At 31.7% G+C, this 136733-nt stretch overlaps 8 protein-coding genes and 2 long non-coding RNA genes across 13 annotated transcripts in view; 8 read left to right on the top strand and 2 right to left on the bottom strand.

Annotated features, from left to right (window-relative positions):
• Positions 1–23120: 23120 nt before the first annotated feature.
• Positions 23121–33241, top strand: LOC129880007 (probable isoprenylcysteine alpha-carbonyl methylesterase ICMEL1). The gene is made up of 11 exons (XM_055953809.1): positions 23121–23884; positions 27971–28047; positions 28491–28560; positions 28657–28737; positions 29107–29181; positions 29856–29957; positions 30041–30181; positions 30664–30729; positions 30838–30981; positions 32586–32676; positions 32794–33241. Exons 1-11 carry the CDS (start codon positions 23502–23504, stop codon positions 32947–32949), a joined length of 1386 nt encoding a protein of 461 aa, XP_055809784.1. The 5' UTR covers positions 23121–23501; the 3' UTR covers positions 32950–33241.
• Positions 33242–37342: 4101 nt separating this feature from the next.
• LOC129874419 (uncharacterized) lies at positions 37343–39521 on the top strand. Its single transcript, XR_008762882.1, has 3 exons — positions 37343–37564; positions 38765–38890; positions 39184–39521. It is a non-coding gene; the product is annotated as an uncharacterized LOC129874419 (long non-coding RNA).
• A 1576-nt stretch (positions 39522–41097) lies between these two features.
• On the top strand, positions 41098–44350 carry LOC129880006 (uncharacterized). 3 transcript variants are annotated; one of them, XM_055953807.1, is made up of 5 exons: positions 41098–41254; positions 41831–41923; positions 42946–43044; positions 43169–43284; positions 44143–44350. In XM_055953807.1, the coding sequence occupies exons 1-4, from the start codon at positions 41161–41163 to the stop codon at positions 43267–43269; spliced, it is 387 nt and encodes a 128-aa protein (XP_055809782.1). In that variant the 5' UTR covers positions 41098–41160; the 3' UTR covers positions 43270–43284; positions 44143–44350. The 3 variants fall into 3 exon arrangements, with proteins under 3 accessions (XP_055809782.1, XP_055809781.1, XP_055809783.1); XM_055953806.1 differs by lacking the exon at positions 44143–44350 and having other exon boundaries at positions 43169–43369; XM_055953808.1 differs by lacking the exons at positions 41098–41254; positions 44143–44350 and adding an exon at positions 41567–41660 and having other exon boundaries at positions 43169–43369.
• A 3738-nt stretch (positions 44351–48088) lies between these two features.
• On the top strand, positions 48089–50641 carry LOC129874412 (uncharacterized). The gene is made up of 3 exons (XR_008762881.1): positions 48089–48247; positions 49726–49844; positions 50340–50641. It is a non-coding gene; the product is annotated as an uncharacterized LOC129874412 (long non-coding RNA).
• A 10350-nt stretch (positions 50642–60991) lies between these two features.
• Positions 60992–63609, top strand: LOC129874403 (uncharacterized). The gene is made up of 3 exons (XM_055949691.1): positions 60992–61153; positions 62610–62690; positions 63187–63609. The coding sequence occupies exons 1-3, from the start codon at positions 61069–61071 to the stop codon at positions 63327–63329; spliced, it is 309 nt and encodes a 102-aa protein (XP_055805666.1). The 5' UTR covers positions 60992–61068; the 3' UTR covers positions 63330–63609.
• Positions 63610–65692: 2083 nt separating this feature from the next.
• LOC129879486 (putative late blight resistance protein homolog R1A-4) lies at positions 65693–67822 on the bottom strand. The gene is made up of 4 exons (XM_055953526.1): positions 67744–67822; positions 66723–67633; positions 66316–66661; positions 65693–66204 (listed from the first exon to the last, which is right to left on the bottom strand). The coding sequence occupies exons 1-4, from the start codon at positions 67820–67822 to the stop codon at positions 65693–65695; spliced, it is 1848 nt and encodes a 615-aa protein (XP_055809501.1).
• Positions 67823–80884: 13062 nt separating this feature from the next.
• On the top strand, positions 80885–83535 carry LOC129874387 (nudix hydrolase 1). 2 transcript variants are annotated; one of them, XM_055949674.1, is made up of 2 exons: positions 80885–81140; positions 82954–83535. In XM_055949674.1, the coding sequence occupies exons 1-2, from the start codon at positions 80969–80971 to the stop codon at positions 83268–83270; spliced, it is 489 nt and encodes a 162-aa protein (XP_055805649.1). In that variant the 5' UTR covers positions 80885–80968; the 3' UTR covers positions 83271–83535. The 2 variants fall into 2 exon arrangements, with proteins under 2 accessions (XP_055805649.1, XP_055805655.1); XM_055949680.1 differs by having other exon boundaries at positions 80895–81140; positions 82975–83535.
• A 4979-nt stretch (positions 83536–88514) lies between these two features.
• LOC129874380 (protein MIZU-KUSSEI 1) lies at positions 88515–89938 on the top strand. Its single transcript, XM_055949662.1, has one exon. It carries the CDS (start codon positions 88833–88835, stop codon positions 89598–89600), a length of 768 nt encoding a protein of 255 aa, XP_055805637.1. The 5' UTR covers positions 88515–88832; the 3' UTR covers positions 89601–89938.
• Positions 89939–118362: 28424 nt separating this feature from the next.
• Positions 118363–121437, bottom strand: LOC129874370 (piriformospora indica-insensitive protein 2-like). The gene is made up of 2 exons (XM_055949651.1): positions 120501–121437; positions 118363–119722 (listed from the first exon to the last, which is right to left on the bottom strand). Exons 1-2 carry the CDS (start codon positions 120711–120713, stop codon positions 118514–118516), a joined length of 1422 nt encoding a protein of 473 aa, XP_055805626.1. The 5' UTR covers positions 120714–121437; the 3' UTR covers positions 118363–118513.
• A 9617-nt stretch (positions 121438–131054) lies between these two features.
• Positions 131055–136733, top strand: part of LOC129880005 (protein decapping 5) — a 6767-nt gene continuing 1088 nt past the window's right edge. The window contains exons 1-5 of the mRNA XM_055953802.1: positions 131055–131329; positions 132902–133002; positions 133943–134014; positions 134090–135016; positions 135998–136063. Of these exons, the coding sequence (XP_055809777.1) occupies positions 131176–131329; positions 132902–133002; positions 133943–134014; positions 134090–135016; positions 135998–136063 (1320 nt within the window). The 5' untranslated portion in view covers positions 131055–131175. The remainder of the gene's footprint in view (positions 131330–132901; positions 133003–133942; positions 134015–134089; positions 135017–135997; positions 136064–136733) is intronic.

Genomic DNA, 136733 nt, shown 5'->3' with positions numbered 1-136733 from the left:
ATTCTTTATTATCACATTTTACTTCATTAATGATATTTCATCAAGCTTTCTTTATTCAAGGCATCACCTTTGATAGGACAAGTTCAAGTTATGAATTTCACGGTCTTGAATTTCAGACCAATCACAACAACATATCAATTATCCAAACCACAACAATTAAATGCATAGTAAACTTCACACATTATTCAATGACTATCAGTCACTATTAAGAGTCTATCTATGATATAGAATAAGCCATAACCTACCTCAACTGAAGAACCGGAAGTCAAGCAAGCTAACTCACCAATGCCTTTCCTTTCTTCAATGCCTCACATTTCCAATCTATCAAGTACACAATATTCGTAAGCAAAAGAATTCGTAGACACCTAACCATTGCCTTATTATTAGCAATGATTGACACTCAATTTGTGTCCATTATTATCTCAAACCTAAATCATCCCACTCAATTTTCTTTCTTTCTTTGGTTCAGTACAATAATATAATAATATTACTTATACATGTAGCAATTGATGTATGAACAAACAAAATTGAAAAGGTCACCTGAAATTTCTTACCTGAAGCACTTCGTTCTCTCCATTATGTACGCCGCACAGGTTAGCCTATCGTCATTCTCTTTTCTTCTTTTTTAAAATAGTTATGTAATAAAAGTGACAAACCCTATTAACTTATTTTAATAAATATAAAACCAAAGGTATATGGTATTAAAAAAATATCAATTTAGCCCACTAATTAAATAAGTTATCTAAATTTACCCCTCAACTAAATAACCATAGTTATCGAATAGTCTAAAATACTCATTAAAATTTTACGGAATGAGTCTTTTATGAAATAAAAATGTTATAGTACTCAAAATGACCTAATGGGTCGTTACATCGACCCCTAAAGATATTGTGGGACAGATAAAATCCTTCTAACCTTGATTAACGCAAATGTGAACTAATTAGATAATCAACTTCAATTACCGGATGACAATAAAAAATATTTTTCTTAAAAGTTGTCACGTTTAAATCAGAGAACTAGTGCTGAAGAATATGTACTATTCGAAAATACGTAGAAAATTTTGGAATATCCCATTGGATGATTAGAAAGGAATATAGTTTTATGTATTATTTTATTTAGTGTTGCATTTGGTAAAATCTAAAAAAAAGAACCAAAATAATTGAGTTTGCATTATTAGCTATATATGGAGGATAAGCTTCATATTATCTTCCTAGCAAATAACCTTTTTTTCTTAAGTGGTTATACACAATGCAAATTTAAATTAGTCACACAAGTAAATTCTAAATACAAAATGTATATATGAAACAACATCAAATCGAGTCATTTTTTTTCTTTTGAGAGTTTAATTTGAGGTTGATATGCATACAAGTATACAACATTGAACCAAGACATACTTAAGTCCACTTGTTGTTGCAAGTAGCTAGGGAACAAGTACTTAATTTGTTCTTCTCTATAAGTGAAGAATAACTATTTCAATACGTAGATATTATAATGTGTAGAATATGTATACAATTATTGGATGATATTTGAAACGGAATAATATATTTCATGTTGTTCTTTATGTTGTACATGTAGTACAATCCAACAAGAAAAAGATTAGTGCGATAGAAAGAAAAAAGTGGCTAAGATTTAATTAAAAACTATGCACCAATTATTAAATGGCCCCAAGATTTGACTCAACAAACACATAGGTGTGGGTTAAGCGTACATCAACTTTTCCGGGTACAAATTATGCCGCAAATAACATAATTAAGCTAACTAACTGTTTACATTCTTAAATAAGATAATCATATAGTTCAACAAATTGAAAAGAATAAAAGGACGGACTCATTATCTAACGAGTCTCGAATCTTACACCTTACAACAACAACAACAACAACAACAACATACCCAGTGAAATTCCACTAGTGGGATTTGAGGAGGGTAAAGTATACGCAGACTTTACCACTACATCGGAGGTAGAGAGACTTGTTGTGATATAAGAAGACTAGAATAAGAAGTTAGAAGCAGTGGTAGTTTAGTCTTTTTATCATTTATCAGTTAGAACTAACTAACTAACAATTAGTTAGAAAGCAAAGTTAGTTTAGAGACTAATCATTGCTATATATACATAGCAGTGATCACTGTACTGAGTTAGGGCATATTTAGCCCAATGTAAAAGGAAGTTTCTCTCTCTCATTTCTTCTTCATCTTCATGTTCTTCCTCTTCTCCGTTTTCTTCCTTTTTCTCTGAAATACTGATCCTTCAGACACGAACATAGCATCAGAGCCTTCATCACAGTGATTACTGTGAGAAGTTGCTCTTATTTGAGTCAAAGACTCGAAACCAGAGTCAAAGATTCATCCAATCTTGAGCTTGTTCTACAGATCTAAGCTCCATTGAAGCTAAAATCTACAATCAACAGTTATTTCTGCAACAAAATTTCAAAGAATTTTGAAGAAATGACAGGTGAAGCCACAACACCAAATCCAGCTCAAAATCTCAATCAGACTCACTTCAATGTTCAATGAATTGGTATACCTGTTTCTGCGAGCTCTACGAGTAGTAATGGGCAAGGTATTGACTATAATTATCCTTTATTTCTTAGCCCTACAGATGTGAGTGGAATTAACATTATATTATTTCACCTGCAAGGTGTAGAAAACTACACCTTATGGTATTGATCAATCAAACTAGCTCTGTTAGAAAGAAACAAGGTAGGGTTAGTGGATGGAATATGTAGGAAGGAAATGTATAGTGAAGAACTGTGGGGCCAATGGAAAAGAGTGAATGTTATTATGTCGTCATGGTTAATGAATTCAGTTTTGAAGAGTCTACTTAGTGGAATTGCATTTGCTTCAAGTGCTTCGAATGTGTGGACTGATCTGTAAGAGAGGTTTGATAGAGTTGATGAATCAAGAACTTATAGTTTACACAAAGAAATTGCCACTTTACAGCAAGGTACTACTTCTGTCTCAGTATATTATACGAAGCTAAAAGCCTTGTGGGATGAGTTTGAAGTATTAGTACCCTCGCTCTACTGCAACTGTGAGAAACCTAGAGGATTTATAGCTCACATGAATAGACAAAAGTTGTATCAATTTCTAATGGGATTAAATAACTCATATCATCAGGCTAGGAGTCAGATTCTCATGATAGATCCACTAACAACTATCATTAAAGCATATGCTATGATAGTAGGAGATGAGAGCCAAAAATTTATTGTTACAGGCATCAATAATTTGGGACTACATTCAATTATTCTAGATTCAGATGCTATGTACTCTAAAATTGGCAATAGTTCAGGTGTCAGTAATAGATTCAAGAAAAATACACTCTTAATCTGTGACTTTTATAAGTGTAGAGGTCATACCAAAGAGTTTTGCTACAAGGTTATTGGGTATCCACCAGACTTCAAGTCCAAGAGGAAGGTACAAAGTGCAAACACTGCTTAGCTGATACTACTGGCTTGTCTAGTCAACCTCAGCAATCAGTTCAGGCTAATTTCTCTTATGGTTTGAACACAAATATAACTGATGAATCAGTGTGGGATAGGAATATCACAACACAACACACTATAGACAAAGTTCTAGCTGAAGCTTCTACTTCCAATAAGACTATAAGTCAAGCTGAGAAAGATGTCAAACAATTACTTTAGGGTTGTACATTCACAAAAGATCAATATTAACATATTCTTAAGATGATGAGTCAACAATCAAGCTCAAGAGTTACTACATCTGATTGCAATAAGGCAAACACTGCAGGTAAAGCCTTATTTGTAATTGAAAATAGTGACGTGTGGATTGTAGATAGAGGTGCAACAAACCATATGGTTTCTAAGTTGGATATGCTATAAAAGGAATCTGTGCTAAAGCTTGACACTCCTAAGGATGTATGTTTACCAAATGGTGGTACCACACAAGTAACTTATATTGGTTCTTGTAGTCTATCAGCTAGAAGTATGATTACTAATGTGTTCCATATACCAGAGTTCAAGTATAACTTAATGTCTGTCAGCAAAATAACAAAGGAATTAAGTTGCTCAGTCTCTTTCTTCCCTGATTTTTGTATTTTCCAGGAGCTTTACACTAGGAAGGTAAAGGAAGTTGGTAGAGAAAAAGGAAGCCTATATCTGCTGTGGATACAATTAACTTAAAAAAAATGCCAATAATACTAAGGATTCTACTCATGCTGCTGATACTGCTTATTCAAAAGGCAAGGAGTCAGACATATATCTATGGCATCAAAGACTTGGACATGTATCTTCAGCAGTACTTGCTAAGATGTTTACTATGAATAAAGACAATATGTGTAAGGTGTCTAAGTGTTTAGTTTGTCCATTTACAAACAAACTAGACCTGGTTTTTCTTCTAGCAACATCAAAAGCAGTAGTTGCTTTGACTTAATACATGTTGATCTTTGGGGACCCTATAATACAACTACTTTTGATAAAAATAAGTACTTTCTTACAATAGTTGATGATTTTTCAAAAATGACTTGGTTATTTTTCTTAAACAAAAGTCATATGTTTGCGTGTCTCTTCAAATATTCCTGCAGTATGCTAAGAATCAGTTTGGCAAAGTGATCAAAGTCCTAAGATCTGATAATGGTACTGAATTTGTTAACTCAGTATGTGATAGTATGTTAAAAGAACTGGGTATTATACATCAAAGATCTTGTCCTTACACTCCTCAACAAAATGGTGTGGCTGAGAGGAAACATAAATATCTGCTAGAAGTAACAAGAGCCTTAAGGTTTCAAGCTAAAATACCTATAAGGTTTTGGGGTTACTGTGTCCTAGCTGCAGCTTATCTCATTAACAGAATTCCTAGTAGTGTGCTTGAGTTTCAAACTCCTTATGAAAGACTATATGGTATAAAACTAGTGTTATCTCATTTGAGAATAATTGGCTGTCTAGCCCTTGCAAAGAATCTCACTGAACATGATAAACTAATGCCCAGATCAAAATCAGCTGCTTACATGGGATACTCTGAAGTACATAAAGGGTATATTTTGTTTGATTTGTATAACAACTCCTTCTTTATCAGTAGAGATGTTATCTTTAAGGAAGATATATTTTTATTTGCCAAGGATAACAGTTCTGCTCAACAGTAGATTTTTGTAGATAACCTGCAAGGGTTAGGTGAGACTGATCACGAGCTTCATCAAATGGCTCCATTGATATTCACAGGTAATGACCAATCTGTCATATCAGAGGGGGTAGATACATATTTTGATATAGGTTGTGAGCAAGTCTGTGTGGAGCAACTTGAGATACAGATACAACTACCTACTAATGCAGGTGGCTCTAAGGTATCACATACAGAAGTTCCAACTATCACTAGAAGATCTACAAGATCTAAATAGCCTCCTCTATGGCTGGAAGATTTTATTTCCTTGAATGTAAAGCAGGATGTTCAGTATTCTTTGTCCAACTTTGTGAGCTATTCTCATCTCTCACCCACTTATCAGTGCTTTATTGTTGCTACCTCAACTATGACAGAACCTACCAGCTATGTAGAAGCAATCAAGGATCCAAGATGGGTTGAAGCTATATAAACAGAGATCCAGGCTTTAGAAAGCAATCATACCTGGGAGATCACTTCCTTGCCTGCAGGAAAGAAGCCTATTGGTTGCAGATGGATCTATAAAGTTAAATACAAATCCACGAGAGAATTAGAGAAGTTTAAAGCAAGATTAGTTGCAAAGGGCTATAGTCAGCAGAAAGGAATTGATTCTAAAGAAATTTTCTCTCCAGTTGTGAAGATGGTTACGGTGAGGTCTATTCTCTCTATTATAGCTTCCAGAAAATGGCACATTCATCAAATGGATGTCTTCAATGCCTTTCTACATAGAGACCTAGAGGATGAAATCTATATGCACCTTCTTCAAGGGTTTGTCAGTTAAGGGGAGAAGGTGTGTAGACTGACAAAGTCTCTATATGGACTTAAGCAAGCTCCAAGGCAATGGAATCACAAACTTACTGAAGCTCTCATTTCTCTTAAGTTTAAACAAAGTCAATATGATTACTCTTTATTCATCAATAAATCAGTAGAAGGAATTGTAATTGTACTTGTATATGTAGATGATTTATTAATAACTAGCAGCAGCCTGAAGTTGATAGAAGAAACAAATAAGGCTTTACAAAAGGCCTTCAAGATGAAAGACTTAGGGGAGCTCAAATATTTTCTGAAAATTGAATTTACAAGGTCCACAGAAGGGATACTTATGCATCAGAGGAAGTATACTCTTGAACTTATAACAGAGGTAGAAATGACAGCAGCTAAGCCAGCAGAAACACCTATAGATGTCAATATCAAACTAACATCAAGGCAGTATGATGACCATGTGAACAAGAAGCAAAAAAAGTCACGTGACCCTCTGATAGACTAAGCAACATATCAAAAACTCATAGGTAAGCTATTGTATCGCAATATGACAAGACCAAATATATCCTTCAGTACTTAGACATTAAGTCAGTTCCTAAATCATCCAAGGAAACCTCACATGAATGCTGTACTAAGAGTAGTCAGTTACTTAAAGAGGCAACCTGGACAAGGTACACTACTGCCCAGCCACTCAGACAATCAGGTCACTGTATTTTGTGATGCAGATTGGGATACTTGTCCACTCACCAGAAAGTCAGTCACAGGCTACATGATCAAGATTGGAAAGTCCTTGATATCATGGAAAGCCAAGAAGCAGACCACAGTATCAAGGAGTTCAGATGAAGCTGAATATAGAAGCATGACTTATGCTGTGTCAGAGCTAGTATGATTGCTTATAATGTTGAAAGAAGTGGAGGCTGAAGTTGAGTTGCCAGTGCAAATGTATAGTGATAGCAAAGCTGCAATTCAGATTGCAGCAAATCCAGTATACCACGAAAGAACAAAGCATATAGAAATAGATTGTCACTTCATTAGAGAAAGGTTGCAACAAGGCTTGATCAAAGTAAACTACCTACCAACTCAAGAACAACCAGCAGATATATTAACCAAAGGACTGTCTAGAGTTCAACATGAACATCTTTTATCCAAGCTAGGAGTATTGAATATCTTTGCACCTCCTACCTTGAAGGGGAGTATTGTGATATAAGAAGACTAGAATAAGAAGTTAGAAGCAGGGGTAGTTTAGTCTTTTTACCATTTATCAATAAGAACTAACTAACTAACAATTAGTTAAAAAGCAAAGTTAGTTTAGAGACTAATCACTGCTATATATACATAGCAGTGATCATTGTACTGAGTCAGGGCACTTTTAGCCCAATGTAAAAGGAAGCTTCTCTCTCTCTTTTCTTCTTCATCTTCATGTTCTTCCTCTTCTTCGTTTTCTTCCTTATTCTCTGAAATACTGATCCTTCAGACACGAACAAGACTTTTTTCGAAAGATCCTCGGCTCGATTGTATCAGTTCCAAGCGAAACGAAACAATAGATATAGCATAGCGTCTAAAACAAAGAGTAAATACTACACAACAAAACAATAGTAATAACAAAATAATGTGGTGATCAAACAACAACAATACAACCATAAAACGTCTCACTAGTCCTATGGCCAAGCTAAAACCTTCCTACACCTTAACCCTTAGAAATTTCTCTATTTTATTATAAAAAATAAATGATATGACGTCCTAGAAAAATATATAGGCTGACGTTGAGGTTCCAAAATATTGTCACTTTAGTACAAACAGTTCAATAAAATACTATTCGAAGTGAAGGGTTTATAATGAAGGAACAATTTCAATAGTTTGGTGAAAGACATCATCACTTGCAAAGATAGAAGAAAAAAAAAGACAGAGAATAGGAGAAAAAAATATATGAAAAAATAGGCACGAGGCTAGTTGTACATTACCATAGGTGTCACTTGGTACGCGGACTAAATTAATATGAGATTATAATCTTGATTCTCAAGTTAAACATGATGAAGTCGGATATCTCATAATTAATTCTGAGATAAAATATATATGGCGCTTAATTGACATTATAAATTATCTTGTATAAATTTATTTATCGTCAATTAAGTGCAGGATAAATTCTATCTCAAACAAATTAAATTATGGGATATTCCACATTATCCTATGTACAAAATTATTTTGGCAAAAAGAGACAAACCCGAAATAGAAAAAACAAAAGAAAAACACTAAATTTAACGTGAAAGACACTTCAAATCGAAAGTAACAATCATGCACGGGTCACAAAGATCCAAATAGCTCCAAACCTCCAATATAACAATAAGAGGGTTACAAACGTTCTCCAAAAGTGGCTACACAATAAGTGCCAAACATGGAAAAATAATAGCAACACGAACAAAAATAAGCCAAAAGAAATCACCTAAAGTTGAATCCAGAGGCGAATTCAGAATTTTGAATCTCTGAGTGTCATATTATTTTGAACAGTAACCTATGGCAAAAATCCAAGTTAGAGTAAGAAAATACTTAATATTTATTAGCAAATTTGCATACAGAATTTAGACAAATTTTGTTGGTTTAATTAAGATATTACTTACAAGAGATCTAGGGTTCTAATTTACTTATTCACAATTCTTTTTATAATAAATTCGCTAACGATGTCTTGCATTTAACCATTGGAAGCACAAAGATCATTAAAGGATACACGTTTAATATTTATACTTTCCTTATAAATATATATATATATATATATATATATATATATATATATTATTTTGTTGAGAACATAAATTATCCTATACCATCAACCAAATAAATTATATTTTAGACTTATTTTTAAGAGATTTCACATTATTCCGCGTATCAATAAACTGTTAAAAATTTAAACCAATGAGAGGCCAGTAGAATCATGGTCATGAGTCGGATTGCATTTCTAAGTTTGGTGTTTTTTGCTAGACCCTCTTACGTACGTATTCCATCTTGTCAAATATAATCACCACGCATGTAAATTGTAATCATTACATATCTCTCAATTGAGATAAGTTCCCCACTTGTTCCTTTTTAATATTTCAATCTTTACTTTACGGAATTTTCTCTAAAAACAAATTTAGAATTTTAAAATTTATGGCAAAAACTATTGAATTTTCATGAAGTCGTATTAGATCCACCTGTGATTTCATCCAAATATCTTAACTAGGTTTAAATTAGTATTATAAATGCCTCAAAGAATGCAAATGAGGAACTCGCGATATCTTCAAGACATTTAAAATATTATTCCAGCTTCCGGCTCATTTTATGCAAAAGTATTATTATTTGGAGGATCAACATTTTTAAAAATATTCCTGAATCATTAGTTATATTATTGATTTGTAATGTTTCTCACGTAGTTTTCTAATATGTAAATTTTTAATTTAAAAGATAGAAAAATATATATCTAAACTCATATAGTAAAAAAAAAAGTGTTTTTGACCCATTGTCGTACTCTAAATTACTTCACATAATTAATTGGAACAAATAAAGTGATTTTAAACGAGTTAAGATGTTCGAATGATAAGTAAATGTGTCTTTTAGTCTATATTTCGACCATATATATATATATATATATATATATATATATATATATATATATATATATATATATATATATAGTAGAGAATTAACTTTAATTTTGTGCACAGAAATGTTATTAGAAAAAAACAAAAAACAAAAAGAAGACAGTACATTTAGTGAAAGTTCTCAATTGGTTATTTGACTGTCTTTTTGAGTTCATAACTTTATGAAGAAAATTACTTTTACATGATCATATTCTGTGGAATCCATTTAGGTCAAAATTAAAGTAACTCCAACCCCTTCGATTTGCCTTTCGTGATTATACTTGGCAGAGCCTAATCCAACGATCACGAGACAATGGTGGTTATTTAATTTTGGATATCAATGGTGGGTACAGAACTCTGTTATATCAAAAGACTAGGCTTTGTCACACTTGTGTTATTTAATTTTGGAATAAAAAAATTCTCTTTTATTGAGACTACGAAATTAATCACGATTTAAACTAAAGTAACATTTCTAAAAACACATGGTGCCTTATATTACCTAAAAATGGGTTGATCTTGATCCGCATACGTATATTAAATTCTCTTTAAAAAAATGGCCAAAATTGTTACATAATAATCATACGCATCGAATGAGACATGACAATTTAATTAATTCATGTGGTACGCAAATTGCGAGAAAATGACAAAAATGATTCTTTATGTTTGATAGTAAGTTCTCCCACATTAAGGGTCAGTATAAACTAACTTGATGGCTTTTGACGAAAAAACAAAATTAAAAAATTGCAAATTCAAAATAATAATAATTATATTATATTCTTTCATTCAAAAGCCAAATTCTTTTCCAAAAATATGAAATGATCACATCACAAATTCACAATAATGTATTATTTAAGCTTCAATGTAAACAAATTCTTTAAGCATACGATTCTTGGATTGTGATTACATGCCATTCATTTATATCAATAAAGAGAATATCCTTAATTATATTTCCCTTGACTTAAAAAGTATATAAAATTATTATTTTTCTAATTTTTAAAATTAAATAGATTAGCAACACATCTTTTCAATTACCCTCAATTCTTGGATTTATATGGATAAATGATTCATTTATGGCATATGCTTTTTTCATTAATGTACTTCCACGACAGCTTTATTTTTTTAATTTTTTTTTAAGTAGCATAATTTATGGCTACCATGAATTTTATTAAGTATATGCTTTTATCTTTGCATAATTCTAGTATGCCTACCCCATAATTTATAAAGAACATGGGAGGCTATGGATTAGAATAAATTAGATTCTTAATACACGTGTATTAAGAACAATAATTTATAATAATTTTAGTGCCTAGCCAGCTGCATGTCTGCATGAAAAAACATAAAAAAATTGTCAAAATTTAAATCAAAAGTGTTTTATAGAAATACTTTATTATGTATTTATATATTTAATTAGAATAAGCCGCATTTCGAGTATCTAAATAAAAATTATTGACAAATTAACAGGTTATTAATGTATTAATCCTATATATATTGATAGTATAAAATGCTTTTGTACTATCAAACATTTAAAATAATATACAACAACAACAACCCAGTAAAGTTCCACAACGTGGGGTCTGGAAAGGGTAAAGTGTACGCAGATCTGACTCCTATCAAGGTAGGACGACTGTTTCCGAAAGATCTTCGACTCAATAAAAGCATAAAGGCATAAAAGAGGTTGGATAAGACATATATGAATAATATACAGGTAAATTATTATATTTTATTTTTTATTTCTTAATTTAATTGAGCACGAATTCTAATGTAAGCAATTTTAAATCTTCTGATATGAAAGACTAAAAATAATTCACGTGTGATGTTAAACATACTAAAGAAACAGGATAAATAGAGAGGGTATTATTTTTATTGTCTAGGTGACCTAATTATATAGATATTTCTTTTACATTATCTATATATATAAACTTAGGCCCTAAGAAATTAAAATGTAACACCAGAAATGAATTATTAGTGTCCGATAATTTGGAATAAGATAATGGTGTGATGTGGAAGGATATATCATCTTATTGTGGTACTATAAAATCTTATTTTTCTAGTCATAAAATTCTGATTCTTGAAATGCATCAAGAATCATAATCTTCTCGAAGTGTATGGATGAGGAAAAAGAACATATTATTCTCTTTAATATTGAGATTGTTGGTTTGTTTGCCATTTGTCTTCATCTATTTTGTCTTATAATTTTTTTACTCAAAGGGAAATAAGGGTGTGTTTTGGCATGAAAGGAAAAAAATAAATGATTCCTTTTACTTATTTAGTGACGCTTAAATAAATAAAAAATATTATCCTAAAAAGATTTATATATAATTACTCAAACATTGGTGTGGTATGGGACTGTCAGGAGGAGAGTTTGATTACAAAGTTGACAGAATAACTTTGATCCAGGCTTTATATTTGTCTTAAAATTCATTAAATATATACAATCATTAATTTAGAACGTAATTAATTAAAAGAACTAGAATATTCATCAATTTCAAATCCTGACTCGGTCTCTGAGAATGGAGTGTATTGAAGGGTGCAGAAAAGACAATTAGCATGAATTGCTGCCACTTGATTTTTTTTATTATATAAAATAAATAGTTTTCTTGTTTATTTAGTGTTTCGTCGGTAAACAAAAATATTAATTTCAAAGATATGAAATTTGACTTATGAAATTACTTTTCCTTGCACCTACGAGAAAAGTCATATTTTTCATAGAATTTAATCAATCAAACATAAAAATTAAAAATGTTTTCCTCCGATCAAACACACCCTATAATAAGTCTCTTATTATTTTTCTTGTCAATTTTCTTCTTAAATGGAAAAGAAAGGGTCAGTGTCTATAGTCGAAAATTAGCAAATATTACTGTCACAATTATGCCTTTTTAATTACTTGTATTTGAAGATTAGTAGCAGCAATTATGGATCTTTCTTTTATACCATCTACAATTAGACAGCCCAGGAATATTTGGAAAGAAGATTGATACACTTTTAGCTAGTGAGTTTTAACTAACTTTAAAAATCCACTACTAGAAATTAGGCCAATGGCAATAATTTAATTCTAAAGTTCATAATACGTATTATTCATTCTGAGCTTAGTTTTGCGTAGATTTATCTTTTTTAGGATAGCCACATGCATCAAGCTTATGTGTTTCATGTAAATTTGTATAATGTTTTATATAGAGTCAGAAATTTAGTGAATGATGTGCAAATTTTTTTTCCACTTGTGATAAGAATGTGTAAAATTAAATTTATTCTTCATTTATAATATAATTTTTTGACAAAGAGTATGTATCGGACCCCCCTCTTCTCAGTTAAGGTGATTTCGCCTATAATGATCTTCACTTTATCTTCAATTATTTATTAAAGTATCATATACACTTCATCTTCAGAAACTTGTTGACAATACATACTGCTTGATACGTCCTCATCAATCCACCCTCCGTAACTCTGACATCACACTATCTCTTTTTAAAATATACTTGTACATATGTAGCCGCAATGTATTTATAATCTTGATCGAGTCTTGGTGTGCATTTTATCCGGATATTCCTTATTCAAATCAATTATTATTCCTTTATGTGTGTTTGGGTGGAGGGGGGCGGGGTTTACGGTGGGGTATCTGGTTGAATTTTCTTACTAAGAAGTGAGGACTTCATTGACTCATCAAGGTGGGTAATTATATTCATGGAAAATTAAATATGTGACTTCACGATTTAAAATTTTAAGTTTATAGGTTTTAACATTAATTTTAATAATAAATCATTTTTTCTCTCTTGAATTATCTATTTTATCTCGTTTTATATGCTTTTAAAAAAAACTATTTATGACAGTTTTGATTATTTTACTTTTATTTATGTTATAAGATATAATTGTTCTTCATTAAATATTTATTCTATTTATGATGTCGTCACCCATAATTGAAATATTTATAGTATTCAAGAGCAATTACTAAATAAGGGTAAAATGGAAAAAGTAATTAATTTTATCTTCAATTTATAAAATAACAAATAATTTGAAGGAACTATTTTTAGAAATCGCCATTGATAATTTTAGACAGAGGAATACTTAGGCCTAGGAATACTCCATTCATTTACTTTTACTTATCCACTTTAAATTTTGCAGATTAATACGTTGACAAAAGGGACTTCCATCATGTAGCTGGATACAAATATAAGCTAGTTAAAGACGAGTAGGCAAGGCGTTAGGCTAGTGTCAGTGGGGTACGTAAATGAGGAGAGATCACATGGTTTGGTGCTAGTTAGTTTTGAGCTGTCGAGTGACAATTGTGCCATCTCTTAAGAAAGGACGTGGGGGACCTGTTAGGGATTACTCTCTTCTCTGATATGCGCTATATTATTGTGTCCTATTCCTTAAGAAATAATTTAGAATTAAGCCGCGTGATCATACCTGCCAAAAGAAAGAGCGTCTTAAGTACTCAAATGAGTACCATAATGCCCATAGTAATTGATGTATTTTAAGTCTTGTGTGAAATAATTTGAGGAATAAGTAACTAATAGTGAGAATAAAAATAGAGAACATAGTTGTCAACAAATAAAGTGAAAATTATTATAAAATAAACTGACTTAACAAATTAATAAGAAGGAGAAATAGTAAAATAAAGAGTAATAGAAAGAGAGAGAGTTTAGAGGAAATTTAGTGTATTATTTCATCTACATTCTTAATTCTCTGATTTCCAAGGTTATTTATAGCCAAGAAAATCAGAAGATAAGGCAAGTTGTCATTTTAGTGGGTCTCATAATTAAAAGTGGAACATCTACTAGCCCACTTGCCTCTGTTGTTTTCCTAACACTCTTTCTTGGATGTCCACGTATAATGTGCTTCGTTAAAAACTTTACAAGAGATAATATACATATATATCCTAAACACTCATAGATGTTGTGCCTTGTTAAAACCTTATTAAAGAAAATCTAGTGGGAAAAAGCCTAATGAAAGAAAAAAGTACACACATCTGGTAATACGTCTTAAGTGCTGCCTCATTAAAAACCCTGCCAGAAAAATTCAGTGGGACAAAATCTAGACTAAGAAAAAAAGAATGCATCGCGTATTATACTCCCTTTGATGAATACATCTAATATCTCGAAAATGACGCATTCCAATCTTATATCTCAATTTCTCAAAGGTTGAAGTTGACAATGCCTTGGTGAACGTGTCTGCTAAATTATCACTTGAATGAACTTATTGAACATCTATTTCACCTTTCTGCTGAAGATCATGAGTAAAAAAGAATTTTGGTGAAATATGTTTTGTTCTGTCTCCTTTGATGTATCATCCCTTTAATTGAGCTATACATGCAGTGTTATCTTCATACAATATTGTTGGAGCGTCTCTTATCAAAGAAAGGCCATATGTTTCTTGAATGTGTTGAGTTATTAATTTTAACCAAACGCATTCTCGACTTGCTTTATGAATGACTATTATTTCTGCATGATTTGAAGAAGTGGCAATCATAGTTTGTTTTGTTGAACGCCATGATATAGTTGTACCACCACATGTAAATAAATAGCCCGTCTGCAATCGACCTTTATGGGGATCAGATAAATATAATATATCTGCATAACCAATCAATTCTGAAGTGGATTTATTTATGTAAAATAATCTCATATCTATAGTCCCTCGGAAGTATTTGAATATATATTTAATTCCATTCCAGTGTCTTCGCGTTGGGGAAGAACTAAATCTCGCTAACAAGTTTACTGAGAAAGTTATATCTAATCTAGAATTGTTGGCAAGATACATTAATGCACCAATTGCACTAAGATATGATATTTCAGTACCAACAAGCTTTTCATCATTTTTATGAGGTTGAAATGGATCTTTATTAATATTAAGAGATCTCACAACCATTAGGGTACTCAGTGAGTGTGTTTTATCCATGTAAAATCTCCTTAAAATATTTTCTGTATATGTTGATTGATGGACAAATATTCCATTTGCAAAATGTTCAATTTGTAGACTAAGATAAAATTTTGTCTTTCCGAGGTTTTTCATTTCGAATTCATTTTTTAGACATTTTACTGCTTTTGAAAGTTCTTCAGGAGTTCCGATGATATTTAACTCATCAACATATACGGCTATTATGACAAATTCAGATCCAGACTTTTTCATCAAGACACAAGGGCTAATTGGATCATTTTTATATCCTTCTTTTAACAAATATTCGCTAAGATGATTGTACCACATTCGTCCTGATTGTTTCAGCCCATATAAAGATTTTTGAATTTTTATTGAACAAGTTTTTCAAGAATCTTTATATATTTCAGGCATTTTAAATTCTTTAGAAATTTTCATAAAATATCGTTATCTAGAGAACCATATAAATAGGCTATAACGACATCCATCAGATACATGCCAAGTTTTTCATAAACTGCTAGATTTATAAGATACGTGGAAGTGATTGCATTCACCACAGGAGAATATGTTTTCATATAATCAATGTCAGATCTTTGCAAAATTTCTTGTGCCGCAAGTTGTGCTTTATATTTTACAATTTCATTTTTCTCATTTCTTTTAGACCCATTTGTACCCCATTGATTTTATATCGGTCCAAAAACTTCGCGTTTTTCAAGAAAAGTTAATTCAACTTGAATTGCATCTTTTCATTTTGGCCAATCATTCCTCTGTCTACATTCATCCACAAATTTTGGTTCAAGATCTCCATTTTGTTGCATTATTTCAATAGCAACATTATAAGCAAAACTATTGTCGACAATTATATTGTTTCGGTTCTATATTTTTTCTAATGAGACATAATTTATTGAATTTTTTTTTATAATTTTCAGACGCCTTAATCCTTCCAAGGTCTTATCAATTGTTATGTCTCATCGCTCTTCTTGAGCAGGTTCTTTCATATTATGACCATCTTGATTGTTTGCTCTTTTTCTCTTTCGAGGATTTTTATCTTTGGAACCGATTGGTCTACCACGTTTTAAATGTGGTTTAGACTCATTTGCATTAATTAGTTGTCCTACTGGACATCAACTCAAATTGGAGCATTATCAGCTGTAATATGAAATTTAGTAACTCTTGATAGGTCAGTGAATGCAGCTGGCAGTTGATTTGCAATATTTTGCAAATGAATTATATTTTGAACTTCCAGTTCATATTTATTTCTACGAGGATTTAAATGAGATAGTGATAATGCAATCCAATCTATTTTCTTTTTCAGCTGCTTATTTTTTTTCGTAATGCTGGGTATATTGATTCATCAAAATGACAATCAACAAATCTTTTGGTAAATAAATCTCTAGTCATAAGTTTCAAATATTTTATGATAGAAAGAGATTCATACCCAACATATATCCCCAATCTTCTTTGGGGTTCCATTTTTGTGCATTGTGATGGAGCAATTGGAATATATACTGCATATCCAAATATTCTAAAATGGGAAATGTTCGGCTCCTGATCAAAAACCAATTGTAATGGAAAGACTTCATGATAACTTGTGGGTTTGATCCGCACAAGACTTGCTGCATGCAAAATAGCATGACCCTATAATGAAATGGAAAGTTTTGTTCTCATAAGCATTGGTCTAGCAATTAATTGAAGATGTTTAATCAATGATTCCGCTAGACCATTTTGAGTATGAACATGAGCAATCGGATGCTCAACTGTTATCCCAGTGGACAAACAATAATCATTAAATGCTTGAGATGTGAACTCGCCAGCATTGCCAAGACGAATTGTCTTTATTGCATAATCTGAAAATTGTGCTCTTAACTTGATTATTTGAGTAAGTAATCTCGCAAATGTCATATTACGAGTTGATAATAAGCACATATGACCATCTTGTAGATGCATCTATTAAAACCATATAATATTTAAATGGTCTACATGATGGGTGAATGGGCACACATATATCACCTTGTATACGTTCCAGAAATGTTGTGGATTCATTTCCTACTTTGATTACTAATGGTCTAGTAATCAATTTCCCTTGAGAACATGCAGCACAAGAGAATTCTTTAAATTGAAATTTTTTTTGGTTCTTCAAAAAGTGTCCATGTGAACTCTCAATTATTTTGCGCATCACATTAGAACAAGGATGACCCAACTGATCATGCCAAATAATATACTATGGCATGTGTTTCAACCATGCTAATACCTTGAAGTATAAGCCGGATGAAAAATGGGTAACTTTTCAAGTATAAACTTTTTGCCCGACGTCATTATAGTAATGTAAAGATATTCATTCTTTTCATCTTTGTTGTCTCAATATGATAATCATTTTGACAAATGTCTTTGAAACTTAATAAGTTTCTTTGAGACTCAATACAATATAATGCTTCATTAATTGTTAAATTTATTCCTCCGACAAATACAATTTTAGATTTTTCGGATCCTTCAATAAATCTTGTATTACCAGATATTGTATTAACATTAGCTTCTTTCATAATCAAATAAGAGAAATATTTCTTATCTTTTAAAATGGTGTGTGTTGTGGCACTATCAATAAGACATATATCATTATAATTATTTTTGGATCCAACTTATTACTGAAAAATTTCCATATTTTTCATAAACAAAAAGATACATTATAAAAACGTAAAAAACTAATAACATAAGAAACTTTAAGAAACTGTACCGCCTTAAGAAATATTTTATGAAGGACAACATAATATCAAACATAATAATTATTATTTTTATCCCAATTAGATGATTAATTCTTCAGTTAATATTCATAAATTCTTCAGCTTTCAAACGAGTAATATTTGGTAGATATTCAAAAATATCATTTTTATAAGCAAGATTAGCCTCAATATCTTCATATTTATTTGAGGGAGTTGCTTCATTATCATCATTCCAAAAATTCAAGTGTGCCTCTACATTATTATCTCTTCTTTTGAGAGAGGCTTGATAAAGTTTCACAAAATGATCGCCGTACGACATTCACATGCCCAATGACCCTTCATACCACACCGGTGGCAAGTATTGGATTTACCTCTGGAAGGATTATTTTGAGAAACTTTATTGTTCTCATGTTTATTTCCATCATGATGACGATAATTGTTTCGTCCTCTTCCACGTCCTTGTTCACGACCAAGGCCACGACCGCTATAATTATTTTGTCTTGATTCAGACTGATTATTTTCTATTGCAACATTCGCTTCAGAAAATGGAGCAGACCTAGTGGGAAGGATTTCATGATTTTTTATCAGCAAAGTATTATTTTGTTCGGCCACAAATAAACATGTAATTAATTCAGAATACTTCTTAAATCCCTTTTCAGATATTGTTGTTGTAGCAACACATTTGAAGCGTGAAAAGTGGAAAGAGTTTTCTCAACTAAGTCATTATCAGTGATAGTATCTCCACATAATTTTAATATGGAACTTACCTTGTGGATAGCAAAGTTATACTCTGTCATAGTTTTAAAATCTTGAAATCGAAGGTGTATCTAGTCATATCGGGTTTTTGGTAACACCGTAAGTTTTAGGTGGTGATATCGATCCTTCAAATTAGTCCATAATTCAAGGGGTTCTTTCACAGTTAAATATTCTGTTTTTAATCCTTTATGAATATGATGATAGAGAAAAATCATGACATTTGTTTTATATTGGTTTGATGCTTTATTTTCTTGTTTAATAGTATCACCAAGACCTTTAGCGTCAAGGTGAATTTCAGTATCAAGGTTTCATGATAAATATTTTTTTTTGAAAATGTCAAGTACCACAAACTCAAGTTTTGATAAATTTGACATGATGACAACTGAGATAGAAATTAATTTAGAAATAACAAAGACAACTAAAATAAAATTTCTTCAGTAAATATACCTAATATATAAGTTAATTTGTCTGGAGAAAATTAGAGTTTCATGCTTATAATGTATTATAAAATAAACTGACTTAATAAATTAATAAGTAGGAGAAATAGTAAAATAAAAGGTAATAGAAAGAGAGAGAGAGTTTAGAGGAAATTCAATGAATTATTTCATCTACATTCTTAATTCTCTAATTTCCAAGGCTATAACTAATAAAATCAGAGGAAAATTAGAAGATAAGGTAAGTTGCCATTTTAGTGGGTCCCATAATTAAAAGTGGAACATCCACTAGCCCACTTGCCTTTGTTGTTTTTCTAACAAAAATCTATTTTTGGACAAATATATGAGAAGCAAAATATAATTAGGAAGTTAATTTATCGAAAACCAAATCCCCATAAAATTCTGAAACCGAATTACAATTAGCTTAGGAAAACAAATACGATTTATTGCAATTTAATAAAAACGAAACCCAATTCGAAGTGGATTTAACCTTAATTACTTTCGATTATTATATAAGGCCCAACTCGAAAACTTTAGGAACATAGATTTAAAAAAATAATAATGGAATTTTCTTCAATTGTAGAAATGTTTTTTTACAGCTGCCTGAAATTGGTTTTTTCACCACCAACGCAAAACCCGATTATTATTACGAAGCCAAACCTTATTGTTATGAAGCCAAATCCGGGTTTAACCCTAAGGCGTTTCGCCTTATTAAAATCACTAGTGAAAATTGGTGATATCGAGGGTGATAAAGTTGATAAAGCTTTGAAACGGATTCATTCTGAACTTTCTCTCAAGCAGTTTCCACGTCAAGATAGTTCAAAGCTCGAACCTAGTCGACTCTCAAAAATGTCGAGATGTGAAGATTCATGAACAATAAATCTAAAAGTAATGTTTTTTTTTTGAACTGTGTTAAAAAACATCACATTATAAAATAGGATTAATTTTCTTGTGCACGAATCTTGAGCTATTGTATTTGTTGCACTTCAATTTGTTATTTGTTAGATATCCTAGAAGAAAAGGCTATTTTTTTTAGGTCTTATAGTTATGTAATGTTCTTCTCACACACACACACATATATATATATATATATAACACCTTCCTATCTACATAACCCAATGACAAATTGTTAATGTAATAAACATTGGGTTGGGTACGAATAAAGTTCTATATTGATGTGGTTAAAAGAAAAAGAAGTTACATATAAGGTGTATAAGTATTTATTTATTTTTGGAAATAGTTTTGCGGGTTTGGCACAAAAGTTGACAATAACATACTGTGGTAAAAGTATTTTTAAGGTGTTTTAACCCAACAACTGATATCAGAGTCAATAGTTTTACGAGATGAGTATTGAGATAAGTAAGTGATAGCGTGGAGCCCGACTTAGTGTCTTTATCTATCTACGGATCGATTCACTATCTTTACCAATAGCTTTTGAGACGCATACATTAAAAAGAAGCCAGTGAATTTTGATGATCATAAATAATCAGTTGAAATGTGTAGCATACTTACGGATCATGTAGAACTAAATTCGTGAGAGGAGATTATTAGATTTATGAATAAAGTCTCGTATCCATTATCTTTACTTTCTTATATATCTAGCATACTCTCGTATTTTTTTGCCTAAAGAGAATATAATTATCCCTTAATCAAGATTTAACAAATTAAATTTGAACTTAACTTCTTCTTTTTGGGGGAACATCTCGACTTCTAGCTTATCAAACTCTCTCTTTAATGATTCTTTTCTCTTTTAATTAGTCTTTTCAAGTCACTCGTTCTTTCTTAATTAGTTGTGTAATTTTCATTCAACTAATTTATCAAATCAAGATAAGTACATATACTGCGCTGCATCTAATTAAATTCATTACGTGGGGAAACTTGTTAGGCTTGTGATAATTATGAATACAACTTTGTCATAATATTCAAGTCCCTGACATGTATTATCTCATATATTTATCCTGTTCGCATATTCTACTACTGAGCTAAAAATTGAGCATACCATGTCCTCGTGCTTTGTCTTATATAGCATTTTATTTTTCTCCCCCTTTTTTGATATAGGATTTGTGTACGGTGTCATCATATGCACCATTTTTTTAAGGAAAGTATCAACTTAGAAATCTGTCAATCCATCTCTTTGATCCACTCTCATCAGCATGTTCTCCGTTGTAGAAGTCGAATACACTCGCTTGAGGAATTCAACATCCTCACTTAGATTTGCCTCAACATTCTACTACAGGAGCTCGTCACTGATATAATAATTGTCACAATCCAAATTATTGATACATATTGTTCGCTTTGACCTATAATAAATCTTACAGATTTGTCTATTGCGCTACACATCTTCAAACCTAAAAACGCAAGTACCATATGAACTTTCTATTCTGTCTTATATATCACTTCACTTTTCTCAATATGGAGTATGCCTCAAATTTCACCTACACCCCTTTTTAGGTAAATTTTCAACTTAGAAGCCTGTCAGTCTATCTCTTTAAACCGGATGACATGGAACCAATAACAAAAGCCCGGTCAGTTACCTAAATTTGGGCCTCTGGTTTTTCTTTCCAGATCAACTGTTTGGGCCTCTGAGATATCTATCTAATGTGCCACTGTTAGAAATAAAACTTGATCTCCATCTTTCTAATTCTTTTATGCGCTTTTTTGGTAATTGGTTTTCCATACGATGTTTCGTATTCGCTTGGGAATCGACTAATTTGAATTTATGTCTGAAAGTCTCATATCGGGGTAAAACATCTCTTACCTAAAAAGAAAGTACTTGACATTGGTTTCCTTAGCCTATTTCAATTTATTTGACATAGTTTGATTCGACACGAAATTTTTTAAAAAAATTTAATTTTTTATGATATTAAATACGTCATAACTAAGAGTTTTGAAACTCGTAGTATTAAGAAGGTACAAAAATATGTCATTCTCTAGTAGAACACAAGAGTAATAATTACTCCAAGAGTGCATCACCAATAATAAAAACATAATTCATAACAAAAATATTTTAAAAATTATAAAAATCAAATTTTACACTCGTAGCATATACTTTTATGTCCGAAATTTACATGTTTATGTTGGGGACTTACGCCCCAAATTCTAGGACATACACCTTAGGGATCTACACATTTTATTTGCGGCCTGGAGCGTTTTTGGTATACTCTACTCTGGAGCTTACCCTGAAAATGTCTTTAAAAACACTGGTTATTATGATATAGTTGAAACATTTTTTGAAACGTCGAAGTGATAAATGAATATATAAAATTTCGTTTAACAAACTATGATTATCGATTTATCATCTCGTAAAATATCAAAAATCGAATTTTAAAATATTGAACCATACCGAATTAATTTGATATGCTAACAATGTAATATTTTTAAAATCGAAAATCAAAATTACCAAATAGAAGTTTCAATATACCATACTATATCATGTCCACCCCTAAATCTAGTAAGAGATCAAGTGATTTTTCAAATGAGGGTCTCAAATTCAAAACTCCTGCCATGCTTTCTCGATCGATGTTGCACGAAACTTACCTAACGTTATATATCTTTCTTGTGTCATTTCTAGGTTATTATATTGAAGCACGATTTATCTTGTGTGTATCTAAAACATAGCAATTGTCAATTCATTATAAAAAGGAAAAAAACATAAACTGAAAACAAACAACTAACATATGATAACACAACATGTGGATCAACATGAATTATCGTTCAATGATGAGACTATTTCATTATTAATTAGAAGTTTCGAATTTATGCATTTGGTACAGGAAAAATTTTATTAGGAGCGTTATTTCAAATAGACTCCAATGCAGGTTTCCGACATGGAATGAAAAAACAAAAAAAAAACAACAAGAAAACAACATGTGGAACCAAACTAGTCCTGACCCAATCACCTAACCTCACTATTGTTCCTTCCTCCTCTGAAATTCTAACTGTCAACAAAAAAACACAAAAAATTTTCAAATCTCTATGAAATCAATAATTCATGGAGATAAGAAAATCTTGATCCACCATCTTCCTCTCTTTCTTCCCATCCCCCAATTAAACTAACTTTAACGGTACAGAACAACCCAACAAAAATCCAACTCTTTTTTTCACTTTTTCAGCAATCAAAATCGAATCTTGAATTCTTGATAACATTATTTTCTTGATTTTCCCATTCCTTTTTTTTCTTTCCAAGATAACTTTGTCTTCTTGTTCTTTCAATAGTAGTTAAAAATCAAATCTTTTTTTTTCTTGTCTCAATGCAACCCCCTAACCTTCTTCCTATTTCTAACCCCAATTCACCACCATCAATGCTGATCCCAACATCCTCTGCTACTGCTGATACAATGTTACTCAGATCAGAGTCCCATATTATACCCTCATCTTCTTCATCAACCATACTTCTTGTTCAAGATGATGATGATTCAAAGATTGAGGCAAAACCCCTTCTTTCTAGAGCTTTTAGTTACTCTTCTTCTTTGTCGTCTAATCTTGTTATGCAGCAGCAGAGGAGGCGACGTATTGCCAGTGAAAGCTCCCTTTTGTCTGGAGCTGTTGAGGGTTGTCGAAGAGGAGTGGGAAGGGCTGCTTCTGATACTTATGTTGTAACTAAGCTTTGCTTTAGACTCTTACGATATCTCGGGTAATACTTCTTTTTATTAAACTATGTTCTGTTTATAATGTTTTATTTAGTATGATGATGATGATATGCAATGATCTTAAATGAAGAACCGAAGATTCATATAAGCGACCTCAACTTGTTTGGGATTAAGGCGTAGTTGTTGTATTCTCATTATAATGTTTTATTTAGTATGATTATGATGATGATATGAATGACACTTAAATGAAGTAGTGGGGATTATTATAGCCAGTCACAACTTATTTGGAACTTAGGCCTAGTTGTTGTATTCTGGTTATAATGGTTTTATTTAGTGTGATGACAATGATATGAAATGAGCTAAAATGAAGAACCAAAGATTCATATAGGCGACCCCAACTTGTTTGGGATTGAGGCGTAGTTGTTGTATTTTGGTTAGAATGTCTTATTTAGTATGATAATGGTATGAATGAGCTTAAATGAAGCAGTGGAGATTCATATTAGCCGATCCCAACTTGTTTGGATCTAAGGTGTGGTTGTTGTATTTTGATTATGATGGTTTTATTTGGTGTGATGATGATATGAGATGAGCTTAAATGAAGTACCGGAGATTCATATAGGCGACCCCAACTTGTTTGAGATTGAGGTGTAGTTGTTGTATTTTGGTTATAGTGTTTTATTTAGTAGGATGATGATGATATGAATGAGCTTAAATGAAGAACCGAAGATTCATATAGGCGATCCCAAGTTGTTTGGAACTGAGACGTAATTGTTGTATTCTGGTTATAATGGTTTTATTTAGTATGATGATGATGATATGAATGAAGCTTAAATGAAGTAGTGGATATTCATATAGTCGACCCCAACTTGCTTGGGATTGAGGTGTAGTTGTTGTATTATGGTTATAATGGTTTTATTTAGTATGATGATGATATGGAGTGAGCTTAAATGAAGAAGTGGAGATTCGTAGAGCCCGACCCCAACTTGATTGGGATTGAGGCGTAGTTGATGTATTCTGGTTAAAATGGTTTTATTGGTTACATGTTTGAATTTGTGTATTGGTTTTGTCTTCTGGAAAGTTTGAAGTTCTGAATTTTAATTATTTTAAGGGAAAAAGATCCAAATTTGCCTCTATGCTATCTGGAATTGCTCAAATTTGTGATTTATTACAATTTTTGTTCATTCATACCTTGGCTGCAGCAAATCGTTACACATGTGTCTTGTATTTATCCTTGCTACCAACCAACTCCAGCATGCACGTGTCCAAATACTTCGAGGAAAGACGGTTTAAATTTATCCCTCAATTTTTGTCTATGATTTACAATTACCTGTTGGAGCTCCTTTAGGGGTCAAGGGGAAAAATGAGACTTTTGTCCTAATTGTGAGAGTAAAATTAGGCAAAGTTTTACTAAGGCCAAAGTTGCTTAATTTTGAGTAGTACAGGGGCAATTTTGACCCTCTTCCCTTATTTTAATGTCTTAGATTGAGTTGATGATAAGATTGGCTTTATGTATGTTTGTATCTTTTCTGTAAGTACAATCTTAGAGTTTTTGGTCGAAAGAAACAGAGAGAAATTGGATTTCTTTTGGTGTTTTATGACTTTTATGTGAACATACTAAGGAAAAATGTTTCCTAATATGTTTCGATCATGTCTGTTCATGGAATAGGAATAAGTATTGCTATTTGCTGCCTAGCCACAAAAGGTAGGCTCTTTTAAACCAGAGTATGCTTTATGAGACCTTAAGTAAAACAATCTCCCCTTTTCTACAGTTAAGGAAATTTACTAGTAAGAAGATATTTGAATGAGATACCTATGGAACTATAATCATTTACTTTATCGACTAGAGAACATTATTTAGTATGCACGACAATGGGGTCGTAATTTCAATTGCTAAAATTTAGTGTTGCACATTGCTAGTCTTATGTGTTTCTGAAAGATTATACCTGCTCAAAATTTATAAGTGGTCTAGCCTTACATGTAACCAAGATTTTGCCAGCTTGGGAGACAACACTAATTAGGAGTATGTTTCCTTATAGAGTTTACGATCAATTATACTTCAGGTGTTAGGAAAGACTTATCATACTAATGAGTAAGTGCACCCGTCTTATTTCACCTTTCATGTAGTTTAATGTGTTATTGGAAGTAGTATGAGATGAATGAGAAGGCAACCGATTATACCTGAACTTACACGGAATACAGTCATACAGAACAAAGAGAGTAGTTAACTTGAGGGACAGGAGCAGACGCCATAACTGGCAGTAAGATTATGTTGTTCACCTTCACTTCTAATGATTGAAGATAAGTTTTTAGCCACGGGATTATATTTGGTGGGCTGGCTTTTACCTTGCATATTCAAGAAGCTGCTTACGAACAATGACAAGTTGGAAGTGAAGTGGAAGGAATAAGCTTTTCCTGCAAGCCTCCTAGGAATGAATTCTCTCCCGGCCTCCTTATCTTGCTAACCAAACTTTGGAGGGAGAAAACGCGTCTACTGATTTTCTTCTTTCCTCCATCAACATAAAAGAGTTATGCATGATAATTCCAACCTTTTCCATGCCAGGTTATCATGTTTTAGATCAGCATGTCCAAGTCACCTCCTAGATATCTGTGACCCTGCCATCTTAGATGGTCAAGTTAAAATTATGATTTCTCTCTATGACCTTATATGCCAAATATTCTCTCCTGAGAATAGATCGGTTCAGCTATCTGAAGGCTTCACACTATCAAATTTTACGCTACACAACGACTTTTTTGATATTCTTTATTGTTGCATATCAGTACAGCTATTTAAGTAGACTACTAATATTCAGCTTCTTCACTTGTTATGAAGAAACCACTTGATTGTTTATCACCCCAACGTTTCATTTCACCCTACCCTTTCATGAGGAGCTTTTAGAATTGCCTATCACTCTTTTAATATTTTCCTTTTTAGTTAGCCAATCAACGTCATTGCAATGCTCTCTTAGTACCTCTTTGAATATTCTAATCTTTGAGCTTGTCAATGCCGTTAGTGTCATTGCAAATTGAAATCTCTAACCTTTTCTTTGTCTCCTAGCCAAGTCTCACGTTACTGTTCCTAGGACCAAGATGTTTCTATAACTTCTGTCCCTTTCTCCCCCAATCTTTAGATGAAAATACTAGAACCCTTCAAATTGGTTATTTCAACTTGTCTGGGATGGAAATCAAATTTTAATTGGGAAATCAACCCCAAGAATGAAGCATTATTGTCCTCTGCTTAAATGCAATGTAAACACCATGGCCTGCATGTCTATGAACAAAGTTCTAATTGACATTTCTCTATAACTCGTCTTTCACTTTATTAGGTGTCCTTCTATTGCATAATACTCCGTTAGCACTTCTCCATCTCAATTATCTTATTATGAATCTATGTCTTATATCTTTTTATGTCGTATCCTATTAATGAATCTATGTCTTATATCTTAATATCTAGTATCATTTTCCTGGAACATCGAGTCTAAATATCTGAATCGTTTGCATTTAGGCATTACAAACCCGTCTAATGTCACCTCAATTTCACTCTTATTATGTTGGTTAAATTCGTCGTCCATATAGTTAGTGATACTTATCCTAAACCCTTACTCTTTAGGGTGCTTCGCAAGTGTTTTAGATTTTGATTGATGCCTAGCTAGTTTAGTCAATCAATAAAATATGGCATGTAAATAGCATATACAATGTAACTTTATTTTGTATTGTGTTTGTTAGCTCATCCAATATTAGGGTAAGTAAGTATGGTCTCTATGCACATCACTGGTGTCATTCCCACGGCTTTGATAGACCAAGTGGCACTGTTGTATTGAAATGATTGCTTGCACTTGTTGTTCCTATATTTTTCTTTGTTTTCTCCTGAAGTGAAAAATACTTTTCTTTTGCTCTAACTGGCAGATTGCTATGACATTGTACTCTTCAGTAATGAATGACTCGCTATCCATGAACGAGAATAAGAAATTTTTTGAACAGAAGCAGAAATTAAAATCTTGTAGAGATATATACATTTTACGAGGAATCGGAATCTCATAGAGATATATTCACCCCTCAAATTTTAATGTCATAGCTTAATGTATATAAAAATGCACTTCCTAAATTTTTTCTGGTCATCTATCTTTGTTCAGGGTAGGCTACAGATGGATCATCAGGTTTCTTGCCCTTGGCTGTTATGCTATGCTACTTATGCCTGGTTTTATTCAAGGTCTGAAATCTCGGATATGCCGTCTGAACACTTAAGACTTTAAATACCTTGATGACTTCATATGATCATATTTACATGTTACTCCCTCTGTTTCAAGTTGTTTGTGTGGTTTTGACTTGACATAGAGTTTAAGAAAGTAAAGAAGACTTTTGAATCTTGTGGTCTTAAATTAAAGATATGTAGAATGTACCAAAATGTGCTTTAATCTTGTGGTCTTAAATATGTCACGTGGAAAGTTAGATTTAAAGAGTTGCCAAAAAAGGAAAGAGGCATTCTTTTTGAAACGGACTAAAGAGGAATGTAAGACAAACAAATTGAAACAGAGGAAGTATTTTCTGGATATCGTCCTTTCCATTTTCCTTTTTTGTTTTTCTTCCTTTCTGCTTTTGCCCCTCGGATTTTGAATATAACGTCCATAAATAAATCATGCTTGTGTGATGCAGTTGGGTATTACTATTTCTATTCCAGTCAAGTGCGTAGAGGCATTGTTTATGGTGATCAACCGAGAAATAGGTATACTTTATAAAATTTATCCTTATTTTCATAGGATGCTTGAGCATACTTGTATGTCTTCATGGATTTATACATGGTTAAAGTCTCGTGGTGCAGGCTTGATCTGTACCTGCCAAGAAATATGAATGGGCCAAAGCCAGTTGTTGCATTTGTAACAGGTGGAGCATGGATCATTGGGTGCGTAATTAAGTCATTTCCTTCAATTACATCCATTTATCCTTATAACTGAGGAATATGCTGTGTTGCAAAATCTAGTCTGAGATGATATGACCTGGCAGCTTCTATATGTTTGTTAAGTGTGGAAACTGTTACATTTTCTTCAAACTATTCACATTATAAGCATCGAAAGCAGATCTATTAGCTTTTTCAGCATGAATATTTGAGGATTATTATTCCTCCTGCTTACACATGGCTACACCATAGAAGCTTTTACTTTACATTGTAATCAACACATAGATGAACAGTTACTCCTTATCTTGTTTAAGCAGATCAGACTGTTTTGATAAAATATTTGTTCTTAGTTATTCTTTCTTCTTTGCTTTACAGCTACAAAGCTTGGGGTTCTCTTCTAGGACAACAATTGTCAGAAAGAGACATTATCGTGGCATGCATTGATTACAGGTGATTACTGTTTCATCTGAGAAAAACAGTGCTTTCTTGGGCTTATTGTACTTTTGCATGATGGATCGTTTAGATGTATGAGTTTTGTAATTCATGCTCTCTATTTCTTGCACATTTGCGGGTTATTTAGTTTTCTGTTTTTTGTTTACGCAGGAAAGATTTGGGCATTTTGACTTATGTACCACATGATCGTTAATAGCTTTCTTATAATTTTCACAACCCACAACAATCCTGTGCGCTATGAAATGATACAACAGAACGAACTGGTCTTATATCAGAAAGGCGAAAGCAAGAATATTGATTTACCATATATGTGATGGTTCATCTAAAGAGCATTCCTTATTTTCCTTTCATCATAAAATGATCTTTCTGGCATCCAAACAAAAAAATCTTTCTCATAATATAACTTCTAACTCATCCGAAAGGAGCCAGCTAATATCATAGGGAAGTATTAATTTACCAAGTTGTAGAGAACTGAGAGGAGAACGATGTCCAAGATTTGATGTAAGCTCTGTGCAACCGAGGAAGACAAATTCCAAGTCAACTTTCTCCTGTTGTTTCTCTTACGTTGCATATACTATATGTTGGATCATTTGATGCGCGCTTCAATTGCACTTGTATGCAACTACTAGTCAGTTTTCAATAACTAAAGGCGTTACATTAATTGCTTGCAGAAATTTTCCTCAGGGAACAATTAGTGACATGGTTAAGGATGCTTCTCAAGGTATCTCTTTTGTTTGCAACAAGATTGCTGAATATGGAGGTGATCCTAACAGGTAGCTGAGTTGTTTTCTCCTTACATTCTCATGAATAATTCCCTCAAATTAAGAATGAAATATCGTGGTCTATTTTCTTCTAGAATTTACTTAATGGGACAATCCGCTGGTGCACATATTGCTACATGTGCTCTCTTGGAGCAGGCAATCAAGGAGACTGGTGCGGAACAGAGAGCTTCTTGGAGTGTCTCCCAAATAAAGGCGTATTTTGGTCTATCTGGCGGGTAAGTTCTTGTTCAAGTCCCTCGGACTAGAACACTTAGGAGTCTTTGATACTTCTTCCTATAGGTCTTTTTAAAACCTTAAATTGCCAGATGAAGTTAGAATTTCAATTGAATATAGTCCAGATTTTGTTTTATTTGAACCGAGGGTCTATCAGAAACAACCTCTCTAAAGGTCTGCGCACACTAGGTATGTTGTTGTTGTTGAATGATATACGAAGTTCATTAGATTCCATGATATTTGCTTATGATTTTCCATCAACTTGCAAAATCGATGTCATTTCTGTTTCTTTTAGAGCTCAAAATTTTACTTTGCTCAAAATTTTACTTGTTTATTAAAAAAGCATGTACTTAGCAATTGTTGCTATAGAAGCTATAAGTTGCTTAATAAGGTCACTGGCAAAATGATTAATGAATTATCTCTTTTCTTGCTTTTGGTAGTGGAGTTGATTGAACTAATACTCCATATTTTAAAACATGATCAGGTATAATATCCTTAAGCTTGTTGATCACTTCCATAGCCGAGGTTTGTACCGTTCAATTTTTCTAAGGTATATATATTACTGACTTCTGGTACTATATGAATGCTTTTCCGAATGCATACTGCTATCAAAATTTTCCAGTACATATTGCTGATATTGTTTTTAGTACTTGCACAGCATAATGGAAGGGGAACAAGGTCTGAGACGATACTCACCAGAAGTAATGGCACAGGACCCGAACGCTAAAAATGCTGTTTCTCTTCTTCCTCCTATTGTCCTTTTCCATGGTACTGCAGATTATTCCATTCCTTGTGATTCCAGGTCAGGACCTCCTCTTCATATACTTATTTACTGTTGCTATAACTGCACCACGTACAATTCAGTTACTAAATTTAGAATTGTGTCATTCTTATTGAGATTGACTAAAAAGGAAAGGGTGTCGCATAAATTGAGACGGAGGGAGAAACTTTTATGCTTAATAGTTTCAAGTTCTCCATGAGTGGAAATTTTGGGAAGAGCCAATAGTTTTTTATGCCTGATATAGTAAGTTGGATTGAGTTTATCTGAACAAGATATTCAGGCTTGCCCAATCATTCCTTCATGATCTAGTTTTTGAGGTTGAGCTACGCCAAAATTTCTTTTCTTAACAAGGTACCAAAGTCAGAGTCATCCAAATTCGTGGTTTATCTACTGTTGGGCCTTCATTTTATGATGTTATATTGTCTAAACCCTAGATTTCCATCCTGGTCATGCAAGGGGGTGTTGAGTGTCTTACAAGGGAAATAGACTGTTGTCTCCTTATATGATTTTGGGCATTCCTCACCTCAACAACAACGTACTCAGTGTATTCCCACAAGTGGGGTTTGGGGAGGGTAGGATGTATGCAGACCTTACCTCTACCTTTTTGGGTAGAGAGGCTGTTTCCTATAAGACTCTCGGCTCAAAAGAAATGTAACTGATGCAGGAAAGTAAGAAAGAAAAGGAGACAACAAAATAACAAATGTACAGAACAAGTGTAGCAACAAATATTAATACTCATTGGATAAAAGGAAACTACCTCGACTACCTACTAACCTTTTACCTTAATCATCGACCCTTATCCCGTAATGTCTAAGGTCATGTCCTCATTCAGCTAAAGCTCCCTTCATGAGCTAATTTTGTTAAGTCGGGCCCGAGGTCCACTTAACAATATCTGTCTTATTTTCTGTATGGACACCTCGTTGTCTTTAATTACATGCCACCGCCAACCCTATCGGTCCAATTCATTGGGACTTTTCTTGTTTGTCTGAGGCCCTCTACCCATCATATATCAGGTATATCAGAACTTTCGTTGTAAAACCTAGTATTGTATCAACGGGCTTAAAAGTGCTCATCAAACAAGTGCGCCAAAAGGAAGTGGGAGGTGGTCTCACAAGTCACAGGCAGAACCAATATAACCAAGAATAAGGATAGCTGATCTTGATTGCTCTCCCTTAATGCGTAAATTCCCCATCTTGAGGCACTTCCAGTGGATGCAGCGAGCTTTTGTTACTAGGATATAAGTCCTCGGTCAAGGAACACCTGATAGTATTTCTGGTAAAGCGATCATTGAGCTCCCGACGTCTCTCTCCATCCTCCTGTAACGGATGATGTATAGGTTGATATGAATAACTATGGAGCAGAGAGAAACTGGTTAATTAATCATAGAACATAGTGGCTGCATGTATATGGAAAGGTAGCCCGTAAAATCATCTCCACAAGGTCCAAACTAGTTGGATAATGTGTCGATGAGATGAACAGTGAACATTTGACCTTCAATTAGGAGGACTTTTTTTTCAAAATGACATGTGCTTATTTTGCGCTATTCTGCACGGTTATTCTTTTCAAATAATATATATATTTTGTAGATCCAAATATCTTTTGCTAACGTATTTCACTTAATCCAGCAAGAGTTTTGCTGATACTCTTAAAGGTCTTGGTGTCAAAGCTGAATGTATCCTATATGAAGGAAAGACGCATACAGATTTGTTTCTTCAGGTAACTTATCATGCCTCAGTTTGCTTATATCGCGAAAAGGTCTCACACATATTTTAGTCTTTCCCTTATTCGCGCTTGATTTTTTTTCCTTCTGATTATTGCTTTGCTGACGTTTAGGATCCAATGAGAGGTGGAATAGATGATATGTTAGATGATCTAATTACGATAATTCATGGTGATAACTCTGAAACCATCAGAGCAAATTCGACTCCAACAAAACGCCTTGTACCTGAGTTCATGTTGCAGATGGCTCGAAGTGTTAGCCCCTTTTAACGATCATTCTACTACTCTTCCATTTATTCAATGGGATCATTTTGAGCTCGATTAATCGCCGTAGCTTTCGATTAGATTTACTTTGATCCTCTTTTTCCTATTTATTCTTTGTTTTAGTCAGTTTAAAGTGAACTTGCTAACAAAAGTAGCTATAAAAATAGGTCATTCTTGGAAGAGAAGACCCTTCACTCAATTATTCTTATTGTAATATATTTTGTAAGTCTTTTCTATTAGCTATACTGTGTCTCCTACAAGAACAGTTAATGGAACTTCAAAGTGTTTTTGGGTAAAAGGAGTTTCCTGCAAGTTTCTTCCCCTTTATATATGTCTTCCTGTCACAATACCTTTTTCTAGCCAAGAATTCATTATTAATCGAATTGAAGCGGATTCGATTCACCGATAAATGAAAGATCTATCGTTTTAACACTCAAGAAAGAAAAAAACTTAAAGAATAGGATGCGTTATTAAGACAAGAGAACTATGGACAAACAAGCAAGACGGTGGACGAATATAAAAAGGTTGATGCGAGATGCAAGGAGCTGTTTTCTCTAGAAAGATTGTATACATCTCACGCAAAAAGATTTGTCTAAGCAATCTCTTTGAGATTTTTAAATAGTCAATATCAAAATTTGCTTTTTATGTCTACCGATGATGTGATGATAATTCAGAAGATTTTTTTCACAAAGAAGGGTCATGTTCTTATGGGTTCAAGTGTTCAGGCTCTTCCCTTGATATGGCTAGGTGTGAATCAACTTCACGATTCAATGGATTTCCTAAAATTGGATGAGACAAGGTGAACTGGAATAAACTGATTGATTCAGGTAACGATATGTTTTTCTTTCATCTAAATATTTTGCTTCTTTGGGTTGGCTCTTTTATATGTCACTGTTTCTATTCTTTTTTTTTTTCTTTTTTTCTTTTTTTATGTTTGGGACTTTTTAATTTTAATATCTCCATCTATTTCCTAATAATACTCTCTTGTAGGGAAGGTAAAAACTTACCCGAGTGTTTACATCAAATATTTTAACTTAATTAATTAAGTAATTTAATAACATACGGTCTCGGAGACTGCTTAGCCTCAAATGGCAACAAAATTATCAACTCTTCTTCTTCAACATCCCTTATGTTTATTTGAGAGCCAAACTGATATCATTCTTGGGTTACTTGATGTTTATGCCTCATATTATGTTAATCATGCTCCAGTTGGTAGGTGTGAACATGCCTAGGTATCAAATTTCTCACATCAGTTGTCGATGGTTGATATATTAACCATGCTTCAGTTGGTATGTAACGATCTGTCCCCGTCGTTAGAAATAAGCCAATGAGGAAGGATTTCAGGCCAAAAAATTTTGGGTAGTAACTTCGAAAAAATTTAGCCTAGGCAAGACTTGGACGAATTCTGAGCCAGGTAAAGGCTAGGGTGATAAGGTGAATGATGGGAGATCAAATCTCTAATTTGATGGGATGATAGCCAGGACGACACGGAGCATTTACGGCTTTCCGAAATCGCATTCGGGCGACTAAAATCCCGGAATCAAAGTTTGCGTGAAAGGTATATTTTAATACGTCTTGAAAAGAGGGTATGTTGTAAATGGAGAGACTTGGAGACTCTTTACGAGCTCTCTGTCTCCGCCTATCCCGCCAGAGCGAGGCCGCCAGGGCGGGACAGTCGCAGGACTTAAGTCGTGAAAACCCCCAGAATGGTCTTTTTCTGCAAAAATAGTTTCTAGAACGACATGAGGCGACCTAGGGCGATTTTCATTGATTTTCCACGGATTTCCACGCTTAAGGTAAGGATTTTACTCACTAAATTCATCATTTGATTCCTAGAACATAGAAATTATGGTTGATAATCATTGGGGGAGGGTTTGAACTGAAAACTAAAGGTGGAAAATATCCCTACGGTGAGGTGAGGATCATGGGTTGGCCTAGGGTGCGAATTGTAGTATATTTCATGATAGTTAGGTCATTGTGTTGATCCTTTATATGTATTTACTATTTTCTAGACTAAGAACGAGAAGAATGAATCTGAAAAGGTAAGGCTCTTGCATTATAAGGTTGTTGAAACTTGAAATTAAGGTAGGTGATGGTCTAGTTTTCAGTATGTGTTTCATATACCTGTTAAATTGCTTTATGATATGCATGTGCGTATATGAATAGGGAAACATACTAGATTATGTGCGAAATGATCACTTGCTGGCCTGTTTTTGTGATAAATCTATTCTTGATAATATAATGTCGTAAATACTTAATGTATTTATAATTATGGTATGTTTAGGATCGGATGTCACGTTTCAACATATAATTGGATCGGGTGTCACGTTCTGACTCATATTTGAATTGGGTGTCACGTTCCAACACAAAGTTGATTGTTTATAGGCCAAGAGGACCCTTGTGTGAAGTTATAGCATGTGAAAAATATTGAGTTGTGATATTGCTGAATATGGTTGAACTTGAGACTTGCTGGCTTGTTCTGTATACGTATATGTCTATTGTGTTAAATTTACTTGTCTATGATCCGCTTACTGGCTAACCGCGTAATCCTACCAGTACACTGTTGTTTTTGTGTACTGATACTACACTTGCTCTGTCTTTTGTTGAGTACAGAACATATTCAGCTGGTTACGGAGAGACCTCGTCTAGAGGAGTAGTGATCTTGCTTGAGTCTAAGGATGAGCTATTCTGTCATGCTGCCGTGGACTTTCTCATCTATTCTTAGTCCCTTTTCGGGACCTAGATGTTCAAACTTTTTGTTAACTCTTAGTGTCATCTTTTGGGAATTGCATGTCCCTTTCTAGACTTGTTTAGTTTTTAGAGTTTTGGTACGATGACTTTCAGTTCATAGGATGTTTTACTTCCGCATGTTTTGGGTTGATAACTAGGTATTTTCTGAATTTGTGGAAACTCAGCATTTATTCTTGATTTAAACCTTCTTCCGCATCTTTAAGCTTGTTGTATACTTTGCGATTATTGTTGTTGGGCTATTTAAAATGGTTCTTCCACCGAAAATTTAGAGTGGGTGCCAGTCACGGCGGGTCGGGGTCGTGACATGGTTGGTGTGAACATGCGTAAGTATCAAATTTCTCACATTAGTTGTCGATGGGTGATTTAGTTACCAACGTCTTATTCTCACATCATAAGCTAGCATCTGTAGTTGAGCCAGACACAAGGTCCATTTCTTAATATACGGGGTTTTTAGTTGCTCTGTTGGTTTACTCTTCAAAAGTATTTTTTGTATTGATTAATCAAACACATGCTACGTCTCACCAAAAGTAAAACACTTTTCAAAATAAATTAACTTTAGAAATTTGACCAAACAAACTACTCAAGATTTAGAACATCATATTCATCAAGTTAGGAGGACTTGACCAAGTACAATGTTATGAATTAAATGTTGAGAAAATTACAACGAAATATCATCCGGCCATCTAATTTATAAAATATGTATATAATGTAGTGTATAATGTCTATTTTATATTAAATATGCATACAAATGATATATACCTATATAGAATATATACAACTGAAATATATAAATAGTATATACTTGGATCTAGGGCTACACAGGGTAAACCGATAAACCGCATCAAACCGACAAACCAAACCAAATCGGAAAAAAAACCCGACTAGTGGTTTGGTTTGACTTGGTTTGGTGTTTGGAAAAAAAAACCCGACCATTATAGGATTGATTTGGTTTTAACTAAAAAAAGTCAAATCGAACCCAAACCGACCCGATTATAGATATACTACTTTTAAATTATGTTATACATAAAAATATTTATTAAAATATAATTTATAAATTTTTTTTAAAATTTTTTCATAATTTTTGTTTTCTTTCTTACATTTAGATTTGGACTTGAGAAGCCCATCTAAATAATATACAAAAAAACCCATCTTATAAAGTTATATTATAAAATTAAAACTTCAAACAATGTTCTGCCTTCATCTTATATGTTGATATTTTGTACTAGAACTCTTTTTAAAAAGCACTGCTCTATGCTTTTTATTAAATACTATAAAAAATTTGAGAAACCCGAAAAAATCCAAAACCCCCCCAAAAAAACAAAAAAACCCAAAAATTCCAAAAAAAAACCGAAAAACCCGAGAAAAATTGATATCGAAAAACCCGACTTTTATTAATTTGGTTTGGTTTATAGATTTAATAACCCAACACAAATAATTTAATTTGATTTGTAAAAAATTCGAACCTACCTGATCCATGTACACCCCTACTTGGATCATATTGTGAAACGTTAGTGCAAAACTCCAAGTCAAGCCCCATAATTTCACTCAAATTCATACATATATTCCACCAATGGACCCCTAAATGTTAGCCGAAAAGACTCCAAAGTCAAGCCCTATAAAGAAATATGAAAGTGAATTTTTTTCCTAAACATTAAAGAGTCCACACGTTTATGAATTGTTTATCAATGTTCCCTTGAGAAATATTATAAAAGGACTTAGCATGTAAGCTTATTGATTAACATAATCACCTCATATAATAGAATTAGTTCCCTTTTCTCCAATTTGATCTCCATGAATCACAAAGCATTACTCTTAGCTTGTTTTGTCATAATCCTCTGTCTATCCTCAACAACCTATGGGAGATTACCAGGTGAAGTACTAATCCTTTCACTATAATATTGTAATCTATATGTATGATCCAAGAGATATATCCCAACTCTTTTTAATAGAAAATTATATTTTTTATATATATTTAAAATTATTTTTGTATGTATATTATAGTAGATGCTGAACTCCTATGGACTTATTAATTTGTGTGTTTAGTTCTTCATATTAACGAAAATTCTGACTCCATCATTCGTAATGTTACTGTACCTTTTATACATTTTTCCTTTTCAAATTTTATCTTAAATTTTTTATTTTTATAAAAATGACTCCATTTAAATTATATTCTAATATGTTTAAATCAGATTTCTTGTTTGTAGAAAAACTACAGTAAAACAACCAAATATTATTTATAAAAAATTATAACCAAACACAACTCCATCTTCAATTCCAACTTAAAATTTTTCAAATAAAATAAAAATTATTTGTAATAGTATGTAGTAACTCATATATGAGATCTAATCTATGGTATTAATATGTGCCTATCTATTTTGAGATATTACTATTTAGCAGATTTAATTGTATGTTTCAGAAAAATCAATCAAGTTTGGTGATTTTGCTGCTTTTTAGAAAGATATAATATTTAAATATGCCCTTTAATTTGATTTCAGATGACATCGTCTATGTCCGCCAACTTTGTAACGGATTTAATTGTATGTTTCGGCTATATTAATCAAGTTGGGTGATTTTGTTAGTTTTTTAAAAGGCATAATATATAAATATGTCACTTAACTTGATCTTGATCTTAACTAACATTTATGTCCTCCAACTTTGAGTGTGCATACGTAGACACTTAAACTTGTATAAAGTTTAACTCGTAGGCACATGTGTTCAACATGACAATTCGTGTGAGATACATTCCAACTGACATACTTAAGCATCTACTTGAGTACACCCAAAATTGAAGGGCATAGGTGTCACTTAAAGTTAAATTACAGAGAATATCTATGTATTATGTCTTTTAAAAATTGGGAGGCTTAAATCATATTTTAAAAAACTTATATTCAATTCCTAAATATTCTTTACATAACATGACCTCATTTTTTTAAAAATAAAATAAAAAATATTTTTTTTCATAGCCAAGCTCCCGTTAATAGTATTTCAATTTTCTATAATACCTTAAATTTTTTCCCCAAATTTAAATATTACTTGTATGATGTATAACTTAATTTCTCTTTGAATATAGGTTATAGATGCAGTGACTATAAATTTCGAGAAGAATCGTGTCCACCACGTAGATCCCTCTTTGTTAAATTAACTATGTTGGGACCAATTAAACCCATTGGACCTGAAATTTCAACATCGCCATCTGGTAAAAGTTTTGCGCAAAATTTATTATTCCATCCGCCTCAATTTATTTGATATTGTTTATTGTATGCAAGTTTAAAGCAAAAGTATCAGGACACATTTAGGTTACTTCACGGGTTGATTAGCTGACCCATCTAACGGTTCAACCCATCAAATTTTGGAAGAAATTAAGTTTTTATGTTTATTTATATATTATACCTCAAAATTATTTACACTAACAATTTATATAACTTATATATATATTTTTCAATATTACAGATCCATTATTTACACCTTTTCTTCTTTACATGTTTGCAGATCATGGACCATAAGCAGAGATTGAGTAACAAAAAAATTCTATTGAGCAAGAATTTTATATTATATTTATGTTTAATTATATATGGTGTTGGAGTTAAACAATTGTATTCCATGATATATCTTCAATGGAATTAAGCTACTAAATAAAGAATACTTATGTTACTCAAGTTGAATTATGCTTGCAATTTGTAATTAATAAGGAATTAATACTTGTGTTAATTAAGGGTAATTATCACTTTTAGTTCTTCAAATAATTGGTAAATTTTGATTTTGGAAATTGTGATTTCTGGTATAAGCATGTTTAACCTTTAATTTAATGGTATTGCACACTTTTGGTCCCTCTGGTTGTGATTTTTTACAAGTTTAACAGATTATTAAGTGTTGAATCATTTAATTAATGAATGTAGTTCCTCTAAATAGTTCAAAAATCAAGTATTTCCTATATAAAGAGACCAACCATACACATTTATTTTAGTTAATCCTATTTTCTATGTTCCAACTACAAATTACCGCCGATTTTAGGTAACAAATATCTATGGTTAATAAATAGACCCCAAAAATGCTAATATGAATAAATCATAAAATGGTAAAACAATAACATATTCGGGCAGATCTCACGAAACATAGAGATTGTTTTCGATAGACCTTTAACACAGAAAAAAGTTACTACAACTTATCCTTCCCACGAGGATAAGCACACTAGCTAAAACCAAATAATGTCTAATGGACAATTAGTTCCAAGTAAAATAACTACAATAATTCAATTCTAATCACCAATATTTAATGTCTATTGAGTTTAAGCCTTATGCTGTAAAAATCAGTTATACTATTTATAAGTTGCTCTTAATTAGATAATCACAAGTGAAATTTTAAATAGCATTAGTATAATTTAGTAAAAATGACCAAAATGAGTTATGATGCAGTGATGGATTGCTCCTTTCTTAATCAGAGATTCCGAGTTTAGGCCTTGGATATGTAGAAAATTTTATTGGGAGCGCAATCTCAAGAATAAACTCTGTAGTGTGCGATTCGAATTTAATTAAAGCTCCAATGTAGACACCGAATATTAATTGAGAAATTAAAAAGAGGAAGAAGAAGAGAATAAAATAAAATAAAATAAGAATTGGCTAAATATATCAAGCCTCGTATGTGCCACTAATAAATATAGCACATTCTTACTATGTTAGGTCAACAAGACATTCCTATTTTATCAACCTAAAATAACATTATTAAAAGTTTATATTTGTCTTTAAATATTAATTGAAATCTGCTCATTTGCTAACATACAATTCTTATTTCATATGTTATCGCATAAGAAAATATAATTTTTTGCATAACTTTATGAAGGTATTATTTTATACTTACGGCCAACAAACGCAATATAATTAGTTATATGGACAACTAGATGATGTATTATCTTATGTAAGATTGAGATTTACAAACTCCTTGGTCCTAGTTGAATTTAACAAAAACTGAAGTTTTAATAAACTACAATAAAAATAGAAATTAGCGGCAAATAACTTTTATTTTTGAACAACAAAAAATTCATTAATTAGAAACATGTATAAACACAAAATTGTTAGTTATAAAGTATGTAATAAGCGATGAATTTCATAACTATTATCATTACGTGGTTGTTATAGACTTATAGTGATACTTTGGATTTATATAATGACTTGTTCCCGTCAATATTGAAAAAAAATGCCAATTGAATACTCAACTATAGATATCATACTCATCAACTTGAGAAGACTTAACATATAAATTATTTTTAAAAAAATAACTTTTAGCAGAAGACTCCAAAGTCAAGCCACATAATTTGGGCAAAGAAAATGAGAATTTTCTAATAAATGGTTGTCCATACATTTCCAAATTCCTTATCAATATTGTAATCTTTAAGAAATTTTTATAAAAGGGTCAGCAAATAAGCTTATTATTTGATTAAATAAACACCTCAATCTTATAGATTTTAAAGCCATGAATCACATAACATTCTCTTTTTTATTCATAGCCATTTTTTTCTTAATTTTTTGTCTATCCTCAACAACATCCTCTCCAAGATTATTACAAGGTTTAGTAATCCTTTCACTCTATAATATAATTGTTTTTTTCTAATTGTTTTTTTCCTCTAAATTATTACTAAAATTGTTCCGCCTGCGCTTTTGCGCGCCATTGGCGCTACCTCGGAAGAACTAGATGTGGTCACCTCTCACTTATATATCCTTCCATACTAGTAATCGTACCATTGTTCGTGTAGTTTTTCGTCTTTCAATTTTTGTAATATTTTTTGTTTCTTATAGTTCGATTATCTTACTATTTTGTTGTAGTTATTGTTAATTAGAATGATTTATCATGTCTTCTATAGCATTTTTTCTTGACTTCTTTACTTTTGTTATTTGTTTTTTCATATTGTTTTGAATATTTTTTTCTCGAGTCGAAGGTCTATCGAAAACGACCTATCTACCTCCAAAGAAGGGGTAAGGTTTGCATACGCTTCATCTTTCTCAAATCCTGACTTATGAGATTATACTATTTTTACAAAATGAAAATTTTTATTTTGAACTTACACCATTCATACTCTAGATCAAGTCACATAAATTAAAACGAAAAAAATGTATGTTTATAATTAAAATTTTCTTTGTTACAGCACGTAGATCCGTTATGGATGATGATGATAATGATGATTTTCATAATAACAATAATGATTATAATGATGCCACCCCACCAGCAATGCCACCAGGTAAACTTTTCAATCTCAATTTGTTTAAGCTTTTTAAGTATGAGTTTATTATTTTCGTTGTTGTGATTTCTGATTAAGCACGTTTAATCTTCAATTCAAATGATATGTGCAATTTTGATCTTTTTGATAATTTGCTAATTTAATGAATTATTAAATATTGAATTATTTAATTATTGATGTTTTATATAATTATGATAAAATCTATATTATTGTTTCATATTTTAGAATAATTAATGTAAGTGGCTAAAAGTTTTTCCAATCTATTATTAACATTTTTTTATCATATTTATTCTATACAGGGGTTCTATTGTCTTCCTCAAATATTTAAAATCGAAATTATTATTTTATAACCACATTATATCAATGTAAATTTCTGCACAACTTAACATAGATATTATTTTATATACAGTTAACCAAACACAATATAATTATCATTGATATTTTAATTGAATTAATAAGAAAAGAAAAAATAATAGTGTTCTCACATAGAAAAAATAGAAATTTTTTCACTATTTTAATAAAAAATCATTTTTCACCATGTGTTCTTCTGGTGAGCTGGCTTAATAATAAGGTGGAAAAATTATAATTTATAACACAAATTCTTCGTTAATTTATGAATGGAAACATTTGTATTTCTATTAGTGTAGGTAAGACGATTTACAAACAATCCTTAGTCCTATAATTGAGTTTACAAAGTGAGACCTTAATACACTATACTTAAAAAAATTAAAAAATAGTGATAGATAACTTCTTCTTTTTTTAAAAAAAAAATTCATAACTAATTTTATTTAAATAATGGATTAGAGACAGATTATCAAAAACCTCTTATAGAAGTTATATGCAATTTAGTAACAGATAAATGATGAATATCGTAACTAATTCCATTGCAAAAAAAAAAAGAGTTTGTTCTTTATGTAAATTTAATTTAATTCTATGTATAGATAAATTAAACTTATTAAAAAATTAGACAAATTAATTTATATGATTGAATTTAATTTTTTTTATAATTACTGTCATAACAGATTATGTTGGAATTCCAATGCAACCTCATCACACTAAACCAGATCATTCAGCAACTGATCAGCATCCACCTCCTGCTCATGTTGTACACCCACCCCCCGGTAAAATTATGTCTAATATTTTTTATTTTTTTTGCTCGATGTTCGTATTTATTTTGAATTTCGATTAAATATGAATTTGCGCGGTTATAATTTTACTATTGTCGTTATTGTTGTTATTTTGCAGCAAACCCAACGACATGCAGCGGGATGAATAAACAAGAATTATCAAATTGTATACGTCGTCAAGTAAATAGAGATCTCTGCAAGAATTATAACATATGTTAAAATGATCAATAAATTGTAAGAATTGTACTAAATTATGTAGTAGTATTAATTATTATAAATGTTTTAGATAATTAATTAATTAGATGGTTTTTAAACTTTAGTACTCCACTTTGTACTGGATGAGTACATTTTTAATCAGACAATTTCATGAAACTCTCTCCCAAAAAGGATACAACACAAAACATTTCAATTTTTTCTATTGTGAATGGCATTTTTTACGCATCTCCCATCTCAAAATATTCATCGTTCTTATTAAAAATATTTATCTCAAAATATTTATTATTTTAAAATTTTAAAATAAAATTAATTATTTTTTTCATTTTAATTATCTTTAATAATAATTGTTCTTGAAGACTACAAATCTAAGTGTTAGGAGCAATTTTTTCAGTTCTGGTTGTGGTGTTTTGATATAGGAGACAAAAGTGAGTTAGCCAATATGGACAATGATTGAGTATCGACGGCTAGTAGCCAGTTATGATCCAATCATTTGAAAACATGATATGGTGTAGGATGAATTCAAGCATATACATGCGTACATAGATTTTTGTGGCTTTAACTATAGGGTTCTGTGGTTTAAGTACGTAATTTGATTTTGAATTATGTGGTTTAAGTATTGTTACGTAATTTGATTTTGAATTTTTCTTATCGTTATCACATTATTATTTGAGTTTTGATAGGTAATTAAATATTAGGTGTATTATATTATGTGAATATCATTAAATTTATGATATTTGAAGAAAATTGAGACTTAACTTTAGGTTTGATATTTAGGACTTGATTATAGATTTGAGTAAATTTTTGAGTCTAGACTAGACATATGATAATATGGATGTTCACGGGCTCGTTTACTTATAAATATTATATATTTGATAGATTGGAAACGTTTTGAGGCATCGAAGAAAGGAAAGACATTGGTGGATTAGTTTGTTTGACTTTGATTCTTTGGTTGAAGATAGGTTATGGTTTGCTCTATTTCATAGAGAGACTCTTAATAATGATTGATAATCATTGAGTAATGTTGTAAAGTTTTCTATGTACTTAATTGTTGTGGTTTGGATAATTGATATGTTTGTTGTGATTAGTCTGCAATTTCAAGACCGTGAAATCCATAATTTTGAACTTGCCCTATCAAAACTGATGCCTTAAATAAAGAAGGCTTGATGAAATATTGTTAATAAAGTGGAATGCGATAATAAAGAATGATAAATTAATTATATTATGGGATCGGGTGCCACGAGCCAGCATGATATATTTGGATCGGGTGTCACAAGCCGACATGATATATTTGGATCGGGTGTCATGAGCCAACACGATATTATTGAATCGGGTGTCACGTTCTGACACTATAATATTAAAGGAAAACAAATTAAATGCCTTAATACTACCCAATCTCAAATAACTCATATCCCAAAATACCGTGGTGTGGAGGCTTGAGTCCTCATGTATACTTTTGATATTGTTGACTGAATATGTAATTATTTCATAATGTTGTCACTTGATCTCGATCTTGTTGTTTTCCACTTGTTAAGTGCTATAGTTGATTTTCTGTTATTACTTTATGCATATTGATTTTTATTTCGAGTCGACCGATGATACCTACTCAGTACATGTTGCCATGTACGGACCTATAATTGTATTTTTCTTTGTTTTATTTTGTGGAATGCGGTGAGTGTACCATCGACTTCGACTCGCCCTTAGCTCTAGCCAGTCTCCAGCACATCAGGTTCAAGGTGAGCTATTCCTTCTAGCTAGCTCGTGTTGGATTTTCTCGGTCATGGCGTAATGTCCTTAGTTTTCAGACACAAACTATGTTATTTATTTATTCTGGTGTTTGATATTTTCAGACTTAATATTTTAAAATTAGATGTCCTTGATGTGATGACTTTCAGGTTTTAGGAATGATATGTAATAGATAGACCCTAGTGGATTGTTGTTTCTTACTTTGATTAGATTTGGATTTCCGCATTGTTGTCGTGTTTTTTAAGTTGAATAACTAATATAAGTTGGAATTTGTATTCGTTGGTTCTCCCACCTAGGAGGTTAAGTGTGGGTGTCATTCATGGTCCATTTTGGATCATGACAATATATCAATTATTAGCAACCGGCAACTTCTATCATAAAACATTAAAGAATTGTCACTAATTCTATTTAATAATATATTAAAAACAAATTATTAGAAAAATAATTATTTTCTATGAGCTATTTTAACAATATATAAGCAACGAATTTCGTAACTATTTATGTTACATTAGGTTGTTATTATAGTAATACTTTGGATTTATTTATTGACTTGTGCCCATCAATATTGAAAAAATGACAACTGAATATTGAACTATAGCAGACACCATAGTCACCAACTTGAGAAGAGTTAACATAAAAATTATATATAAATTACAAATTTAACTTTTAGCAAAAGACTCCAAAGTCAAGACACATAATTTGGGCAAAGATAATGAGAATTTTCTAATAAAGGGTTGTCCATACATTTCCAAATTCTTATCAATATTGTAATCTTTTAGGAAAATTGTATTAAAAGGTCAGCAAATAAGCTTATTATTTGATTAAATAAACACCTCAATCTTATAGATTTTAAGCCATGAATCACAAAACATTCTCTTTTTTATTTATAGCCATTTTTTTTTCTTAATTTTTTTGTCTATCCTCAACATCTTCCCCAAGATTATTACAAGTTTTAGTAATCCCTAACCCTTGATCACCCTATAATAGAATTGTTTCCCCCCTAAATTATTACTATTCATTTTATCATATAATTATTTTGTTATAGTTTGTTCAAAATGATTTATCATGCTTATCTATAGTTTTTTGCCTTGACTTCGTAAGAATAATATAGTGCTAATTCATGTTCAAGATATGTTTTACTTCGTTGTATCGTTGATATTTAGCAAATATACGAGATCCATACTAAAAATATTAGAATCAATTGATCATATTGATTATATCGTACATTATCTACTTATATTCTTTTTAATATACATATTTGATTTAGCTATGTAACTTAGGGATTTCAGTACTTGTATCAAATATGAAGAAGCAAACAAGCAATTAAAATGCAAAAAATAATTTGTGTTTGTCCCAAATTATGGGATATAATTTTAATTTCAAAAGTCAAACAGTTTAATTTTAATTATGAATTCGATTATAAAATCTTTAATTTTTTAAAAATAAATTTATATTTTTAAAAATTATATAAAAAAATTATAAATTAAAATAATTAATAATTTAAAATATTTAAAAAATTATAATAAAAAAACTTATTTATATCTCGAAATCTTAAAAGTGTCAGACGAGACATGTCTATCCCGTGGGTGGCCCTAATTCTTTGTAATTGAGAAGACGCTATAAGTTGACCAATTAAATTGTCATAAATGTTAGTCCAAGAAGACTCCATAATACTTCCCTATGTTCTTTTATTTGTACAATATTAATTTAACACATTTTTTAAAAAGTAATAAATAAAGTAATAATTTTATTATAGTATTTTTTTAAATATAAAAAATTTAACATTTTAAAAATTATATTGAAAAATAATTATAGTCAATAATAAGAATAAATTAGAAATTAAGTGATAAATTATCTTTTAATATTTTAAACTAGACAAATAAAAGTTACTTCATCTATTCATTTTTATATTTTTCATGTCTGACTTGGTCCATCTATTAGGAAATAATAAATAAAAAAGTAATTTTACGATATAATCCCTATTAATTACTTTCTCTATTCAATTTGATTGTCATATTTTTTTTTTTAATCTGTTTTAAAAAAATAAAATAAAAAATTAGCAACTCTTTAATTTCGTTTAAAAAAGAATGTCTCTTTTCTTTTTTGATAATTCTTTAATTTCAATTTTTTAGATGATATGTTTAAGATCACAAGATTAAAGGACATTTCAGTATATTTGATATATCAATAATTTAAGACTACAAGATTTAATTATTTTTTTTTACTTTTTAAAATTTTATGTCAAGTTAAAATATGATACAAATTAAAATAAAAGTAGTATAAATCATCTAAATGTTGCAGAATGAAACAACTTATTTTAAGACCATAAAACTCAGCTCTTTAAAATAACTAAAAATAATGAAAGAAAAAAATATTTTTAATTTTTAAAAATTTAGGCAAACAAACTATCAATACTTTATAGTAATGACTCGTTCAACGTATCAACATGAGAAGACTTAAAAAGTTGACCAACTAAGTAATTATGAATCGCCAAAGTCGTGAAACAACGAATGAGATTGTTCCTTTTTTAATTAAAAATTTTGATTTTGAATTTTTGATATAGAAAAATCTTTTATAAGATTGTGATTTTTTCGAATAAACCCTATACAACATAAATTTAAATTAATCAAATTTCAATATGAATACTGAATATTGAATGAAAAAAAAAATTATAATAAGTGTCATATTCCTTTTCTCTCATTTTATGTAGCACTCTTTTTTTTAGTTCGTTTCTAAAATAATATCATCTTACTATAATTAAAAATAATTTAATTTTAATTTTTTTTTTATCTTTAATGAAATAAATCTGAGCAGCACAAATATATAAAGATTCTTAGACTATAATTTCAAAAATCCTTCTTTTATTTTTAAATAATATACCAAATCAAAAAGATGTCACTCAAAATAGGGCAAAGGAAGTATATGTTTAGTCCAAGAAGACTTCACAAGTCAAGAACCATAAAATGGGTTATAAACAAAGTGAAAATTTTCTAATATACTAAAGGATCAAGTCCACGCGTTTCTAAATTATTTATTTTTCTCTTGAGGAAATGTTTTATATAAGATTATTGATTAAGCCAAAGTATACAACATATTGTTGAGAATTTCCTTTTTTCCAATAATTCTTCTCTTCCTCCATAACTTTTTGAAGCCATGAATTACAAAGGATTCATTTTGATATTTTTTGTATTAATTTTTTGTGTATCCTCAACAACATCCTCTCGAAGATTATTAGAAGGTTTTGTTTCTTCACTTTTCTGATTGATATATAAAATAAGAGAATTAGAAAATTTTCTGTTTATTTTTTACTGTATAATAACTGTATAGTTGATAAAAGCTTAAAGATCATTTCATCATAATTAGGTGAAGAGTTTAATTTTGAGAAAATTTCCCATCAACCTATTTGCAGAATTCAATTAAAACACTTTAAAAAAATTATATATTCATCCCTTCACTTTAATGTAATTTTATTTTCTTTGGTCCTAAATTTTCAGTAGATTTTTTTAAAAATTAAAGACTAAATTTTTCAGTAGAAGGAAGTATATAAATTCAATTTTTTTTTTGAGATATACCATGTTGAGAATTCAAATTAGCACGATGACATTTAATTTGGACTAAAAAAGTTTTTCTTTTTCATTTCGTTTTTTTTTTTGCTTTATTCTTGTTTCGTTTTTATAGTAACGGGTATTTAATTAATAAAGATTATGATGGAATGATAAAAAAAAATTATTCTTTAATTTGAGATATCGTGTTTGAGTTTTGAGTATAAAAAGATCTTGTTAGAAATCATTTTTTTCCTTAAATAAGCCTGTACGACACAAATTTGATTTTTTCCAAAAACACTTTTAAAACTTTAGTCTAACATAAACTGTTATAATATAAAAGGGAATTTTTTTGCATATAGTCACTCAAAAATATCTTAATTATGTTTCATAACTACAGTTTGTTAATTACAATTTGTAGCTATAGTTATAGCAACGTTTGTATAATTCGCGCAATATTTGTATACTTTTGTATAATTCGCTATACAATTCATAATTTTTGTATAACATTTGTATATTTCACTATACAATTCATGCACAATGTTTGTAATTCGCTATACAATTTGTAGTGTTTGTATATTTTGTTATACAATTCGATTTGGACACAGCGTTTGTATAAATCATGTGAATTATACAAAACTCAACTGTATAATCGCTCGAATTATACAAAACTCAAACTGTAATTACTGCTAGATATTTGCCGCGAGTTATAATTAATTCAAACTATAGCTATTTTAACTAATTAACTAATATATATTTGCTTGTCCATATACTTTTCCCTATATAAAAATACTTTTTTGACAAACACACACTTTCAATTAAAAAATACTTTTTCAAATAAATAATATTTTAAAATTTAATCAAACACACTGTAAAGTAATTAGGGCTACTGAAAATAAAGTGGACACCAAATTTGGACAAATTAAGAAATTTATTTTTTATTTATCAATTTGACCAAATGGGAAGAAAATTCAAAGACAAGAAGGTAGTAGCACTAACTTCCCACCCCCCAAACAAAAAACAAAACATTAATGATTTTCTACCCCAAAATGCTTGTTCTTTGTTCGAATTGAATTTAAATTTTATGTACTATATATTTATACAATCAAATTACTTATATTTGAAATAAATCGATATATATATAAAATCAACTTTAACTCCATTTGAATAACAGGTGGGAGAGGCAGTAAAATGGAAACACAACTTCATCACCCTAAACGAGCTCATCAATCTGATAGAGATCCTCATCGCCCTGAAACACCTCCTCAGCAACTGATCAACAACCATCACCTGGTAAAATTTTACTCTCTCTTTTCTAAATTTACGTGTCTTAATTTAAATTTTGAGAATTAAATAATTTAATTTTAATATTTTCTTTTTTGAACTTCACAATCCCTAATGAGCTGATTTAATTTTTATCATTCAAATAAGTTGGATTTTGCATTTATAACATGACAAAAGTCCTTTAAGAGCGCAAATCGTGATTTATGAATTATTATATTGCAAAAAAATATAAATTTATGCTGAGAAAAAAAGTTTTTGCAAAGACCCTTTTAATTTACATTATTTGATTATACAAAAAAATTCTATAGGAGAAATAATGATTAATTTCTTATACTTTGTGTCTGTGAGACTGAATCACACGATGAGATATTTGTGAATTATGATTATAAAAACTTGTCATTAAAAATTAATTAAGGAACTTTAAATTTATTTTTAGAGATAGAAAAGTGTCATTCTGTTTGATCTCAAAAAATAATAATTGATTTTTTAAAATCAAAATTGCAGGACGAAGACCACCAATAGCATCCCCTTTTGTAGCAAGACAGCACTACAAATATGGTGATAGATGTAAACGCAGCATTACACCCTAAATTGAAATTATAGCAGTAGAGCAAGTAGAGTCGGAGTTATAATTTGTAATTTATAAATTCTAAATTTATCATCAAATTCATAGCTCGTTTTAGTTATTAGATTCACGATATATAAATTGTAAGCAACAAACTTCTTTTTTCCAAGCAAGGAAAAGAGTTTTGAAGATTTTGTATAAATAATGATGATGTTTATTGTTGACACCCAATTTTGACCCTCCACAACCGTATATTAGTTATTGAGTTTCTTCAATTTTAAACAATCTGAAGTAATTACTTTTATAAAATACCAAAATATTTTCAAGTGTATTTTTAAAAGAAAATTTTGTCATTCTTAGAATTTTTAATGATATATATATTGTTCTATATAATTATCTATATAATTATTAATTTCTATAAATATTCAAAAATGATAAGATAATAATAATAATAATAATAATAATAATAATATTAATAATAATTTTATTTTATTATTTCGTAAATTAGTAGCTTATATTTTTTGAATTAATTAGTTTATAACTAAGATAATTAATTCATTTTGGTTAGAATTAAGAAGCTCGTTAATTAATTATTATCGATTCATCTTATTTAATTTTTAGCTGAATTCACAAATTAAATCAATTTTCGTGTGGCCATTTTCCTTACAAATCTAACCATTTTTCACTCCATCCTTAACCAAATTTCAAGTCATTTTTTTAGCCCAAAATTCGGGCTCAAAGTCATACCAACCTAATATTGTCATCCACTCTCTACAAACCCAATAACAACAACAACCTACACTATTACAACATACTAACACCTATATACATAAAGCTCAATTCTTATAATAATTTTGGCTCAACACTAACTCACTACAATATATATATATATATATATATATATATATATATATTATACTTATACAATAGTAACATATCCCTTTCTTCTTTTCCTTTTCCAACTTTCAATCCCACCTAACCCCTTTTTTTATTTTTTTTTAATCAAATATCATCATTCTCCTACCCCCACCCTTTTCCTTTTTCTTTTTTCACACCACCAAATCCATCATTATTCAAAAACCTCATTATTACTCTCATCAACCTCTCTCTTTTTTTAAAAAATACATTCATCTTCTTCAAAGGAGGAAGGAGAATAATATCACAAAAAAAGGAAGAATTAATCTACATTCATCAACATTCAAAAAAATCATATAAGAAGAACACAAAAAAGGGAAGCAAGAACATAATACTACAACAAAAAAAAACTAGACTAAAAAAAAATCACAAAAAATTTTAGCTCGAATTTTCGATTCTCTCTTTTTTTTTTAGTTCTTTCGCTCATTTTCTTGGTGGGTTCAAGGAGTTCATCGCCCTCAAATGCATCGTCTCAGTCGCTGCCCGAAAATAGGTCTTTAAAGCTAAAATTACAGGTGTTGGAGCTGGAAATAGGTTGTATACGGTGTATATACAGTCTGATATACATGAAAATGGTGTTGTATACACTGATATATAGTGTATATACATCCGCGATATACATTGGAATTGGGCCTAAGGCCCAAAATGTAGGTGGCCCAATAGTTTAGTCCATAAGTACAGAAATTAAGTGTTTGGCCAAATTTTTATACTTTATTCATTTATATTTAATTCGGATAGTAATAATTTATTTATTTATTTACGTTTATTTATACTTGCGTAGAAGTTGATTTAGCTTGTTTAACTTAATTGAACTCCCCTAAAAGATAAACCATTTTTCTGTTAATTTATTCTTTAAAAATGATTTCATTTAAGTGTTTTCTTTTACTTAGACATTTCAACAAATATAATTTTCTTTCAAATTATCTTAAAGGTTTTTAAGTCGATGTTCTCTCAAATCAATTGAGTTTAAACTGTCTTTCTCTAAATTGATTTTTCCCTAAATAACTCAAGTGATTTTTCTTATTTAATCAAAGTATTAGTCACCTTTAATTTAGTTAAAATACATTAGATATACTACTTCTCTTTAGGAAGGAGAGTCTTGGAGTAACTGGTAAAATTGTTGACATGTGATCAGGAGGTCACGGGTTAAAACCTTGGAAACAACTTCTGACAAAAATGCAAGGTAAGGCTGCGTACAATAGACCCTTGTGGTCAGGCCCTTTCTCGGACCCCGCGCATAGCGGGAGCTTTAGTGCACCGGGCTGCCCCTATACTACTTCTCTTTAAATATATTTAAAATTTATTCACTTAGTCATTTAATAGAGTATATTTTCTTGATAAATTATCTCAAATATTTCAAGTTGATTTATTGCTCAAATAAATAAATCAGTCAAATAATTTTCAATTGGGCCGGATAACCGCACGTTAGCGGCCATTTTAAGTGTTAATACCTTTTCAAAGTGAAAATTTGAACCCTTACCCATTTTCTCTAATTTTTAAGACTTAAATATGTTAAGATCTTTTAAATTAAGTTTTCTTAATTTCTTTAAAAATTAAGTGGCGACTCTTCTTTTTTTCTCTAAAAAATAAAATTAATTTTAAACCATCTTTTCCTGACATAACATTTATCATCTTTACTTTGTACTTCTTTATGTGTACTATTTTTATGAAAATAGGTTGAAAGGATATAACATCTCGCTTGCCTTATGGACAATTTTTTTTATATTGTTTGGATTGATTGCATTTCTTTCTGTCATTATATAATGTCACACATCAATAATTTAAATGATAAATCTACAAGAAAAGAAGGGTACGGAGTAGAACTACTATAAAAAAAAGGTAAGGAAAAGAATAAAGTAAGATTATTATTCAATAATAAGTAAAGACAAAAGGAGAAATATCAAGGTAATGATGCGATCACACCAAATCGATCGTTACATAAAATGAGACTTTTCATCGCTACCTAACTACCTAAGGATACATTTAAATAATACAGTAGAACATGTGACAACCATCCAAAGAGGGTGTAAAAGTTCCCAGATGAGGAATAAAGAAAGTAACATAGTAAAAAACATTGCATCAAGAAAGAATTGAAACATGTACACATCTTCAAACAACAACCAAATTCAAAGTAAGTTGGAGTCGACTATATGAATTCTTATATATATGTCACACCATTTAAAACTCAACTCATGAGTTTGGGACTTGGAACCCTAATATCCATTGCTGATTTAATGATGTTGTTCACTACCATAGCCCTATGGACTTCAAAGAAGTAATGTCTCAAAAAGAAGAAGGTATTCCTTTTGGCACATAACAACTTTCCATGACCAACCTCTCTAGCATAGGAAAACAATTATCATCATCCTCAAAGACTTCCAATTCATCAATTTGCATATATTTTAATTGTAACATCTTGAGTCGCGGGAACTGTCCATTTTTCACTTCCCATGGTTTCCAAAAAAAATGCATATTGTTGTAGTTTGAGTACGTCTAGTCTTCCAAGCATCGCAATTGTTGAAATTTCTGTCCAGGGAAAGCGAAATTCTGATAGTGTTAACTTGTTAAGAGTTAAAGGAAAGTTGAACTCATTTAACACTGAGGATGAGCCGATGAGGATGATGAGGAGGAGGAGTGATCTAGGTTGGACAAATCAAAAGTGGCACGGTCCTTTTATGCATACGTCTCAACTTAACCATATTCCAAAATGTATTTGGTAATTGTAACTCTCCTCTGAATCATTTCTAACATGTTATACATTTGATATTCCTTCACTTCATTCATTTCTTCTGGTAAATAGCTGTAAGTCTCTATAACAGCTCGACGAACCTCAGTCTCAATACTTCTCAAGAAAGCAGACACATTAGCATCCTCAACATCGCATCTATTTGAAATAAACCTCATCAAACTCCTCCATATCATGAACGCCTTAACAAGTATACAACACAAAACATTTCATTTTTTTCTATTTTATATGGCCTTTTTTATACTCCTTCCCTTTCAAAATATTCTTCATCTTTATTAAAAATATTTATTTCAAAATATTTGTTATTTTAGAAGTTTAAGATAAAATTAATAATTTTTTTTATTTTAATTGTCCTGAATAATAATAGTTGTTATTGAAGACTACAAATACGTCAATTATGACCTATAAATAAAATAAATTTATTCAATATTGAAGAAAAATTATATTTTAAAATATAAATAAGAATAAAGTAGTTAAACACTACTCCTAATTGATGTTTTACTTTAAGAGGTGTGTAAATAAAAAATACAATTTCTTTTTTGAGACAGAGTGAGTACTTTAAAACATTCCTTCGTAAGAATAATATAATGCTAATTCATATTCAAGATATGTTTTACTTCATTGTAGTGTTGATATTTAGTAAAGCCAAACATTCTCCATACTAAAAATATTAGAATCAATTGAACATATTGATTATATCGTACATTATCTACTTATATTAGTTTATATATATATATATATAATTTAGCTATGTAATTAGGGATTTCAGTGCTTGTATCAAATATGAAGACAAAAAAAACCAATTAAAATGCAAAAAGTAATACCTTATGTGTTTCAAATTATGTGAAACAATTTTGATTTCAAGAGTCGGACAATTTAATTTTATTTGTGAATTTAAATATAAAATTTTTAAATTTTTTGAAATACATTTTACATTTTTGAAAATTACGTAAAAAGTACGATAAATTAAAATAATTAATAATTTAAAATATTTAAATATATATATATATATATATATATATATAAAATTATAATAAATAAATTTATATCTCAAAATCTGAAAAGAGTCAACATATCGAAGATGCATGTCACGACCCAAATCCAGGTGTGATGACACTTGTCCTTTCCTACCGGACAAGTCTTTCAACTTAAATACCCCTAAAGATTGGTTGTCACATGTACAAGCCGCTAAAGAAAATAAAATTGAATGAAATACAAGTCTCAATATGTCTTCAACTCTCAAATAGAGTAAAGCATGAAAGTATAGGAAAATCTGAGAGTCTGCTGAACAACAATAGCTACCTCTCTCAAACTCCTGGAAGCCTCGAATGATCAAAAAGGGGCGGTGATCAAAGTCCAGGCTCAGAACCTACACAAGTGTAGAAGCAAGGGTGATTACCAAACAACACGGTACCCAACAAGCTATCTAGAAAAACTAAGTAAATCCAATAGAATACACGAGCTCCTTTCCAACCCAATCGAACCTCCGTAACTACAACCTACACAGAAATCAGCCCAACCTAACAGTTCATGCTACACAGTTCAATAAGGTTCAGGTATGTAATACCGTGAAATTTTTTAAGCTACGACCCGAACCATCTTTCTTATGCATATGAGATCTTACCAAGATATTCTAACTTTGCATAGTGTTAAGGTCTTTTGCCTTACATACTTAGTACATTCAAAGTACTAACGCATACTCTTTTGCCTATATGATATCACCATGTAGGGATCGGTGCTCTTCCTCGTTCTCCTCCACGTGGCTAGTTGATATTCCATTGAAGACTACTTTTGGTGAGTTCCCATGTTCCGGGAACAATACTCCTTTATCTTTTTAGTTTATGATATGTTAAGATATTTTACTATGGAATTTCTTCTATTATGATTGAGGGTGAGCTATGGACTTGTCTTAGCCCCATTAAATCTAATAGTTAGAGGTATTGTTGGACATATGTAAGTTGAAGATTTACTATTATGATTTCTGCTTGTTTATCATCATTACCCATGAAAGGCTAAAAGAATGCTAAGAGGCTTAATTGAGGTACTTTCGGGTACCTCATTCGCCATGTCACGTCTAGGCCCTAGGCTTGGGTCGTGATATATAGGAAAATCTGAGAGTCCGCTGAACAATAATAGATACCTATCTCAAACTCCTGGAAGCCTCGAATGATCAGAAAGGGGCGGTGATCAAAGTTCAGGCTCAGAACCTACACAAGTGTAGAAGCAAGGGTGATTACCAAACAACACGGTACCAACAAGCTATCTAGAAAAACTAAGTAAATCCAATAGAATACATGAGCTCCTTTCCAACCCAACCGAACCTCCATAATTACAACGCACACAGAAATCAGCCCAACCTAACAGTTCATGCTACACAGTTCAATAAGGTTCAGGTCTGTAATACCTTGAAATTTTCTAAGTTACGACCCGAACCATCCTTCTTATGCATATGGGATCTTACCAAGAGATTCTAACTTTGCATATGAGTGTTAAGGTCTTTTCTTAAGTATTTAAAGTGTATTGGATATGATTTAAGGTCATAAGGGACCTCTAAAGTTTTTAGACCTTGAAAATTACCAAAATACCCCTAGATGAGAGATTACTCGTTTAACGCATCATCCCAAACTTTTTTGGCAAATTTGAGGCTGGAATATCGATCAGAATAAAAAAATTGAGTGGGACAATGGTCCCGATCAAATTTTAGGTCAATCGAATTAAAAATTGACTTTTCGGAGTGTAATCGAGAAAACAAAAAAGTACGCGACAAGTCCGCTTCGCGGACCTGCCCAAAAGTAGGTCAATTTTTATTTTTTTTTCGATGGTCCTAGATGTTTATCGAAAGTTTTCGTAAAAAAATGAACTATGAGGGAACAGGTCCGCGTCGCGCAGCCAAAATGTTCTGAACGAAGTTATTTTTAAAAAGAGGCATTTCATACTTTTCTCCACCCCTACTATACTTAACCCACGACTGATATAGGTAATTTTTTACCTTAAAAGAGTTTCTAAACGTTCCTAAGTTTTTTCTACGCATTCTAACTAGAGACTTAGGGCTAAGGAGTGGAGAAAAAGCTAGGGTTCTAAAGATTCAAGCAAACTCTTGCAAGATTGATTGTCCTATCTTCATTCCAGGTATGTAAGGCTAAACTAAAGCATGAACATTGTTCTTCCATGTGCCTTATGATTGTAATAGGTTGAATTGTGAATGATTTGAGTCCCCGTGATTATGTTTCAAGAGATTTTCCTCAAATTTACATATTTTATCTACGATTGCGAAATTGATGTTTTTCTATGAACCTATTTCTTGAAAAAATGATTTAAACTACTTATTTAATAAACCTTAATAGTATTTTGACTAATAGTGAATGTATATGCCTAAGGATTGAGTCTAGAGCCTTAAACTTATGAATGCATGATTGTGATTGTGATGTGAGCATGATGATAGTTTTGATGAAAATTGATAGTCCTTGTATCTTCATTATTGAACCCAATTGAATGGTCTCAACTAAAGGTTGTCATAAATTATTGTCCCAACTACTCTTAAATTAATGATTGGAAGATTGATTGGTTGAAAGGATTGATTGGATGGAACTGATGAACTGATAAAAGTCCATATGAGACTTCTTGATTAGTTTGATTGAGATTGATTGTATTATGTGCATTGAGTCATGGGAGAAGTATCGAGCACGGAATTGGGTAAGAGTAAGTAATAACTCGAACTCAATAACTACTCGCCAAACGTAGCAGAGGATTAAACCATTAAAGTCAGATGTTTCCCTATTTTATTATCCTGAATAAATAGAACTTGATTGATTGTTGGATCCAGATTGGTAGATTTGTCCTTTACCCTGGCAAGATATTGGATGGTTGTGGGAACAGCAACGAGTTTGTTGTACGATCACTGACTCATAAGTGATTGTTGTCAGATAAGAGAAACTCTCATATCGGTCTTGATAGTACTCTGACTTGATTGGATTGGATTGGATTAGATTGTATATGATTGGTCTCTGTTTAAACCTTACTCTTGCTTTAGACTTTTGACAGCTTAATCGAGTTTCTTACTTCTTGATTTGAGTTATCTGAGTTGATAGTATTATACATTATGCACGTTTCATTCTGCCATATTACATACTCATGCATTTCATGTACTGACGGCCATTTGTACCTGCATCGTATCATGATGTAGAGACAAGTTCTAGAGTTCATCATCAGGCGCACCGTTGAGGATCTGTTCGCATTCCAACTGATTGGTGAGTCCTTCCTGCTTTCGGCGAATGCCACTTTTTTATCATCTAGATTTAGAGTTTTGACTTTTACTTTTATTTGATTTGGGATAGCCATGAACCTGTCATTGGCACCACGCAGACAGTTGATAGAGGCTTCATAGACTAGATTGTTGACTTGTTGATCTGAGATTGTCTTTTGGCTAGTTTCATTCGTACTAGTCTTGTTGATTGGATTAGATAGATAGTTAGCCTATGGCCTTATCCTATAAGTATCTATTTGATCATCTTGATGAGTTAAGTCTTTCGCTGATAGAGAGTTGATTGAATGATTGTGTGAGCAGGCCAAGTGATTCACGTGAAGACTAGCAATAGTCTCTGAGTGCCGGCCACACCTTGGGTACCCTCTCAGGGCGTGACAAATCACAGCTCAATACCACAAGATATATCGTACAACTACTCACGTTATAAATAGGCATCAAAACTGTCACACACAGATATGCAGAACATGTAAATGCACACTCAATGATCTTACATGTGCCCTTGGGATTCGATCGGAATCCCGTATACACAAACCATATATGCAACCCTACTAAATTTGATATTTCAGACTCAATGGAACCATCAGAATTCGATTTCGAGGTCTACTTGACCCGGAAACCAAAAAGTCGCAACTAAACCAACATTATGCCTCAAAAGAGCCAAACGCCTTGGAGCTTTCAAAAAAATGCACAGGAACTCTCTGTAGGCCTAAAATCACTCTCCGAATCTAACGGAGTCGTCGAAATTTAATTTCGAGCATCCGACCCCCAAACATTGATTAAAGTCAATCCTATGGCCAAAACCTCAAATATTTCTATCTCAACACCTCAAATCCAAGATATAACCCCGAAAATGATTCTGTCAACTCACCTAGACCAATTTCAATATTTCGGAACTGATGGAATTGACGGAATTTCGTTTCAAGACTCGAAACTCCGAATGACCTCAAATACCACTTTTGAGTCATTCTAAACCTCTAAAACTTAAAGTTTACCAAATATCTTAACTCTTCGAGAAAACTACGAAACCAACATCGGATATCAATCAAATATGACTCAAAAAACTATCGAAAAGGATAAAATGGTCTTTTTACGAAAATTTCCAAAAATAACCTTCAGAGCCATTACAATGCACGAGACATGTCCACCCCATTGGTGGCCCCAATTGTAATTGGAGCTAAACTACACAACTTGAGAATACGCTTTAAGTTGACCAATTAAATTGTCTTAAATGTTAGTCCAAGAATACTCCATAATATTGATTTACACATTTATTTAGGAGTAATAAATAAAGTAATAATTATATAATTTTTTTAAATATAATAAATTTAATATTTTGAAAAACACATTGAAAAATAATTATAGTTAATAATAAAAATAAATTAGAAATTAAGTGATAAATTATCTTTTGATTTTTTAAACTAGACAAGTAGAAGCTACTTCATCCGTTTATTTTTATATTTTTCATGTTTGACTTGGTCCATCTTAGGAAATAATAAATAAAAAGGTAATTTTACTATATAATCCCTATTAATTACTTCCTCTATTTCAATCTGATTGTCATAGTTTCTTTTATTAGTCCGTTTTAAAGAAAAATAAAATAAAAAATTAGCAACTCTTTAATTTCGTTTCAAAAAGAATGTCTCTTTCCTTTTTTTGTAATTCTTTAATTTCAATTTTTGACATGACATATTTAAAATCATAAAATTAAAAAGTATTAAAATACATTTGATATATCTATAATTTAAGATCACAAAATTCAAAATTTTTCTTTATTTTCCTAAATTTTGTGTCAAGCTAAAATATGACATACAAATTAAAATAAAGATTGTATAAATCATCTAAATGTTGCTGAATGAAACAACTTATTTTAAGACCACAAAACACGACTCTTTAAAATAACTAAAAACTTGGAAGAAAAAAATATTTTTAATTTTTAGAAATTTAGCCAAACAAATTATAAATCACTTTACCTTGATATATTGTACGTGTTCTTGCAAAAAGGCTAATTGAGTAATGACTCGTTCAAAGTATCGACATGAGAAGACTTAAAAGTTGACGAACTAAGTAATCATGACAAAGGTCGTGATACAATGAATGAGATTGCTTTTTTTTTAATTAAAAGTTTTGATTTTGAATTTTCAGTATAGAAAAATCTTTTATAAGATTGCGGTTTTTTTCGAATAAACCCTATACAACATAAATTTAAATTAATCAAGTTTCAATAAGGGAACTGAATATTGAATGAAAAAAAATTATAACTAAGTGTCATAGTCCTTCTCTCCCATTTTATGTAGCACTATTTTCTTTTAAGTTCGTTTCTAAAAGAGTGTCATCTTACTATAATTAAAAATAATTTAATTTTAAAATTTCCTTTTTATCTTTAATGAAATAAATCTCCGCCGCACAGATATATAAGAATTCTTTTTAAACTATAATTTCAAAAATTCTTCTTTTATTTTTAAATAATATGCCAAATCAAAAGGATGTCACTCAAAATAGGGCAAAGGAAGTATATGTTTAGTCCAAGAAGACTTCACAAGTCAAGAACCATAAAATGGGTTATAAACAAAGTGAGAATTTTCTAATATACTAAAGGATCAAGTCCACACGTTTCTAAATTATTTATTTTTCTCTTGAGCAAATGTTTTATATAAGATTATTGATTAAGCCAAAGTATACAACATATTGTTGAGAATTTCCTTTTCTCCAATAATTCTTCTCTTCCTCCATAGCTCTTTGAAGCATGAATTACAAAGCATTCACTTTGATATTTTTTGTATTAATTTTTTGTGTATCCTCAACAACATCCTCTCGAAGATTATTATCAGGTTTTGTTTCTTCACTTTTCTGATTGATAAATAAAATAAGAGAATTAGAAAATTTTCTGTTTATTATTTACTGGATAATAACTTTTTAGTTGATAAAAGCTTAAGGATCATTTCATCATAATTAGGTGAAGATTTTAATTTTGAGAAAATTCCCCATCAACCTATTTGCAGAATTCAATTAAAACACTTTAAAAAAATTATATATTCATCCCTTCACTTTAATATAATTTTATTTTCTTTGGTCCTAAATTTTCAGTAGAATTTTTAAAAAATTAAAGACTAAACTTTTCAGTAGAAGGAAGTAAATAAATTCATTATTTTGAGATATACCATGTTGAGAATTCAAATTAGCACGATGACATTTAATTTGGACTAAAAAAAGTTTTTCGTTTTTATAGTAACGGGTATTTAATTAATAAAGATTACGATGGAATGGATAAAATTTCTTTATTCTTTAATTCGAGATATCGTGTTTGAGTTTTGAGTATAAAAAGATCTTGTTAGAAAGTATTTTTTCCTTAAATGAGCTTGTACGACACAAATTTGATTTTTTCCAAAAACACTTTTAAAATTTTAGTCTAACATAAATTGCTATTATATAAAAGAGAAATTTTTTCATATAGTCACTCAAAAATATCTTAATTATACTCCATAGCTACAATTTGCTAATTACAATTCGTAGCTATAGTTATAGCAGCGTTTGTATAATTCGCGCAACATTTGTATACTTTTGTATAATTAGCTATACAATTCATAGTTTTTGTATAACGTTTCTATATTTCACTATACAATTCATGAACAACGTTTGTATAATTTGCTATACAATTTGTAGTGTTTGTATATTTCGCTATACAATTCGATTCGCACACAACGTTTGTATAAATCACGCGAATTATACAAAATTCAATTGTATAATCGCGCGAATTATACAAAACTCAAACTGTAATTACTGCTAGATGTTTGCCGCGAGCCATAATTAATTCAAACTATAACTATGTTAGCTAATTAACTAATATATGTTTGTTTATCCGCGTACTTTTCCCTGTATAAAAATACTTTTTTGACAAACACACACTTTCAATTAAAAAAAATACTTTTTCAAATAAATAATATTTTAAAATTTGATCAAACACACTGTAAGTAATTAGGGCTACTGAAAATAAAGTGGACACCAAATTTGGACAAATTAAGAAATTAATTTTTTATTTATCAATTTGACCAAATGGGAAGAAAATTCAAAGACAAGAAGGTAGTAGCACTAACTTCCCACCCCCAAACAAAAAAAAAACATTAATGATTTTCTACCCAAAAATTCTTGTTCTTTGTTCGAATTGAATTTAAATTTTATGTACTATATATTTATACAATCAAATTACTTATATTTGAAATAAATTGATATATATATATATATATATATATATATATGAAACCAACTTTAACTCCATTTGAATAACAGGTGGGGGAGGCAGTAAAATGGAAACACAACCTCATCACCCTAAACCAGCTGGCTCAGCCACTGATCAACAACCACCACCTGGTAAAATTTTACTCTCTCTTTTCTAAATTTACGTGTCCTAATTTAAATTTTGAGAATTAAATAATTTAATTTTAATTTTTTCTTTTTTGAACTTCAATATCCCTAATGAGCTGATTTAATTTTTATCATTCAAATAAGTTGGATTTTGCATTTATAACATGACAAAAGTCCTTTAAGAGCGCAAATCGTGATTTATGAATTATTATATTGCAAAAAAATATAAATTTATGCCGAGTAAAAAAAGTTTTTGCAAAGACCCTTTTAATTTATGTTATTTGATTAGACACAAAAAATTTATAGGAGAATTAATGATTAATTTATTATACTTTGTGGTCATGAGACTGAATCACTGCGATGAGATATTTGTGAATTATGATTATAAAAACTTTTCATTAAAAATAAATTGAGGAACTTTAAATTTACTTTTAGAGATAGAAAAGTGTCATTCTGTTTGATCTCAAAAAATAATAATCGATTTTTTTAATCAAAATTGCAGGACGAAAACCTTTAACTTATAGAGCATTACAAAGACCACCAATATGCAACGAAAAGGTGTATGGCACTTGTGTAGCATACCCTTCTGTAGCAAGACAGCACTGCAAATATGGTGATAGATGTAAACGCAGCAGTACACCCTAAATTGAAATTATAGCACCAGAGCAAGTAGAGTCGGAGTTAGAATTTATAATTTATAAATTCTAAATTTATCATCAAATTTATAGCTCGTTTTAGTTGTTAGATTCACGATATATAAATTGTAAGCAACAAACTTCTTTTTTACAAGCAAGGACAAGAGTTTTGAAGATTTTGTATAAATAATGGCGATGTTTATCATCTTTACTTTGTACTTCTTTATGTGTACTATTTTTATGAAAATAGGTTGAAAGGATATAACATCTCGCTTGCCTTATGGACAAAATTTTGTATAATGTTTGGATTGATTGCATTTCTAATGTCACACATCAACAATTTATATGATAAATCTATAAGAAAAGAAGGGTACGGAGTAAAACTACTATAAAAAAAGGGTAAGGGAAAGAATAAAGTAAGATTATTATTCAATAATAAGTAAAGACAAAAAGAGAAATATCAAGGTAATGATGCGATCACACCAAATCAATCGTTACATAAAATGAGACTTTTCGTCGCTACCTAACTACCTAAGGATGCATTAAATAATATAGTAGAATACGATAAAGCACGTAACAACCATCCAAAGAGGGTGTAAAAGTTCCCAAATGAGGAATAAAGAAAGTACATAGTAAAAACATTGCATCAAGAAAGAATTGAAACATGTACACATCTTCAAACAACAACCAAATTCAAAGTAAGTTGGAGTCGACTATATGAATTCTTATACGTCAAACCATTTAAACGTAAACTCATGAGTTTGGGACTTGGAAAAATTGAGAGTTTGAAGTCATTATTTTGCATCAGGTCGATTTGCGTATCGCTAATATCCATTGCTGATTTAATGATGCTGTTGCACCACCTTAACTCTATGGACTTCAAAGTAGTAATGTCACCAAAACAAGACGGTATTCCTTTTGGCACATAACAATTTTCCATGACCAACCTCTCTAGCATAGGGAAACAATTATCATTATCATCCTCAGAGACTTCCCATTCATCAATCTGCATATATTTTAATTGTAACATCTTGAGTCGCGGGAACTGTCCATTTTTCACTTCCCATGATTTCCAAGAAAATGCATATTGTTGTAGTTTGAGTACCTCTAGTCTTTCATGCATCGCAATTGTTGAAATTTCTGTCCAGGGCAAGCGAAATCCTGATAGTGTTAACTTCTTGATAGTTAAAGGGAAGTTGAACTCACAAGGATAACGCTCTGGAGGCCAATGACACAGCAAGTTCAGAGACTCGAGTTGAGTTAAAAAATCTAATCTTGGAAATACACTGCAGAAATTTCGTAGTTTTTTGGAATATCTCCATGTTCCTGAAATTACACATTTCAACTTCCGAAGATTAGGTGTACGTCTCATTACACTTTCTAAATCCATTCCAGGTGTAAATAAGGGAGCAGATAACGTTTCCAAATCATTTAACACTGAGGATAAGGACGAGGAGGAGGAGGAGGAAGAGGAGTCGTGATCTAGGTTGGACAAATCAAAAGTGGCACGGTCCTTTATGCTAACTCTAGCAAAGAAGTCACAATGACACAATACAAAGAGAAGTAATCAATATTCCTTTATATGATAGAAACTGATTTTACAATGCTTAACACACTAGAATCAACATTACAACAAAGCAACAACCTAAAACTATTCTTCAATAGTAGCTCGATCAGGTCCCTGCTGCCTTGAGAAAGTGTTCTTTCTTTTGAGCACACACACCACTTTTCTTTTGCCTTGTAAAAATGATGTATGAAAACTAAGTTGTTTCATGTCTCAAAGATAGTATTTAGCATATGGACGAAATATCTAGTACCTTCTGATTGGTTGGACGTCTTTGTCGTCTAGCTGCTGCCTACCAACCACAGCAGGTGGTGGCAACTTTTACAGCTGGACCAGGTCAACCAGGTCCCCCCGATCAGGTCCCATGATTTGTAGTCTCTTCTGATTTGTCCCGATCAGGTCCCATGGTTTCTTTTACAGTTGTCTCCCATTTGGTATGTGACACACACCGATCATGGGACCAGGTCCGCCAATCAGGTCCCATGATTTGCTGATGCATCAAAACTTGAATTATAATATTTTCCTCCTTTTTGATGATGACAAACCATGTGGACTTGTGTTCATGTTTCTGCAAACAGGTAGTTGTCCCTCTTGTCACATAGCTTCGAGACATACCATGAACACAACTCAATTCCCCCTATCAGTCCGACCAAGTCCCTCATACATTCCTCCTGTCAGGCAGTTCCCTCTATCACATAACTTCGAGACATATCTTGAAGACATAACATGAACACATAACTTCCCCCAATCAGTATGCATTTCTTGTCTCCCATGTCCCTCTTTGCATCATTTTGTTGAACGATAGTTTGTTAAATCATCAAAACCCAAGATACACCACTTCTCAACACTTTCTTCCAGTCTTCTACTTCCTTGTCTGTCTTGGCCAGAATACCAGCTACCAAAACAACTAAGAGAGGTAGCCCTCCACACTTTTTGCCAATTTCATTTGCGATAATCTCTAGTTCCTGAAAGAAGCTAGTATCATTTTGGAGAACTGTCTCTTTTAGCAGTGTCCAACTTTCATCATCTCTAAACTGACGAAGATGATGGGCAATGAAACCTTCACACTCCGCGACTTCATTAAGTTGTGTTATTAATAGTATTCTGCTTCCATTTCCTGTATCTGGGAAGGATGAATATAAATCATCCCATACCTGAGTCTCCCAAACATCATCAAGCACAAGCAAATATCTCTTCGTTTTCAAATATCTTTGCAGCTTGTCAGCCAATTCATCTTCAGCCAATTTTTTCAGCTCCATAACATCAGTTAGAAGAGCAACTAGTAACTCCTTTCCTGTATACACTTGGGAAACACAACATACTGCTCGGAATTCAAAATGTGAGACCACTAAATCATCTGCATAGAGTTTGTTTGCAAGAGTTGTCTTACCTAAACCGGGCATTCCAACAATCGAGATGACTTCTTAGTTACTTGATCCTTCAATAAGTTGCTTCCTCACTGTTTTTATGGCATCTTCAAATCCCACCATCACTTTGTTCGTCGTGTGGGTATCATCTGGCTTCTTGGATGCCATCTGACTTTTAGAAACCTCGAAAGTCATGAGGTGATCATCTATCTTGTTCTCCCCAGTCTCCGCCTTAATTTGTTTTATCTCCTTTGTGATCTCCCACAACCATAGCTTAAGACAAGAAACAGGAACTTCCCCAATTGCAAGCGAATCAATTATATATTCCAACTCATGAGTTTTACCAGACACCAGTGCAACAAGATCCGTACATCGATCATCCCTTATAGATGGTTGTAAAACCTTAAGATACTTCAAGGCTAATAGAAATAGTGTCCTTCACAATGCTAACAGGATCCGAGTAGCAACTAACCATCTCCTCCAAGTTGTCCAAGTGGAAATCAACAGAGCCTATAGAATTGTTGTTCTTGGTCAAAAAAGATTGGACAGTCTTGCGAAGCTTAAGCTGATCTTGTCGTATAGATAATGATGACAAGAACTGCTCAAACTTGTCTTCAAAATCAACAAGTGCTTGGTTCAGCTCCCCAGCCTTACTGTAGTTGTCTTCCATCATCACCTCGCCATTCATCAAGCTAACGACAACTCCTGCAGCAAAAGTCACTTCTCGAATATCTTGCAAGTTGATCTGTACTGGCAAATCAACGAAAAAAATGTGCAAGAAGTCTAAGTTCTCATGAAAGGTCTCGATATTATCTCTCATCAGACCCTTCCAACAGAAGTTAAGTTCTGATATCCCAATCAAATCTTTTAGCAAAGCCTTGATGCTGCTAGTTAGTACTGCTACTGCAATTTCAGTTGTGGTGTTGGGAATGCTTGTATATTCATCTGCCAACGTTGAGGCTCTGAGGGCGCAGACGCCACCAAGATATTCCCCAGTATGATCAATACTCCTCTGAATCATCTCTAACATATAATACATTTGATCTTCCCTCACTTCATTCATTTCTTCTGGTAAATAGTTGTATACCTTTATAACAGCTCGACGAACCTCAGTCTCAATACTTCTCAAGAAAGCAGACACATTAGCATCCTCATCATCGCATCTGTTTGAAATACTCATCAAACTCCTCCATTTAATGAACGCCTTAACGAGTTCTTGGACCAGCTGTTGAAGTGGATAACTTGAATTAGCAAAGTAAGAAAAGCTCAGCAGATCCTTGAGACATTCCACAGCATGGCCAATGAATTCAATAACGAATTCATGACGTATAATAGTACTCGAAGCTGGTTGTTGAAGAAAATACTCTTGTTGTCTTGGATCCTCTGCAAGACAAGAAATGAGTTTTCAACTCTCATTTGTCTTACCCAGCTAACAAACATTCTTGTATATTTAAGCATCATTCTTAGCATATTGATTTGATTCATTGAAGGACCTTTCGAATCCTCCTCTACGATTTTGTCTACATAACTCAGTAACTCGTTGAAACAATCTACCATCTCCTGCTTAGACATCTCAACGTTTCTTTCAGATCAAAATCTTGAAACTGCAACAAGTAAGAGACCATAAATTGTCGGTCCATGTTTAAGAATGTAAAGAAGACATTTGGATCATGTGATATATTAAACTAAATGTGCTTATGTTTAGGTCGAAAATGGCATAAAATGCGAGATTTTTGTTTTCCGGGTGGGTTAGTGTTTGGGTCGGGTCAGTCAGAAAATCGGATGATTGGGGATTTATATAATTTGGGATAGAATTTAAACTTGGAGCAGTAATAAAATGTCACGTGAAACATAAATTAATTTTATTAATTCAACGTTAACCATTAGTCATGAGGGCATCACTGAGCTAAAAAGGTTATCAAAGGGATATTTTTTGAGAAAAACAGACGGATGAAGAGTATATTTAAATCTTTTTGGATAGTCAGGGCATTTTTAGTCTTTCTTTTTTAAAACATTTTGATAAGGTTTCTATGGGTTAATTGGGCCACATAATATATGGATTCAAATAAATTGAGCTAATAAATAAAAAAGTGACTTAAACAGGTTAGATAAGTCATATTTTCATGGCTTCTCATCATTGTCTTTTACTTTCTCTCTACATATAAACAGATCATAACAAAAAATCTGGTTTGATGATCATAGATTTGATGTCTGAGCGATTGAAAGAGTTGGTCTTAAAAACTAAAGTATTTTTTAAAAATATGGAGGGTTCAAAATCCTCTCCATCTGTGAGGACATAAGTTCTGTCTTGCCTTATTTATAAATAAGAATGAATTGATTGGACTAATATAATAGAGGGAATGGTAATTCAATTTCATGTCTTAAGAACCTACTCAAAAGAGAAAAGAAGACTAAACTAAAAGAGATTTTACTTAGTTGAAACTTGAAAAGTTGAGTTACATGCATTTTACTCCGAAAAAATATAAAAAATTTGAGCAGAAGTTCCAATATGGGTCTGGATTTTGAGAACTTGAAAAAAAAAAAAAACGAACTTTCAAAATTTTATCCCAAATCTATCATAAACATATAAATCTTTATAAAATCTAATCCAAAATTTATGATCAAACGCTAGCTTTGAGTTTTTTACGTACATGATAAATATTTTTAGTCATGGCATGGAATGTTTGCAAGATATTCATTTTTACATATAAAAGAATTCAAGATTATTTTCTTCTATTTATTTTGTAAGCGATCAAGAGATGTTAGTTTCTGCGACGAACCAAATTCAAAGGCTAATTAGAAGGAAATGTGGGATTTACATACCTTTTTGGTGTAACTCTCTGAGCAAGCTTGAAAACTTATACTAATCCAGATTCTTTAGAAGATTTGAAGATCACAAACAAGAGATAAATAATAATGGAACAAAATTTTCTTCAATGTTAAACCACTTAAAAATGAAAGATACCTAAGCTAAACTGTTTACATTGCCATTTATAAGAATGGCACGAAGTTAACTTAATTTATTTTAAATGTCAACGAATCATAAAGTTTATGAGAAAAAAATTAACAAAAAAAAATGGTCTTTTATGTGGGAAGTTACGTAGGCACAAAATACAGATCTAGAGATTAGCGAGGGGTTTATTTAAATTTATCGGTAAAAGATTACACACTATATATAAAGTGTATGCACTTAACAATTTTGATTCTTCAAATTTCTGACAAGTTAACAGAAATGGTCCTTTATATTTGAGTATAAATTCAAAATAATCTCTTAAATATGTAATTAACAATTTTAATCCATCAGTAAATGTATTTTTTTTGACCTTAAGTTTCTAATCTCGATAAAGTTGCTGGCTTTTGAATTCATTGGAGAGGCAAAAAAGTTTCTTATAAACAACACAACAATCAATTTTTTAATTGACTTGAACTAACTCCCTCCGTTTCATATTATCTGTTTATTTTTTTTATACGCGTTTTAAAAAATTATAAATAAGAAATATATTCTTACTAATTTACTTGTTAACTCTTTTTAAATGCACTTTATTTATGTGCCTTATTCATCAATATAAAAATTAACAATAGAGATTATTTTTTAAAATTGTACGATATATATTTTCAAAAAGAATTATTTTTTAATGAAAAATAAGAAGAAAAAAAGTGCTAATTAATCTCAATAATGTACTTCATCTATTCTCCCATATTTGTCAACTAATACAAACAAAAAACAGCGTAGGGAAAAAACAGTGCAAAAAAAAATACACATTTTTTTAATAGAATACTAGCCGTCATTAGAGGTGATCCGTTAGTCAGTGGCAGAGCCAAAATTTTAAATAAAAGGGTTCAAAATCTGAATAAGTAGACACACGAGCTAGTCGAAGGAATTCGACATCTACTTTATATACATTAAAAATTATTTTAACCATGTATAAATGATATAATTTTTTGCGGAAGGACATGAACCCCCTCGGTACAAGGTGACTCCGATCGGTAGTGCTTGAAATATAAAAATATAGAAAGAGTTGGTTTGTATAATAATAATTCATAATAAGAGTCATAATTAATTCATAAAAAGAGTCAACTTAAGATATTTGAAGTCCATATGCTAGAAATAAATGTTTTATTTTTTTATAATTAAAAACTTTGTTAAAGAAAATATCTTAAGTTGACTCTTATTATATTATTCTTATTATATTAGATTTCGATAAATAATTCCACGACTTATGACAAATCCAACCATAAGAAACTCTTAGCGATCCACTAAAACAACTTGCACTAAACCTCGGGTGAGTATCCTAATTTGTGGAAAGTACATCTATTAAAAAAACACTTAATGATCTATCCAAACAATTTATACTAAATTTCTAGTGGTCACCATGAGTTATATTTATTCGAACTTATGGCGATCTGTCAAGACTAGCAAGATGATCCAAAAAATTACTTTTATACGATTTATTTAAATGAGGTTAAAATTTAAATAATGACACAAATAGTCTAATAGTGCAAATCTTCCATCCACACAAGTTTGAATGGGCTGGTCAGTCAAAAAAAGCCCAAGAGCTTCTTACTAGCGTTTGACAAACCTTTTAAACATAATAACTTCATATGGATATAGTTTTTCTAAATATTTATAATAGTAAATTTATGTTTGTCATTATACAAATATTATATACCGAAATATACAAACACTGCGAATTGTATAACGAATTATACAAACACTGCACACGAATTGTATAGCGAAATATACAAACACTATACAAAAACGGTGAATTGTATAGCGAATTATGCAAATATTATACCCACGAATTATTTGTATACCGAAATATACAAACACTGCAAATTCTATAGCAAATTATATAAACATTATATACGAATTGTATAGCGAAATATACAAATGTTATACAAAAACTATGAATTGTATAGCGAATTATACAAACGTTATACTCATGAATTATTTGTATACCAAAATATTTCATATATGGCAAATCTTTTAAATATAATAACTCCATATGAGTATAATTTCTCTAATTATTTATAATGACAATTTATGTTTGTCATTATACAAACGCTATAAAACTGGCTTGACCCAATCAAATTTTTTCAAATATAAAAACTCCAAACACAATCTCAGCCTTCCCGTGAAATTTATTCCGGTGCCGGAGAAATGGAAAATGGCGCTTTACGAACGCTGGCCACCGCGTCGCCACCGTCAGCTCCAACGCCAAAAGTCGGCGTAGGTGTGTTTCTTTTAAAAGGAAGTTAAGTTCTGCTGGGGAAACGCCTCTCCACCATCGGCGGTAACACCTTTGCACTTCCCGGCGGCCACCTGGAGTTTGGTGAGTCACCATAAATTTCTGTGCTAGATTTTGTAGATCTTCATTTCGATAGATTTCAGAAAAATGTTTTGACAAACAATTGGTTAGTAAGAGCCTGTGTGGATGAACTTATTTTAAGTAACTTATAAGTTGAAAACTGTTTATAAGTTAAAAAAAATATGTAGGTACAACTCAAGTTTTTTTTCACTTATAAGCTGCTTAAAATAAGTCTATCCAAACAAATTTAATTATTTATTGGGGCATATTTTAAACACAAAATGTCTTTAAGTTGGTCAGCCAAACACTCAAAAAGCTGAAAACAGTTTAAAAGTAACTTATAAGCCAATCCAAATGGGCTCTAAGTTTTTTCAAGTCTTTGCAAAATATAAATTCAAATTATAAGGAATCTGACTAGCTCAGTTGGTTGACCACGTTAACTTTCACCTTGTTACAATATTACTGATATTGTAATGAGCTCAAGAAGTCAACAGAGGCGAAGCTAGTAAGGGCTCAAGCCTCAAGGGGTTTATTTGAAATTATCTAGCAGAAAATTATACTGTTTATACCTTTTACAGGGTTACAATTACTTTTACTTACTTTTTATGTATATACAATAGATCTTGAACCCCTTCGACTTTTTGTGTGCTTACTTCTTTATATTTTAAATTTTTTTAATGAAAATCCTAATTCTACCACTAGAAGTCAATCATGACATCTAAGTAAAGAGAGAGCAGAAGATGTGAAAATGGTTATCGTTGTTATTAATCATATGGCTACTTTATAAAGAATTTGTACAAGAACTAGAAATAATAATGACTATTAAACAAAGCCTAAATAGAAGGAAAGAGTTACAATAGAATCCTAAAAATTAGGAACAACAAAAATAGAATTTTACAACACTAAGGACTCTTCTCTAATCATCAGTTATTACTAAGATCATTTGTAATAGAATGTTGCACCAAAAAAGTACTAAAGATATACATTTTTCCTCGTGGATGGAGCTAGAGGGCCAAAAAGGGTTCAAGTGAACACTCTTTTGCCCGAAAATTATGCTTGTGTATATTAAGTATTATATGTCATGTATTGAATTTCCTTAGGTTCTTTGCGTGTTTTTATTGTTATTTGTTTCTTGATATGGATTCATATGTTCATACTTGCATTCAACAATAGTATCAATTAAGTAGTTATATTTATAGCTCAACTGATGCTGCTGACAGCAAATTTTAGTAGCTCAGATAGTGAATTCTCTGTTGTTAATAAACTCACCAAAGTTCTATCATTTATTTGTTATATAGGGGAAAGTTTTGAAGAGTGGGGCGACGAGGGAGGTGAAGGAGGAAACTTGAAGGAAATTGGATCGGGTTATCCATATGAATCAATCCGGATCCATATTAATAAATAACTAATATATAATTATTATATATTTATTTATTAATTAAAAGGAAGAGACATAACTAATTGAAAAGTTGTGTCTCTTTAAGTTTATAAAAGGTTTCTTTGAAAAGAGAAACAATGTAACTTTTGGAAAAAAAAATAGAACTTTAATGCTTCCTTCTCCTTCTTTTTTATCCAATTCCTAAAAGGTTCCTGTGAAGAATCCAGTGAAGATTTCATCTCTAAAAAAAGTTGGAATAAATCTGTAACAAGGTACGATTTTAGACTGTGGTTTTATATGGTGTCGTTCGTCTTTGTATGTAATTACACTTTCTGACTAGTGAAACGAATTCAATGATCCTGCAAACTAAGTGTTTGATTAGATTCTTCATTGGTATCAGAGCATAGGGTTGTTTTTTGATTTTCTAGTTTGTGCATCTTCACTGTTGCAACTTTGTTTGAGAATAATGGCGGCCTTCATATGTGTAAATGTTTTTCAATAGACATTGATATGACCATTAGTTAGTTTTGAATTTTTTTTTACCATTTTATTGGTTCAAAAGGAAGTACCCCATATGGTATTTTATAATATATCCTACTAGTAGTATGATTCAAACGAATGTGGAATAGCACTATTCCTTAAGGATATTAGTTAATTCAAAAAAAATCTCTAAATTTTTTTTAAAACAGTGAGATGGCACACATTCTTTAGTAAATATTTGTGAAAGTTTTGGAAGTGATTGATTTTCTTTTGGATTTTTTTGAATTTTTTCTATCGGAGAAAATAGCTTGTATGGTAGATTTTGGTTTGATAAAGAAATCTATTAAATTTTAATATTAAAAACTCCTATCAATGTTGGAATACTACAATAGCTCTTCATAGTTGTCCACATGAGATTAATTTTTTTTTTGTTGTTTATTCTCAAAGTGAAAGGCAATAGTGAATTTTTTTTTAAAAAAAAAGTTCTAGACTTGGATGTTATTTGATAAATTGAAAGTTTTTTTTATCGACAAAGGCAATTTATTATTGAGAATATGAGCAATATACCTATGGGCTCATAATCACATTTTTCTTCTTAAATCACATATAAGACTTCTTTTATACAATTATTGTATAATTCTTTTCATATGTGGTTGGTCCTAATCATTTTTCTGTATATGTTACAGAAAATTATGGTAATGATAAGGACATCTAGACGAGTTTCCACAAAGCAACAGAAGGATAGGGTAAAAACTCTGATTGACAATTTGGTTAATCTTTCACCAGAATTCAATGTTCAAGATGATGATCTTACAAGATTTATGAAACACATAGCGAGAATTAACCAATTAATTCAAGAAGTTGTGTGGGTTGGGGGTTTATTAACCGTGGAGAAGAAATATATGGTTGTACGCATTGACTGAAGATTTTCAAAAAACATTACTTGACAAATCTTGTCATAAGTTACATATCAAAAAATTGAGATCATACAAGTCATTGATCCAATATTTTATTGATAAATGCATTGACTTGATACTTAAGAAGACTATGTATCATTCTCATTGGTTGCCTATAAGATATAAATTGCCTATAGACTTGCGTATAGATTTTATTTTATCTATTCTTGTTCACAAAGAGATATTACAATGATAATGTGTATATTATTTGTATAATGTGCATATTATTTGTATGTATTTGTAGTTGTATGATTTTAAATTTATATTATTTATGCAATTACGTTCTTAATTGAATTTTCTATATTTGTTATAGAATTATGCATATTTAGTCTTGAATTATGTGATTTAAGGTAAGTGGTTCTCAAATGATTGATTGTGTTAGATTTATGACATATTAGAATTTAGATGATGATTGGAAACTTAGTGAACTTTCGAATCTGAACCTAATGTGAAATGAATATTGATATAGTTAATTATCTTAAGAACAATATGTATATGAATTTAGGCTAAAATTTGAACATAGTTGTCTCACGTTACTTTATACTTGTTTAATCAGTATGTCAATTGCTTCAAAAAATATTATTGTCAAGCTTAACAAAGGTGATAAGCTTAACAGTGATAACTGTGAAATATGGAGCATGAAAATCAATTATGTCCTAAAAGAGCATGAAACTCTTGAAGCTCTAAATGTGTCTACGACACTTCCTGAAAATGGTAATACCCTCCAACATGTGAAAGTCTCAAATAACCCTAAATTTAATCAACAAAGAGAGAAAAATATTTCTGCTCTGAAGATGTATAGGAATATGGCTAAGCTTAAGTGCTATAACTGTAAGAAGAAAGGACACTTTGCTCGTGATTGTCCTGAGCCTAAAAAGATACATTACCTTATGAACAATTTACATAGTAATGTAAATATTTCTTATTCTGCTTTTTTAACCGAGTCACTTCTTATGTGGATTGTAAACTCGAGAGCCACCAAACATATAGCAATGGAAAGAGATGTTTTCATAGATTACTGACAAATTCCACGAGGATCCAAATGTGTTTATGTAGGAAATAACTCCAGAGAAGAGGTTAAAGGGATTGGTACCTGCAAACTTGAAATGCATGGTGGCCGAACTCTGCTCCTACTTGATGTCTTATTTGCCCCATTCATTCGTCGTAATCTAGTCTCTGTCAGAAATGTTGATTAAGTTAGTATTTAATTTATTCTTTTATGAACATGGTATGGATCTATATTTGGATAAGACAAAATATGGAACTGGTTATTTTTATGACCGATTTTTTGTATTGGATGTTTGTCAAAGTCCCAATAATAATGATATTAGTTTTTCCTTATTTACGTCTTCTAATTGTGAGAATGATGTAAATACATGGCATTCTAGGATTGGTCAGCAAAGAATGAACCGCTTAGCTAAGGAAGGTTTGCCTGACACAATAGATAAAATAGAATTGTCTACTTGTGAATCTTGCCTAGCCGGAAAAACTGCATGAAAACCATTTGGGAAAGGAAAGAGCTGATACTCAATTGCAATTAATTCATTCTAATATCTATGGTCCAATGAATGTAAGGGAAAGACATGGTGCTATTTACTTCATCACTTTTATTGATGATTTTACTCGATTTGATTATGTATATCTAATTTTTCACAAATATGAAGATTTAAGTTGTTTCATTAAGTTTATGAACTTAGTTGAGAATCAATTAGATAGAAAAATAAAAGCTCTAAGAACCGATCAAGGAAGAGAGTATTTGCCTGATGAGTTCAGATGATTATGTGAAGAAAAGGGAATTCAAAGACAATTAACTACTCTTTATACTCCACAACAAAATGGTGTTGCAGAATGACGAAATAGAACCTTATTAGAAATGGTTAGGTCGATGATGGCGCAAGAAAAATTGTCAATCACCTATTAGGGTAATGCTTTGCTCACTACTGCATTTGTACTTAATCGTGTCCCTTCAAAATCAATTACAACTACGGCATATGAGTTATGGACTAAACGAAAGCCCGATTTAAGCATTTTGAAGTCTTGGGGTTGTGTTGTTTTCATTCATAATCCTTCTTCTTAATACAAAAAATTAGGCCCAAAGGGAAGAAAATGTATCTTTATAAGATACTCTAAACAATCTAAGGAAGGATTATGTGTTCATAGGTGAATAAAATAGTGACATTGTAACTGAAATTGAATCACGTGATGTTACATTTATAGAGAATGATTTTCCTAAGTAGGACGAGATAGGTCAAGACTTATTTTTTTTATGAAACTACGGACCAGATCATTTTCGCTGTTGAAGATCAAATGGATTTGAGTGGGAGTCATTTTAATGATAATGGATCAGTTTCTATTTCCACAGATACACCATCTAAATCAAATCATATTGATATTGTTGGTCCGAGTGGGAGTAACTTCCCAATTGATAAATCAATTTGTCAATCTCAACCTCGACGAACAAGTTGTCCACAAATTCTCCGTCATCAATTTGAGATCGAAGGGAAAGCATTTATGCTTACTCTGGATGATAAAGAGCCAAGAAATATAAATGAGGCTCTTACATGCCCCACTAAAGAAAAATGGTTAAAATCAATGGATGAGAAGATGGAGTCAATGAAATCTAACTAAGTGTGAAAATTGGTTGATCTACCTATGGGCTGAAAAGCTATTGAAAATAAATGAATTCTCAAAATCAAGTGTAAGGCAACTGGTAGTATCGAAAGATTCAAAGCTCGCCTAGTAGCTAAGGAATACACACAATAGAAAGGAATTGATTATGAAGAAACTTTTTCACCTGTTATACGTTTTACTTCAATAAGATTAATTTTATCTATAGTGCCTAAGTTGGATATTAAATTTCATCAAATGGATGTAAAAACTGTATTTCTCAATGGAGAACTAGAAGAAGAAATCTGTATGAAACAACCTGTAGGTTTCGTGAAAAAAGGCAAAGAAAATAAAGTATGTCAACTTCAAAGGTCGATTTATGACCTTAAATAATCTTTTAGACGATGGTACTTACGTTTCCATAATGCGATCATAGAGCGTATAAATTTGTTATGATTCATGAAGACCATTCTGTGTACATCAAAAGATTCAAAGATAAGTTTATGATCTTATCATTGTATGTAGACAACATACTAATAGTTGCAAGTGACATTGATTTTATAAAAGAAACAAAAAAGTGGTTATCATCTACTTTTGAGATGAAAGATATGGGTGAAGCAACATACATTATTGGAGTTAAGATTTCAAGAGATCATTTGAAGAGATTTTTTATCTTTTTCACAAGAACCTTACATTAAGAAAGTTCTTAAACGCTTTAATATGCAAGACTGCAAACCCATAAACATTCCAGTTTCTAAAAGTGAAGCTTTGAATCGAATGATGTGCTCTCAGATTCCACAAGAGAAGGAACAAATGAGAAAAGTTCCTTATGTATGCTATGATGTGTACAAGGTCGGATATTTGTTATACTATTAGGCTAGTTAACAGATATCAATCCGACCCAGAACCATAATATTGGAAAGCAGTTAAAAGGATATTGAGGTAACTCAAAGGTACAATCGATTATTCCTTATACTATCAAGGAAATGATTTGCAACTCAAAGGATACACTGATACTAATTGGGGGGCAGATTTAGATAAAAGAAAATCCACCTCTGGATATGCATTCTTTCTTAACAATGGCGCCATATCATGGAGTAGCAAGAAGTAGTCATGCATAGCCTTGCCTACTATGAAAGCTGAATTCGTAGCACTTTCATCTGTTGTACAAGAAGCTATTTGGCTTAAGCATTTTCTAGTTCACTTAGGTGTGTATAATAATGTTGTTGGTCCTGTCACAATCAGTTGTGCTAGTCAGGCTGCAATAGCCTACACTAAAGATCCAAAGTACCATGGAAAGACGAAACATATTGACATAAAGTATCATTTTTTAAGAGACATGATAGCACAAAAAGAAGTGAGTGTGAAATACATATCTACACATCAAATGATATCAGATTCCTTAACAAAACCCATAGCATGTGATGCTTATGAGAAACATGTGAAGTCTTTCTCAAACATGTTCATGTAAATTCACATTATTGAAGTTAATATTGATTTATGCCTAATTTTCATTCTTGTTGGTTCTTATACATATTTCATTTTTTATAGTGTACATAAATTTCTAAGGATTAAAAAATATGTCAAACAGCCAAAAATGTTAGCCTATTCGCACAAGCAATCACTTTTATTGTCTAAGTGACAAGTAAACATGAGACAATTATAAATTAGTTATTATCAGAAGTGATGATAATAGAGAGCTGAAAGTTTATAATAAGAATGTCATTTGTTAGATTATATTTAATCATATGTGATTAAAATGAGTTAGTATGTTTCTAATGTCAGATGTGCGTTCTGAAGAATAAAATGATGAGTAGATTTGTGAACTCAAAGTTAGACATGAGTTTTCTGAACTATCATCTGCACAGTATTTATTAATGAAAGACATATGCTCCATGGGAAAAGAGTTGGTACTGTGATACATATTTCATACCATGTATGCATATAGTGTCCCATAAGGGCGATACAAGTCTAGTCTCTACTTGCTATCGTGTGAAGCCTTGAAAATTATATGTAATATTCACGTTGTACCGTCATGACGTTAATCAGTTTCTTGAGATTCAATTTGGTATTTGATATCTTAGTATGTTGCCAAGCGATCATGTTTGATTCGGTCTGGCGGAATATTTCTAGAAAAGCATATCACGTTGGATTAAGAGATTCATGAGATGAGGAAGATCATTGGATATTATCACATCAATTGTGTTCATTGATGTCCTTTATGTTTGTCTATGAGACAAGTACATAATGATGAACTCAAAATTAAGAAAAAAAGATGATGAGAAATATGAATGTGATAAATGATCTAGGGTACTATATACCATAATCTACTCTAAGTTTCATTGATCGAGATGTTGTATATTCCTAAGAGATGTATAGCAACGAAACTCTCGAAGTATGCACTGGTCACACGGTCTAGTCGTAATGTATGAAAGATACAGAATATGAATTAGAGTTGACCCACTATGTGTGAGTGGGAGATGAAAGAAATTGGATTGGATCACCCATGTGGGTCAATCCGGATCCATATTAATAAATAACTAATATAATTATTATATATTTATTTATTAATTAAAAGAAAGAGACATAACTACTTGAAAAGTTGTGTCCCTTTAAAGTTTATAAAAGGTTTCTTTGAAAAGAGAAACAACGTAACTTTTGAAAAGAAAAAATAGAACTTTTCTTCTTCCTTCTCCTTCTTCTTTATCCAATTTGTAAAAGGTTCTTGTGAAGATTTTAGTGAAGATTTTTTCTCCAAAAAGTATTGGAACAAATCTGTAACAAGGTACGATTTTAGACTGTGGTTTTATATGGTGTAGTTCGTCTTTGTATGTGATTATACTTTTTGACTAGTGAAACGAATTCAATGATCCTGCAAACTAAGTGTTTGATTAGATTCTTCAAAATCGGACTAGAAATTGATAAAATCGAGTATCTAACGGTGACTAACATTATTATGTAAGAGAAAGTGCACATAGTTCTTGTTGATCCCAATCAGAAGCTTGAAAGAGTTGAACCTGAGAAATGTGTTGGTTGGGATTGGTATGAATGGGACAATCTGCCTAAACACTCTTTGGTCCTTTACAAGATATGGTACAAAGTGGCTTCAATCCTTTCCCAACTACTACTAGTTAGCTGTTTTGCTAAGTATTTAGGATTGAATGTTTCTGCTAAATACTTAGCCTTATTGTGTAATGTATATTCAGGATTGAGTGTTGCTTGCTAAAACTTGCCTTTTAGAAACAACGAATTGAATTAGTTTGATTTGGTATTCGGTGCACACTTTTCTAAATTGAAGAACCAAACGCCCACACCTAGTCACTTGTATTTATTCAAACTTATACGATTATTTATATGTGGTTAAAATTTAAATAGTGACATAAAATAGTCTATTTGTACAAAATGGATAATTTATATAAATTTCATAGTGTTAAAAACTAATTACATTATTTTCCTACTCTTTTTTAAATTTATAAAAATCTCTTAAAATTTATGGATTTCGAATACATCACTTCACTTCCGGATACATCAGCAAACATTCGGATAAGGATGTATGCAAGAGGGGAGGGATGTATTAGGAGGGGATAGAGATGTATCAGAGAAGAGATAGGATATCTGGATACATAGGGGAGGGATGTATCAGGGAGGAGAGAGATGTATCCGAGAGGGGGATAGAGATGTATCAGTGAGTGGGAATGATGTATCCAAGAGGATATTTTAAAAAAAAATTAAAATGGTAGAAAATTTTAGAAATTATAATAAAATAAAATGTATATTTAGATAATTTTTTCAAGTTTAAATGGGCTGGTAAGTCAAAAAGCCCAAAGGTTTCTACTCTTATTATTGGGCCTAGTTTACATTTCTTGTCGTCCAAAATCCATTGGTGGGGATCCAAAAAGTAGTGGAACCCAATTACAAAGTTTTCAAATATATAAAACTCCCCACGCAATCTCCATCTTCCCGTAAAATTTATTCCGGTGCCGGAGAAATGGAAAATGGCGCACAGAAAACGCCGACCACCACGACGCAACCGTCATCTCCGATGCCAAAAGTTGGCGTAGCGGTGTTTCTTCTAAAAGGAAGTAAAGTTCTGTTGGGGAAACGCCTCTCTGCCGTCGGCCACAGCACCTTTGCACTTCCCGGCGGCCACCTGGAGTTCGGTGAGTACCTATCAATATATGATAAGATTTCTTTGCTAGATTATCTACTTAAACAACAGTTAAATTTATCTTTGTGTCCCTACTTTGCCTTAAATTTATAGTAGTTTTTTGCTGGATTAAACTGAAAAGAAGAAAAATTGGAGTATTAAAAAACTTATTTTTTGCAAAAAATTTAAACAATCACCTTTATTTGGAAAAAATATCTTGCGAGATTACAAAAAAATGTTTCACAAACATAACATTGTCGGCATAATCACACAAGTAGAGTCTAGGGACGGCGATGTGTATGCAATCTTAGGCTTACCTTGTCAAGGTAGAAAAACTATTTGTAATATACTCTCCGCTCAAGTGAAACTAATAGAAAATAATGGAGAAAAGAACAATAACCACCACAAATAGTATAGTAAATGAAGCAAAGAAAACAACAGTTAATAGTAAAATCGAAAAATCCAAGAATACAATAATAGGAGAATTACTAATAATACTATTGATAAGGGAAATTACACAGCGCTCTACTATCTACTAACATTCTATCCTAATTCTCGATCGCTATATGTTCCTATCTAAGTTCATGTTCTCGGTAAATTGTAGGTGTGTCATGTGCGATCTAATCACTTTTCCTCATTACTTCTTCGGGCTACTCTCTGCCTCTCCTAAAATCCACCATAGCCAACCTCCCGCACCTCCTCACTGGGGCATCTTTGCATCTCCTCTTTGCATATTTGAATCATTTCAGTCTTGCCTCCCTCATCTTGTCCACCACTAGGGACTCTCTCACCTTGTCCCGTGTATTTTCGTCATAATCCTATCTTTTCTAGTATGCTTACACATCCAACTCAATATCTCATCTCCGATAGTTGCATCTTCTTGATGTAAGAGTCCTTGAGCGGCCAGCACTTTGCTCCATACAACATAGTTGGTCTAACAATAACTTAATAAAACTTACTTTTAAGTCTAGGTGGCACATTCTTATCACACAATATATTGTTCAAGGTTCTTTTTTTCTTTCAAAAATTGTATCTTTGAGGTAGTTTTAGGATACTTTCATAGACAAGTTCTTGCACTCGCAAAGACTGATATATAAGGTCACAGTTTTAACTCGTACTTAAGGTAAGTTCAAATTAGTATTAACATGCGCCTCTAGAGTAGTATTAGCAGCTCATTCCACCTAGAAAGTATGCATAAGTTGGGTATCCTCTAGTTGTTGCATATCACAAACAGCTGCACTCTTGGATTCTTCAATTACTTGTGATTTCTTGCAGCCCTTTCATCCACAACAGCAGCTTCTCGTACTTGTTTCTGTTCAATTCAAGACATTTGAAAATACAATATGCATATGTTCATACTTGAGTTCAGCAATAGGATCAAATAAGTAATCCTGTTCATTGCACAGCTGATGCTGCTGTCAACTTTGATTAGATAGAAGCCTTATGGTTTTACATTAGGACATCCATTAACATAGTCACACAACCCTGCAGGCTGTTTCTTTTGAACACATGCTGTTTTGATTGGCTTGTCTTGTTCACTTGCCTAATCTTCTCCTTGTGTTCCTCATTTACTAAGATCACAGGAAGACAGGAACGGGTCTATTTTCTTGTTTTTTACTCAGAAAACATTTTAGATTTGTTAGGCTTGTCGTATAAATTTTACTATTAAGTTTTATAGAGAAGGAAGACAATTTGATTTTGAATCTTAACTCGTGCCTAATTGTGTGTACACCTTTATATATCTATTTTCGCTTTCATTTTTATGAATTATCGACAATGTCAAAACTAAATGGATATGTGTTAAAATGCTTACCCAATTTTATTAGTTGATCATGTATTTGTTACAGGGGAAAGTTTTGAAGAGTGCGCAACGAGGGAGGTGAAGGAGGAAACAGGATTAGAAATTGATAAAACCGAGTATCTAACGGTGACTAACAATGTCATCTCAGAGAAAGTGCACACAGTTTGCATATTCATAAGAGCAGTCCCTGCTGATCCCAATCAGATGCCTGAAACAGTTGAACCTGAGAAATGTGCTGGTTGGGATTGGTATGAATGGAACAATCTACCTAAACCACTCTTTGGTCCTTTACAAGATATGGTACAAAGTGGTTTCAATCCTTTCCCAAACACTGCTAGTTAACACGTTTTTCTAAGTATTTACGATTTGATGTTGATGCTAAAAACTTGCCTCACGAGTCTGAGTTGTGGGATCATCCCTTGATGTTTGCATTAGAGTAGCTTGTCTACATTACACCCCCTAGTGGTACAGTCCTTCCACAGACCCTACATAATAGCGGAATGCTTTGGGCATCGGACTTCCCCAACACTGGAGTTCTGGTTTTGTAATGGCAAGTGATTCTTGAATGTGCTACGTTGTAGTAATATATTTGAAATGATATTGTCTATTGTGTTGTGCTATTTTTTTCTAGTGGTATAAATTCACCAAAATAAACAGTACTGCATAACTTTAGAATAGCTATTTAATATGAAATGTTGATGAATTCTGATTTTATGCACCTCTGCGACATCCTTGATGTGTAAATTTCTGATAACACGAGGTGTCGAGAGCTGATTAAAACTCAAGGGGACAAGATGGTAAGGTTGAAAGGCCCTGAGGTTGCTTAGAAAAAGTCAGGCTAAATCAGAGAATACCTTGCAATTGAGCTTGGGTCGTGATAGAGTGGTATCAAAAGTTCCTTCCCTGATATGTTGATGAGACAAACCTCAACGAGGATGTTGAGTCCCTATAAGGAAAGTGTAACAACTCAAGGGGAAGGGGTGGTTCACTGTTAAACTTGCCTTAGGGGTCGTGTAAGGACGAATTCAAGATTCAACTAATGAGGCTAATCTCAACGAAGACGCTAACTCCCTAAGAATGTAACGGAGATTCACTATGAAACTTGTTTTAGATTAAAAAAAGAATGTTTTATATTGGGAGAACTTTGCAAAATTTAGAATGTCTTGCTATATGTTTTCTTTCTGTTTTTACCTAATTTTCTGTTTGGGCTAAGTCCAATTATTTTCTAAAAATGTGCTATTATATTTCTAACAAACAATTGATCCAAGTCATCTAAAGGAGGACTAGACTTCTCAATTCTATTTATTTGTCTAGACTAAACTAAGAAAGTTATTGAAACTCAAAAGTTTTAAAGAAGTGGGGGGGTTCATAAATAGCTGGAGTTTAGAAGTAATTACAAAATGTAATTATAGTTATTGTATCAGCCGGAAGAGTTATATCAGAGATTGGTATCAGTTGCATCAACGAAATAGTTGTATTTAGACGGCAGCTATCAATTATATCTGTCTATATCGGTTGAAAACGCGTAAAAGAGTTGTATCAATACATATTGTATTGATGCGAGTGTGTATTGTGTATTTGCTATAAAATCCAACATATAACTACGTTTCGTAGTTTTTTAAAATTGTAACTATATATCAAAAATACAGTCTAAATATTTACAACATCATGTAATTTTTCCTATTAGGAATATTTGTTTGTACAGCATCAAGGGGGGACTGGTAGGTTAATAATATTTAAAAAGTAGTTATATCTTAAACACGCCATCTTTAGGAAATTAATTCTTAAGCCTCCATATAAAGCAATATCATGCTTACTCATCACCTAACTATTATCAATTATAGGATGGTTTCAAGATTTGTTAATTGGATTTTAAGCTCTTTGGTTTTAGGTCTTGATTTTGAAATCTCTAGCTTATTCAACATAAAATAAAAAATACTTGTCCTTAATCTCCTAGTTGTTGATTTGTAGATGAAAATTAGTTGGTCCGTGACATTTAGGTACCATAATCACACCCCTCTCCCCCTTATTTTACTAGTGACTTTTTTTCAATCAATGGAAGTTTTGGTCAACAAAATTATACGATATAAATATAGAGGTTTGGTTGAACTTTATTTCAAATTCTGTATTTGTATTACGAAATTCACTATATACAATAACAACAACATATCTAGATAGTTTCATAAGTGAGATATGAGAATGATAGTGTGTATGCTATCTTATCTCTATCTTGTGAAGAAATTCACTAAATATGTGCAAAATTATATTCAGACTTCAGTTTCTAATACGTGATATTGCTATTGCGGAATTTCAGAACCTATAAACACTATAAAAATGAAATTAGTTACGAATTTTGTCATTAATCCCTTGCTAAATTATTCGTAGCTAACAAATTATTTTGATAATTTATTGTTAAATAGAATTGACGATGAATTTTGCTGCTTTAATCTTTTAGTTGTGGAGTTCATGGCTCTATTTTTATCGGTGCCTGTACTAATGGAAGATTACAGATACTTCATGAAATTAATCGAGATATGTATCATTATATATATATATATATAAAAAACATTATAACTAATCACTTGTTGATAAATTAGTGGTGTAACAAGAAATTCAACAAAGCTTTTGACCCTATATATGTAGCTACCTCACACAGTCACATGTGGTGCAAATTGAACAGTAGGTGGAGGAAAATATTTCAAGAATCTTATTGACTTTTTAAGCATATGTTATATGTAACTAGAATTATTATTTATAATTTTCAACAATAGGGAAGACTTTGTATTAACCATTATGAACTGTCTACCATAATCTTCTCTAATGATAAGCCATTTACAAGATTTTATTGGCTCAAAGTTAAAAGGCATGATTACTAAAAATACCTTTTTGACATTGTTAGCTTCTTTTTGAGAACATTGCTGACACTATTGTTTCATCTTATTAATGTATCAACTTGTTATGTATGTGGCAGTTTCACACTATAATACCTACCATTCTAATTGACATGACTTTTTTTTTTCCACTCGATTTTCAGAGATCGTGAAGTCCTAACTAAATTCAAATCGTGCATTATATTGATTAATTGACATGACTTGATATTTTTTGAGTGGTCATATTAGTGATCTATGTGTTCCAATTTCTAAAACATTATTTAATTTGATATTAAAAAAATTATGATTTAAAATGAATCTTAAATATTTTGTACGACTATAAATCATTTCAGTAAGGATAAACGAAAAAATTCAAAGTTAAATGATTTCTGATTATTAAAAAGTGACATTTTTTTTGAAACAAACTAAAAAGATAAATATTGTCACATAAATTGGAACAAAATCCGTTATGGCTCATAAATGTTATTTTAGTCATATGACTATATTTATAAGAGGCCACTATAATATAAAAACATAATAATAACAAGCATATATTCAGGACAATCTTATAAGATTTGAACATGATAGAGTTTACGTAGACTCTACTAAAGTGATATGCATAGACAAATTTAGCCTTTCAATTGTAGGTTCATCTGAATTTATAACTTTTTATATGACATTGAATATGAACTCAAAATTTTAGTAGTATAATGAACTTAGTATAAAAAATGAACCCGATAAATTTTAAATTTTAAATCCACTCCGAGTGATATGTTGTCAATTTAGTACTTACTATATTGTGGATCCAAAAGTCTTAGTGGAACCAGTGCCTAAACCACGCCTACTGCTTCTGTTTCTGCATAAACAGAGGGTACTGCATATATAGTAGTAGTACAGAGTACATATACATAGAATTTAATACAAATAATTCAATCCCAATTCAATTTTGATAAAACCAAAGAAAATTACAGAACACAATGGTGGCTAAATGGTCCCAATATATAGTTTCATAGATTTATGTGCATACATTATTTGAGTTTTCCTTTTCTATATTTCAATTCTAATTAGACACCACACTGATTTACTGAAATCTTGAATTGCAAAAGTCCCTAGTGGGTGTGTTTGGTGTTGGCCTTTCACCTGTCCTCTAGTTGTTTTCAATGTATATGTCACTTAAACTCAAACTCGATGTACTAAGCTTTCGTAGTATTTAAACTATAGATACACTTCATATTATTGATAGTCAGAAATGTTTGGGAAGGAAGCACCACAACTAAAGTTTGATATGATGATAAATAGTGAAAATAAATTGGACACGAGAATTTTACGTGAAAACCCTCAAACAAATAGAGGGAAAAAACCACGGGGTAGAAGGATTTTTACTATTATGATATGGAGTACACCGCTCTCAAATACAAGGAGAAAACAACAATTAACACTTCACTCAAGACTACAATATTTATCTTGGTGTATAACTCTCTTTATGTTTTTACTCTCTCTCTCTCTCTGAATTGTGGATGCTCTTACGTTAGAAGTAATGGACTTATATTTATAGAGTCATAAACTTTTTCCTACAAGAAAAAGGACTAACCAAATATATGAAAATTTTGTGTTTTCCTTTTAGGAAAAGGAAAACCCAATTATACTAGAAAATTCCTTGGCCAGAAATTTCCTTTTCTGCCGCCTTTCTTTTTCTATCTACTTTCTCCTTTTTTGAATTGGACTTTACTTAGTAGCCTTTGTTGATTTTTCTTTCAAGAAATTCTTACGAAAATTCTTTTTTCACAATTTTAAAATCCTTCTAACTGAGCTAAATAATTAATCATACTTTAACCGCTTTTAGGTTTTTAATACACATCTTACAATATTTATAGTGGAATATTTATAGACAACATTAGGATTAAGAATTGGACTAACTAATGAAGTGTCTAATTAACAAACATCTCTTATGAGTGTATTAGATAGAAATGTTCAAAATCGATTAGATGTGTGTATAACCTAATCTAGACACCACCATTACCAAAACTTACAACACCATGTGATAATAACAAAAAGCATTAGGATTAAGAATTGGACTAACTAATGAAGTATCTAATTAACAAACATCTCTTATTAGTGTATTAGATAAGGCTGTTCAAAATCGAATAGACGTGCGTGAAACTAATCTAGACACCACCATTAATTCAACTAACAACACTGTAATAAAAACAAAAAGATAACCCCACCAAAGATGTGATGCAACACTTAAGGCTCCTCATTTAATTAGAGATCAATTTCAAGTTTTGAATATGAAATTTTTTTGGTAGAAAGCATTTTCCTCAAATGCTACTTACGCGATGCAAATTCATATTAGTCAGATTTTAATGCAAATCGAAAGAGAATCAAAAATCTTATCGGATACTTCTTTCGTTTTAATTTATTTGTCCTATTTTCCATTTAAATCAATTTTTTTAAAAAGAATATCTCCTCTCTATTTTGGACAATTCTTTAATTTCAATTTTCTACACGATATATTTACGACTATTAGATTAAAATATATTTTTGTACATTTCAGATATTTCTAGTATATTTTATCAAATGTCCTCGAAGGGACTGAAATATTATAGTTTATTACCACAAGATTAATTTTTTATTATTATTTATGTGTATAATTCTGAATAGGAGAAACAAATTAAAAGGAGTAAATTCTTTTTCCATTCAGTTTTTACATTCCAGCACTACTATTTATCTTTCCCAATTTCACATTCTCTTTTATGTTTCCTCTGTCTCCCTCTCTTGTTCTCTGTGCTCCATTTTCTTTCTTGATACAGTTAGGTAGGGCTGCTCACCTTCTTCTTTTGTCGGATTCTCTCTGCTACTAAAATTCCTTCATTTCCCAAAGTCCAACAAATTAACTTTTTTAAAAAATAAATCACTTTCAAACCCCATAAAAACCACAATATTAGACCCCAAAAAAGCATAAAAGAAACAAAAACAACTTCTCATATTTTCCCATCTTCTCTTGTATTCTTGTTTTACTTCAAATTTCAAACAAATGAGAACAATAATGGCTAAGAACCATCATGAGTCCTTCTCTTTTTCAAGAAGGTACTTCAATTTCAAGAAAAAAGTTGAGGATGAAGAGTATGATGATGAGGTTTACTTGACTGATTTCCCCTCTTCTTCGCTTAGAGGCGAAGAAGAGTATTTTGGAATGCATTCGTTGTCAACAACAGCGAATGCATCCACAGGAAAGAAACTGTCGCGATCGACAGTTTCTAAACTTCGTTCTGCTCTTACATTTGGTAAGAACAGAACTCAAATTGGGCTTGGGACTAAAGTTGTTGGTACTTTATTTGGGTATAGAAGGGGACATGTTCATTTTGCATTTCAAGAAGATCCTAAATTGGCCCCTGCATTTTTTGTAGAAATGGCCACTCCTACTAGTCATTTGGTTAGAGAAATGGCTTCTGGATTGGTTAGAATTGCATTGGAATCAGATAAGAGGACTGGGAAAAAAAGTGTGAAATTGCTAGAAGAGCCAATATGGAGGACATATTGTAATGGTAGGAAATGTGGCTATGCAATGAAAAGAGAATGTGGGCCTGAAGAATGGAAGATTTTGAATTCTATTGGGCCTGTTTCAATGGGTGCTGGAGTTTTACCAAGTGATGGTGATGGAATTGGGTCAGAAGGTGAATTAATGTATATGAGGGCTAAATTTGAAAGAGTAGTCGGGTCAAAAGATTCTGAGGCCTTTTACATGATGAATCCTGATGGTCATGGTGGTCCTGAACTTAGCCTTTATTTGCTTAGGGTTTAAACTGTGGCGTTCAGATCAACTTGCGCATCTCAACTGTATTATCGAGCATACGCCACCGACTTATATTCATCGACTATTTCACTAAGTACTTGTTATATGTATTATTACTATATGAGCATAAGTTCTTATGAAGACATAAGAGGTTAGTTTTTAGTATTTTTATGATGAATTTGGAAGGGGGAAATATGGGTATAATTATGTATTTTTGGTTTGCTTTATGTACTATGAGGGAATGGGGGAAACAAATTAATGATATGGAGGGGGTGTGTGAGCTATATATGTATAGATTATGTTTTCTAGTTTTGTTGAAGTTAAAGATAATGAAGTAAACTTTTGTACTCTCTTTTTGTTTCAAGAGTTTTATGAATCTTATTTTCATTTAGATTTTGTTGACTGAGTTTTATTTTCTTCATTTTGATCTAAGTCTATTAGTTATTATAAAAAATAACAAGATAGATTGGACTTTTTCTACAAGTTTACACCAATGAAGTAAATCTAGGAAAGAGATTAGTTAAGTGTGTTATATCTTATCTTGGCATCTTGATTATGTAGGTGATGATTTTCCTTGTTTCCTTATTTTTCTTCTAACAAGTTGTATATTTAGTTGGTCTATTAAAAATATTTATAATCACTAGCTTTTATGTATATATATATATTATATTAGTCGGCTATTTTTTGAGCGGGCGAATATTTAAATTAATATCCCTAACTTCCTATCATTATGATAGCTACCATGATCAAAAGATATATGTCATTTGGGAAACATGAGAGTAGCTAAAATTAAACACAAAAAGAGAGGGGTATTAAGTCTAATTAATTAGTGTTATGTTGTCTAATTTAGTTATATGCTTAGTCATCTCATTTAGAAATTGAAATCACTTAATCTCACCTTTTAGCCGAAGTTTAAGGTGGCATTTGGATTTAGTTTTGTATAATTAGTAAAATATTTTATTTTTCTCATACTAAAAAGGATAAAATAATACTATGGCATTCTATTTAAACAAAGCTATTTAACTTGTACTCAATTTTTAAAAGTCTATTCATTTCAGACATACGGTGTTTGAAGTTTTACGTAGCTAAACTTAGTCATATATGTGTATAAGTTTCAGGCAAAAATAAATGAAATTCAGCCACATATAGTTAAAGTTCTGCTACATGACTGAACTTCAATCGTATGTGCCTAGAATTCAAAATTAACTTCAATCATATATAGTTGAAGTTCGGCCATATAGAACTGTAGATATTACATGTCAGACTTGAAAATCATACGCACTACAAATATTGCTTGAATGATGATTTCAAAATTGGGTGTATGTGCACTTTCTCCCAGGAAAAAAAAGATTTACAAGAACAAATATCTAAACTAGAGCCTTTTAGTGATTACCACAACCATCTCCTTTCACCAACAAGACAATTACAAACTAACACGTCCAAATAAAATAATTAATAAACCACTAATAACTTGTTTAAGGGAACTAAGAAAATTAGAAAACTCTAATTACAATTTTTTTAAGGAAAGTGATGTAGATAAAGTAATTAATTTCTTGCAAAAAGAGAACCATATATTTAATATTTGAGTACTCCATTAGATATGATAGTGCCATGGATTTTGATGAAGACAAATATAGCAACATGATTATGTGAACCAAATAATTCACTTCCAATTATCTCCAACACGTGTGTTGATGTGTGCTTTTCTTGAATTAGAAGCCTATAGTTGATAATATTGACTTTTTGGTTTTCCTTTTCACTTTTTTTACTTTTATATTTCTCTTTATAATTGGGGTCTTTTGATTTCAATATAATATATTAGGTTAAATTAAAAGATTGTCTTACAAACTTAAAAGGTTATATCTATTAATAATCTCACTCTTGTATTTTGCTAATTTAGGTTTATAACTTTACTATTTATCATCAAACATAAAATATTTTGATTTTGCTATAAACAAAATAAAATAGACAAATAATTAATCGATTAAAAGAGATAGACTAACTAGATCGGAAGAAGAAAGAAAAGGTCAATTTCCAAAAGACTTTTCTATCGTGTTATTTCGATTGCTATGCTTGTGACTATCAAATCGACCACCCTTCAAATATATGTAATTATTTGAAATATCTTAGCTTTGAAATGAAGAAAATTTTAATAAAAAATATTTTCTCCTTAAATGAACCATATACTGTACAAATCTGAATTAATCAAATTAGATACGGTGAAGTTATTAAAAAGAAACTAAATGAAATTATGAACTTGAATACAAACAAGAATTGATGCTATGGTCATTTCAACTTGACACTCCTATTGACTTTCATATCAGAGTTGTAATCTAACTACTGCAAATTTGGCTACATCTAAACAATAATAAAAATCTCACTATGTCAATATTTTTAAATTATAACTTCTTCTTTTTATGTTTGCACTATTCTGATTATTTTTTATCAATAGATTACATATTGAAAATAATTTTTGACTCCACAAAGATAAATATAATGTCTACCTATATCTTATTTTATTCAAATATCATATAATTATGAAATTATATTGAATATGTTATTTTTATCGTGGTAAATGACTAACCTGACTAATGATATGAAAAATGTATATCAAGTAAACATCATGTCAGTGTTATACAAGGGAAACATTGTTTTATGGGGGTGAAAAAGTAGATGAATAATCTCAATCAATTGTCTCCTTTACAGGGTTCAACTTAGGATATACCACTTGATCTTGTTTTGTTTAGCTTTGTTATTTGTCATTGTCTGTCTATTTTTGTTGCTTCTATTTATTTTCTCCGATATCAATTGTTAGGCTAAAGAAATTAAAAAAAAAATCGCGCGATATTGTTTGCTTTGGATCAAGACTACATGATTTTACCCTAATGGTCCAAAGGAAGTTTACTATAGAAATTATGATGCACGTGAATTCATGGTCTCTTTACCGAATTAGATATTTTATGCACATATTTTCTAAAATTAATTGGTTACAATTTTTTTTTTCTTTTGATGGTGCACTTGCGTTCTAAAAAAAAATCATAAATCTACTTCTACTAAAGATCTCATACCATTTAGAGTATCACCACATTTTATATGTAATTTTTTTTTCAATTATCAATGTGAAACTTTATTCACTCGCTTAACACCTTGATCCCCTAACATGATAGCCATTTTTTTAGGAGAGGGGTGGGGGGGTGGACCTCATTTGGGCTTTATCTTGTTTATTTGGCTATTTGAACACAATTAAGTTGTTTAAGTGATTGCTGTTGGGATTTGTATTTTGGTGTCTCATTCCCAGACATGTAAATCTTGGGATAGAGATGCACACTCTCCAATTGCATACAAAATGTGGTGAAATGAAATTCAAGTTTTAAAAATCAGACCAAAATTCTTCAAAAATTTTAATTGTCTACTATACTAAAAATGGATGTAAAATAATACTTGTACAATTTTGTGAAATCAAGAGATAATTTTAACAAAGCTCTTAATTTATCCTTATCATTAATTAGTAGTCATTTTCCTATTATATTTTTCAAGACATTATATTTATTATATTCAAAGGGTGATATGGTAAAATTACCCTTCTATTTATAGTTTCTTAAGAATTGTGCAAAGTCAATAGTGATTAATGGTTATGTTGAATCTTTAAAAATCATTTTTATTCTCTCTTTGTAATAAATATATGTCAATGGTTCATTAAAAACGGACTAGACCGATCGAATCGAACAAAATCAAATCAATTATTAGTTTTATTTTATAAAAAATGTACTTTAGTATATTTTTTAAATTTAAATCTATAACACTTGTACCAAATGCACTGGTAAAATGATGTTTGTTGTTGTTTGTGCATGTCTTATTGTGGATTCTATGTTCTAATACATTGATTGATGGAAAAAAATTCTTTCTAATAATCATCCTTGAGCTCCATAATCTCAATAATTAGTGGAAAATTAGATGGAAGGCAAGATTAGACATAATGATACGTACATAACCACATATTGGAGAAAACAATGCACTACTCCCCTTCCTTTCAAATTATTTATCGTGGTTTTTTAAAAATAGTAATACCATCATTTTAGTCACCCATAATTTAGCGTTGCATACATACAAATAAAATTAGATATTATATTTGTGCGGATATAATAAATTATGCTACATTTCGAAAGAAAAATACTGCTACATCTAAAAAAAACATATCTATATATTTTGCCAAAACACTAATGAAACTTTCCCAAAATAATAGTACTAGTAACTTTCAAGGAAAAATTACTTGATTGAGTGTTTTTTAAAAATTAATTACTGTTTTTAACGATATTTTTTATTTATTACCATTTATAGCAATATATAGTAATATTATGATAAATCTACACTTGTATTAAAACTGAATTATGCATACAATATAAATGTATTATAAGTGTTTTAAAATATATATTATGTTTGTGTAGTAAGAAACTAACATAATGTATTATAAGTCTATTAAAATATGTGATAAATGTATTATCTATCTATAAAACTTGTATTATATATGTTTTATAAATAGTTCTCTGCAATATATATTAAAACTGTATTATAAATATATTATAAGTGTTCAGTGAAATTATTTATTTATTGCTATAAATGGTAAATATTTTCTTAATATTGTATATTTATGTAAGTTTTCCAACTTTCAAAGTGATGAAAAGGATTATAGGGGTGGGCTGTAAACCTAACCATTTATAAGGCCCAATAATAAAGAGTTCCCTACAATCAATGTAAAGAAGGGCCCAAGTGGGCTCAAAGTTGTGACAAAAACAATTTTTTTAGGGCCTATAGGCTTATGTTAAGTGATGCACAATTTAACCTCTAGTGTATGCCCTTAAAATGTCAAGAATGGCCCTATTTGGCTCAAAAAGTGTGAAAATATTTATGTATGCGAGTAATATCTTATTTGTTTTTATTAAGATTAAAATAATTGAATTTATATATATTGTATTTAATTATTACGAGGTTATCCCTAAATCTATACATTGACTTACTAAAGTAATTTGTTTTCTCATCATTTGGATGTGTATAATTTATAGCTTATAGCTAGTGCGCTAGTGCGCTAGTGCATGGTTGCTAGTGGTGTTTGGCGATGGAGGTGGTTATTGTTGGTGGTTGGAGATTTGGAGTTAGGGGTATATAAAATCGAACTAAATCACAAATCGAGTTAAATCAGGAAAAAAATTTGATTAGTGATTTAGTTTGACTTGATTTGATATTGAAAGAAAAAACCCTTCTATACTTGGGTTGGTTTGATTTAAACTAAAAAAAGTCAATACGAAATCAAATCAACCTGATATTATATATATAATTTTTAAAATTTATTTTACACATAAAAGTATTTACTTTGAAATAATTTATAAATATTTCTTATAACTTTTCATAGTTTTTATCTTTTAATATATTATTTCAAGTTTGAAACTTAGAATTTTGAGTGGTCCAGTGAAAGTTATAGTCCATAAATATTATTAACTCTAATAAAGCTGAAATCAAAATCAAATCAATACTAATGCTAACAAAAAACAACTATTCAACACTAACAATGACAATAATGTTGAATATTTGTTATTACATTGGTTTAGACAGTAAAAATATATAACCTAATTTTAGTTTTTCTTTAATGTTTAGTCATGTAATTAATACTTATTAGACTTATTTTAGCATGATTTAGTACTTTTAAATTATGATCATTTTCATTATGACATATTTATTTTATGTGATGTCATTATTATTTTTTATTGAATATTTTTAGTGTCATCATTCATCTCATATTTTGTGTTATTTTCTTAAGAAACATCTTAGATAGTTGTATTTTGATAAGACTAAAGAAATATTTGAAACACAAATTATTGTATGTTAGTATGAATACTTCACCGGAAAAATTGTGTTCTCTAAAACCCGATTAATTAACTGGGCCAAATTTCCCTACAACATACCCTTTCTCAGAACAAGGTTCCGATTCTGATTTTAATTCCTCTTCTTCCCCGTCCACCTTCTCAAACTAATACTATAGATCAACATCGGGGGTGGCTGTGACCCTTCTTGTTGAGTACAGTACACAATTCAGACTTGAAGTTCATTTACACAGTATGAGAAAGACAATTCTAAAGAATGGGACTAAGCAACTTTTTAGAATGTTAGTATGAATACTTCACCGAAAAAATCCAAAAAACCCGAATTTAATTAGTTTAGTTTAGTTTATAGATTTAAAAATCCGACACAAATGATTTGATTTGATATTTGAAAAACCCGAACAAACCCAGTCATGCACACGCCTACTTAGAGGTGGAGATTTTTAAGTAATTCCATTATGTCACTTTTTTCATGGAAAATATTTTCCTTCGTACCGAACACGCCTATTACCTCATGAAATTGCTCAATTTCACAAGTTACTCGTTGTGTTAAATTGCCAGCAAAACACACAAAGCTCTTGTTTGACAACATCATATCTTCTTCACATTGAAGTCAGCATAAAATTTGTAGACAAATTCCTAGATTTAAGGTTGACATTTTCCCATCAACATGCACCTTGAATATTTGCCGACTTCAGGATTTAATAATTTTATTTATATTCTTATTATAAGAAAATAAAATATTAAAGTTCATAAACTATATTTAATTTCAAGCAAATACCTGTAAATTCAAGGAATATTGACCAATTCTGTGTGGAAAACATGAAAAACAAATCCTGCAAAAGCATGTGGTAGGTATTTACATTGGGAGAGGTTGGTAAATTGGGAAAAAATTGAACTTGATATCTTATTTTGCTATATAAGTAGGCATAATACATAATGTGTCTTTACCTTGGCATTAACTAGTATATATTTATGTCTTTTTTCATTGCTTATATATTTATGTTGTTCAACTTTAAGTGTGCACAAATAGATATTTAAATTATCATAAAAATTGAATTAGTAGACATACATGTCCTACATAACAAATCTCACGCAATTTGCCATGTATGACGCGTGCATCTCACCCGATTTGTCATATAGGATAAATGCATCTCACACGATTTGTCATATAGAATACGCATATCTATTTGTTCAATTTTATGATTGTTTAAATCCCTATGTGCACATCCAAGAGATTTCATATCCTATATTAACAAACTCATGGTACAACGACATTCATATATTGAGTCATCAAATGAGTCACATTAAGAAAGTTAGGACAAACCTGATTAGAAAGCTAATTTATCTTACTAAATCTTGATAATCCATATTATTTTAGTAACATGGACTATGGTACCTTTTCTTTTCCCATTTTCTTGAACCTCTTATTTTAGCAAGAAGATATTTTCTGCTTTCCAATAGTTTGGTGTTTAATTCTCTTTATGAGAAAAGTAACACTATGCATGTAACTATACATGGGCAATTCTTGATTTATTCTTTATAGGAAAGTATTGTAAAAGTAAGTTGTCATAATTCGAACCATGGCATCATAAGTTTTTTAAAAAAAATTCTCCTTTTTTAATTGAATCGGTGAGAAAAGAAAAAAATATTACTCCCTTCGTTCCATATTAGATGGACACTTCCAACTTTACACAGGGATTAAAAAATCATTAATACATTGGAAGACTTTATCATTTTATCTTTTGTTTTTATCAATGCAATATACATAGAGTATAGAAATAACTAGTATTGAGAATTGTTTACATTCAAAAAGTCATATTAATTGTATGGGTGAAATAGGAAAAAGTTAATTAATTCTATCTTGATTTCGTAAGAATGATCAAGTAATATCAAACAAATATTTTTAGTAAAATGCACATTTAATATGGGATGAAGGTAGTACTGTTTTCACACAAAAAATTAGGAAGCTTATGAGTATTTTATTTAGAATCTGTTTTCCTCCATGCATTTTTTCATGAGATTGATTCAGCTTGCGGGAAAATCATGTTTTATAATATAAATTTCTCATTAATTTACGGTGAGAAAACCCTCCGTTTCTAGTACTATATATATATATATATATATATATATATATATATATGAACATGCCCATTTTGTCACCTTTAACTTTTAATCACAAATAAAAAGACACCAAAAGTTCGGCTATGAAATTTTGATCAGCTATAGCTAGCCTAAAATATGTGGCATTAAATAAAGAACTTGAAATTTTAGACAAGTTACAGAGACTTCTTGTTAGATATAGTATCAATTGCACATTATTTGACTTCTTTAGAATTTCACATATCATGACAATGTGATAATATTGTCTAAGCCAAGTTTTGAAAACTTGAAAATATTTGAAGATTAAATTTCATGGTCAGATATTTGAATATGATTATTAATGTACACTATTAGTATATATGCCAGGGTTTAGATTTATGAAACCTCACGTACTAATTTAAAATGTGGATAAAGTTCGTGCAAATTATACATTATCAAGCTTTTCATATGATTTCGATCGAGGCTAATAATATTTGAAGAAAAGAGGGAAACGACAAATCAACCAAAGATCTTCCTTCCTTTAAAAAGGAGAATGAATCATTTTCAGATTTTTTATTTTGTTTTAAGACGCTAGCGTGACTTTGAACTTGGCCAATAAATTAAAAGTTTCCACTAATAAATATTTAATAGTTTAGATTTTGGCACTTATAAGTTCTAATGTTAGGAATTTGGAAAGTAAAACTTGCAAGTAAAGAAAACTATCAACTTATTTGTTTGGACAAGAAAATGAAAAGTTTGAAAAGACAGCAAAAAGATTGATTTAAGCAGTCAGAGCAATGCCTGATTATGAACACGTTTGAATGGATTTATTTCAAGTAATTTATAAGTTGAAAATTATTTATAAATTTTTTTTTTAAAAAAATAGGTGTAGTCTAACTTATTTTTTTTTTTTATAATTTATTTTCAACTTATAAGCTGTTTAAAATAAGTCCAAACAAACAAACTTAATTATTTATTGAGGCTTATTTTAAGTACAAAATGGCTTTAAGTTGACCAACCAAATACTCAAAAAAGTTGAAACAGATTAGAAGTAACTTATAAGCCAATTCAATGGTTTCTAAGTCAGTTTTTATGAATTCTCATTAAATTAATTACTAGTACTTTTTTTGGTTGCCTTTTTCATGCCTCTTTCATCAAAAAGGAAAAATGATGAACCATATTATATAGGACCTTTTACACTCAACAATGATATGAAAAAGTCAACACGCACACATAAGATGGATAAAGAATTTGAAGTATATGGATTTTTATATTCATGTTCTTAAGTTAATATACAATAATAATTGAGTTTACAATCAAATATCTATAGATATTGAGTGAATTTTTTAGAGATATATAAAGTTCAAACAATAATTACTGAATTAACGTGAATTTGTATGTTACTATATGAACCTCCCTCTAACTATTGGGAAAGTTCGTCCAATCAAAGTGCTAGTATGGGTTCTCTGTCCCCACACATTTAATCAGCTCTTATCATTCATCAATTCCATAAACTAGACCATGTAAAGTAATTATCCAAGCATAATCAAAGTTCACAACCAAATACAAAAGAAAAAAAATCTAATAACTTTCACCATATTGTTCCATGACAGACCATTCTTTATCAATAAACCAATGTTTATATACATTTCAAACCAAAAAATCATAAACCAAACAACCTATACTAATATTAAAAAAAAAACTATCTTTTGCAAAACCCTTTTGATCAATATAGTCTAAAGAGAAGGAGGAATGAGGAAAAATGTTCTATATGTAAAATAATAATAATAATAATAATAATAAAAGTATAATAATATATAAATTTCGTTCAATTTTGAGGTGCAGAGTCCTCAATAGCGTTGTGCCTTTTTGACGGAGCAGAAGGAGGAATTGGAACCCCTTTTGGTAACATAGTGAATAACAAATTATCAACCTTGTATGCATTTTCTTTTTTGTATACCTTCAAATGTTGTGATGAATTTTCTTCTTCTTTTTCCATCATCATTCTCCCAAATCTTGATGCTTCAACACCATAACCAACAAGAAGAGAAAACACAAGTATCAAACAAATTAATTTTCTTGAGACATAAAGGTTTTTTGAAGAAAAAAGAGAGGGGGCCATTGATGAGATGATTTTCTTGAATTTCCTTAAGGGATTCTTGAAATTGGTTTTATAAGTTTAAGTACATGTAAGTAGGCTTATTTATATGTGCATGGGAAAATGAGAGAGTTGGACAAATGGGGATTGTAAATGTTGAGAAAGAGGGAGTAGGGTGGGGTAGGGGTGAGGGGTGAGGGGGTGGGGTGTTAAGTGATTCACACGGCAGTTTGACTAAATTAAATTATTTTAAAAATAAAAGGTCAACTGGTAAAGGAAAAAATAAAAAGATTTTAAAATGCCGGCAGAGAAAAATTTCTTTTCTTGTATGTTTTAATAATAAATCTGACATTTACTCACATCTGATATTTATATTACAAAATATGAGACCAATTAATGTCTTATAAAATGATTGTTTATCGTTTAATCATGGTTAAATAACACGCATATTGTCTCACGCCTTATTTTTATAACCGACTACAACGTGGCTAGCTAGTTTAGAGAAGAAATGGAGGCTCGTTTTCGGTGTGCTATATGATAAGAAGGTGCCATCACAATTTAAGGGCAAGCTCTACAAAGTGATAGTTAGACCGGCTATGTTATATGGGACAGAGTGTTGGCAAATTAAGGTCTCTCACGTTCAAAAGATGAAAGTTGCCGAGATGAGAATGTTGAGATGGATGTGTGGGTATACCAGGAGCGACAGGATTAGAAATGAGGCTATTCGAGACAAGGTAGGAGTGGCCTCAGTAGAAGACAAGATGCGGGAAGTGAGACTGAAATAGTTTGGGCATGTGAAGAGGAGAGACACAGATGCCCCAGTGCGGAGGTGTGAGAGGTTGGCACTGGATGGTTTCAAAAGAGGTAGGGGTAGGCCGAAGAAATATTGGGGAGAGGTGATTAGACAAGACATGGCGTAGTTACAGCTTACCGAGGACATGACCTTAGATAGGAGGGTGTGGAGGATCCATATTAGGGTAGAAGGCTAGTACAAAGTCTCGTTATTCTTCCTTATTAGTAGGCGCATTAGCGCATTATAATTTCTTGTGCTCTGATTTCTGTTATTATATACTACTCTCTGTACTTTGATTACTCTATTTTATCTGTGTCGCTTCCGTTATTTGCTTTCACATAACGCTTTGAACTTTTTGTACTTCTTAGCAGTGTAAAAAAGGGCAGCCCGGTGCACTAAAGCTCCCGCTATGCGCAGGGTTCGGGGAAGGGTCCGACCACAAGGGTCTATTGTACGCAGCCTTACCTTGCATTTCTGCCAGAGGCTGTATCTAACCTCTTTTTATGCTTCTATTAAGCCAAGGGTCTCTCGAAAACAGCCGTCCTACCTTGGTAGGAGTAAGATCTGCGCACACTTTATCCTCCCCAGATGTCATGTTGTGGAATTTCACTGAATTGTTGAGTTGTTGTTGTTGTTTGGTATATACAAATTGTTGAATCCCAGATCTACTAAAGTGTAAAAAGTTTCAAAAATTGTACTAAATCACAAGCTAAAATCCCAAACATAAGTTGGTGTAAACATCGAATATGTATTAATTTGTTCTTAGTTTGAATATTGTATTTTCACTTCATTTTCAAGTCAATGAAAGGGATTTTCTCATGAGTTTCCCTTACGTTAGAAATTTGTCCTTGTGTGGTTTGGTTTGAAAAAATAGAGGAATTCAGAATTTGCAAGCATTTAATAGTATATAATTACTATAATATAGTAATTTTATATGATGCCACATGGTATACTTAGAATTTTCCAAGTAGAAAAATACATTTTGAATACTTGTCCAATAAGTAAAAAAAAAAAGGAAATAGTTTTGAACTAACATGGAGAATACTATGTTAATTGTGTTAGGTGTACTTGATGTTGAAATATATTCAATGGGGTCTGCAAAAATTTAATATCCAATTTGGATATTAGTTTGTTAACAAAAATTCCAAGTCAGTAACAGAAAATAAAAATTATTATGATTAACTGAGTAATGCATGTCATCAACATGGTTTATGGTGGAATGGTTGATACGTATTCCTCGATCTTTAATCAGATGTGATCTCATATTCGAATTTCTGAAAATGATAAAACTTTTGTTGGTCAACACTCCTTTCAAAAATGAACTCTGCAATATGCGAATACGGATTTAGTCGTACTTTAATGGAGATATCAAACATCGAGCGAAAAATCAAACTAACAATCATTTTAGTTGGATCCTAATACTAATATCAAATACCAAATAAAAAATAAATTAAAAAAAAGTCTCACCTTAATAATACTTACTTTGGAGTCTGATTAATTTCGATTTTCGTCGAGAAACATCATCTCCAATGCTAGGGAAAACGCTCTTTATTAAAAGCGAAGAATGAAATATTACTTACATACTGAATTTATGCTTTATTAGTATCAACACTTTATTTTTAATACCTAATTAATGTGATCAATAATTAATGGTCTAGTCATGATAATTAACTGTGACATCATACATATCAACAACAATTTTTCTACTTAAGCTAATAATGCGATTGGTGTATCTTTTGCGTGGGAAACTACCCTAAGAAAACCAATTAGTGGTCCATTAATCTTTAATTAGTTTTTCAAACACTACGTTCAATGATTGACATTTGTATTTAGAACGTAATCTTATTGCTATTCACCAACATTTTTTATTTCATAAGATATGTTCTTTCAACTCTCTCAACTCAGCTGGCGCCAAAAAATATCAGGAAAAAAAAAAGGCAAATTTTTAATAAAGTATCAATGCAAAACTCTATCCCCCCGAGTAGGAGGCCGTATATTAATATTGAAAAAGTCCCCCCAAAACACATCAGAATACTCCTAACAGAATTTTTTATATATTTAAAATTCAAATTTGAGATCTCTGATTATGAATAGAATAGTTTCATTACTGTACGGTCTTTATTAAGTTAAAATATATGATGATATTACTTTAGGTTGATCAGTGTATAGTAACACTTTGACTAAAAAGTTGAAATTTTCAAAAAGAATAAAAAGATAAAATCTGCCACGTCATTAATTTGACATTAGGTTTGTGGGACCATCATAGGTGTTAAGAAGTCAATAGTCAACGATTTTGTGTAAAATCTGGGCCGTTGATTAAGACGGCGTCGTTTGACGAGAATGCTAAGTGCTGAACGGAATTAGACCGATATTGGACAGTGATGGTTAATAAAATAGTAAACTTTGGACAATAAGAAAAGCCTATTTTTAGGGAATTAGTGTTGCTGAGATATGAAACTGGAATTGGTCTTTCTTGATTATGATTTATGAGAAAATTTCATATCCAATAGAACTGAGAGATGAGGTTGGATGATTGGGAATCTTCGAATCCAATAGCAATAGCAATGAGGGATGCGATCAGATGATTGAGATTCTTACACGTTTAACTAGAAATTTCGAGGTCTTAATTTAAATAATGAAAAAAGAAAGAAGAAGAACTACCCTTTAGTGAACATGAATGGAGAAGACGAAATTAACATCTACTATATACGGATCACTACTATCAGACATTCTTATAACAACCATTCTCTATTACAACAATATCACTATAACAGACAAGTTCTTTTTGGAATCAGCTTTCATGTTATGTTTATATAATATATTCTCTATAACAACATCTCGCTACAGTTATCAAAAAATAATTGGACAAATGATGTGTAATTTTCTTACAAAAAAATTACTCTTTAGTGGACAATGATGAAGATGGGATTCTCACCAAGGAAATTATGAATAGATTACAGTTAGACGTACTTATAATGTAACGACCCGTTAGGTCGTTTTGAGTATTAGGACTTTTTATTTCCTAAAAGACTCATCCCATAAATTTTTAATTGGGTATTTTGGACTTTTCTATAACTATGATTATTTAGTTGAGGGGTAAATTTAAATAACTAATTAAATTAATGGGTTAAAGTGTTAATTTAATTAATACTCTATACCAATTATTAAAGGAAAAGAATAGGGTTTATTAATTTTAATACCTATTAATTTAAGAAAGAAAAAAAAAGAAAGATAACAGAGAAGAGCAAGTAAAGAGAAGAGGACGGCGCAAACAAGAAAACAAACGTAGAAGCTAGGAAAAAAAAAATACGGAGGAAGAAAGAAAAGAAAGGGGAAAAGAAAAATAAAGGAGAAGAGAAAAATAGGAATTTTCATTCCAAAACGTCTAGGTAATTATTTTCATCCTTTTCATTAAATTTTTATGTGATTATGAACATATTTTTAGGGTATATTGGTGGAGAAATAATGTTGAAATAAGAAAATATGATCCTAGGATTCTTCACATAAAATTTTGATTTGGGGGTCGAATAACGATCCGTTTTAGCCGAAATTTGACATGTGAGTTTATTTTATCATGAGCGAACATAATCGAAAAGAAAATTTCAGATTTGACTTCAATGACTCGGAATGACTTTTTGACCCAATTTTTGATCCAAAAATAAATATAGCTATATGGGTGTCATTGGATTCGTATTCTTATGAAGATTATGTATTTGAATAGATTTTGATCATTCGAAAGTGTTACAAAAGGCTCAAGTTTTAAAGTGATTATTTAATTTAATTGAGGTTTAACCCTAGTTTTGAAATTCAGAAAATATGGGGGTTGACATGTTAAGTGGCATCAAGATTAAGAAGGTGTTTATAGAATTGGGTGAGTTATTGGGGCTAGGTTAAACATATATATAATATTGGCGTTTATAGATTAGTTTACTTATAAATATTATATATTTGGTAGATTGAGATTGGTCTGAGGCATTGAAGAAGGGGAAAGACATTGGTGGATTAGCTTGTTTTACTTCAGTTCTTCGGCTGAGGTAGGTTATGGTTTTTTTTATTCTATATCATAGATAGACTCTTAATAGTGATTGATATTCATTGAGTAATGTGTGAAGTTTACTACACATTTAATTGTTGTGGTTTGGATGGTTGATATGTTGTTGTGATTGGTCTGAAATCCCGAGACCATGAAATCCATAATCTTGAACTTGCCCTATCAAAAATGGTGTCTTGAATAAAGAAGGCTTGATAAAATATTGTTAATGAAGGGGAATGTAATCATGAAGAATGATAAATTAATTTGGATCGGGTGTCACGTTCCGACACAGTATATTTGGATCGGGTGTCACGTTCCGGCACAGTATATTTGGATCGGGTGTCACGTTCCGACACGATATATTTGGATCGGGTGTCACGTTCCGACACGGTATTATTGGATCGGGTGTCACGTTCCGGCACGGTAATATAAAAGGAAAATAAATTAAAATGACTTAATGCTACCCAATCTCCAATAACTCATTTTCCAAAAGAGTGTGATGTGGAGGCATGAGTCCTCCTGTGTGATCTTGATATTGTTTATTGGTTATGAAATTGTTCATTGTGTTGTCACTTGATCTTGATCTTGTTGGTTGCCACATATTAAGTGCTACGGTTGATTTTCCGCTATTACTTATTGCATATTGATTCCTATTTTGAGTCGGCCGATGATACCTACTCAGTACATGTTGTCCTGTACTGACCCCTACTTGTATCTTTCTTTGTTTTATTTGTGGAGTGCAGCAAGTCTTCCATCGGCTTCGACTTGATTTCAGCTCTAGTCAATCTTCAGTTCATAAGATTTCAGGGTGAGCTATCCTTCTAGCTGACGATGAATCTCTTAGTCACGACATGATGTCCTTAGTGTTCGGACACGAACTATGTCACTTATTTTATTTTAGTGTTTGACATTCTAGACTTAGTATTTTAGAAGTTAAATGTCCTTAATGTGATGACTTTCAGGTTTTGGGGAAAATGTATTTATTTGAGCTTCCGCGTTATTGTTATATTTATTAGTTGGGGTTTGTATTGTTGGTTCTCCCACCTAGGATGTTAAGTGTGGGTGCCACTCACGGCCCATTTTGGGTCGTGACAAACTTGGTATCAGAGCTTTAGGTTCGGTGATCTCATCACATAAGGAAAAGTCTAGTAGAGTCTTGCGGAACGGTACGGGGACGCCTTTACTTTTCTTCGAGAGGCTACGGGACTTTAGGAAAACTCCATTTCTTCTTTCTTTCGTGCTATTACTTGAATCCAATTGGTATCTAGGTGATACAAATTGGTATCTGACCTTCTTCACTCTATTTTCGTAAATATTCAGAACTAAAATAATAGCATCGCCTGAGCCAACCATTAGGGTTGTAGCTAGAGGGGGTTAGTGACGAGAGATCATGGTAAAGGTCGCAGGAGAAAGCCCACTAGGGGCAGAGATCAGGAAGCTAGGCAACGTTTTCTGACTTCTTCATAGAAAAGTATATCCCCCGGACCTAGAGGGACAAAAGGGGAGATGAGTTCCAAAATATAGAGCAAGGAAAGATATTCGTTGTAGCCTGTGAGACTAGGTTTCGTGCCTTATCCAAATATTTAACTTTGCTTCAGTCTAGAAGAACGTATTTTGCCACTTTGTGAAAGGATTGTGGTCAGAATCTCTATTGCAGTTTCATAGATTGAGTGTATATCAAAAAGGGTCAGGATATGACTACTATAATGATATCGATGCTTACTTGGTTAGATTATGGATTGTGTTACTTCTGCTAGCGACCTGACCTATGAAAAAATGTATATCGCTTGGGATAGAGATAGAATAGGTCGAATTTGATAATGTTTTGTAGTTATTCAATGAGTAAGAAGGTGTAGATCATTTGAGGTACGGTCTTCTCAATAGGTATAATGTGTTCTAGGGGTATATCTTAGATATGATTAATGTGTTTAGGTTATTGAGTATATTTCAAACATTCTAAATAAGGATTGGTGACTTTATTGTAAGCTCTAAGACAGTGGATCGATATAGAAACAACAAGATTATGGGTACAGGAAGACCCAAGAAGTAAACTTGGCTAAAGGCAATCGAAGATTTTAGTAAGAACGTGCATATAAAATTGGGTTAGACCTTTGGAAGTGGTTGATTTTATGATAGAGGTGGAGGGGGTGAATCCAGATAGCTTCGCTACAGAGCCCATTATTATGCTTTCCCTGGGATGTCAGAGGTAGAGACATTCGATGTTGTTATCACAGGTACTCTTCTGGTCTGCGATCGCTTGGCTTTTGTATTGTTTGATCCTAGATCCATATTTTTTATGTATTTTCCGCATTTGCTGATGGACTCGATTTACATTGTGACTTACTTAACATGTCTATTCGTATTTCTACTACTGTTGGTAAGTCTGTGCTAGTTGAGAAAGTGTATATGTCTTGCCTTGTGACTTTTGTGGAGAGCAGAACTTATGTAGATTTGATTATTCTGGAGATGGTTGACTTTGATGTAATCTTGGGTATGACTTGGCTCTCTCCAAATTTTGCTATCTTAGATTGCAATGCTAAGACTGTGACATTACCCAAGCCTAGGATGGATCAATTGGTATGGAAGGGTGACTATCTTCCCACTCCAGGACAGATTATCTCTTTTCTTCGTGCTAAGAGGTTGGTATATCTAGGTTTGAGGTTGTCATGTCGATGACAAGGTTGACTTGTGGTGATGGTAAGAGCTATTGAGCATGATGGTAACAAGAGTTCATGATAGATTGTAGTTGGGATGCAACTATATGCTAAGAATTTTCGATTTAATAAATTTGGTATAATAATAACGACTTGCGAATATCTAAGATTGTGGTTTGCTACTATTTGGTTAGTCATGTGGTCGTATGGAAAGTTATAGGATGTGTTGAAACACCGCTAGAATAGAATTGAAAGGAGCTAGAGTCATAAATGGAAGAAATTAGTGGGATGTAGTTTAACCTTTGGAAGGAGGTGAGAATGAGGATAATTACTCTGACTGCAAGGCCAAAGATGTATCTTCAGAGAGAGTGGAGAATTGAATTCAAAGACACGTGGTTTCATCTGTTTTGCTTTAGTTGTGGTGATAGTGTTACGTGTCATTTATATGCGTTAAAAACTGATGGATAGAATTTGAAAAAAAAAAATAAAAAAAATCTACATGCGTTCAACTCGAGTGTGGTGATAAGTTTTTTTTTTGTGTGTGTGGTTTTGAGTTTGGTAACTGGTACAGTTGGATTTTTAATGAAGGATATAGTAAGGTCGATAGAGAGGCAATCAATGATAATCTAAGATACGTGAATTTATAAAGATCTTCAAGGTGTGAGCTAATGTTGATAGATAAGAGAATTAGGTGACACATTCCCTTAAGGACGTTAGTTAGAATATGATCATAAAAAGTAGAGTTATGTGTATATTGATTCTTGAGATGTCAGTATGTACTATAATGAGCCAATCTCAGGTGTTTAGGTGGCATGCTGATAGTATTATTTAAAAGCTATATAAAGAACATACTTAATTGAGTGATTTTTAATAGGTACTCTACCTGTTCTATTGTTGTTCTGGTATAATATCCAGATTGATATTGTAGAGATCATCAACATCTCAATCTGAGTATAGCCATATGAATCTAATCTCTTAAAATGAATTACCATACAAAATAGCTAGTGAACCTGTAGATACTCAGTTTTGGATTATTAATTACGTTGGTGTCTCATTGGACTTGGAATGATTTTTTTTTCTTTTCCTCAAGGATCTATTTTACATTGGCATTTGACTTGAGTTTAACATAATTATTATTTTTACCTCTATGTCGATATTAACTCTAGTCAACTGAAATGATGTGAACTTAAAGTACTTGTCAGAAAGTTCCTTTTCTCCAAACCTTGAAAGTTGATTTGGAAGATGGAGCAGTTATCTTTTTAATATTGTAAGAGGTGATGAAGATGGCAATGCATGTGGCAATTAAAGGATTTGGTGCAAGGTGTGAGTCTGTTGAGTATATGTAAGTCGTTAACACGATTGGTATGTCCAAGAGGTTTTATGATAGGTGCAGGGGTTGATAAGATGGTAGAGATTGACGATAAGCAAGCCTTTGATGTGGCACAAGTGAAATTTCAGAGATGAAATGCTGCTTTGAGAATACATAAAGAAAGTACGAGTTAAAGACCAAGTGACATGTGGAAATACAAAATTTTAACTAGGATCGAGAATATACCTGTGATATCCCTCCTGAGCTAAAAATAAAATAAAAATAACCTAGAACTAACTTACCCAAAGGGAAAAGAGAAGTACACTGCTAGCATTATGTGATGTTTTTGGACAGAAAGGAACATCTATGGTGTATCAACTCCAAACCACTCTATTAAAGTTATATGCTTTTTATACTTATTTAGTTGGCACAATTTGCTCCCTGTAGGTTCCTCTGAGCTTTTTATTGAATCCCTGGTCCTAGAATAGTCCCTTATATAATGGAGCTAACTCGTTATATTTTGAAACCTCGTTTGTAGTTCTTTAAAACTTTATGATGCCTTCAATGAAGATTCTTACTTCATCAAAAAAAAAAGTCTATCTCAAACATACGAGGTGTTAGTGAATATAAAGTGTTGTGGAAACAAGATGGAATAAGGAATATGATCTGTAGGATAGTGGAGTGCATATGATTTACCAGTGTTTATTTATCATTCAGTTATCCTATTTTGTCCGGAAGGGAAAATTAACTCAAGACTCTATGTGTCACACTGGGATTAAGTAGATCCAGTCCAATTATCACAATGGTGTATGGAGAGTGTCATGAATATCTGCATCTTGGCATACAACGAAAGTTCTCTAGAGGTTGAGGTAGTAAGTGTTTTCATCACTCATGATATGTCCTGAACTGGTGTTCAGAGAGTTACTTAGTAGTTTACTGTGCTAGTCAAACGACTAGTTGAAAGGCGATTAAAAGGGCAATTATGAACGAAAAGGTAGACTTTAAAATCAAAAAGGAAGAGAAAATTTGCTTGTTCAACTTGGATTTCCGTTTGAGAACCATTTACTACTTGAATGGTTAAAGATTGATGCAAAAGAATAGGAGAGAAAATGATTGATCACCAATAAGGTGATTAGAAGGTTCAATGGAAGAATCGTCCAGTTGAGGAGTCCACTTGGGAGACTGAGGCGGATATGCGTGGAAGATATCCACATTTGTTGTCGAGTCAGGTACCCTTTTCAACCCTCGCTCTTATTTTGACCGTTCGGGGACGAACGGTGGATAAATTGGTATCTGTTGTAACGACCCGTTAGGTCGTTTTGAGTATTAGGACTTTTTATTTCCTAAAAGACTCATCCCATAAATTTTTAATTGGGTATTTTGGACTTTTCTATAACTATGATTATTTAGTTGAGGGGTAAATTTAAATAACTAATTAAATTAATGGGTTAAAGTGTTAATTTAATTAATACTCTATACCAATTATTAAAGGAAAAGAATAGGGTTTATTAATTTTAATACCTATTAATTTAAGAAAGAAAAAAAAAGAAAGATAACAGAGAAGAGCAAGTAAAGAGAAGAGGACGGCGCAAACAAGAAAACAAACGTAGAAGCTAGGAAAAAAAAAATACGGAGGAAGAAAGAAAAGAAAGGGGAAAAGAAAAATAAAGGAGAAGAGAAAAATAGGAATTTTCATTCCAAAACGTCTAGGTAATTATTTTCATCCTTTTCATTAAATTTTTATGTGATTATGAACATATTTTTAGGGTATATTGGTGGAGAAATAATGTTGAAATAAGAAAATATGATCCTAGGATTCTTCACATAAAATTTTGATTTGGGGGTCGAATAACGATCCGTTTTAGCCGAAATTTGACATGTGAGTTTATTTTATCATGAGCGAACATAATCGAAAAGAAAATTTCAGATTTGACTTCAATGACTCGGAATGACTTTTTGACCCAATTTTTGATCCAAAAATAAATATAGCTATATGGGTGTCATTGGATTCGTATTCTTATGAAGATTATGTATTTGAATAGATTTTGATCATTCGAAAGTGTTACAAAAGGCTCAAGTTTTAAAGTGATTATTTAATTTAATTGAGGTTTAACCCTAGTTTTGAAATTCAGAAAATATGGGGGTTGACATGTTAAGTGGCATCAAGATTAAGAAGGTGTTTATAGAATTGGGTGAGTTATTGGGGCTAGGTTAAACATATATATAATATTGGCGTTTATAGATTAGTTTACTTATAAATATTATATATTTGGTAGATTGAGATTGGTCTGAGGCATTGAAGAAGGGGAAAGACATTGGTGGATTAGCTTGTTTTACTTCAGTTCTTCGGCTGAGGTAGGTTATGGTTTTTTTTATTCTATATCATAGATAGACTCTTAATAGTGATTGATATTCATTGAGTAATGTGTGAAGTTTACTACACATTTAATTGTTGTGGTTTGGATGGTTGATATGTTGTTGTGATTGGTCTGAAATCCCGAGACCATGAAATCCATAATCTTGAACTTGCCCTATCAAAAATGGTGTCTTGAATAAAGAAGGCTTGATAAAATATTGTTAATGAAGGGGAATGTAATCATGAAGAATGATAAATTAATTTGGATCGGGTGTCACGTTCCGACACAGTATATTTGGATCGGGTGTCACGTTCCGGCACAGTATATTTGGATCGGGTGTCACGTTCCGACACGATATATTTGGATCGGGTGTCACGTTCCGACACGGTATTATTGGATCGGGTGTCACGTTCCGGCACGGTAATATAAAAGGAAAATAAATTAAAATGACTTAATGCTACCCAATCTCCAATAACTCATTTTCCAAAAGAGTGTGATGTGGAGGCATGAGTCCTCCTGTGTGATCTTGATATTGTTTATTGGTTATGAAATTGTTCATTGTGTTGTCACTTGATCTTGATCTTGTTGGTTGCCACATATTAAGTGCTACGGTTGATTTTCCGCTATTACTTATTGCATATTGATTCCTATTTTGAGTCGGCCGATGATACCTACTCAGTACATGTTGTCCTGTACTGACCCCTACTTGTATCTTTCTTTGTTTTATTTGTGGAGTGCAGCAAGTCTTCCATCGGCTTCGACTTGATTTCAGCTCTAGTCAATCTTCAGTTCATAAGATTTCAGGGTGAGCTATCCTTCTAGCTGACGATGAATCTCTTAGTCACGACATGATGTCCTTAGTGTTCGGACACGAACTATGTCACTTATTTTATTTTAGTGTTTGACATTCTAGACTTAGTATTTTAGAAGTTAAATGTCCTTAATGTGATGACTTTCAGGTTTTGGGGAAAATGTATTTATTTGAGCTTCCGCGTTATTGTTATATTTATTAGTTGGGGTTTGTATTGTTGGTTCTCCCACCTAGGATGTTAAGTGTGGGTGCCACTCACGGCCCATTTTGGGTCGTGACATATAACAATCATCTTCTATAACAATATTTTACTATATATAGCAGATAAGTTTTTTTTGGAATCAGCTTTTGTTTTATGCTATATAATATATTCTCTATAACCACATTTCGTTATAATAGCCAAAAACAAAAACTGAATAAATGACATCGTTTTAAAAAGGTTGATTATATAGAAAATTGTTTAACCTTATAAACTAAAGGGGTTCATTCGAATCGATGGATTTCTTTAGCTAGAAATATACTAAAGAAATCCATCGATTCGAATGAACCCCTATATATATTTCTGGATTAAGAAATTCATCGATTCGAATGAACCTCTTCAGCCTCTAGGTTCACCCTATTAGTGACCTACACGACATGAACTTAGTATTAGTGGAGTCTATGGATACCAAATGGTTAAACTCTAAAGGAAATTAGATCTGATTAATCTTTAAACTCTAAAGGAAATTAGATCTGATTAATCTTATTCATTAATTGAAAGAGATATTTTTTTTCGTTTCAATGGAGATTGCTTGGCAATTTAATTAGTAGCTTATTTCTCTTGGTCATAAAAATGTTCAATAAACTCTACCAAACCAAGAAAAAAATATTTTTTTTAAAAAAAAACTTAGTCAATTATTTCATCCATACATGATGAAATGCGTGTATATTATGCATACTTTTTTTTTCTTCATTTTATACGTACTTTTATGTTTTCATATTCTTATATGTCAAACTTAGTTTTAAAAAAATTGATGAAGTGATATTAGATGAAGTTGTTTGTCTTAAGGTGCCTTTGCCTCTGATCATGAGTTAATTTTTAAAGTTGAGCTAGGTCCAATATTTATTTTTTTAATAAATAACTCACCTATTTAATAACTCTACTCATTTTAATCCGTCTAAATTTAGTACAACATCATTATCATTATCCATGACCAATAAAAAAGGAAAATCCATCCACATGGACTTAGACTTGGACTTTAAAAAACAAAAAAAGAAGGTAAACTTGAAAAGGATTAATAGAAATACTTGAGGAATTCAAAGAGGATGACCATATCTTTGCTTCCTAATTTAGGACCATTCTCCAATATGTGATCATAAGTCAATTACTTAATTAACTACTCCACTAAATATTTTAATCAATTAAGAAGTAAAAAGAGTTAGACTTATAACTACTACTTAATCAATACCTTTGTTTGTCAAAGTTTTCATAAAACTCATCAAAAAAAAAATTATAATTAAGCAAGAAAATTAAGGCTACTTAGTCAATTTTGTGTATCACGTTGGATATATTTCTCATTGCCTAATCATACCATGTACATCAATTATAATTATTTCAGATAATTAATTATCTCAAGCTGTGCCTTTTATTTTAATTAAATTTTCTACCAATATGTCAACAAATATGCATCAAACTAGTCTACTTGTGAAGAGAAGAGTTGTCGGGCTATTGCAGAGTGAAGGAGGGTGGGAAGGTGTCTTGTCTTGATGAAAGGTGTTCAATTGATCGACTTGCACCATTCGATCTATGTGACTCCATCACTAATTTTAAATGTACTCTACTGACCTTCCACCCTTCGATCTAGATATTTCCACCACTGATTTCAACTCTAAAAATATTTCAAATTAGAAAACGTACGTTAAAATTCATGAAATCGTTGAAATTATCATATTATTTTTAATTAATCTCAATATAAATACAATGATTTTTTTGGTCATAGGATTTCTACCCCCAAACAAAAATTTGAATGTATCAACGGAGCAATTCAATGGCAACCATAATATTAATCAGACCATAGTATATATTTTTACTGGTCAATTCAAACTAGACAGCCCCAAAAATATATCTTGGCACGTTGTGCTAGTGTATTTTCTGTCTTCTAGTTTTTTTGTTGTTGTTGTTTTTGTTTTAACTCTTCTCATGCATTACAGTTGATTATATAAGCTCCATTAAATGCTTATAGTCAAGCTCAAACACAATTGAAATATTCAAAATAGGAGGTGAAATGTAGCTAAAATTATGGTTGGCAAAATCAGCCTATAAAATCATGGTTTGCCTAATTTGTCTAGATTTGAGTAGGTTAATGACTAGTTATTTTATTGAGGGAAAAGGGTTTGATATATTTCTCAACTTTGACATTTAGGGGTCGATTGGTTTGAATACAAGTTATGATGAAATTAGTTATGATGAGATAAGTTATGTTATGATTAGTTATGATGGGGTAAGTTATGCTGAGATTATTTCCTATTGAGTGTTTGGTTTGTTGTATTCAAAATAATATGCATTGCATAAATTTTAAGAATAGATTGTTTGTTTACAAAAATGCCCTTCACTTTATTTAGTTTTTTATATTTTCTTTGTAAGCTTTAGTTATTCAATATTCATTCTTAAAATAAAACTTTCATCTTCTTTACCTTAAATATTTTTATGTGTGCATTTCCATGATGTCCGTATGTATTTAAAAATAAAAACTTTGTTCCTATTTAATTTTAAAATAGAATTTTCATTTTAAGTTTGTTAAAGTAAAAAAGGATTTATGATCCTTTATGACAAATTAAAATATAAATAAACATAAGAATTAGTCAAATAAATTTATAAATAAAAATTATATTATATAGTTTGATTTTTTAATAGAAAAAATATGAAGAATTATCTTAAAAATAAGGAGTGAATGTATTTATATATGATATTAAAAATAATGCAAATATATATGACTGTGAAAATTGAGGTATAAAAAATATTTAAAGGGATATCTTTGTCATTTACCAATTTGATCTCGGAATTAGTATACCACCCACGAGGAGGGATAACTTATTCCGGTACTATTTATTAATCCCGAAATAAGTTATTCCGGACTTACCAACCAAACACTAACTTAAGCGCCACTATAATTTAATCCTGGTATTATTTGGTGTTATCCTTCATACCAAACAACCCCTTAAAGTTGAAGTAGCTCACATACATCCCTACTAGTATACAAATGGCTCACATATATATTTTCTTTTAACAAAAGTGAAAAGGTTGATTTTTTATTTAAAAATTAATCCATGTAGTGGTATATTTTATCTTTATTATACGTTAATTTTTTTTGACTTTTTTTATTAAACGACTAATTTGAATTTATTATTTTGATGGTTGAATTTATCAATTTTCACTTATTTTCTTCTAAATTTATTATAGACACCCCAATTTATTTTTATTTTTCTACAGATACAAAAATAAAATTATAATATAGCTGCAAAAAGATTAGTTTTAAATTTTTTTCTTACTTTTTTCTCTTTTTTAATTCACACTTCTTTCTTTTCATTTATCTTATTTTCACATTAAAGAATGAAATAAAAAATAAAATAAGAATAAGAAACTTAATAATAGTAATCAAAGAAGTAAAAAAATAATTTATGTGTGAAAAAAATATATATCTCTGATATTTGTTAGAAGAATCATATATACATATACCCTTACATGATTTTTTAAAAATTAATTAATAAAAATTGATTTTTTTATTTTGGTAACGTTAAGGATATATGTGAGCCATATATTTTTGTAATGGTAGGGATATATGTGAACCACTGTCGTAACGGTAAGGATATATGTGAGTTACTTTTATAACGAGGGTATATTAGTTTTAAATGGTAAAGTTGAGAGGTATATCAGGTCATTTTCTTTTTTATTAATTCAGCTCACTTTGACCCACTAATTCAGCCTATTTCAAAACAAAGTTGATATGCAATCCAAATTGATCAATGAGAAATTTTATCTAAATATTTTTTTAAAGTCATTTTTTATTTGATATGTTATAAATAGTTATAATATAAGAAAATAACTTTACTGGGTACTCAAACAAATTATAAGAAAATAAAAAAAAAATTAAAACTTGGTAAGAATTGGGCTTGTTGAGTTATGACCCTATTCTTAACCCATTTTAGCCAAACAGCTTTTGGACGGGTTAATGACCCGCCTATTTATTAAGGAAAAATTACATAAATACACAACTTAGTTTATCATATTTTCTAAAATTTCCTACAATTTGAAAAAATTATAAAAAAATCCTACTCTCTCTTATTTTTTGATACATCACTCTGTACGCTATGTATCGGACGGATACATCACGTAAACATCACTTTACGTGATGTATTAGAATGTCAGTTACATTACTTTACGCTTTGTATCGGTCGGATACATCACATAAGTGATATATCAGGATGTCGGATACATCATTTTACGCGATGTATCGATTGAAATACATCACTTTACATTATGTATCAGGCTGTATGTGATGTATCCGAATTCCACTAAATTTAAGAGATTTTTGTAATTTGAAAAAGAATAGGAATAAGATATAATTAGCTCTTAACAGTATAAGATTTGTGTAGTACCTACATTTATTAACTCAAGCAATTTTCATAAGCCCAAATTCAATCAAACTCACTCATTTGACACTCGTACTTAAAACATATGTGTCAATATCAATATTTGACTAGATATAGAGTTTCAGAAAGAATGAAAGTAGTCTCGTTCATATCGGACATCGAAAATCGGATGTAAAACTAAAAAAAAAAACTTTTGATACTCTGCCATAAAACAAAACATAGATATTTGTGGGACTACAGATAATCTCATTAGGTAAAATATACAATTTCAAATTAAATTTATCTCTATACAAAGAAATATGACAAGTATTTTCTCTTAAGCATACTAATAAAAGGAAAGTACAACACATAAATTGAGATAAGAAAAGTAATAATCATCGTGGGTCGTGAGGGAATGGATAAACAGACCGCTTCACCTTTAGCTAAAAACATAGGATTTGAAAGTCGACACATAAATTGGTGTATAAGGAGTAATAATCATCACACGAGTCGTGGAAAAATAAATAATCAAATCACTCCATCTTTAATCAGAGATATCAAAGCGCGCTTGTTTCTTTAATAGAATTCAGATATTGCAAATTCAAATTAGTCAAAATCCAAAAGAAATACTACCAAACACTAAACAAACTAGAACAAGATAAGCCTAGGTGAAGAGAGCAGGATGGTAGCTAAGCTGACACATCTTTAAATTCATATATCTAACCTTGAAAAAAGTGTACACTATACATTAGTCCTTCCCTTTCATCATCATCATTATCAGCTTGTTCCTCTTTGGCTTTAACCACAAAGCTATTAGGACCACAACTCAAAAATTGTACTAATATGCATGCACTATATGTGTATTTGTGCTGACTGTTGAAAATCTACTCCATAAACAAGAATGCTTTGCATTTGCTGAACACTACAAAATGTACTACTGCCACATCCTAACTTATATAGCATCTTCTAGCATTCAAGGTTGGAAAATCTATTGACCTAATAATTAATTCGGATACACATTGTGTAGCCATATTTTTAACAAATTTGTTTTTATAGTCGGTTAAAATTACTGTTGTTGTAAGTTGAAGAAGTGAGTCTTGAATTTCAAATATGAAAATTGAGTTTAAAATAAGTAGAAGTTGTTGGAAAATCTTGAAAATATTGGCAGGAAAGAATATTGGTAGTTTAAACTTTAGGAAAATACTGCCACACGTATATATTTGAAGTTTGAACTTGAGATTAGCATGCCAAACTTCAGGCAAAAATATCGGAGGTTTGTGATTAGCACGCCAAACTTCAGGCAAAAATATCGAAGGTTTGTGATTGGCACGCCAAACTTCAAAAAAAATATCAAAAAAATTGTTGTCAAACTTCAAACATAAATGTAGATTGAGGATTCCAGTCGAAAAATAAGTCCTCTCAATGGGGTGGGGCAAGGGAAAAAATGCCAAAACTCAAATTAACAAATGTTTTTGTTCTCATTCATTTCTGTAGCAGAAAAGTAAAGTACATACAGAAATTTTTTTTGGAGCATTATGACATTGGTCTGGTTGGTAACTAAAAAAATAAAAACTATATAGTTCCTAGAGTTAGAAAATGAACAGTTACTTGTTACCATGATGTGAAATTAAGTGAAAAGATGTGAAAATATGTATACTTCCAATTGCTTCTTGAATTTTAATCTTCCTTTATTTCTGACTTATCTCTAAATTTATACTTCTTCCGTCTCAAATTATATGTCAGTGGTTTTTAAAAATAGTTGCCTCAAATCAATTTGAGACAATTAGTTTTAGAAACTACAACAAATGATTTGAGTTGGAGGGAGTATATGGTCAATTTATATGTCTCAATATTAGAAATAAAAAAAATTCCACCGTGAATCAATAGAAAATTCATGTTATAAACACAATTTTTCCTTCCAAACATAGTGAAAAATAGATTTTCATTAAAATATTAGAAAATTTCTAATTTTTTCGTGTGAAAAATACTATTATTATTTTTCTCACCAACACAATCAAATTTTTTGTGAAAATAAACACTGATTATTTTTTACTCGAAATTTCAATGGGAAAATATTGATTTTTCAGAGTAGTGTCACATTTCAATGAAGAGTACCTAAAACCAAATGGAATTTCTTCCAAAGTCCAAACAAGGGTAAAATATGTACATTCATTCATTCATGTGTTAAAAAGACAACCAAAATGTGGGGTACATTTTCAAGTAAAACAAAAGATTAAAAAAAAAAAAAAGATAGATCACTATTAGGAATGGCATCTTTTCTCAAAATCCAAATTCCTTTCTTTTTTACTTCAACAATAGTAGAATAACCATAAATAGTTCAACTACAAAACTTCTCCAAATCCTATAATCATTGAAATATCCCATTGAAGATTGAGAATTCACAAAATTCCCATTTACCATTTTGGACTTTGTCTCAACATCAATAACAAAATTGAGTTCTTGCTGACATTGTTTTACCCCAAATGGAACATGACTTGTTGACACCAAACCAAATGGGTAACAAAGATTTTGATTCCCCCATGCCCCAAATCTCCTTCCCATTTTCCTATAAAACCATTCAGAGAATTGAAGTGCACCTGTCAGATTGTTACCATATAGGTAAATAGCACTTGCATTAGGCAGATTTTCAAGATTTTTTGGGATTTTCCCAATGAGTTTATTGTCATTAAGTCCCAAAAATCTTAACTTTTTTAAGTCTGCTATAGACTTAGGTATCTCACCTGTCAAATTCATGTTTGACAAATCCAAAGTTGTTAACTTTCTCATGTTATGCCAATCAAGAACCTCCAAGAATCCACCCATTGGGTTTCTTGACAAGACTAACTCTTCCAAAGATGTCATTTCTTGAAGTGACTTAGTTAATCCACTTGATAACTTATTGTTACTAAGGTCCAAAAGTGTCAAATTCTTCAATCTTGATATCTCTTCTGGGATTTTGCCTTGTAATTTGTTGGAACTCAAATCAAGTTTCAGAAGTGAAATCAACCCTCCAAACAATGCTTTAGGCAAGACACCAGATAGTTTGTTTCTGCTTAAATCACATATCAAAAGTTGAGTGAACCCTCCAAAAGTATCCGAGATTTCACCATTAAGTTTGTTTCCAGCAAGAACAAATCTTTTCAAGTTCACTAAATTCCCAAGACTTGGTGGCATTTCACCAGAGAGACCATTTTCTACTAGTACTAAAGATTGGAGCTTTATGAGTCTTCCAAATGTATTAGGGATTTGTCCAATGAGACCGGGATTTGATCGAAACTCGAGTGACTCCAAGCTACTAGCAAGAAATTCCCACCTCTCTGCTGGGATTGAAGTTGGATGGTGGTGAGGTGACACGAAACAATTGAAAAATGAGAGAGATTTTAGGTGCTTTAATGTGAATAGATTGGGGCTGAATTCCACATTTGGTGCACAACTTAGGGAATTATCATGTATAGGTCCAATGTTTAAGTCTGTGACATACCAAAAACCATCAAACAGGTCACAAGATACACCCTGGGCAGAGGAAATAGAAACAAAAAAATCAGAAATATGAAGCTAAAAGACTACCCTTTTAAGGAATTTTTGAGTATATAATGCATCAAATATATTACTCTCTCCGTTTAAATTTGTTTGTTTTACTTTCGTTTTTAGTCTGTTTCAAACTTTTCACATGACATTTGGATACATCCAAAAATTTCTTCTTAAACTTCGTGTCATATTAAAATCAGACAAATAAATTTAAACGAAACGAGTATATTACAAAGAAACATAATATTCTAGCTATATGAGAAAAACATTTAGTATAAGCTCTGTCCTGTTCTGTATTATCATTGTGTTTTCAAACATAATCTTTCTCTGTTGGTCTGGCAAAACTGCTAAACAAAACAAGCCAAGAATGTACTGATGGTCATTATTGAAGTTTGGTTCATCAAACTTCTATGGCTAATTGGCTATCATTCCAAATATACTAAATCTAAAAAAGAATGAATAAATGAACTTCTTATCAATTTCTTTGATTATCTGCCATAGGAAAAAATTTCCACTTAAAGCTTTAGAACAATCTATACAATGATAAGTCATTTCTAGTCATGTATACCACACAATAATAAAAGGACAAACTACTTAAGTTCCTTTCTTCTTTAGCAATATATTAGAACCTTATGCACAAATATTCTATTTTATTTTTTTTTACTAACATGGCAGCTTAGACAAAAAAAGTTAGTTCCTTTCTTACCTTTTTCTAAACAGAATCCACAAGGCAGAAAAATAACTAAAAAGTGAAAAAATTTACCTGTATAGGAGTCCAACCACAAGGATCTGGATAAAGATCTGAACCATTCCACCATTTACCAACAAAGCCTTGAATGGCAGAGTAAAGAGAATTTATCTCATTTTTGTCCATTGGAGCTCCCATGTTTTCAGTATCACCGTTGCACCAAACACCAAAATGGAGGAGAAAAAAGATAACTAACACACATAATCTTGAATTCTTGAAACCCCTCATCACTTTTAGAAGCCAAAAAGTTCTTAAATTAGTTGTCAAAGTGTTGAAAGTAAGAAACTTTGTCACACAAACAAACTAAAATTCTTGAAAAATGAGTTCACAAAGTGTTCAACTTTGTCACACAAACAAATTCTTGAAGACCCCCATCATTCTTTGAAGCTAAAATTACTTGAAAATGAATTCACAAAGTGATCAAAGAAAACAACTTTGTCACACAAACAAACTAAAATTCTTGAAAATGAGTTCACAAAGTGTTCAAAGATTACAACTTTGTCACACAAACAAATTCTTGAAGAACCCCATCATTCATTGAAGCCAAAAAGAATCTTGAAAATGAGTTGACTAAAATCTTAAAAATATTAAACTTTGTCAACCATGCAAAGAAAGTGTTTTGAGCCAAACTAGAACTTATGACTTTGAAGAAACTCCAAGAGGGGCATATGTCTTAAAATGCTTTCATTTTATTTAATAAAAGTGTACTTTTTTTTGGCAGTGGTGGAAAATGCTAAAGAATCCAATCAAACAGGGAAATAGAGGGAACAAAGAAGTAAAGAAGGAAGGTGCTTGTTAAAAATGTTTATAGCAAGCTAAGGTAGAGAAAGAGGAGTAGAGTGGCAGAAAGCCAGAAGGGAAAAACAGAAGACATAACACATAAGTCTAGGATGTCTTTGCTAAGCTAAAAGTCTATTATTGCACACTTCTCAATGCTCCACATTAAAAGCAATTAAGGTAATCTCAATAATACTAACAACTAAACAGTTGTGGGTTTTTAAAGTTTTGAGAAAGAAAGAGAAATAAAATTTCATGACTCATCTAAAGTTGGTATCATTTTGCATTTAGATATCTTAATGAACCTCGACTTATTCACACGCGGACAAGTGAAGTATGAGAAGGGTAAGATGTACAAAATTTTATTTATACTTATTTATATTTTTATAGGGTAGAGAGGTTGATTTTGATTAACCTTCGACAACTCTTTCCATTATCAGACTTGAAACTTGCATGCATAAAATTTAAATTACTCCCTCTGTCCAAAAATAAGAATCACGTCGATTAAGAAATCAATAAATATAATGTGTAATTTACTAAACTATTTAGTGGCGGATTCAAGATTTTCACTAAGGATGTTCGAAAAATAAAAATATAGTGTTTGAGATTTGAATTTGGAACCTCAAAATGAATTTTGAACCTCCTCAACTACTAAGTAAATCTCTAATCTCATGTTCAAAAGTTTCAAAATCTATACATATGCATAAAGATTTTTAAAAATACCTTATATATTCCATGATAATTTTTTGTGGAGGGCTAGATCCGCCTCTACAACTATCCTTATTTAATAATTAATAAATATCTCTTGAAAATTGAACAATATTAAAAAGATGAGATATAAAAATATAACTAAAAAAATAAATTAATTCATATCTTGAATTCCTAAGATAAGATTCTAGTACTTATTTTAGAATGAAAGGAGTATACATATGTCTCTAAATTTACCTAATCTTGTAAGTTGTAAGTAGTTAAGATTTGTTGATGTTGTTGGAGGTTAGGGGGACCATTATGTTAAGGAGGGTGCATGTAAATGCATGAAAGACAAAGGTAGTTTTTGTCTTTGGGTGAATGCCTTTGTGTTGTTGGATTTTCATTTTTAACAGATTGAAAAGACAATACATAATTCAATAACCTTTGGAAAGTGCTTCATTACTTTTTTTGGAACTTGATCTTGTGTTGACATATCTTGCTTTGGTTAAAAAAAAAATAGTTTAATTTATTACTGTATTTTACATTACTTTCCCAAGTCTAAAAACTTTAATTTTTTTAAAATTTTTTACTCTTTATAAAACTAAAATTTCACTTATTAAATTTCATACTTCACAATGATTGCAATGAAGTCCTTTATGAGTATTCTCTTTCCCTTCTTAAATGAAAGTAGGGCAATAGGATAAATAATGATCTTCAATAATTCAAAGATAAAATAGAAGAACCAACATGGCTTGTGATAGACGGTGGGATGGTTGTGATCCCTCCACTCTTAATTATAAATTTCAGAGTCGAACTTCTAAAAATGATAGAAAAACTTTTGTTGAAAATATCAATTTCAGACAATACGAATTTAATAGGAGCTTCAATATGAAAATTGAATGTCTGTGGAAAAAAAGAAGAATACATACATATGAATTAATGAGTCTAAATTCATAAATTCATTTCATTATATATATTACTAGCATTATGTAGGAGTAGGGCAGTGGTATGAACATAGAGTACTTAATTTTGCCCACGTGGCCCCAGCACTATTTACAGTCTAGTCCCCAATAGTTTTCTTGTTTTCATTTTTAATCTCTCATCTTTTTAAATTACTTTGAGCATAGACTCTAGAATTGACACTAATTATAGAGGTTAAAGACATAGAAACCCTAATATTTTCTTTGACATAGATTTGTAATCCGAAATATATATATATACATTAATCAGATATTACAAACTTGAATTTTTAAATTTTTTAATTTTTTTTTAGGGGTGATTATGTCTTTATAGATGAAGGGTGATACATTAATGTAGGATAGGAACTTGTTTGGTTAGGACCACAAATATTTTGAAGAAGGGAAAAGGCTATACAGAGGGGAGTAGCCCACACTAATTTTTGCAAGTCAGGCCTATTTAGTTGATAAGTCATTTTCTCTCTTTCTCCCTCTCATTTTCCACCATTTTTGGCCTTACATAGTAGACAATAGACATGATGCTTTGGAGTTGAATGTTGCTAGGGTTCAAAATCCTTCACTTGTACAAAAATCAATTAAAAAACACTCAACCATCCCCATAGGGAAAAAACTTCTCAGCGCTTCATGTTTATATTAAATCAATGAATGTACGATATTTGTTTGTACATAGATTTCGATCACTTAACTATGGTTATTTGATACATATTTATCACCTTGTTAATCATGGTGAGTTAATATGGTTATTGGTATCAGTATCGGGAGGCGGGTGTGTATAAGTATTAGATTTGTGGAGATTTTATTACAATAGGTTTGAATCTTCTTATTGAGAGCAAATGGCGTCGACTGGCCACTTTTCGGTTCTATCTTTGTAAGATAACCACTGTTACGGAGTTTTAAATTTTACAAATGAAACTCCATGATAATATCTTAGAATTTAGTTGTAAAAGTTGAAACTTAATAAAATGATTATTTATTCAATTACAAAACTCTCTTTATGGGAGGGGAAGGTCATATTTAGGAAAAATTCTGACTATTTTATTAATTTTATGCCATAATACCTTCTTTTGAACAGAAAGAGGCTTTTGTTATCATTCTCTGGCTTTAATTTTCAAATTTATCATTCCATGGGTTCATGTAGATATGCAAGGGCCTGATATTGTGGCCCATTAAGAAACCTTTTATGTGGCGCAGAACAGTGCTCCTTCTAAATGGTTTAATTCACTAGTCCATTATATTTTTGGTATCATCCATGAGAAATTACCTGACGTAGCGGTTTCGATTTCCTTATTACTCTTTATAATTTTTTTAAAAATTAGAAAATATATCGATATTATGTATTTTTACAGAAGATATACATATTTGTATATTAAAAACTCCCCAGAGGAAATAAGATCTCTTGATATAGATGACAATAAATACCTAACATACACGTATGTCATATATACAACATATATTTTTAGGTGTTTCTTCTCTCATATACATATGCATACATCCAACTTTTGCTTTGAAAACACATACATACACATATCGTTAAGATCAGATATTGTATTCGTGCAATTTCAACTAAAATTAGATATTACATATGCACGAATACAATGTACTTAGGAAAAAAATCTCAGTGTATATCGTAAAGAATGGGCGGCGTTAAATAGCGTTATTTGTGAAATATTCCCTTTATCAAATGAAACATGAAAAAATCTCAACTTTTTTTTTTCTTCATAATCCTGATGTTTGGGGACAGCTTGCACGTGTCTCAACTAGTTTCATGGGATATTTGTCACTTCTCACCGATAATATTTACTAAATAATAACTATATCATGAAGAGTTAACAAATAAAAAAAATTACTTATTTGTCTTTTTCCACATTGTGACACCGACATTAGCTTAATGTTTATTCTGAAGTGGAATAGTAGTTATACAACTAAATAAATACTAGGTGATAAGGTTGAATTATTAAATTATTTCATTGCCCCCAGGATTTCAATCACAATATGTTGCCTTATTAAATTATTATTTTTATCAACATATTAGAGTTTGTTACGTGCAAAAGTTGAATTTTAACACAAATTTTCTCAATTAACCCGTAGCTAAATTCATATTTTTCATAGGGTTATCATCATCAACAAAATGCTCTTGAAATGGTATATAAAAATATAATAAATTAAAACTAAAAATAAAATGACACAAGTGAATAAAAATATATTCAGGTTGAGGTGCGAATATCTCACTCTCTTTAAGGAGATTCAAGCCTATTGCGACATAATCTACACCGATACAGCAGTAATACTCTTGACTTATCCCCTTCAGGATACAACAGCCCAACAAATCGTATGACTCATGCAACTCCGGATTAGTTGAAGAGTCTAAAGCTCCGTAAAAAGAACACACTCCTTCAACATATAAATACTCTTTTTTTGTATAGTGAATATAGTTGAAGACTTAGAATATTTTCTTTGTCTCAACTCTCTTTTTCACTACTACACACTATAATATTATCCACACTTCTCATCTTTCTTCACTCTTTTTTATTCTTATTTTCTTGTACACAAATCCATTACTATTTATACGTGAGGAATTATTCCTTACAATGAATAGAAAGATTATGGGTAGTAAATTGATTAAATAAATGGCCAAAGGTTACATAAGTTACAAGTAGAATAATGGTGAAATGAGTTGATAGCTACAAAAGTTACTAACAACTAATAACCTCATTCTACCACAATTGATGAGAGTAAAGATGCAAAAATATAATGTCCACAAACTGCCATAACATGATACATAATGTGAGGCTAAACCTCCATGGAACATTGTTGCTTATACTACTGAACTGCAGGTATTGGTTAGCAAACTGGAGACTTTCCAGTTCAGGCATATCTTTAGGGAAGCTAATTACACTGCAGATTCACTCTCAAAGGAAAGCCACATGAAAAGCTATACACAACACTACTACAGCTTTCAGCAGCTTCCAAGAGAAACCAAGGGACACTACAAAATGGACAAAGCTGGCATGGCTAGCTTCAGGAGAACCAAGATGAAGAAGATCAATCAACCACATTGAAGGAAATTCTTCATACCTTGAAATATTTACTGATTTTAATAATGATAATCAGGTCCATTGAAAAAGGGAGAGTCTCCCTAATTTACTGCTTTAATAGGATAATCTCCTTACCAATAGATTTAGGATTTAGGGTACCTCTCTCCTCCTTTCTTTTCCAATTGCATATGCAGGTAGTTGCAGGTCTGGAAAATTTCAAGGTGAGCAGCAGCATGTGGATCCTTGGAGAAACAAACTTAGCCCCATGGTGCAGCAGTAGCAGGATGAAACAAACTACAAGTGGAAGTTTGCCTAATCCAACTGCTGCAACTCATCTTTGGAAGGCTGTTAGAGGATGCAATACCACAGGATCATGCATAAGGAGCCCTTTGTACTGCAACTTCAGCCTACATCTTACCTTCCTCAGCAACAACATCCTGCAGCAACAAAGTCACAAAACTGCAACTTTCAGGGAACACATACAAGACAATAGTAGTAGCTATTATAACCTGCAGAATTACTTGCCTTTGTGTTTTTCTGTTTGTTGGTGCAGGGTGATTTGTACCAAGTGGACATGTCCAAACACCTCCAAACTTTGCAGGATTGCATCTTATACTAATTTGGACAAGCTCAACAAGTTTCAGCTCAAAAGAATAATTGGAGACGTTAGGCGAGCGACGTTGAAAAAATCAGCAGTCTTAAGCCTAAAGAGAGAGAAACTTGTTAATAGGAAGCTCCAGCCTGGGAGTCAAACCTTCAAAATTTGCAGGGATAAAGAAAAGGCCATATATGCAAACATCATGAAGTTTCAGGTCAAACGGATAATTGGAGACGTTAGTCGAGCGACTTGGAAAAAGTTAATAGTTTCCAAAGCTCTTACTGAGGTCCCCTCCTGTTTGTTAGTTTGTGCAAGCCTTGTTTTGTTTGTTTTTGGTTGTGGTATTATTTCAGGTTCCTGGAGTGATGGATCAACATTCATTAACCACAAATACATAGAGAAAAGCACCAACACAAACTCCAACCACCCTGCAGCACTTAATCTTCAGCAGGATAGCATGTGCAGGGTGAGGTGCAGCTTGTGGACTTATCCAAAGGCCCCCAAACTTTGCAGGATTGCAGATCATATTATTTTGACAAGGCTCAAGAAATTTCAGCCCAAACGGACAATTGGAAGCGTTAGGCGAGCGACATTGAAAATTTCAGCTGTCTTAAGCCTAAAGAGAAAGCATTTTGCTTTTTGGAACTTCCAACTTGGGCAAAAAGCCTTCAAAATTTGCAGGGATAAAGAAAAGACCATACATGCAAACATCATGAAGTTTCAGGTCAAAAGGATAATTGGAGACGTTAGTCGAGCGACTTGGAAAAAGATAAGAGTCTCCAAAGATCTTATTGAGCCCCCTTCCTTTTTGCTAGTTTGTGCAAGCCTTGTTTTGTTTGTTTTTGGTTGTTGTATTATTTCAGGTTCCTGGAGTGATGTATCAACATCCTTTAACAACAAATACATAGAGAAAAGCACAAATACAACTTCCAACCACCCTGCAACATCTAAGCCTCAGCAGGGCAGCATGAGCAGGGTGAGATGCAGCATGTGGACCTGTCCAAATGGCTCCAATCTTTGCAGGGTTTCAGAACATAATATATTGACAAGGCCCAAGAAGTTTCAGCCGAAACGGACAATTGGAGGCGTTAGGCGAGCGACATTGAAAATTTCAGCTGCCTTAAGCCTAAAGAGAGGTCCTTTTTTCCAACTTGGGCAAAAAATCTCCAAAACTTGCAGAACTAAAGAAAGGGCTGGTTGGATATATCTCAAGAAGTTTCAACTCAATCGGATAATTGGAAACATTAGTCGAGCGTCGTTGAAACCCAAAGCTCTCTTGGAAGTCCTCTCCTGTTTGCTAACTGGTGCAGGTTCCTATTTGCCTTTGGTTGTTTGTTGTATTGATGCAGGTTGCTGGATTGATTCATCAACATGTAATAACAACAACTACATAGAATATATCACAAATACAACCATCAAATCAAATACAATCTCCAAACCCCCTGCACAAGGACCATCCTGCTGTTTGTTTGGCTATTTCCTACCTAGGATTAGAGTAGCATTTTTCTTTTTCTTTCCTTTCCTTCTACCTTTTGACTGTGCAGGAACTTGTACACATGCAACATATCAATCCACAGTTGGAGGGCCAACTATGTGTGATGCATATTACAGCAGTGGCATGATGGAGCAATTCACTATTTGGAGCTTGCAGCTTGTGGAATTCCTCCATGCAACCAGAACTCACATCAAGGGGTTGGTGCTGGAGTGTCAACAACTGAGATTGGATAGTATGCAGGCACACAAGAACTCTCCAATAGCTAAGCCACCATCTATTAAACCTCCTGGCAGCAGCAGCACCCATCAACACTCATTATGGGAGTCTAATCTGGGAGACCATTGTTCTTGTTTGTGTGGTTGTTTAGTTGTGAATGCAGGCTGCTGGAACATCAGAAGCTGCAAAATCCATGAAGCTGCAGTTGCAGATATCATACCACAGAGTGCTGAAGCTGAATTTGAGTGGAAGCAACAACAACTTCACAGATGTGGAATGCAGCAGCTACAAAGACCATCAACAAGAGGAGCTGCAACCAGCCACAGCATCCTTGCAGCAAAGAGTGATATTTGGGACTGCTTTAGAGAATTATTCCCCATTTCACATTCTGATCTGAGGAGACAACAACATGGCAGCTTAGGAACTCAACAACACACCAACACTACTCTCATGCCAAATCCCTTGATGCAGCACCTGCAACAGCTCCCCCTACAACTCAAGCTTCCTGGAGCTCCTGGCTATGTCCACTTGTTATGTGCAGGAACAGAAACATGCAGCAACAAGCACTGCAGCTCAGAAGGACCATCTACAATTCTTGTTAGCATGTTGTCTTGTTTTTGTGGACATGTGCAGGTATTTTAATGAGCTGAACACTTCAAAGGAGCTGATCACTCTATCTTTGGAGGCAACAAGAAGCTGTGTACAGTTCCACAAAGAGTCAAACAGAGGGAGACAACCTTGTACTCAAAGCCCATCCTGGTTGGCATATAAGGTACCTTCAAAGGAGCTGATCAACTCACCTTTGGAGGCAACAAGAAGCTGCCTACAGGATTGCAACAGCCCTCACAGATCTTATACTTGTTTGGCTCTTTGGCTAGTTGTTTGGGCAGGTATATCCCTGATCAGCCTCGACAGAACTGGAATCATGCAAAGTGTAAGGCACACACTGATAGACTTCCAACCAGCAACTCAAGTCAGGGTTGCACCACATACAAAATGCATTTTACAAATATTCTGTCCCTCAGCTTCCTTAACTACAATCCCAAGCAAGATGACTGCTATGGCTACATTTACTTCCTATCATTTCATCCCCCTTAACTGTGATTGTTGTTGCTGCAAACTTCCTTGGACCGACTTGGTACGACAAGACTAAAAAGAGCAAAGATGAAAAGAATTTTCCCATTCCCATGCGAGATAGAAGTTTCGTATACTTGTTCTTCTTCAATGTAGCTATGTCTGGTACGTAGCATAGTTGGAATAGGACTAGTGTAGGTTACTTTTCTTTTTTCTCATGGAAGGGGAGAGTCTCCCTCATTTATGCTTTCATAGTTGAATTGTACCGGGAGGAGTCCTCTCACAGGTTTACTGCTTTCTAGTTATAGTTAGTATCTTTTTGTATCGGGGATGAGTTAGCCGACCTTAATAGGTTAGCCGACTTATGAACCACCATAGGATCGGAGGTAAGGTTTATGTCCCCCTCCTTGTATTTTTAATTTGATTATTTATGTTAAGGCTTGGGGGTGTTGCCTAACCCCTGACTGTGCACGAGAGGTGGGAGCCTCGTGTAGGGTCTGTTCCCGTAAAAAAAAAAAAATAAAAAAAAATGTGATATATAATATATTTATATTAATATTAAAATGTTACACTAACATCTAGTGTGCATGTAATACCATCCTTCAACTAGTTTCATCATTCAACAATTGTTTTGATCATTTTATGAAAAGTTATACATATTTGTCTCCCTATTTGTTAGACTTCCAAGTCCAAAAATGACTACGTTTTACCTCATCATTTCTTTATTCTTAAATTAATACAATTAAATGTGTGTACATTATTTAAAGACTGTGAATTGAAGTAACCAAATACTTAGACTGAATTAAATTTACTTGAAAAAATATATTTTGTGTCGAAATTTGAACAATAACTAAAGAAATAAACTAAATAAAGTAGTCAGAATTTCGATGTAGCCTAATCACATTGTTTTCGAAAAAAAATATGAAGTGTTCTTTATTATAGCACTTGAAAGCTTGAGATTACAATTCATAAGTATATTTCTACTAAATGAATAAAAATCAGATGTCCTAAGCAAAATATAGAAGACTTTTTGTAGCTAAACCCTAGGAAGTATCATATATGAATCTTGCTCTTATAAATTCAATTGTTTGTACGTTTACTTCAATTATGTAAACTGTAAAGGCTGGTGGGCGAAAATCTCATTTTCTTCCATAATGACTAAATTTTTGATCTTATCTTGTCAGACGAGTTTCGTTGAAATGACATCAATTTTAATTATTTAGACTAGATTTTTTCACAAATAAAATTATTTTTTTCAATCACGTTTTGAGAATAACATACATTTGATATTATCTTTATTGAGTCACTTTCGATCTATCCTTTCTGCTACGCATCGCTTCTTGATTCACCCAATATATGATTAGGATTTTCGACCTTATCTTGATCGATCACGAATTTAATATTTAATTTTATATTTCTATAATTAAATAAATTATATTGAAATGACACCGACCTGACTATCTTGATTTTGTATCTTTCACAATTTTTCGATCATGTTTGAGAATAACATTTGATATTATCTCTATTGAATCACTTTGATGTATTTTTTCTAACATCGTATCCATTCCTGATTTACTATGATATTTACTTCAAAAAGCAATCAAAGATACAATCAACCTTGCACAATGTACAAGACCTAATTGCTATTTAAAAGAAATCGATAATTACAGAAAAAAAAAGAAAAAAAAAACGCCGTAGAAAGTTAGAAATACGAAAAAACCCTACACACAAAAATCATCTTCAAGTAGTCAACTCTCTCTCTCTCATCCTCCGTTCTCTTTCTCTCTCTAGATATATGAGTTTTTCAGTAGAAATTTAGCAAAAAGTTATGGCGTCGGAGAGTTCGTCGGCGAGATCTAGTGGATCATCGGCGGATTCGTATATCGGTAGTTTAATTAGCTTGACTTCGAAGAGTGAGATCCGGTATGAAGGCATTCTCTATAACATCAACACTGATGAGTCCAGTATCGGTCTTCGAAACGGTATTTTATTTGTTTATTTGTAATCCGGCGTAGTTTTTTTTTTGTTGGAATTTTCTGTTAATTTTAGTGTAATTTTGGTGATTTTTATCGATTGTTATGGAGTTAGATACTTATGTATCTGTTTGATTATTGATTTATCTAGATGCTTTTGTGTTTGTAGGCGATGTTACTTAGTGCAAAGCTGGTTGTAAATTGTGAATTTTTAGTTTTTTTTTCTGTTTTAAGAGAAAAATTGAGTTGAATTATGTGCTTTGTTCAAAGCTGATTGAAAAATTGAGATTTTTCCTGTTAATTTTGGTGAGTTTGTCGATTTTTTGAAGTTAGATCCTTGTAGTTTTGATTGATAATCGATTTATCTAGCTGCTTTTGTGTTTTTAGGCGATGTAATTTGCTTAGGGCAAAGCTGGTTGAAAATTGAGATTTTTTTTTTCTGTTCTAGGAGAAAAATTGAGTTGAATTGTGTGCTTTGTTCAAAGTTGATTAAAAATTTGAGTATTTTTCCTGTTAATTTTGGTGAGTTTATCGATTTTTTTAAAAGTTCGATCCTTATTTTGTCTGATTAATGATTGATTTAGCTAGCTGCTTTTGTGTTCTTATGCTATGTTTTTTTTTTGATAATAATAATTACATTGTGTTCTTACGCGATGTTACTTGCTTAGAGCAAAGCTGGTTGAAAATGAAGATTTTTTAGCTTCTTTCTTTCTTTCTTTCTGTATGGAGAGAAAAATTGAGTTGAATTATGTGTTTTGTTCAAAGCTTATTGAGAAATTGAGATTTTAAATTTTAATTTTTTCTGTTTAATAGGAAGCTTGAGTTGAATTATGTGCTTCAATGTGTTTTGTTGGGTTATTGTACTACATTAGTACATAATTTGGTTTATCTCATAATTTATGCTTTGGTGATTTCGATTTTTTTAAAAAAAAATCCATTACTGATTATAGGAATCACTTAAAGATCATAGGAAGTTATGATTTTTATGTTCTAAGAGCAAAAATGATCTGAATTAGGTGTTTTGATGTTCCTGAGAATTTGTATATTGCATTTTTTGAGTATGTGTGTAAGGATGTGCTCATGCATGTAGAATTGATAGTATATAAAGTTGGTATCTTAGTTAAGAATTAACATGATGGAACATTGCTGCAAGTGGTATCAGGGGTATCAGGGAGGCTCTTGTGTTATTTGTAACAAAATTGAACTTCTGAGGGTGAGTGAAGATAATTCGTTGCAGAGAAAAATGTGAACTAAGTTAATTTTTGTGTATTTGTTGTTTCACAAATTCAAAGAAGCATTGTGAAATCAATCCCGACATTGAATCATGTCTATAGTCCTACTTTCTTGACTTTCATGATAGTGATATGACAATGGGGTAAAGCTATTTTGAAAGTCAAGCAAAAAGGTTGATCTTTGGTCCACTAAAGAGGAGAAAGATTGGAAAATATAGTAAAATTGAGTTTATTCTACTTATACTGTAATATAGTTTTCTAGGTTGAACTTCTGTTGTTAACAATGTGTTCAATGAAAGTATAAAGTGACTTATAGGATCTGGCAATTGGTTATGATTTGTCATTGCAGTAAGATCATTTGGAACAGAGGGAAGAAAGAAGGACGGTCCTCAAGTACCTCCAAGTGACAAGATTTATGAATACATACTTTTTCGTGGAAGTGATATCAAGGTAATATGCTCTGACATTAGTCTGCTATGTTATTTTATGTTTTTTTGTTGCTTGTTATACTGAAATGCCTTCACGTAGTTCTTGGCATTTTTTTTGGTTCTGTGAGATCTCTCTCCTTTTATTTATTTTACTTAATAAATAGTTCTGTAGATATCTTAAGCCCATTTATATCTCCAAGGAGTTTCTAGTGTTTTAATTGTTCGAAAGCTTATTTCAGAAGTTGGAGCAAGCTTCTCTTTAGTCTTATGGTACTCTGAGATATACAATTTTCTCCATTATATGAAGTGCTTAACTTCGGGGTTGATGTTGGAGAGACAAAAGGCATTAAATAAAAGTCGGAACTTGTTTTTCAACTTAGCTATTACCTTTCTTTTCATCTTTGTGGTCAAGACACAATTTCATTACGCTATGTAGCTTGGTCCTTAGGTAAGATGATAGTGCCGATACCCTTTTGATGTGATCATCGGATTAGCAAATCATGTTCTATGGAGAAGGTGAAGAAGAGGCCATGTGCACTGATATTCATTATCAGTCATTTCCTCTGTAGCATTTTGAATCAGCATTAGCTGAGGAGTCTTGTTGGTCGAAATGTTGAGCTAGATACACTTCATTCTGAAACCTGAGTATTTTAAGTATAAAACTCGGCCTCCCTACTTAAAGTGGTACCTAATAATTGAGAAACATGAGAGATAGGCAGAGGATTTTCGTGGATGAAACTCTGAAAGTTAGAATACTCAAGGATAGGGTGAGAGAGTGAGAGGAAAATTATTAATCATATTGTGCATCATATTGGATCTATTTGCATGTCAGGTATCTTTAAACGCAGACATTATCTTTTCCTAAACTTGACATAAGTCAGGCTGTGATATTTGCACAGGTAGTGTTTCGTAAATGAGTTGCATTGGCCCAGCTTTCCAATAAAATGTTTTGCTTCTTGCAGGATTTACAAGTTAAGTCTTCGCCACCTCTTCAAACTACACCACCTATAAACAATGACCCAGCTATTATCCAGGTAAGTAAAAAGAAATTGCACAAATGCTTAATATTATGTTTGATTGAATTCTAATTTTTCTAACCAACCTTTCAGTCTCACTATCCTCGACCACCTACCACATCGGCAAGTTTACCTGCTGCTGTTGGTGGATCTTTGACTGATCTAAGTTCCCATTCTGCACAGCCGGGACATCCTGGCTCAACATTCCAAAATGGCCTGCCTTTGTATCAACCTGGAGGTAATATGGGATCTTGGGGTCCATCTCCTCCTCCTCCAAATGCCGGTGCTGGTGGACTTGCTATGCCAATGTATTGGCAAGGTTTTTATGGTGCACCCAATGGACTACCACAAATGCAGCAACAATCTTTGCTTCGTCCTCCTCCCGGACTAGCCATGCCTCCTTCCATGCCGCAGATGCAGTTTTCTGGTTTCAATTCGTCTTTGCCAACTGGAGGATCAAGCCTACAGGCGCCAAACTTCCCAGAATACCCTTCTTCATTGATGCCAACAACTACTAGTTTAACCTCTAGTTCTTTACCTGCTGCTACTTTGCCTTCAACTGCACCATCGCTGCAACCTGTGGTACCTGTGACTGAAACAATATCCAGCGCAATTTCAAAGAAGGCTTCTGTTTCTGCTATCCCCACTTCGACATTAAGTGCTAGTTTACCGACTTTGCCTCCTTTGACAACAAGTCCTGATGTAAATCCTGTTGTTCCGCCAGTATCTGTTAAACCTAATCAAGTACCTAACCAAGCTTTGTCTCAATCTGTATCTACTATTGTGGGGCCATCCACTTCTAATCTAGTGGAGACACCTACACCGCTGCTGGTAACTCCAGGGCAGCTGCTGCAATCTGGACCAATTGATGTTCCGTCAACTCAATCTATGCAGACAGCTCAAAGAGATGTAGAAGTAGTTCAAGTATTGCCTACACCATCTTCAGAAGCTTCAGCTCCTGCTAAAACAGAAGCTCAGCCACCAATATTACCATTACCACCTCAGACACGTGTGCAGAAGGTGCTCTTTTATGATTATTTATTTTATTACCGAGTGTTTTAAAGTTTTATCTACTTAATTCATTTATTTTTACATTCTTGATCGTCCTGTGTGGACAATATTAGGCTAATCAATTTCCATTTCCCAGGGTATTATAATATTGTTTGAACTTTTAATTTGAAAAAAAAAATTGGATGCTTGCGACTTAAGGGGGCTATCTGTAATTAAGTTGGAATAGTTGATTAAATACTTAATTAGCATAATTTTTAACTGCCTTTTCTGGCAAAAGTTAATCTAGTCTTTTTTATTTGATGGGTTTGTTTATTTATCATAGTGAGAGAAGGAGATAATTCTATCAAACATCGGGTTAATCTGGGTAGATGTCTCTGTAAGGTTGTTATGCAGTCTGCTCTAGACAATAACCATGGTTATTGTATTTAATATGGTGTCCTGTCTACTACCTTTATGTGTATTTGATGCTTATGTTATGACTTGATATTATTTCAAGGCTGCTTGGTTATGAAAATACTTGTTAGGTGACCAGTTCTCTGTCGATCTTTACTTGTAGTCCTCTTGATACATTTACTTCCACTTCTGTTTTATTGCTGCTATTCTTTATGAAGGATCTATTGAAAAGAAAAAAATTGACTCATGAATGAAGTTCATTAGGAGAAAGAATTTTGGTGAGGATTTACTTGAGCCACATAGTATTAATTCTAGTCTACCTTGACTGTATTTGATGCTTACACTTATGCAGGAGCATGTTGAATATTTAGGAGCTGCTTGGTTATGAAAATACTTTTTAGTGACCAATGTAGTAATCATTTTTAACATTGCACTGCTCTGAACCTCTATTCCTTTCTCTTTATTGCTTAAAATTAGACCTGTGACTCCAAAATAAAAAGGGAAAGACTCGTGATGTCCTTCACAATGATGTGGTGGCAAAATCATATGATATTGTTTGGGAAGCTAATAATCTTCTTTCATTTTCTTTTCTTCCAGACAAATGGAGCTCCATATCAACCGCGTTACGTCAACTACAGAGGGCGTGGTGGAAGAGGAATGGGGGTAATGGATTATGTGCATTTCAAGCCATTATCAGCCCATACATTTTTATGGCATTATAGTCATAACTGCATCTGATGTCTTTAATTTAATCGATTCTGTTCTTTGTAAATAGTTTCAGTCTGGAGTTATAAGTCCTTTTATGGAGGTCACAAATTCCTAATCTGCCCCTTTCAATGAGAAAACTTTTTTCTTTGATGAATGGCCAAAAGGGGATTAGTTCAAATTCTTGCATTCAATTTAAACTAGTTGAGTTAATTCAAACACTAATACAAGCTATGCATGCATTGTAGGGAATTCTGTAGGCAGAGTATTTCTTAGAACAGTGATTTGGTAGTATTTGTTGTTAGTTCTGGTGGCATCACCAAGCATTTGAGTGTGCATGGCCATACAAGTTATGTGGGTAGGTTTGATTACAAGTAGAAGACTGGTACATGATGCCCACTTTTGTCTGATTGCTTGAGTTTCATTGTCGTTTACCCTATTTTGCAGTTGTGATAGCTGTTATTCTGGCTAAACTAGTATGTTTGTTAAAGTTTCTGCTATATATATATATATATATATATATATATATATTACATTGAAGAATGAATCTTAAGTCCATAATTTGTGCACTCCAATGAACAATCTGACTCGTTTCTTAAATATTACTAAGGTTAATGTATTAGAGCAG

Source organism: Solanum dulcamara, chromosome 2 (assembly GCF_947179165.1).
Source record: "Solanum dulcamara chromosome 2, daSolDulc1.2, whole genome shotgun sequence".
In the NCBI taxonomy this organism is placed as follows: domain Eukaryota; kingdom Viridiplantae; phylum Streptophyta; class Magnoliopsida; order Solanales; family Solanaceae; genus Solanum; species Solanum dulcamara.
Note: the sequence above shows the minus strand (reverse complement) of the source record. Positions and strands in the feature narration are given on the sequence as shown.

Bases quoted from the DNA above. Each gene is read 5' to 3' on its own strand.
- LOC129874370 (XM_055949651.1), bottom strand. From the start codon at position 120,713: ATGAGGGGTTTCAAGAATTCAAGATTATGTGTGTTAGTTATCTTTTTT. The intron at 119,723-120,500 runs GTAAATTTTTTC...TCCTCTGCCCAG, and splicing joins GTGGTTGGACTCCTATACAG to GGTGTATCTTGTGACCTGTT.
- LOC129879486 (XM_055953526.1), bottom strand. From the start codon at position 67,822: ATGTCTAAGCAGGAGATGGTAGATTGTTTCAACGAGTTACTGAGTTAT. The intron at 66,662-66,722 runs GTTAGTTGCTAC...TTAGCCTTGAAG, and splicing joins TGGACAACTTGGAGGAGATG to TATCTTAAGGTTTTACAACC. The intron at 66,205-66,315 runs GTAACTAAGAAG...AATTCCGAGCAG, and splicing joins GCAACTTATTGAAGGATCAA to TATGTTGTGTTTCCCAAGTG.
- LOC129874387 (XM_055949674.1), top strand. From the start codon at position 80,969: ATGGAAAATGGCGCACAGAAAACGCCGACCACCACGACGCAACCGTCA. The intron at 81,141-82,953 runs GTGAGTACCTAT...CAATTTTATTAG, and splicing joins CGGCGGCCACCTGGAGTTCG to TTGATCATGTATTTGTTACA.
- LOC129874403 (XM_055949691.1), top strand. From the start codon at position 61,069: ATGAATTACAAAGCATTCACTTTGATATTTTTTGTATTAATTTTTTGT. The intron at 61,154-62,609 runs GTTTTGTTTCTT...TTTGAATAACAG, and splicing joins CTCTCGAAGATTATTATCAG to GTGGGGGAGGCAGTAAAATG. The intron at 62,691-63,186 runs GTAAAATTTTAC...TCAAAATTGCAG, and splicing joins TGATCAACAACCACCACCTG to GACGAAAACCTTTAACTTAT.
- LOC129874380 (XM_055949662.1), top strand. From the start codon at position 88,833: ATGAGAACAATAATGGCTAAGAACCATCATGAGTCCTTCTCTTTTTCA.
- LOC129880007 (XM_055953809.1), top strand. From the start codon at position 23,502: ATGCAACCCCCTAACCTTCTTCCTATTTCTAACCCCAATTCACCACCA. The intron at 23,885-27,970 runs GTAATACTTCTT...ATCTTTGTTCAG, and splicing joins AGACTCTTACGATATCTCGG to GGTAGGCTACAGATGGATCA. The intron at 28,048-28,490 runs GTCTGAAATCTC...TGTGTGATGCAG, and splicing joins TATGCCTGGTTTTATTCAAG to TTGGGTATTACTATTTCTAT.
- LOC129880006 (XM_055953807.1), top strand. From the start codon at position 41,161: ATGAATCACATAACATTCTCTTTTTTATTCATAGCCATTTTTTTCTTA. The intron at 41,255-41,830 runs GTTTAGTAATCC...TCTTTGTTACAG, and splicing joins CTCTCCAAGATTATTACAAG to CACGTAGATCCGTTATGGAT. The intron at 41,924-42,945 runs GTAAACTTTTCA...CTGTCATAACAG, and splicing joins CCCACCAGCAATGCCACCAG to ATTATGTTGGAATTCCAATG.